Source organism: Rhipicephalus sanguineus, chromosome 11, assembly GCF_013339695.2.
Source record: "Rhipicephalus sanguineus isolate Rsan-2018 chromosome 11, BIME_Rsan_1.4, whole genome shotgun sequence".
Taxonomy (NCBI): domain Eukaryota; kingdom Metazoa; phylum Arthropoda; class Arachnida; order Ixodida; family Ixodidae; genus Rhipicephalus; species Rhipicephalus sanguineus.
In genome coordinates this window covers 124,606,834-124,716,855 of record NC_051186.1, presented here as the reverse complement: position 1 = coordinate 124,716,855, position 110,022 = coordinate 124,606,834, and the positions used below count along the sequence as shown (strand labels likewise).

Genomic DNA, 110,022 nt, shown 5'->3' with positions numbered 1-110,022 from the left:
GTGGTCAAGCGTAGCAAGCGCATTGCTTCAGTGATGTCACATAATTTTACTTTGTGAAAGTAGTAAAAAGCTCAACAAGGCGTGTTGCTCAGCTGGTTGGTTCATTATTTGAAAAAAAAAATAGGTATGGCGCAAGAAAGACCCAGCGAAGTGAAGACATGTTTTTTTCGTTTGAATGCTTCCAAACCAACTAGCCCACTGACGATCTTTACCAAACTGACAAACACGTGTTTTTCATTTTGTGTTTGCACTTCGTCGCCGTCCTTTTTATGCCATACGTATCTTTCTTAAGTAAAAGTCTCGTTCAAAGATTGCTTCCATGAGCTTTTGGAAACAGTCGCATTAAAATATTATTATTGCTCATGGAGTGCGATAAAATGTGAGGCTCCAGCGTGGTGTACGCAATGTTTTCATGTAGCGACACGTCACACCAAGCGATGCATTGAAAGTTCGACGAAAGAATTTCTCAAACAGCTGCCCATCGACAACATGCTGGGGGGATCGTACACCATTGTTGGAGGCGGAGCCATGCTTTCCAGCATGGAGAATTTGCTTTTTTTTCGTCTTCTTCATCCTCTACACCCCCCCCCCCCTCTTCTACTTGTTAAGCGTCGTTGTAGCAAAACTCGCTTGACCAGGCAGGGTAGGGTAGCCATCCGACGCAGGGATAATCGTTGTTGCGGGAGCAGGTTTTTTGCGCTCCGGCCGGCAGAACTGCCGGTGGCAAGTTATCTTTTCGTCCACTTTACTTTCTTCACATTTCTATTCTAATTACTACAGATAACACCCCCTATACTTTCCTTGGCGTTATTGTCTGTTAGTTCTCATTAATATTGTCTCTAACAAAGAAAAACGAGCCCTTAAGAGTCATCTTCTTTCCTTCAAGAAGTGTCTGTGTGTTGACATGTGTGATGGAATGTGAACATCGTGCGTGAGACGGATACGCGGCAGGATCCCGGCACTGTTTTTGGCAGAGATGACCGCAGCGAGCAACCAGTGGCCCCGTGCTTCTATATTGGACTCGCTCGCCTCATGTAAGGCCGCGTGTTGGCTGCTGTTACGTCTCGTCAGATTATCGTTCTCTTCTTATCGCGCATTTGTTATTGACCATTGTTTTTTGCGCTTCCAGTAGGGGCCGCTGCTGTGCAACCACCACCAACCAAATCAAGGAAGCATGCTGAAAAATTACAGACCCATAAGCTTAATGTCCGTTGTATACAAGCCATTTACAAAAGTAATTGCTAACAGAATTAATACGACATTAGAGTTCAATCAACCAAGGGACCAGGCAGGATTTCGTACATGATTCTCAACAATAGACCATATTCATACTATCAATCAGGTGATAGAGAAATGCGCGGAATACAACCAACCCCTATACATAGCCTTCATAGATTACAAGAAGGCATTTGATTCGGTGGAGACATCAGCAGTCATGCAGGCACTGCGGAATCAAGGCATTGACGAAGCCTATTCGCAATGCCCATAGACTGTCGCGCCACCGAGCGGAATTCAGGAGCGTCCTCTCGAGGAGGGTTAGTAGACGACAAAATGGCGGCACTATGCAGTCGCTCCCTTGTTCGGCTGTGCTAGCCTCAGTGTTAACGCGTTGGCAAGAAAGGAACACTACGACTTTGCATGTACCCTGCATCAGTGAACAAACCGGGTCCTCCGTGACACGAGAAATCTGATTCGTTCTTGCGAGACGCGAAGTTTTCGTGAAAATACGTCGCAACTCGCGCTTTAAGTGCTAGCCCAAGGTGTACACATACTATCAGCTTCGCGAGGCTTTCTGTAGCCACGTAGGTAAGTTAAATGTTATCGTCCGACATATTCAGTTGAAGCTCACCCTGTTTTACTTGCATATATAATTGGTCAGTGTTTCTTGTACTGCATGAGTCCCATAACACTGTACGCGGTAGGGAGGTCGCGCAGGCTCGCGATGTGCTCATGTATAACTGAGCGATCTCAAGTTGGCGATACATTAAAATAGGGCCTCTATCCTTTGTCAGCAAAGCGCTGTTACGAATCGTGCGAGCGACGTTTCAATCATTCGAGGACGCGTCTGCTCGACGCCTTTCGTGGAGCGAACGCTTTCCATCCACGCTGTCCTTCGCCAGTGTGTTGGGTTGGGTTATAGTAGTTGGGTTTCATAGCCACCGCTGCGCCGCTTGTTTTTGTACGTTTGTTGATAGGTGGCAGCACACTGCAAGCGATTTGCTTGTTGACCGGTCTGAGAGCAAAACGTTCTCCGCGCCCAGACCAGACGTCTCTCTAATTGTAAACGTGGTGACGCGGAGTGGTCGAAGTCGTTCGGCGGAGGAAATTCTTCAGATTGCTTTCAGCAGTGATGTTGAAAGAAACAATCTTGACGACGAAGATTTTTCACTGGACGTAGAAGACTGTGAAAGCACCGAGAGTGATAGCGACGATGAACCACCAGCTGCTAACTCACGACGAGCGAGTTGCACTTCACGTCCCCTCGTGCGTTAATGTTCTTTCAGGCTCGTAACTCGTAAGTCACTTTGATTGTATTTAATGTATAATATCCTTGAGCGAGATCGAAATAAAAGCATAGTTCCTCTTGTGCATTGCATGTATCATAATTATTGTGAATATTATGGAGCGCCGCATGCCGCCAACACGCTCGAGCTCGACCAGCGAAGCGAAATGGTTAGAGCGATGGATCGTGCAGTCACGGCCACAATCCACGCCTCTCGGCTAACTTCTTCGACGTTGCGAAAAGGACACGTGTGCATTCTTTTCAATATTCATATTTCGATTGTGCTGATCGAGCCTGCAACGTGCGAGTGAAGTGAATTGCACACGGCTACAGTATCAGCATGGCTGCGACACAAGCGCTACTGAATGCCATGTTAAATGCTTGTGTTCCGTTGAAGACGTAACTCCGCGTTTCCGACTGCGCAAGTAATGAAGGGGTATTATCACAGAACACTTTTATGTTTGCAAGCCATCATCACGCGCAGCAGCGATGGCGCTGCGCTACTCGCTGGCGGCCTACTACTGCGGCAAATCCGTCAGGCAGGCTCGGTACGTACTACCTCGGAGTGCCGTTCAGCTCATACGTCAATTCTAGTTCATACTGGTTTATGTAGCACGCACAGGATTTCGCAAAGCATCGTTATGCACGGTAACGGAGCTGAAACATAACCTTTCACTTCGCAGCAAATAATTAGGTGGCGAGTACTTAGCACTTTCCATGGTTTGGGAAAGTATTTTAGTCTCATATCCATTTCAGCGCAGCTCATGACTTCATCCGGTGAAAGTGGCACGGTCCGTACGTCCGCACGTCCTATCTGTTCCTATGCTAACAAACGGGTTGACCCTCCTCCTGGCGCCATGTTGAAAAGCACGGCGCGCCACCTATAGTTCGTGGGCATTGCGAATATAAACATAATGGAAGAAATCTACAGCGGATCCACAGCCACTATAGTCCTCCATAAAGAAAGCAACAGAATCCCAATAAAGAAGGGCGTACGGCAGGGAGACACGATCTCTTCAACGTTATTCACCGCGTGTTTACAGGAGGTTTTCAGGGCCCTAGATTGGGAAGAGTTAGGGATAAGAGTTAATGGAGAGTATCTCAATAACCTGTGATTCGCGGATGACATTGCATTGACGAGTAACGCGGGAGACGAATTGCAGCTCATGATTACTGAACTGGATACGGAAAGTAGAAGAGTAGGTCTGAAAATTAATATGCATAAAACTAAAGTAATGTGGAACAATCTTGGCAGAGAACAGCGCTTTGCGATCGGTGGCGAGACACTGGAAGTTGTAAAGGAGTACGTCTACTTAGGACAGGTAGTAACCTCAGAGCCGAACCATGAGAGTGAAATAACTAGAAGAGTAAGGATGGGCTGGGGCTCATTCGGCAAGCATTATCAAATCATGAATGGCACTCTACCACTATCCCCAAGAGAAAGGTATATAACAGCTGCATCTTACCGGTACTTACCTACGGAGCAGAAACCTGGAGACTTACAAAGAGGGTTCAACTTAAATTGAGGACGACGCAGCGAGCGATGGAAAGAAAAATGGTAGGTGTAACCTTAAGAGACAGGAAGAGAGCAGAGTGGGTCAGGGAACAAACGCGGGTTAAGGACATCATAGTTGAAATCAAGAAGAAGAAATGGATATGGGCCGGTCACGTAGCACGTCGGCAGGATAACCGGTGGTCATTAAGGGTAACTGACTGGATTCCAAGAGATGGCAAACGCGAGAGGGGGAGACAGAAAATTAGGTGGGTAGATGAGATTAAGAAGTTTGTAGGTATAACGTGGCAGCAGAAAGCACAGGACTTGGTTCATTGACGGAACATGGGAGAGGCCTTTGCCCTGCAGTGGGCGTAAACAGGCTGATGATGATGATGATTGTTTTTTGTGTATTCTGTTAGCATGATGCATTTCCATTTTTGTTCGCACGTGTTTAGCGATCGAACGGGCACACGTGAGTGGTTTTCATGCACGCTTCCTTTCCGTTACAATCATACATTGAGATTAGGAGTACGTGCGTGCGTGTCTACCTTATTTAGATGAAGAGTTCATAGGATCTTGTGGTACCGCTCGCAAAGTTTGTCGCGTTGCGTGCAGCACTTTATTCATGTTTTTCGCCCGTAAGTTATCACTGAAAAATTCCGATGTCCGCTTAAGGGATAACGCTAATTTATTTGCCAGTCATGGGTTGTGAATGCCTAACGTTCGCGAACCAACCCAAACTTATTCTTTGGTGAAAGTGATGAACATCAGGGGGGCGGGGTGCTTATGTGCTAGTAATTAGCTCACGCGTACACTCACTCTTCTAGTGTGGTTGCCACTCTTGTTCTTGCTTTTTAACCGGGCCGCATAACATTATCTTTGGTTTCTTCTGGTTCGTCTTTAATCCTACTTTAACGCTCTTTTCCTTTACATCTCCAGAATTTTTTATCGCGAAAGTGTTTTATGCCGGGGTCCACCATGACTTTCATGACGTATTTCCGTCACGGAAATAGGTCAGCAAAATGAATGCCATCAGATGGCAAAGAAAAAAAAACTATAAAAAAAGATCTGATAACGGGAATCGAGCCCATGACCTCTCGGTCCGCGATGCTGGCTGCCGGGCGTTTAGCCACCTGAGCTACCGCCAAACACATATCGGAGGCGGCATGAATGCACCTTTTATCTTTTACACTTGCGTCTGGCAGTGATCATGGATGGATGGATGCTATGAGCGTCCCCTTTATAACGGGGCGGTGACATCTGTGCCACCAGGCTCGAAAAAAAAGCGCGCTGTTGCAACGACCGTCCCATTCGGCGCGTTTCCAATACAAGTTTAATTTCGTCAAGGCTTTAACACACCGAGTGGTGGCGGTTTTAGCGAAAGCCTTGCTCATATCGTCCATCCATATCGATAAATAGCTCTCCGACGCTCGCCTGGCTGTCGCTCCGCGTTGCCTGCGCGCCCTGTGAGAAGTAATGTGCAGGCTAGAGGGAAGACACGACGCGCGTAGCGTTTCTCTTCGCATTTCGCGGCGCTTTGGGGTGGCGGTCCCACTCCGGCGAACCCCCCTCCGCATTTTACGCATTGTTTGCGGACACACTGTGCTCGCTGCACTTGACAAATAAATATTAATTGTAATAATTCCGAAAGCTTATGATCTCCGCTTTCTAATGACACCTGGTGTTAATGCCTGTTCAGAAGCGCTACCTAATAGCAATGAAAATAGTGTGAGCAACAAAAGGCGTTTTCGTTGTACAAGCCTCCGTTGTACGGCCAGTACGGCGAAACTGTTCAACATAACAAGACCAAATTTACCGTGCCTTTAGAAGAAGTGCTATTTAAGGTTTCTATGAAGAGATATTAGCCATAAAATAATTAGTAATTTATTTACGCTCCAATGAAAATGGGCAAAATATTAAAAGTTTTTGTGAAAATATCTTTTTTACTTTTCAAAGCAGAACAATAATATTTAGTGGCTACGTAGACTACATTACACTTATTTTCCATGCGAAGTTGCTTTGTGTTCTGACGAAAACTTGATGTATTATTATTGTGTCAATGCGGCAGTTTATGGCTGTACTTGGTCACGCATTACCGATGAAGCGACAAAACTATACAAGCTACTACTGTGAACTTCTACATAATGAAGAAGCAAGGCCCTTTCTATGATTCTATGAAGAGAAAATTCCTTTATCTTTATTAGGGAACCTGCAAGACAGCAGTGAATTTACGTAATTTTCCTGCTGACCAGTCCCGTAGAAACTCACTTTTTTTTTTCTTTTAGACGCTAATTGCCAACGAGTATTGCACATTAGTAGATGCATATTGTGTCTTTTATCTACTTGTGCTCACTAACTTGACCACTCAGTGCTTCAAACAAAATATTTTCAATGAATCATAAGTCTCACAGGCGTTTTTTGGTGGTAGCTCCATCTATGAAATGAAACATCAAGTTGCTTTATGCGAGTTCAAGCGTTCGCCAAAAGTGGCGCAATTAAACATAATAAAACGGTAGAACAGGCATGAATTATATCTCCAGGCCTCATAGTTTGCTTCACTAGCTAAGTCTAGTCGCCGCGCGTAACAAACATCAACCGTAAAAGGAGGAGGGCTTAGTGATAAACCCTTTCCACTCGCCCCACGTCAGCGGGTGGGGCGGTCTCATCAAGCGGCAAATGGTTTCGGTATGCAGGAAGATTGCGCGTTCGTCACGCGTTCTTAGAACCAGTGTTCCCCGGCACGTCTTTAGTAATGTGCATCTCTTTGTGGTTCAGCTGCTTGTGTTTTGCGCGTTCCTTTGAGTGTTTTCGTGCCTGTGAGGTTCGAAATTGTGAAAGGAAGGACGCTGACATGTCGTGTGAATGATACGTATGTAGCGCCGCTTCAAAGGGGACACGATGGTGAACGTATGAAAGCTTGTCATTGCCGGAATTTTCAAAGTATGCCTGTCGAGCACCGTGCCGACAACTTCCGCTGACCAGTAGTGGTAAGTTGTGCCCAATCAGGTAATTACGTCCTAGTTGCAACGATGCGACAGAAGCGAGACTTTGTTGAAGATGCAGAACGTTCTAGTCAACGTGGCAGAATATTCAATGTACGGGACCCTGGAAAAGTTATATTGTGCTTTGTGAAAAGACGCACTCACTTCGGATAAGACGATCACTGTTTTTGCCACTAATGAGGGCTACGGTGTCAGGAAACAGTTCGACTGAGGAGGACTACTCTACCTAGTGGGGATAACGCTGTTGCGCACTGCTACTTTGTCGTAAAGCGGCTTGCTGCGTAGCCAGAACTACTACTAATGATCAGATAACAACTAGTTCGTAGCAAAGTACAAGGCGGACAGTGCAATGTCTGCTCAACGAAGAATAACCTGACTTAGACGCACGTGAGAGTGGCCACATGAACAAAATAGTGCCGATACATATGCTACTGACGAACATTTTGTTGAAAATCTTTTGCGGCAACCTAAATGGAAAACTTGTCGATGGTGCCTGTAAGTCAAAATAAAGGAAAACCACAGCTTTCCACAACAAATAAGTGTATTCATAGTGTATTCATGCTTTTATAGAACAAGCATAAATAAAAACTGGATTCTGTAAAAGCCTACATGACCGGTCATGTAAGCCCCCAAGGCGACCCTGTCCAGCTCTGACCCAGTGCAGCAACAAGCCCTGGTCGACCGTCGTGCCCGGGCGGCGGCAAGAGCCAATGGTCTTCCGGACTAGGAGGTCCACCCCCCATAGCGACTTATTTCTACCAATAAATGTTGCATTCTCTCCCTCCCAAGGGGGGGGGGGGGGGCGCCCAGCCCCCTCGTGTGCACGCCTACGCTGGCCGATGTACCTATACTCAGTTTCATACAATATATGCAACGCTGTGGAAGCTATACAAGAAGTTCAGTCAGCAGTATGTGTGACTACGCGCGTCTTGCGCCTGGCTTTCATCGTTGTAAACGCTCGTGCGAGACGACTACGAACGCGCCTGCACAGCGTCGCGAAAGGTTACAAATGAGAACAAAGAGACGAAAATAACGGGGTGTCTTGCCCTCCAACGCACAAACCATCTTGGTTTATTACTGTTCCCAAGAGAAAAAAAATCATGCCTCACATGGAAAAATCATTGTCTTCTTCCTCACGCAAACGCATTCAATTTCAGACGTCTCGCTGGCAGAAGCTTGTGTTCTAGGAGGTTCTAACTCCGGTAATTAGTGGTAGTCATGTGTTCAACTGATCATCAAGATGTACTTTATTTTGGTAACCGTTTATTTCAGTTTGAGAGGATGAAATTTCGCAGATAACTCTCGAATTATAATTTGCTGAAATCTGTCGGTCCATTTTTTCCTCCTCCAATTGTAATAAGCAAAAGCACGCCCCCCCCCCCCCCCCCCCCCCACACACACACACACAAGAGACATGCGCTCGCGCGATGCTATAAAAGTCACTGGCACGGTCGCTAGAATGAACCAAAATGATTGTTTTAGTAGCGGCCGTGCAATTCCACTGAAACGCTGCGAAGCGTTTGATTGATGTTTTGTTCAATACTATTTCACTGAGGCACATTATATTATGTGAGTGAGTGCGTTAGTGAGAGCGTAGCGCGTGCGTGTGTGCGTGTGTGAGTGCACGCTGTTGTACGCACCAGTGTGCGTGTGTGTGCGTGTTTTTTTTCTTTTGTTCTCAAGCGATTGTATTTAGACGCTGCGCTGTCCTTTCTCAAGGGCTGCAATAGGAAGCGAGCGTTTGTCCTTACAAACTGGGGCACTTATCGTCATGTCGTTGAAACGACGCGAACAGTTGGCCCCGATTGTAGGTGAAAGACGCCGTTCGCGTTTGTGCTCCTTGCTTTTTGTCGGCCGATTTCTGTCACCTAGCGCGACATATAACATATAAAACACGCGCGAGGCGACGCTGACCATACTTGCGCGCGCAATTTTCTCGCTTTCTGCAAACGTGGATGAGTGGCGTCGTCTGTTGTCGTTTTTCGAACTATTGGCAAGATGGTGGTAGTGGAACCGCCACCTTAAGCATATCGAGCATTAGTGTGTATTGTGTGCTTGTTGATGCCATCCTTGCGCGGGATTCACCATATGCGGAGTCCACGTATACGTTAAGAACTTCAGCTACCACAAGGGTTAAATCAGGATCATGGGCATTTGTCGTCGTTACGGAGATGTGCCACTAGGCGTAAACGTGAGTGAGATGCGTCCACATCAACCGGTGCTATATCTGCCAAACAACAGTAGATATTGTACAAGCTCTCATATACCAATGCACTATAAATAATAAACTACTTCGGTGACGACACGTTTCAATTTCGTGTTATACCGATTCCTATGACGGAGGGATCAACCAACCATTTTTTCGTGATTAGTCACCGTCATTGCTGAAAAGCGCGATAGCGTCCGCAAAACGCAAGTAGCTAAGGTATTCTCCATTAATCCTTATTCATATTATTTCCCGTTATTGTACTTTAAATATTTATAACGAATGTGTCGTGAACAACATTGAAGAGACTGTAGCTCTTCGCCTGACCCCATTCTCGGTCAGGATTTTCCTGATTTTCTTGAAGGAAAGAAGTGTTAATTTTGAGGGCTCGTTTTCTTTGTTATACACAATATTAATGAGTACTAACAGACAATAATGCCAAGGAAAGTATAGGGCATTTTTTTAGTAGTAAATGTAAGGTAAAATGTGAAGAAAGAAAAGTGGACGAAAAGATAACTTGCCGCGGGCAGGGACCGAACCTGCGGCCTTCGTATAACGCGTCCGATGCTCTACCAACTGAGCTACCGCGGCGGCCATCCCCCCGTCCACTTTATAGGGTATATGTGTGCATTTAAACGTGGGAGCGTCAGTCAGCGCCGACAGTAGCCATGACGGCGAGTGTGGAACACTCTTTTTCCGCCTGTTGGCGTCACGTAGCACGTGAACTTATGACGTGCTGGCAGCTCACCAATAATTCCTCGCATACTACCTGAAAGCGTCAAGTCTGCCAGAACGAGATCCTCGCTATGAATGAAAGAAAGAAGTGTTAATTTTGAGGGCTCGTTTTTCTTTGTTATACACAATATTATTGAGCACTAACAGACAATAATGCCAAGCAAAGTATAGGGGATGTTATTAGTAGTAAATGTACGGTAAACGTGAAGAATGAAAAGTGGACGAAAAGATAACTTGCCGCGGGCAGCGACCGAACCTGCGAATAACATTGATTGATAGAATTGATTCTGGCTTTCCTGCCTCACTGCAGGAAAGCCAACTTACACAATGGAGGAGGAGGAGGAGGAGGAGGAGAGGTTGAGGAAAGGAAAAGGCGCAACTTCTGCAACCCTAATTGGGAGCACGGCTCAGCACCAGTAGGGGAAAGGAAGATAAAGTTGAGAAAAGGGAGGAGAAGGAGAGGAGGAATGCTGTACATGACAAAGGACGCGGCGGGCGGGTACTATAGCCGGTTGGCCAGTCGAGTGTCCTGAAGGAAGCGAAGAACCGCCTTGAAAACCTGGGTGTGGTGCTGTGCAGGGAATAGGAGGTCCCTATGTGTAGCCGCGGGAATACCCTGGCGACGGAGTGCGGCGAGCAAGGTATCTCGTTGTGCTTGACTTACACAATGGAACTATCTGCGATCTGCGTACTTGGAAAATAAATTGTAAATTCCCTCAAGCGCTCCGTGCAATAATATTTGTATCAGATGCTTACAGTAGCATCCAATACAGAATGGTAGCGCTTAATAGCTATGTACAAAAGTGTTGCAAGGATCTTTTAGACGGCCTCTTTCTCGCGATGTTTACGTCGGTGACAGTTTTTTCTTTCTGTTGCGTCGCGAAGGCTGTGTACGTACACAAGTTTCTTCCTGGCCTCCTATTGTGCAGCGATTGCTCTCGCACACAAAGAGTGTCAGCACCACGGACGTCTGGGCGAACACCGGCGGCTGGAATGATCATTCGCTCATCGCACGTGTCGTAGGAGTAAAGGAAGGAAGGAAGGAAGGAAGGAAGGAAGGAAGGAAGACACAAGCGGAAAGACAGGGAGGTTAGCCAGTTCTTAGACCGGCTGGCTAAAGTTTCTGGAAAGCGAGCATGCCATCTTGGACTCTTTTCACCATGAACTGTATTTCCTGGTCTAGAGAGTTAAGACTGGTGAGGAAGCCACTCAATGCTTACTTCTTCAGTAATGTAAAAAGAGCCAGCAGCCTATCTCACAAAGGCTCTCGGCTCGTCTGCAAAAAGACCACTAGGATTTATTCATGAGACACGCTCCATCGTTAAGTTCACTGCTCTAACCCACATAACTGCAAGCGTAGCAGTCCCTCTCTGATGTTCGTAGAACTCTCCGCTGACATTAAAGTATGGTGTTTTTAAGCAGAACTTTAATGAGAGACATGCTTCTTTGGCATTTAGACTGTTTCTCTCGCTCAGGATTTCGTAGTTCCTTAAGGCGAATCGTCCAATGATATTTGAAGGGCGAAAAGTGCGTATGGAAATGGCGAAATGACGTCAAAAGAGACGGTGAAATCAGCAACGCCGAATGTCACCTCGTTCAAGCGCTCCATCAAATGACTGGCGCTGCTTACGTCGGTGGTTGTTATTTCACGGTGCGGGATCGTGAAAGGAGCGATAAAAGCTCCGTTTCGTTGACCTCTTCAATAAATCGCTAAGCAGGGACCAAGTAAAAAGTAATTGCGCCGGACAATCTTAAGCTTTGGTTTTTTGGCTAGTTCACACATTCCGAAATTTTCCTAATGATAATAATTTCTGTCAAGATATATTGCCAAGCTCGACCATAACTGCTGCGCTGTAAAACAATGCTGTACTGCCTGTGTGCCACAGAAATTGAGCAAATCCCACCACGTTTCAGCTTCTCTTGTTAGCCATCTGTAGAGAACGCTGGGCGCTCATTGAGCACGTGCCGCTTCATGTTGATGATAATTTTTTGTCTGAAACACACGGCAAACCTCTACCATAACAGCTCTCATGTAAAAGAACAGCCTCTGATTGTTACTTAGTACTCTGGCAGACAATAACCTTGAAAAACATTAACGTTCATCGGAACACAACAACAGATATTCATTGTCGCCCAACAAAGAACAAGCTGCACAGTTTTCCACAAGGTCGTTCTAAAAACATAAAAATCAGAAATTTAACGCTCTCGACTTACTTCAATACATGTGTACCTTGTATGAAATAAACGTAAATTATGCGGCCGGAGATAGAGAGGATAATGAGGTTTACATAACGAAACAGCGTACATTCCTCACCTCAATTTCATAACTTTCTGCATGTATCAATACGCTGTGGAATATGTAAATATAAGGGTTTGTAACTTTATTTCCTTGCTACATAAAGGCCTAGAAAGCATACGTACCCGCTATACAAAGAAGACTCATCGGCACATCGTCTAAAACCTCATCATATTGGTCTTTATTCCCTCATCATTGTCCGTTCCGCAACGACATAGCAAACACAAGATAGCGTAAATGACGAAGACGAAAGTACTATTATTCAAGGAAATATGCGACTTTCGACATCCATACCCGTGATCGCACTACAGAAATGAAAGGAATATGCATTCACCAAGAAAAAATGGTAATGCAGTTCGATGTGAACTATGCGTGATGTATGTAGTCACACTTACGTACATTTACATCAGGGACGGATGCTTCAAATTCTGCATTCTGAATATACACAAGAAGGTTTGGGGCATCCGTCACCTAGGTGCCTGCGGAATTGAATATTTCAGGTTCGGTGGAGGCAGGGCTGGGCAGAGATACTCGGAAAAGTATTCCGGAATACAGATATCGCAATACATGGACTGGCAGCCTAAATTACAGATACTGAGATACATTTTCTTTTACCGTAACGGGATATTTCAGAGATACTTTCGCAATAAGAAGAAAAAAGTATTCCGGAATACAGATACAGCAATACAGATACTGGAATACTTTTTTTATGTCAAGGATGCTCATACTCAGCAACCACATTTATATGTGCAGAATAATGTTGTAAATAAAGTTCCAGCGCATTGAAACATTCAGTTCATTTATTTATTTATAATAGTACCTTCAGCGCCATTAATATATTACCGGGGGGAAGGTACAATGTACATAATTAGTAATAATGACATAATCACGCGTATCAATTGCAATAAAAATTACACTCCTAGGCCTGCTCATAGACGCGAGGGGCTGTAATGCCAAAACAATTACCCACGTTACAGCCAAGACAGAGAATATGCTAAGGTTAATCACTAGTGTGTCCAACCGCAAGAAGGGGTTAAGTGAGGACAACCTCCTTAGGATGTACCACGCGTTTCTCATGAGTCATATTATGTGGCGTCAGCTCTAATATGGACTAAAACAGAGAAAAGGAAGTTAAATACGCTCATGCGCAAGAGCATCAAGAAAGTCCTAGGCTTGCCTATTTTCACGAGCTCCGACAGGCTAGATCAACTCGGGATGCACAATAACATAGACGAGATAATAGAGGCGCAGGTCACTGCCCAGGTGGTTAGGCTATCGTCAACAAAGGCTGGCAGGAGAATCCTTGACGAGGTTGGCATGGCTTCTAGGATCATGGAGGAACGGCGGACAACACTGAGTCGGGAAACGAGGGCGACCTGCATGGTGGGGCTCTTCCCGCGAAACGTACATCCGCAGTATAACGAGGGTAGACTTAAAGCCCGTGCACGAGCCATCTTGAGGAGAGTTGAAGATGACATGGACTCCGCCGTCTTTGTCGATGCAGCGCAGTACGGGAACATGAGAATGTTCGCGTTGTCGGTTATAGACGGGCGAGGGGAGCTTCGCTCCTCCGCCTCAGTAAGGGCGGCCACCCCGGGTATAGCGGAGCAAATTGCGGTAGCGTTGGCCTTGTCTGACCCAGAGCGTTCCTACATTTACACCGACTCAAGGGAGGCAATCAGAGCTTTCGAATCGGGCAACCTCGCTCGAGAGGCGGCCTCCATTCTAGAGAAGAGGGCTTGTCCCGGCTCTCATTTTATCACTTGGTTTCCTGCACACAGGGGGGAGAACGTTCTCGAGGGCTTCCCAAACCTCAACGAGCTGGCCCACGATCGTGCGCGAGAACTCACGCGCCGCGGCGGTCTGGAGGCTCCGGAGGGGCAGGAAGGGACTCAGCAGAATGATCCACTTCTGACATTTAATGAGGTAACAAAGCATTACCAACTTGGCAGGTGAGTCTATCCTCTTCCTCACCCGAAGCTCAGCAGAGCTCAGTCAAGCATTGGATGCAGAAATCGACATACTTGGTGACAACGAAATGAACTATATACGCTAGAAATAGCACAGTGTAAGCAAATCATTCGAATCACTAATGAACAACAGCGAAATGAGAAAAAGTATACATTAATTTTGCACATAAGATCTGCTTTGCTGAGAAGGTTTCTGTGTGAGCATCTCGAATAGACTGTCTTCTATACAGCGTCGGTTCGGGCTCAGCGCAAGACTCGCGAAAGAGAAAAAGTCTCTCTACCGCTGCAGACGAGCACAAATCTGTGTTATAGTAAATAAATACCGCCTTCATAACCGGATAGCCCCACAGCATGGCGATATCTCTTGTCAGGTCATCTAGATACCGAAACAATTCCGCCCTGACGTGGGGTTCTGACCATTCAGAGGCCGCAGTTGGCCCCCATCTTCGTAATCCTCTGTCATCTGGCCCGGTCGGCGCCAGGTCAGACGGCTGAGGATTCCGCTGCCCATGTAGGCCGGCCATAATTACCTAGGCGTAATGGAGCCCAATATGTAAAAACAGCACAATTCAGACATTGCCTTCCTAAAATTGCGTTCTTTGGGGGTGAGAGTGTTTGGGCCCTCCCGATTCGCTCCTATTAGTCCTCTAAGCAGACGTGGAAACAGCGACAGCTGCTCGGGGCGCCCCATCAAAAACTACAGCAAGCACTCGTCGCCTCGGCCGAAAGGGTCACTCGTCAAGAATGCTGTCACCGCCACCGACGCTGCCAGCACCCATTTCTGCAAGCCGCAAGGGGCGAAGTCGGCTCCGGCGGTGGGCGAGCCTGGTACCACAAGAGACCATTTCACGCTTGTAATCAATTAGGAACGCATCCTGACACGCTAGCGAGGTGGCTGAAAGCGCGACAAAGATAGCCTTCTTCTAGTCACTTCTTCCGCAACTACGGGAAGTGCTTTTGGAAGTGCCGCCGCTTTGAGAACTGAACACACGCGAAGCATTGCAAAGCCTCTGTTCCAAGACGGTCTGTTCCACGTGGCTTGCCGCCCGAAAAAAATTAGGCGTGCTGCACTGGCCTTGAGAGACAGCGACTTTCCTTTGCAGAGGCGGACAAAACTTCCTCCGCGATTCTGCCGTCGGTGGCGTCGCGCGCTTTACCACATGGGCTATTCCGTGCTTGAAGGGAAATCCTCGCCACCCTTTCTGTCGGCGACCGGCGGTGCGCCTTTGTGCAACCGGGGGTGGCACAAAAACAAATAAAAAGAAACGTCATTCCCCTCTTGCAAACACGCCTCATTTGCGACAAAAAAAAATGTAACGAGATACCCGTGTCCTACATAGTATCGCGATAAAAACAATACTTCGTAAAAGTATTTCACTACTGAGATAAAATACATTTTTCAAATGTATCTCGATACAGAAATACAGATACTCAAAAGTATCTCTGAAATACTATCGCGATACACTTGTATCGAGATACTGCCCATCCCTGGTTGGAGGCAATGCGCCTATGCATGACCTTCAACGAACCTGAAAAATCCAATTCCTGTTGCCACTCTGATGTTGCCACTCAACGCTAAGAGCGTTGGTTACTGCCGTAGACTAGCTCTACTCCTCCAACACATGAGCGCAGAAGCTTGGGGACGCCGAGCAGATGACGCGGTGCGGATGAATACATCGTGAGGCGTGTTCGCTCTTCCTATTGGCTAAGCAGCCCCGTTGTTTCACAGTGCTGCAAGCAGCTTGTGAGATGGAATATAATCTGCGTCCGCTTCGCATGCTGTGTAGCTGTGTAATCTGTGTTGTTTTCTACCGCGTCCCAGTGCTCATTACGCTCATATATCCTTTCGCTTCTACCTAAATGTTCATGCGGCACTGGCTCATCATTCCGCTAGTCTCGTTCCCGTACAAATATCGCAGGTTTCATGCTCAGTAATAGGTTTCAAGCTTAGTGATCGGCGAGGGCGCACTCGGTAAGCATTCAGCATAGCGGCGCGACGCGGTCTGTCACGGTAAGGATCCCTGATTCGTGCCAGCATCTCCAAACGTGCGCTCACTGAGCAATCAATTCCGTAAAACAGGCAGCACTGCATAGACAACGCCTAAACAGCACAATACCACTCGCGTACTCAGGCTAGTTCATGCACGTCATCCGTGCTTGATCTTGCGTACGCGTGATGTATTGATGGCTAGGCGTCATGCGATCATCCAGCTTCGATGCGAAGAGGGCAGAGAAAGGATTTGGCTTGCGAATGCTACGCGCGGCTAATGGCAAGGGTTGCAAGCTCGCCTCCTCACGTCATGGTTTCGGGCCGCTTCAAAATATTGGTTCTGCCGGCTCGCAATGGTCCAATATGAAAAAAATTGTGGTGATTTAACGCTCTTTACTGGGCACGCACGAACGTCCAGTTCCTAACTACAATTTCTTATGTGACCTGGTGAAGGATCCTATAAACTTTCAGCATGGTCAGAAAACGCTGCCGATTGGTAGTCGAGGCTCCTGAGAACACGTATGCCAAAGGATATAGCTCAGCACGCGGCCTGGAATTCGCAATTAATTCTCGAAGTCAGCTAGAAATTGTTCCCTCTTCTCACGACAAATGATGCCATAAGCCCAACTGACCGCGCCAGAAATACAAACCTCATGGTCGTTGGCTAATTTTGGCATTGTGCGCTGCATAGTTCGTGCGGTCGCCGCGGGATCGTGCGACGTGCCCACGCGCTCACTCGTTCCGTTCGTAAGGTGGTGTGCGAGGGTTTATCGGTCACCTGTTAGGTTGTAAAATGATCACGAGCCGCGTGACGCCACCAGGCAAGAAAAGAATCTTTACACGTGCCTACTTGCCTTCATGGCGACGAGAAGCGATGATTAACGTTCGAGATTTAAATGCACAGATATACCCAATAAAGTGGTTGGGAGGAAGACCGCCGCCGTAGCTATATATATATATATATATATATATATATATATATATATATGGCATCGGACGTGCTATTCGAAGCTTGCAGGTTTGGGTCTTGCCGGCGACAATTTCACTTTTCGTCCACTTTAATTTGTGTACATTTATATCACAAGCGCTACAGGCAACGTCACCTATACTTTCTTTGGTTGGATTGTCTGTTCGTTCCAGTGGCGTAGCCAGGGGGCGGCACGCCGGGCCCGTGACCACCCCCCCCCCGAACCCCGAATTTCTTTTTGCTATGGCATACAGCCCAACATGACACTCGATCACATCTGCCTGCGCGGCCACCACTTCAGATCAAAAAGGGGCTCCCCTCCCTAAAAAAATATTCTGCGTACCCGCTTGTCGGTTCTCGCTAATGTATTGTCGAAAAAAGCAAAATGAGCCCGTAAATGCCCCTTCTTTCTTTTCACACACACACACATTTAATATATATATATATATATATATATATATATATATATATATATATATATATATATTTACACCACGCCACAAAAATTATAGAACGGCTGGAAATTAACTCGCGGCCTTCAAAAGACACATCCGTTACAGTAACCACAACGTCGCAGGAACATGTATAATGAGGGAAAAATTGAAAACTTCTGAGATCGTTTACATGCAATCATGCGCGTTTAGGTATTGGAAAATTTCCTGCTGTGCTAATGGTCCCTCATTTATCGGCGGTTTGCTCGATGACAGCGTCATAATACTTATCTATTTGAAAGTGTTTTGACCTTAGATGCCAGCGGGATAACTAGCTGACATCTCCACATAGGCTTGGTCCGGCAGCTAGAGCCCATGCCTAGGCTGGGTGGTACGGAGAGCAGCTTCCCACGCGTAATGAGTTGACTACCATGAGGGGCTTGGGGCTTTTAAAGCAGAAGGGACTGTAAATGACACTTTAATGCTGGCGAAGTGTGGATAGTGCAGACCAGGGGGCAATTGGTGTGCCAGTTGGGCATGGAAATGTAGAATCATAATGGGCCCTGTTGCTTCATAATGATATATCCCGAGAACGCTCTGAGGGAATATTTCGAAGCAAAGGAAAACCAGAGTTCTCCATTTGTTATTAGACAGCATCTTCGGAGCAGCGAGAAGGGATAAATTCGTCATTGGTGTGATCAAGCTATCGACACCATGGTTATTCCAACAACACACTACAAGTTACAAAAAAATTAAGTTGGTGATTAGAGTCATTAAAGTAAGCAGGTCCGCAGAATGGAAGCCCTGTCCTGTCTTCTCTCATGTGTTATTATTTCTAAGCGCCCAAATCAAGATATTATGTACTCACCAACTCGCCCAGCAACAAGTTCTTATGAAGTGTTTACTACCGCCTCATTCTACCCGGCGAGACATGACTGCGAAGGGCACTGTCAGCTCACATACGCTCCATGAAAGTGACGCTTCTGGTAACAACGGTGAGCGTATTATTTGGTGTGAAATATAGTTCTACCGCCCCAGCACGTGCGTTCCTCACCTATTTCGTACAACCCACACGGTGCGGTTTCTTGATGTTCTCGTAAAGTCCCCAGCATCCGCGACGCGCTCAGAACGCTATCCGTGATGCTGAATTCCTTAGGAATTCAAAACACTGGTATAGTAAAGTGATGTGCTGCACAAGCACCTTATACCGTGTGTGAATCGATCGCAGTGACCATACAAGAAATACGGGATGCGAAAAGTAAACAACAACACCGGCTAACGCAATGTGTCATATTTGGTGCATGAATTGCTAAAATGTTTCGTGGAACTGTTAAACATACCTTATTTTACGTAAAATATCGTAAAAGCATGGTAAAGAATTACCTTTTCCTAACATCATTTGCTTCATCTGTTTTCTTTTTCTTGAAATCCCATGCATTTATTCTTCACCGTACTTGCGAAAGAAATGAGATAGCAGGTGCGGTTTTCACTCAACTTTTATGGCTGCCAATTTGCTAAAGAAGGTATGTGTCACCGTGCAGAGCAGAATGAGAGGGTGAAAGACAAACGGAGGACACACGTTCGTGTTCTAAAACACACCGATAAATTTACAGACGGCCGTATTAGTGTTGTAAGCAGTATTTTTTTCAGTCGTCGTTATTTTGGGCGGACAGCAGACAGGCCGTTGCATAAATCAGACTAGGTGAGTATAGAAGGGTATTAAGCAAGGAATCACCGTGTAATATTTCGTTAAGAGAGTGACGGTTCCGGCAAGGTAGAGAAGCGAGTACAAAGAAAGAGAAAGGCACGGGAGAATGCTTGGACTTATAATTGGAGTTTATTGCAAACGTATCTTCTATATTCTCACTATCACACTGCCACCATGTACAGCAGCTCCAAGAAGCCAAAACTCCTGAATGTTTCGTTGCGTTGACGTGATTTTGAATGGATGCATTTTTACAATCCTAAGCGCGAAAATACGGGTCTAGGGAACGTCGCTGGGCGTATGAATAGTAACGACAGTGCATACATGAACAAGCCTTCAATTATTTTGAAATGCCTAGACCGCTATCTCTCATCAGAGCGTGCGTGTTCATGATTGACGGGTACCGCCGCCATTTGCGAACAAGTGAACATAAGCTTTGCGTCTTCCTTGTTCTCCGCCACAGCGCGCCCCTTCTGTTGATAGTGAGTGGGTACTGTCATGCTCTTGTGTCTCTTTCTGCAAATTTAGTTTCTTTCAATGATGATTCGCTATGTACTAGGTCAAGGTCTGCGGCTATTTGTTTTAGTTGTGTTCCTGTAAAATCGTATCTTCGACAGATTTTTCCGCTTAATAATAAATACCTTCCTATCAGTCTAATCACCAGGAGCAGTGTTGCACATCTGTACTAATGTACTTTTTGTTCTCATTGTAGCCTGTGGCCTGTTGTCAAAGTAGACATCTCTCCATGTGCGTTAGTCAAGATTGAAGCACGTATTCCAAGAACACAATGGTGGTTCTGTCGTTCCATAAAGCCGTGCGCACTTTTGTTAGAGATATGAAATATTGTGTCAATTATTCGTTAAATGCAACATCGCAGTGCGTTTGCATGTGGAATATCCTTTTTACAAGTATTAAGCTACATGGAAGACCGCATCTATTTCTTCCCATACAAATTTTATTATGAGATGAAATGAAGAAATAATACGACACGTACAAATTTCTGTGTTTATACAATTTGTATTAGTGGTATTATTTCTTGTTGTGACTGGGCATGTACGATGTGAGGGTCACCGACTTATTGTATTGTAATTCCCCTATGCAATGCCTGCTCGAAATTTTGCGTACTTGAATAAAAACCTAATACATGCAGGTAGCAAAAATTTCGCAATTAGAAGAAAAACTATCATGCAAGGTGATTACAACTTGACTGAAACGTTTATCACCAACCATTTGCGTTCTGCTGGACGCATGTACTATAATTGTCGATTTAAAAATAAAGGCTAGGCACATAAACATAGACATCAAGGGACAGGACAAGAGGAACTCGTGCAGTCGTTCATGTCCGTGTTTTTTTGTTTGTGCCTTCCTTTTCTAAGAACTGTTGACGAAGTAGCCCAGGAGCGTGTTTTACAGAGATATCGGGTCATCTAAGGTCTAAGCAGATTAAATTTTTCAATGAATACGTGACACTTTCATGCTAGACCCCCCAAATACAAAGACCTTTCATCAAACTGAAGTACTCGGACGAAGGGTCGCGAAGGTCGTGTTTCAGATGGGGCCAAGTGGACGAGCTTCGTTAGCATTATATGGTATTCAAGATAGTTCTAGACCCTAATATAGGTCTAGTGCCGCAGTTGATGCAGGTTAAGAATAGCAGCCTTCTTGAAGGCCTGTAGAACGCAGAGCACTATCATATGCGTAAAGTCACCACCTCTTTTCTGCCAGTCAAATTGGCACTTCCGTGTAACGCTGTGAAACGCGCACCTTCAACAATCCTTTAGAATCCCTGACGCACTCCCAGTTTACAAACACATTTTAGCTATTTTAGTCATCAGTGATTATCCGTGATTACAGGACAGCTGAAGCGTTCCATATTAGGAATGTTTGCGTTTTTCAGTGCTGATGTTAACGTGAAATACAAACGGCTATTACCAAAACAAAATACTACTGCAGTGCTCTCTTGAGCCTTTGAACACAATAATGAATGTTTTGATATATAAATCTAGATAAGGTAGTCTGTCGATCATTCTTTCCTTTATAATTAGGTTTTCTCAATGAAAGACCACCTGACATGGTTTCAATGAATACGTCGCGAAAGAATCCTTGGCGAACCAAACATACTCTGACTCTTTCTATCTATCTATCTATCTATCTATCTATCTATCTATCTATCTATCTATCTATCTATCTATCTATCTATCTATCTATCTATCTATCTATCTATCTATCTATCTATCTATCTATCTATCTATCTATCTCTGTCTGTCTGTCTGTCTGTCTGCCTGCCTGCCTGCCTGTCTGTCTGTCTGTCTGTCTGTCTGTCTGTCTGTCTGTCTGTCTGTCTGTCTGTCTGTCTGTCTGTCTGTCTGTCTGTCTGTCTGTCTATCTATCTACATATCAGTGCTCGCATGCCCACGTGCTTATCTATGTATACAATAACATGGACATGGTATCATATTAATGAATTTTGGTAGGACAGACTGTTGGGCTAGTATAGCCTGCATTTTAACAAAGGCAAACTAACGTAAACAATGACGGACACAAAGACGAAGCAGACAAGCACAGGCGCTACACAATCTCTTAGCCTGGTTCCAAGAAGGCTTCACTGCTCCAATAAAGCCGCCTACTTCCTGAGGCAAGATACCCTCGCGAGATACACATAGCGCAGCAACTCGCTCGGCAAGTACCGTCGATTATGCGGGCAATCGACAGGTCGATGAGTGATGATGACCGTTGCACATAGAAGAAAGGGCCCCCGCGGACATATCGGAAAGCGCTGATCTCTTTCGAGACGGTTGAACTTTGGTTTTCCGGATAATACTTTCAGAACTAGCGTTCCGCTTTCCTTGTCCAATTCAGTATTTGTGATTTGCAATTCGTCCTCAGAGTTACACATCAAGGCCTCAGGTTACTAAGTACTGTCTCCTAACTCGTATCCCCAAATGTTCCCAATCTAGGACCGTGTAAGCACGTGGTGAGATCACTGGGGAGATCTCGCCTCCCTGTTTTACACCCGTCTTAATTTGAATTTTGTCGATTTCTTTAGCAAGGACTATAGTGGTTGTGCAGCCGCTGTAGATTTCTTCGAGTATATTTACCAGCTGCGCTGTTTAATGTTTTTTGTTGGTCCGCATTTCTTAGGGAAGACACGGCGCCTGGCTATTACTTCATCGTACGTTGCCTAGCCCTTACAATTTTTTTAGATATTCTATATGATGTTAGTAGAGACCTGTCGATAAAATCGTTTGACGTTCAATAGCTGTGTTCATTAGACTGGTCCATTGACAGTCTATGGAAAAGTGGTCAGACTCGTTTTTATAGACTGGTCTACAAGAAAGTCTAAGTCTGTAGATTGGCTATGGAAGGTCGGCGCAATAATAAAAATTCATGGCTTTAAAGCGATGTCTGCAGAATGTCTACATACAAATGTGTATAGCCTTATATAAATCTTCGGTTAACTCCTTATGAAATATCCAAAGACAAATGTCTATAAACCATCCATAGACTAGTCCTATGTCCAAGTATATAAAGCGTCTACCGACTTATCGCCTCACAAATAGACTGTTGTCTAGAGATTGCCTAGAGGCAAATTATGTAGACTAGCAATGTTTAAATTTATCCCAATAACTTTTGAAAAAATAAACAAGGCAAAACACAAAGAAAGAGTGACAGGTACAAGCCCTGACTTACAACTGAGCTTTAATCAGAAAAGGATACAAAAATACACCAAGTTACGACAGATCATGCGTGAAAAGGAAATGCAGGCCCATTCGGCACACAATGCAACGATTCTACTTCTCTGTTAAAAGAATTTTTACTAGACAGACGATGTATGGGTTCGTCAAAAAAAGAAAATATGGAGTTGCAGGACCAATATTTACCCCAATTGTTCTCACACAAACAAAGCAAAAAGGAGAGCATGCACTCCCTTAACAAGTTTATGTTAACCGAAACCACCAACAGTAATTACATATATGTGGTGTGCTACTTCAAATGACTAAAGTTGGGAGTTGTATATGTGTATTTTCTGTTAGTACTACCAATTCAAAACGTGTTTCACACAAATGAATTACCTCCTGTACAAACCTAATCAGCGAGAGAAGGGGAATTTTTTCGAGGGCCTAATTGCTTTGTTGGAGACAACCAATTTAATCGAACAGACAGTTAGGCCAGGGAGAGCATGAGTGACATTATTCTCGCTTTTAACTGTAGTGTAATAATAATGGCGTAAGTTTAAATTGATTAAAGTGAATGAAAAATCACTCTTTCCTTCGGTGAGATCAGAATCCACAACCTTCTAATTCGCGCCTGATGCTTCCCCTTTGTCTTCGTGGGGTACTTATGCGGGCTATGCGTAATCCCTAGGAGTCTCAGCCAGCACCGCACATAGCCCAGTGCGACAAGTTGTAACATTCATTTTTGCGAGAGGGCTTCACTTGGCACCTGATCTTTGCAACAGGCAGCAGCTGACCAATAAAATCTCGCATGCTATCTCGAGGCATTAAGTGTAGCGGGGCGAGGCCCTCGCTGAATCTACATAAGAGGGTGATCTTTTGGATTATTTTGGTTGTGTATATAAAAAAAGGATACACTCGAAAAATCCCCTTTTTTCGTTCATTCACAGGGAGGGCCTCGCCCCGGCTGACTTAATGTCTCAAGTTTCCATGTGACGGTTTATCGGTTAGCTGCCGCCATGTGTTAACCGAAACCGTCACGTGCCACGCGGCGCTCGCTGGCAAAAAAGAGTGTTTGACACACACCTCCTTGACTATGAGTGGCGCTTGCTAACACTCCGATGGATAACACATACATAAATACCCAACTAAGTGCACGGTGAAGCGCTATTCGCCGTAGCTCAATCGGTAGAGCATCGGGCGTTCATATACTATCAACGGAAAGGGTGATTGTTCGTTCACTTTATTGCATTTCAGTTTAGGTTACTACTATTACACTATAGTAAAAACAAAAATAAAGTCCGCTATGATTTCCCTTGGCTAATCGATTGATTTGGTCGTGTCTGTACACATTTAAGTGCTACGAGCCGCGACCTTTACGCAGCCAGACTGAAATCCTCACTATATAACAATTACGTTCATTCTTTGCAAAATCGAGCGCAGCACCGTAGGTGCGTATGCATTACAGCGTCGTGTGCGTACATGTGTCTCTCTCTCTCTGATACCCGTCTACGTCTATAAAGTTGATTTGAACGTTAGTTCACTATGACTATGCTTATGATATTAAGTGATGGGATTTAATGTCCCAAAACCACGTTATAATTATGAGAGGCACCGTAGTGGAGGGCTCAGGAAATTTTGTCTACCAGGGGTTCTTTAACGTGCACCTAAATCTAAGTACACAGGCCTCAAGTATTTTCGCCTCCATCCAAAGTGTAGCCGCCGCGGCCGCGATTCCATCCCGTGACCTGCGGTTCAGCAGTGGAGCACCCTAACAACTAGACAACCGTGGCGGATAACTATGCTTATTGAACGATTACTCCTGATGCATTTCCATTATATAAAGGGTACGAGGCGACCAGTATGTTTAAAAGCAGACTCATTTTTATTGTAGCAAGGCATGTGCAAGTCACTTCATGCAACAATCTCGCATTGTATACACCAGAGCACGCCTGTCTCGCACCCAGGCTGCTGGCGAGCCGAGCGGATACTCTCGCACCCAGACACCGGGCTGACCGGGGCTGCCAAGGCGCGCGCGGGCTGCACCAAGTAAACAGGGCAAGCTGCAGTTCTGAGGCTTTAAAGTGCGAAAAAGTACCCGTTCACGCCGCTTCAGCGTATAAGAGCGCGTCTGGGCACTACTGCGTCGTCTTTGGATGCCAAAACAAGCTGTGCAACAAGGGGATATTAGCGTTGTCTGCGACGATTACGACGCGCCACGGAAATAGTGCCGGTGCGGTGTTTTCATCTTCGCCGCGAGTGGATAACTGTGATTCAAGCAAAAAAAAAAAAAAAACTAGGAGCCGAGTGAAAATGTGCGAGTAAGTACACTAACAACGTGTATTCTGCAGTGTGATGCCCACCTATTTCATTTTGCGAACCTTATTTGCGTGACACGCAGCTGGGTTGAAGGCAGGCGTGAGCTTTGTGTGGGGGTGCACTTCATACCTTTGAGCGTTTCCTTTGACGAAAATCTAGTGCAAGGTAGTGCTTTCAAGCACAAGCAATCAGCATGCTTTGCCACATTCAACGTAGTATTAAGCTTTAGTGCTTTTGATGGCATCCACGCCTTTGTTCGTCTTCAAAAGGTAATAAATGGCACGGTGCTCCTCAACAGCTGGCCAGAATTTCGTGCTTTCATTTCAGCGTTTGATGTCCCCAAATTCATTTGGACACGATGCATCCAGCGGCCGATAATACATATATTGGCACGTAAGTAAACAGTACTCGCGCCAGTGTCCTTCACGTCGCAGGCGTAGCTAACCGGCTTAACTAAGAGTAGCACAGTTTCGCTTTTAAAGCACCATCGTTACAAGAATAAAATAGCGCAGGTATTTTCCAAAAAGGATCGCTGAACGATACTTCAGGTTATACTCTCTGATAGCACGCTTTTGTGAGCAAGACGCATTATTGTAAGAGCGCCCGTGAAACAAAAATTACGTTCCGCGAAACTTCCCGTAAAGCGTACTCTAATTATTACGCGATGCATGCTGAAATGATGAGCTTCCACAAAACTTTGTGCACAACTTGTAATATGGGGCAACAAAACATCGTTTCACTCTTTCGCGAGCTGCACTGCAATTACGATTCACGCGTACTACAGCGAGAACGTTTTTTTACAAATGTAACAGCGTACGTATCTGACGAGGTTGCTTCCGCAGCCCACTCAGCACATACTGTATACATTGTGGACTTGCATGAGGAAGATGTTCTTGATGTTCCAATAAAATGAGCGAAAATGTCCAGCCTAGAAAAGACGCTCTACGACGGGCTGTGTTTCGGAAGTTTCACGTTTGCTCTGTGTCGTCTGCTGGCGTGGCAACCCGCGCGTGTTGTTTCGTCGCGTGTGCGATATGGCGATGCGCATGGAATTCGCTGTGTTCTGGTCTATAGAGCCAAGTCAGAACAACACAACACGAGGCCGGCACAACACAAGCACAGCTTCGCGTAATGTACCGCCTGTTCTTGAGGCTGCTTTTAGCTCTAATCGACGCACATGATCACCGCTCAATTGTATTGTACAACGAGCACTATGCCTACTTTCGTATCAAGCACTTCTTCTTGCACGCCACCTCTGATGTGGCAACTCGCCTCCGGGACAATCTTACCTACACAAAGTCGTCATGCACAGTCACGCGGTTTTGCAACGTTGTTGAACTCACCGAAGTGCGACATTCACTCTGGCGACAGTCTCGTTGAAAGCCGCGCGCTTGTAATCTTGTTCAAGGCTTCGCCAGCTTCGCGCTCGTCGGGGCTACGACAACACATGGCCGCCAACGATTCCATGTCAAACAACGATGCGACCGCCCCTACAAGCGATGTAAGAACGTGTCCATACCAAGACTTTCTGCGACGATAACCGCACGTAATATTATTAGGCGCGGTAAAAATACATGAGCGAGACAAATTATTACGGCATTACAAACGCTGTCTTCGCTGCGAGAACGTTTTTTAAACGGCCCTGAACGGCCTAAACGTCAATGCGCCTGCACCCCCCTGGTTTGCACTGAGTGGCTCTCGCTCGGCGGGTGATTTGAACTAAGTTGCAGCTGCGCAACCTCTACCATTCGTTTGCCACACCGGTTCTTGCTCTACTCCCCTTCTCTGTCGTGTTCGCTCGCGTCCCTTCACAATCCAGAGCAGTGCTTGAACGAAAAAAATCACGCCATATCCACGAAGTGAATGATTGAGGAGCTGGCTGGCAGATAATCGAGCAAACCGTGAATGTGCCGTGCAATTCCTCTACTGTCACATAAAGACGTGACACGTTGTTGTAGTAGCGATTGTGGTCAGGTTGTGGTCGAACCACAAGCGGTTGCAGACCTTGTAGCTCTGGCCCAACGTGCGGTCCAGAAAATCGCGCTTGAAGCGCAGGCCGGCGCCACCAACTTCAGGTAGCGACCGCTTTTGGCGCTTGGCTGCTGCGTCCTGGGCCCGTACCTCTTCGAGGCTCTCTTGCCGCCGCTTCCATGCTGCTTGGGCTTCGCGGACTTGTATCTCGGGTTGCGCACAACGTTGACGTCTCTCTGCGGCCTCGCGAGCTCCCACCGCAGGATCTTAGCGGCGAGCTTGCGCTGCTGCTGCCTCGCGAGCCCTCCGCTCCGCTGCCTTGTTTTCTTCGTTCTTATTATTATCGAAGCGCACTGACTGACCACTCTCGAAAGGGAGAGGAAGCGTGCAGTTGTGACCCTCTAGCGGTCTCCTATCTAACTGAAGCACGCGCCGGAGTGGAGCGAGCGCCGCATGCTACAAGTGGCTTTTTGGCCTTCTCAAAAATGAAGTTTTTCACCTTCACCAAGGCGCTCGAAGAACAAGTGGAAGAAGACTTTTCTTTCGCGCGAGCGTGCGCCTGCTGCCGTTGGCTATGATATATTTGGTTTTGCCTGCGTTATTATCATCATCAAGGCGCTCGAAGAACAAGAGGAAGAAGACTTCTCTTACGCGCGAGCTGCGCGCGAGCGTGCGCATGCTACAGTCGGCTTAGTATACGTGGTTTTTCCTGCGTTATTCTCATCACCAAGGCTTCCAAGTCATATAAAAGCTGGTTTGGTGCGATACCCAGTTCGACCTTTCGTACCAAGGCCTCTACAGTGCCGTAAATGTCTCAAGCTTGGAAATGTACAGGGTTTCTGCACAAGTGTTGTGATCTGTGCTAAATGTGGCGGAAATGACAACGTAAATTCTTGTGACAGTTCGACATCTCGGCGCCATAACTGTAACGGCGAGCACTTGGCAACAGACAAAGATTCTCCCACCCTGAAGAAAAAACTAAAGGTTCTGAAAGAAAAAGCCAAAGAGAAGGCATCGGGAGAGAGGGTGTATAACCGCAGTGCTCGTCCAACTGCTGCACATGGCAAAACTGATGTACCTGCACGTTCCAAGAGCAGTTCAGACAGCGTGCGTCAGAGAGAAGGGCAGAGGCGGAACTTCCTCTCGGCGACATCGTGGCCAGCGCTTTCATCGAAAACGTCGGAACCCGCTCTGAAAAGATTGCTTCTCACAAAGCGTCGGAACCAGCTTCTTCTAAGGCCCGGCTACAATAGAAAACACTGTAAATAATACGGTCCCTGTCGAAGACGATGCCCAACTTATCAACTTACTTAAGATGCTTGTCAACGTTATTAGAGCACTCATTGCCGGTCGTCAGACACCAGCAGCATTAGCCGCAGAGCAACTTTTGGAGGCACTTGTTCCAGTTCTCGACGGCCTTCGCTAAAAACAGCATGAACAGTCGAAAGCCCCGCCCTTCCGTGCTACAATGGAATGTCCGATCCTTACGGCCGCGGCATGCCGATCTGGTCCTAAGGCTCCTCGCAATGAACACCTCGTCAGATGTTATAGCGCTTCAAGAGAGCAATGTCAGAAAAGACGAACTGAGACTTCTTGGTTTTGTGGGCGTTCATAGTAACGCACAATGCACAGTGCCAGCATGTGGGTCTTTCCAATGCACGGACGCCACGCATCCACGAAATTTTTCAAAAGCTGCATTATACGTACGAGCTGACCTAGATTTCTCAGTTACTGACACAGGCGACATCTGGGACAAAGATTTTGAATGTATTGCTGCTGCTATAAGTCTCAGAGACACAACTACGACTGTATCAAGGATATATTTTCGACCCACCCGATCGTCAGACACCACATTACTAGAGTCTTTAGTCTCTCGGTGCGGCTTATCCTTTGTTCTGTGTGGAGACTTTAATGCTCACCATCCTCGCTGGTGTTCTCCTCCACAAGACAGTCGTGGGGTGGAGATCAATGAACTGATTATTAAACATGACCTGCAAACGCTCAATGACGGTTCACCCACATTTGTCGGCAGAGGAAAGGAGCATTCTACCATCGACCTTGCGATATCAACCAGAGATGTGTGCCTTGTCTGGTCATGTGAACTGATCCATGGGGCTCGGATCACCTACCAATTTGGTTGACTCCAGAACACACACCCAGCCGCCAGACTGCCGCCTACAGGGTGACAAAGTGGGACAAGTTCCGTCAGCTGCTTTCCGAGGTGCCATCGCACGACAAGATGTTCAAACTGGTGAGCGAGTGTTTACAACAAGCTACGGCGCGACGAATGAGGAGCATAAATAAGCCAAACCCTGATCTTAAGCGATTGAGGCTACGCGCCTGTCGACGCCGCGCCTACAGAAGGGCGCCGCGCTATAAAATGAGATCAGATTTGACGGCATAGAACCGCCTAGATGCAGCCATACGGCGACACACAAAACAACTCCGTCGAATGAGCTGGGCTGCACTGTGTAGTTTGCTGAATGCGGCAAACGGTTTTGGAAGTGTATGGCGCATACTGAAAGCTCTCCGAACCCCTGATATCTGCAGGAATCCAATAGCATCTTTGTGCATACCGACCGGACGACCTCCGCAAATTCTCGCGGAAGAATTTGCCGTTTTTTTTTGTTTCTCCTGTGTCAAGAGACAACTCTAATATGTGACCTTGACTCCCTGATAAGTCCAGATACCATAACGTTGTATAGTCGGGGATTCTATAGTCGGGGATTAGACAAAAATAAATTATACCAAATTGTCTTTTGTCGATAGATTGCATAAAGAGTGAAAATAGAAAATAAAGGGACATGCGCTTTCTTATTTTCGTTTATAGAGAATCTATAGAATACAACTAGACTAAAGGTAACGACCGCTTTCTTACTTTTGTTTCTGGGCAATATATAGAATACAGTTAAACAGAAAATAACACACGCCTTTTTTACTTTTGTTTATGGACAATCTATGCGATCTAATTAGAGAAAAAGTAACATGAAATTTTTCGACATTTATCTATACATTGTCTTTAAATTCTGTTTAGACAAAATAATAAATTTTCATAAAGTCAAACTTGTCTAGAAGAAGTCTACAGAAGCTTTATGGACTGTATAAATCCATTTTTCTTAGGGAGCGACCACTTGGCACAGCTTTGGATAATATGGTATATCAAGGGGGTGGGAAAGGGAAAAAAGGGGAAAGGGTGAAGCATACCCTAGCCTGATTGTTAGTGCAAATCAACGGAACCGCCAAGAGGGGAGAGAGGGGAGGACATAGAGCGCTGATATGCTACCGAGGACTTCTGATTTGGAGCAATTTTTGGAGCAGCAAAATTTCCGTTTTGGAGCACTTTGGAGCAGCAAAATTTTCATCTTGGAGCACTTTGGAGCAGATAATTGTGTATCTGGGAGCACTCTGGAGCAGCGAATTTTACATCCTGGAGTGCACCACAGAAGCATATTGCAATAACATTCAAGCACCGGAATATTACTATGGGGCTCTTATGAAGGCTAGAAATATTTCAATTCATTGCAAATCTCGTGGAAAAAATCATCTCAGGAGAACTCCATACTTCACTCGCTAATGAAAAAATAAGGGCTCATGCAGTTGAGTGTTCTGAATTAACCTCTTCGGCGATTATTTTCGACCCTAGCAAATAAACAGAATACCACATCAATATAATTGCACTTTATGAAATAACACTCTAAATACATCTATGTGGTTATCAGCAGACATTGTAGACAAACGCTGTGATGTACAGCAGTGCCTCAATGCCAAAGAGCCACACTGTCCCTAATGCATTCCCCTAAAAAAACTCCAAGGCGAAAGCCAGGTTCTTTTTCTTCTCGATCGACGGGTTGATCCTCCCCCTCCTTCTCTGCAAGCTATCTGCACTTCACCTGGTTTTGCGCTAGCTCCGTGATCGGCGCACCGATCACGGAAGCAGTGTAAAGCGACGATGTCGTGATGGCGTCATCACGTGACATCACGATATATGACACCATGATGACATCACAAGTTTTGACGATCTATGACGTGATGATGACGCCATCACATGATTATTTTTTGCATCAATCGATTGACGCCGCCGACGGTCAATTTTCGTGTTTGATAAAGCATCTGATGCTTTCGCATTAATATTGCGTATTGAACGTTAACAACCTGGCCTTACATACCAAACTATCCTCCACCATGTCACCTCCTTGCCATGCGCGAAACAGCTTCGCTTATCATCCACTTCCCAGAGTCAAATGGCTCCTCAACTTTTTTTAATGTTTATTGTGATAACAATTATATGGACGCTCTCCGTGGATTTTTGCCGTCGCTATTGCCGTAATTTTCTGTATAAAGACCAAATTAATAACATCACCACGCGCATTCTAGCCGCGGGTAAAAGCTCGCGAGCGCTGGCGACGAACGCGGCTGAAGCGGAGATTAAGCTAGCCGGCCGTCTGTCTCCGTCGCACGGACAGCGCATGAGATAACATCTTCCCGCGTGCGGGCCTGCCGTCGATTGCTCATCAGAGAGGAAACGCCCCGCCTGTCTTTCGTAAGGAGCATGAAAGGACGCCAGGGGAGCGGGGGGCGGGGGAGGGGACCGCATCGTTTGAAGGGCGCAGTCGCTTGCGCGCGCGCCATCTCGAGGCATCAGGAGACGACTCGTAAACGTGCTGTGCTCTCAACGCTTACTTCGTGTTTAGAGAACTCAGAGCAAAGAAAACGCTTCGTTTTTCGTTTCCTGGAGCGGCCATATTCCGTTAAACCAGTGTTTTGTTGAGTTACGCGAGATCAAATCCAAAAGAGTTAGCTCCTAGCCTTACTTCGTTTAACAATACAATTTGTTGGTATGTAACTGAGTTTTTTTACCAGTCAGCTACTGACCACCGAAAGCGAGGGGCGGACGTGTAACTTAGGGTAGCCGCTTTATTGTGGGCCGTCAGCGACGGGCCCGCTACTGACAGCTGCGTATTTGCGGCTGCTCCGACCAGGATATATGATTTTATTAATGAGATGACATTTTTAAAAAGCAAGCAAAAAATTCGAATTGGAACCCTAGCACATGAGCTCGAAAGGGCAGGGCCTTTTAGGGGGTATTTACCGCAGAGTGATTAAACTCGGACGTGCTGGTATAAGCAATTACGAAAAAGCTCTTCCGAATGAAGATCCATGTATAAAGTATATCTGAGGAAAAGTGTGAACGCGTTTCCACCGTTCGCGTGCTCTTCCATAAACGCGAAGCAAGGAAAATTCGATATTGTTCCATATATATACTGCTAGCGATGAATCCGCCGATGAATCGCCGTCGCACTTTCTCGCTACCGAGAGGCACGTCACGAGCCTCTGCGGAGAGCGCGTTTTGCTGTCGAGCCGACTTGCAGAACAGAAGCTGCGTCGGCACCGTGCATGACATCGTGGCTTATTCGGGACGCACGCGCGAGCGCTATTTATTCAGCGGAATAATTCTTGGTCCTTTGGCAGCCCCAAGATCAAGCTGCACATGTTCTGACGCGCCGGCCGTGCGATTGCCGGTGATAGACGCCCTCAAACCCGAGACTTTGGCGCAGTTTGGCGCAATTTTCGTCGATATTATCAGGATGGCGCAGTAAATACAATTTGGCGCACTTTGGCGCAGTTGGCGCAGGAGTGGAATTACTGGTGTCATCTGTGATCTGTGTCCTAAGACGTGTGTGAGGCAAGAAGGCGAGATCTCCCCAATGTTCTCACCACGTGCTTACAGGTGGTTTTCAGGGCCCTTGATGGGAACATTTAGGAATACCAGTTAACGGAGCGTACCTGCGTAACCTAAGGCGTTGATATTTAACTCCGCGGATTCAATTCAATTTCGTTATTTCAGACATATATACATTATTCACAATGTGGAGTATCTCTACGAGGTAAGGCAAAAGGAAACTCGTATGTCTCCTGTCAACACCTTCAGCCCGGGCTTACATGTCTTCACCCGAGACTTGCATGTCTGAAGAATTGCAAATGATGATTACTGAATTGGACAAGGAAAGGGGAACGCTAGTTCTGAAAATGTCATGAAGTAAACTAAAGCAGTCTCGAAAGAGATCAGCGCTTTCCGATATGTCCGCTAGGGCCCTTTCTTCTATGTGCAATGCTCATCACCACTCATTGACTTGTCGATCGCCCGCATCATCGACGGTACTGGCCGAGCGAGGTGCTACGCCTTGTGTATCGCGCAAGGGTATCTTGCCTCAGGAAGTTGGCGGCTTCGTCGGAGCAGCGAAGCCTTCTTAGTACCAGGCTAAGAGACTGTGTAGCATCTGTGCTTGTCTGTTTCGACTTTGTGTCCATCACTATTTGCGTTAATTCAACTTTCTTAAAATGGAGGAACAACTAGCCCAACACTCTGTCCTACCGGAATTCATTCATGTGATACCATGCCAAGGTTGGTGTATACAAAGTTAAGCACGTGGCCACGCGAGCACTCATATGTATGCAGATAGATAGATAGATAGATAGATAGATAGATAGATAGATAGATAGATAGATAGATAGATAGATAGATAGATAGATAGATAGATAGATAGATAGATAGATAGATAGATAGATAGATAGATAGATAGATAGACAGACAGACAGACAGACAGACATGACCCAAGTGCCCTTCGTTGGCCAAGAAATGCTTTGCGTTTTTAAAATATGGCCTTTTATGCTAAGCATTTCGGCTGGACTAATTAGTTCTGGTGAATACAATGCAACATTAAAGATCATTTTTGCAGTTTTACAGCCCAAAGCCATGATGTCATTATGAGGGACACCGCATTGGAATGCTCTGGAAATTTTAATATTCGCTATTGAAAATGCTGGGTTGGTGGATGCTGCAATTGCTCGTGGTTATGGTGCAAAGAATAGTGGATGTGGTGGAAGCTGTGGTTGTCATGACGGCTGATGATGACGAAAGTGGAAAAAATTGTGGTAGATGGTGGTGGTTGTGGCGATGAAAAACGTGTTTCGGTGGATGGTTTTGTGAACAAGCTGGATGATGGTGCCACGATGAAGTGCACGTGACATAATGTGAAATCACTGTCATTTCTAATGTTTACCTGTTGAAATTGCAGAATAATATGTTCACAGTTCAAGGAAGCCAACGGCAATCATTACGCCTTCTAGGACATTTTTTTATTCATGCGGCGTCAATAACCGCCTCAGATTTTGTAGAGCACAGCAGCCGTGAGTATTTACATTTTGCGCACGTACTTATCAGGTTTACATCCGCGATGTGCTGCTGTATTGTGATGTTTACAAGTTTAGAGGGGAGTGTCGGTGTGGACAGCGACAAAAACTGTGTTACATCACCGTGCAGTTTTCGAGAAGTAAATGAGCTCTGGCTGAGCAATTGCCCCTTCCAGCGGGTAGACCAGAAAACAGCCGCCGCTTGATCCCGCTACGCTAGAAACACAACTTTGGCAATTCATGAACACTCACTTACCTCAGCGGCATTTTAAGAGTGAAAATACATGCGAAGGTAAAATGCACAAACTTTTATCTTCGGTCTGCGTCGAGATAAGCCCCACCAAGTGCGACTTCCACCATCATGTCCTGCCACCATGATTTCCACATAAGGTTAGGCATAGCGAACCGACCGAGTCCGTCTGCCGAGTGTGTCTCATAGTGTAAATGGCTCTACAGTGTCATGCACGATGGTCCTGATGATGCAGAGCCGTTAAGATGGTAGCATACACCGTATGCTACCATCTTCCAGCACCATAATCCACCATAATGATGGATGGTGGAATCCAACATTCCACATGGTGGATAACTTTTCATTAGGGATCTGATGGTCTTTAACGGGCACCTCAATCTAAGTACGCGGGCCTCTACCGATTCCCCTCCATCGAAATGCGGCCGCTGCGACGGGGGTTCAATTCAGCGATCTTCGGGTCAGACGTCGATCACCATAACCACTAGACGACCATGGCGCGATTACCTAACACAATGTACAGGGGAGAAAAGACATGGAAAGATCTGTGTTGCATTTGAATGCGGACTTTCGAGAATGCAGAAAGGTGGACAATGGTGATGGTGGCACCGAAACTGAAAATTTTAAAAGAACCCTGGAAAGACCTGTCTTCGGTTCCTTTTTTTTATAGCAAACAAACAGGAAGCACAAGACAGAGGTACACAATAGTTAACTGGGGAGGAATTTTCAACTGCCCGCTTACTGCGTCACTTTTACCGACGTGTTCCCATGTTTAGATGCGCACAAAAACCGAAAAATGATACCGGTCATTACGCTTTAGGAATGTACATTTTCTCATTAGAGGATCAGAAGAAACTACGTAGAATTGCCCCAACTTACTAACTTCACTGCATAGGGTGACCACAACGTGATCAAGGTTCACAGAAATACGCATTTTAATAAATACCGATAAATTCCTTGAATGAGGAATTTGCTGGTAAAATAATGCGTCTGGAGCGCTCGCTCTTTGAGCATTACATTTAAAAGATAGGGAAGTGAGTGCTTCCTTTAGTGACATTTCTCATCTTAGTATTTTACGTCAATAAATGTCAAACTAAAGTTAATCTTTGCTTCATAGGGCCCAGACAAATGCACGTGACCTAAACGCAGAATCAATAATCGGAAATGCCCCGATAAAAGCAAGCATTTATTGTAATGTGGCTTATGAACTACTCCACCATTTTAGTGTGCGAGAAAGCATGCGCTTAGAGCTGATGTTTTCAGTGCTTTACGGTTCAGTATTGGTGCCTATGCTGCTCGGCGAGGATGATTATGACGACTATACAGCTGAAGATGATGCAACCTCACCTGTGCCTGCGAATAAACACACGAAGAAGCCGAAAGAAAAAGGCATAGATGGTAAGGTGTATTCAATCGAAGAGGTAAGCAAAGAATACCTATATGGTTTTTTCAATGTTGTGCTTTTTCGCTTGTGAGAACTGTATAAGCTAATATAGCTGATATTGTGTTCAAAAGCCGCAGAACACCGTAGATCTGACATTGTTATATTCGACGTGTTTGTGCTGTAGTGCCAGATATTTGGGAGCCAAACTGACTTGAAAGCCTGGACAAAGAATCTAAAAATGGGCCATAATCATCTCCCTCCTTTTTAATAAAGATGTGACATCATCGGTTGGTAGGCTGCGTTAGATCTGGCTAATCCAACATTACGAAATATATATCGAATCAATAAAGCAAGTTAGTGCGGATAGTTGGGCTTGTTGGTTGGATATACTTCAAATAACAGCGGGAATAACAACAGGACTACAGAAGAAGAGGCACAGAGCGCTGAATCTAAACAATTGCCTCAAATTGTTGAGAGTCAGCGCAGTGTGCGTCTTCTTCTGTTGTCCTGTTGTCTTTCGCAGCATTCCTTGAAGTAAAGCAACGACAGTTAAAGAAAGAAAAAAAAAGAAACGAAGACACTGTGCTCACATGCGATCCCTAGCATAAAAATAATACATTTCTTGGCAGCGGCGGCTGCATTTCGAATGGGTCGAAATGCAAAGAACACGCATTTACTGAGATTTCGGTGCACGTTAGAAATCCCCAGGTGGTCGAAATCGGCCCGGTGTCCAACTGCACCGTGCTTCATAACCTTATGGTGGTTTTGGCGCGCAAAATTTTAGCAGTCATGCTTAAGTTCATCGCATAGCAGCCACTTTATAATGACGTCCTCAACGCGTCAATGCGTAATGATGCGTCTGAAATTTCACTGTGTTTTCCATTTCGCGATGTCCCTCGTTTGATGCGGCCCAAAAAGTGTTGTGTGTAAGGTACGTTTTATCGTAAATTTCCTGGAACCACATGTAACGCTCCAAAAACGGGCATATTGGCTCACACATCAAAAACTAGGTTATCTCACTTTGAGAGCGCAGCTCTTAGGCGCCCGTCCCTGCGTTGAGCGGCACCGCCGCCGCCGTCGCCCTCGGTGGCGTAACCGAGTGAACGAGTACATGCCACAGGAATTGGGCAACCAAAGTGGGTATGAGCCAGATATGACAAACAAAATGTAGGCGAGCAAAGAAGAAGACGTGCGTTGGTCGAAACAAACATATCCTTTTTACAAACATATTTGAAATGTAAAACAATTGTATCTCAAAAATGAGGTGCCGCCCGTTTCATGGCCGATCCCCCACAGTGGGTTGCGCCAGGTTGCGAAGGTCCAACCAACCAACCAAAGGCTCTCTTTTGCCGTCGCCGTGCAGATGAAACACATCGAGAGCATCTAAAACAAGTACCAAGCCATCCACCAGGCCCTGAAAGGACCAACCATGATTCAATGGCGAATTCATACGAAAACCACTGCGTCATAGCCTAAGAAGAGTACATAACTTACCGCAAAATCAAAACGCATCCACAGCTGCGATCAGAATTCGCATTAGGCAGTATCGTAATCTTAGATGAACTTATGTTTATTCCATAGATATACAATGACACAAAAGGTGTTGAGAACAGCCGCAAATGGTATTTACAAGGCGGACGTAAAAAATTCCTGTTCAAATACACGTTCTTGGGAACGCAATGTGTAGCCGGTCCATCCATTACTTTGAATATGTTGGTCATGATTCGAATGGGCATAACTTATTTGCGATAAGCGAATAAAGTTACGGCGGTGTTCTTAAATGTGAAGAATTTGTCTGAGCGGTTATCTTGCGTCGATTGCGTGGCTACTCAAAATTTACCGCAGTAATCCGAAGCAAATTCGAATACTACAACCTATGATGGTGTTTAGCCTACGTTTATTTGACTAAGGAACATTTCGCGTAAATGACAATGCATGTGCGATGGCTTGCCATACACAATGCACGAGTTCCAACGCACGAGTTCTTTTATGCCATCCAATTTGTGCCTGTTTTTTTATTGACATAATGTAAGGGGATGTTGGCGCACGAATAAGGCGCCGGCTACTCCTTAGCTTTTGGAGTACATAGGGGCCATATACCTAGAATACATAGGGTCCATAAGCATAAATATGCATCTCCGACCAAGGCCCTTTTCCATGTTCGGTATAGACTATTTTGCGGATGGGTTTCGGTGCTGCCTTTAACAACTAAACCAACAGCGCTACGGTGGGCGTATACAGATGAAAACGGCTGGGTTGGCGCATTCGGTGTGCCCTGATCTTATCACTTCACGGGACGAGGTGCAAAAATAAGTAAACGCTTGTAACAGCCCGAAGTGGCGGCGCCCATATGTCTTACGTTCAATAGTCTATATGAGGTTGCACGTAAGCACTCAGTCCAGGTTAATGCAATAAAACTTTGAATCCGTACAACAGGCACTACTCTCGTTCACTGAAGGACTGAGTTGGTCGCGATACCTTCTTGTGAATGTTAATGAGAGCTAACTGGTTCTCATTGATATTGTGTCTAAAAAAGAAAAACGAGCCTTTAAATTCGCCCTTCTTTCCTTCTTGTAAATGATATTACCGCATATTTTCTGCTTAAACGTCCATAACGCGCTTTGCCAGAAAGCACACAGTGGCCTTCCTGAAAGAGGCTTTGCATCTGTGTGAAGTCGTAGCCTGAGGAACTTAAACACATACCACCTACGCTTATTGAATCTGGACCAACGGTGGCAACAGGATGAGTGGCGGGAATTTGTGCGTGACTACGTTGAATCCTCGAGGGCCCAATGCTCTTTCTGTGGGCACCTCTCTTTAACTTCGGGAGGCGTGCTGTTGCGAGCACTTGTCGTCGCGGATACTGTATGACCACTGAGCATATTTGAAATAGAACGAAGCAGTCATCATCTTATTCCCAGATTGTACAGCCTGTATAATACGTGCATATGTGTAACTGTGTCGGAGGCCCCTGTGACGTCTAGGAAAGCTGCAATTGTATGTCTTCAGGACTTCTCACCCTTTACGTAAGTGAAAAGGTATAAAACCAAGTCCAGGTCACTATGAATGAAAGAAAACCTGACAATTGCTCAGGAAAAGATTTATTGACGACTAGGCACCATTTTCTGTGTTTTTTCTAACGCAGTTGATTAGGCTCACAAGACTAAAGAATGACAATAAATTACCAGGTTTAAGATCTGGAATAACCATTGTGAACTTCCAGGAAGGCGAGGCCAACACTTTTTCACAATTTTATTATATATGCCTAGGAGTGATGTGTGTCCTCTAAGTGCAAGGTTAAATAACATACCGCATATGGCATCATGATAGCACGAGGAATTTCTCTGTCGAACATCTTATGACATACTGCAGTTCAGCTGGGCTGAATTCTACGTGCAGAGTTGAGTCTCGGTTAGTAAGCGCATCTCTTAAAAGTAGCTTCAAAGCGAGCTCTTTTCAAATGAACAAGCTCGATGACACTGTTTCAACGAGTCGTGGGAATAAAGTGCAAAATTCGATAGCCACAATTTCTTCCGTCACAATTGTTGCTAATACTATTGCCAAAAAAGGCTCAGCGTGAGTGACAAGATCTTACAGATCAAAACAGTTGCCAGATATCTGAGAGGAATATAGACTTAGATTCACGAAAAGGTCGCCATTTGTTCTGTGAGAGTTTGTCAACGTGTCTCTGCATCCCAGACCACAACTTGTATGCTTCCCTACATGCTCGTCGGTTACACCATAATGATGATAGCGGCGTTCAGCTCATCCGCGAGTCCCTCCGAGTAGCTGATATCCACAGTCCATACTTGTGAGCATTGATTATTTCTTCTATTTTTAGTTTTGTTTACCGTTTACAGGAATTAGTAGTCCAATTCTTTTTTTTCGCATCTTTGTTGGTGGTATTGCTAGCAGTGTATAACGTTCCTGTTCGTGCTATTGAAAACATGTATGACTGCAGCACATGCATATATATATATATATATATATATATACGACTTGTGAAAATCGGCTTCATTCATACAAGGCAATCGGCGAGTAATTCTATAGACGTCAGACTCTGCCCAGGCGGCGCTGCGAAAAACACCGCCACCAGCGCCCTCATCGCAGCCCTGGCACTAACTGGGTAGTGCAAAGAGAGCCGTCCGCAAGCGAATGTGCATAGGCCACAATATATCCCTCCTCTTTCGTTGGTGTCGAGGCGCCGTTTCCTGAAAATCAAGGACCTGGAAACCTTCTTCCGCCAATCCACGCTTCAGAAACAAAGTAAACTGATCAAAGCGAACTGCGAGTACAATGCAAAATAAGTTTTACGTATTCCCGCGCGCTGCAACTCGCAAGTACAAGCGAGCATCACACGACATCGAATGCGAGGCAAGCCCTCCGACATCCGTTCCCTGGCGCCTAAATGCGTTAACATCGGGTATATACGTAATGCCACAGCGATAAAGTACATACACGATCAATTTACTTAGCTATGCATCTTACGATCAGTGGTACAAAACTCCGTTCATCAGGGACGAATGGGCCCGGCGAATTTCGCCTTTGCAGTTGCATTCTCCGTTAATTCATCTCTGGCTTCCTGTGCATTGGATTGTTTTGTTACGCATCCTCAAATGGTCTCTTGATGGTCGTCTTCCGTTTGTGTGTACTGCAAATGGGGATACGTGCGTCCACTTTCGCGGGGTACAACCAAAGGCAAAACCGTGGCCTCCGAGATAGCTACGGCAACCGCAGAGGGCACGCGCGAAACAAACCTGTAGGTGGTCACTACCAACATTCTGCGATTTATTTGTATGACGCACGTGTTAGCTAGTTAGAACCAGAACTCCGAGCCTTCAAAATGTACGTCCGCGATGATGTGTTGAGACGACCAACTCGTCGCGGTGTGCGTATCACGCGTCTTCAGACTGCCTCTAGCTGCCCACTTCGTGTTACACGACAAGCACCGCGGTCAGAGCCTCTGCTGAGCTTCATAGTCAAGGTTACCATGGTTCTCCATCAGGGCTACGCAAAACAGCACAGCCACTTTATCACACTTTCTCATGCGACCGGCTGTGGAGAACGCGGATACTTCGCTTACCGAACACGCTCGGAGCATCCCATATCCAGCGCTCTCGCCTTTCTTCTTCGTTGAACAACTATGGAAATCGGTAAAACTGAACGTTGTTATTCCGTCTTTTACGTCCGTGGCAATTAACAACGCAACAGTGAGTCTTTTGCAGCGTTTCTTCGTAGCGTGCGGAGGGGTCCCGTCTGCTGCTGTTTTCGCCGTCGTTCTGGCGAGTGATCCAGCAAGCACTTCACGACGGTACGGTGGCGCGTCCGACTAGCGGAGAGCAATTCAGAGCTTTCGTTCTGTGTGTTAAATGCGCAAACACACGCGATATTAAGCTCAATCGTTGTTTCGCACTCGCTAGTTGCACCTGGTCCCATAGCAAACTGTGCGAGAGAGTCGGTCTATGCACTACTCAATACTTCTCCGACAGGTGGCGCCATACGTCTTGGAAACTCGAGAGTCTGACGTCTATGTCGCATTTTTTGGCTTTGAGCTAAGCGTTAGAAGGTGTTTCCACGTGTTTTTGTCAGTGTAGTAGCTGTGTGGACATCTTGGGCTTACCATGAAGGACAATTAGAGTGGCGTTTGAAGGGTAATTTATGGTCTGACGAAACGTAAGCACTCACGTTAGAGTACAGACATCAGTATTATCGAAAGGAAGTGCATTTTACGGTGCGATGATGTCAATATCATGCGCAACTTTTATTCTTTATTCATCAGATACCCCGCAGCGCCCAAAGGCGTTATAGCAGGGGGGTTACATCAATAAATGAATTACATTTTCGTTCGCACGCAAATACAACTTTGTTCATACATAAATAACTGAAATACATCTTCGTTCACACACATAATAGAAATTTGTTCCCACATAAATACATCATCGTTCAGGTTACAGTACGAGTTTACAGCATTGAATAAAATACGTCTTCATTCCCACTATGTACTTGCTTTTCAGTTAGCCTATTCCAATGTTTATTTGTTGTAGGCAAAAATAAATTGGCATACATGTTCGTTTTAGCTTAGTATTCCTGGAATTTACAACTATGATCAAAACGTTCTGAAATGTAATGAGGTTTGTGTAGGTAAATCTCTCTTAATTCCAGTTTAATTATAGTAAGTCATATAAAGAAATTTTAATCTCTGTTTATGGCGGCGGTCAGAAAGATACTCCCATCCTAGCTCAGCCTTCATTGCAGTGCAGCTCTCCCTCCTTCCGTACCGTCCCAAGACGAACCTGGCTGCACGATTTGCTCAAGAGCAGCAATGAAGGTTACCTCGGCGGGGTCCCACACGACACAACCGTATGCTAAGATAGGTCTGATACAAGTAGTGTACGCCACACGTTTTAAATTCACATGCGAACATCGCAGGTTTCTTTGAATGAAATTTAATGCTTTACCAGCTTTGGGCTATGAGTGTCCACCTGCGGCCTCCATGAACATTCAGATGATAGTAGCACACCTAGGTACTTATATGTACTATCTTGTTTCAACTGTACATTGTTCAGGTGGTACCGTGACTGAAATGGTTTTATCCTTTTAGTAAATGAAATATGTACACACATTGTTATGTTCAAATTCACTTTCCATTTGGTACACCAGCTATGAATGCGTGATAAATCTTTCTGAAGTTCTGAAGTTCAAAACAATTTCCGATCATTGTGATCGGAAATTGTTTTTCACACAACACAGTCATCCGCAAACAACCGTATAGAACATGAAATTCCTGCAGAGATATCATTAACATAATTTAAAAATAATAGCGGACCCAGAACGGAGCCCTGTGGTACCCCTGAAGTAACATCTGCGTATTCGGAGCATTTTCCATTCAGTACTACGGTTTGTCTTCTTTGAGAAAGGTGGCATTCAATCCATTTAAAAACAGTCTTATCAATGTTCAGGGTGGTAAGTTTAAACAGTAAGAGTGAATGTGACACCGTGTCAAAGGCTTTCCGAAAATCCAGGAACACACCGTCAACCTGTCCTACAGTATCTACGCCCGTTATTACATCGTGATAAAATTCTACTAATTGTGTTCCTCCGGGCTCCAGCAACACTTGAATATATCTTGCTAAATCACAGGCATACAGATGTAGTGTTCATTAGGCTGCTATAAAATCGGGGCCAACACTGCAACCACAATGGTTGTTGCACCGACATTACGCCTGCATGGCGTCTTTTTCCAAAGCAGTGTAAAAACGTGGCGTGGGTCTTTGATAGTATACCTGACTACCACGCAGAATGCTTGGTTTCGAATCATGCTGGGATCTCAATTCTTAAATGCGAAGCATTTCTTAGCGAACTTCTGCGACATTGAGCGTATCTATCTATCTATCTATCTATCTATCTATCTATCTATCTATCTATCTATCTATCTATCTATCTATCTATCTATCTATCTATCTATCTATCTATCTATCTATCTATCTATCTATCTATCTATCTATCTATCTAGCCACCTACGACTTTGTGCTCTCCTGGCCGTTTCGTTAATTCGATGTATACTAAAATTCGTATGGCGTAACATGACCGTATTACGAACATGAATGACAGGTCATAACATGAAAATCTTGACACGCATGTCATGAAAAGCATGATTTACTTTCCACGGCCTTGCAGCTTTTGCGGCCGTTCCGTTAATTTCACATATACCAGAATCGGTATGGCGTGACAAGAGTTCATCACGAACATAAGACAGGTCCTAACGTGCAAATCATGAGACGCATGTCATGTGCAGCATGATTTACATGACATGGTCTCGGGGCGCTAGCGGCCGTTTAAATGAGTGGATATATACGAAAACTGGTATGACGAGACATTTCTGTATCACGAACACAATTGGCACGTGGTTACATAAAAATCTCGACATGCGTGTCATGTACGACATGATTTACATGCCATGCTCATGGCTTCCTCGCGGCCGTTTCGCTAGATTGATCTACACCAAAAGTGGTATTGCGTGATGTGACTGTATGAAGAACATAAATAACAGGTGGTAACATGAAAAGCATGACATGCATGTCATATATGTTATGATTTACATGCCATGCTCATGGTGCATTCGCGGCCGTTTCGCTAGCATGATATAAATCAAAATTGACATTGCGCGACGCGACTGCACGACGAACTTAAATGATAGGTGATAACATGAAAATCAAGATATGCAAGTCATGTACGACAAGATTTGCATGCCACGCTCATGGTGCATTCGTGGCTGTTTCGCTAGCTTGATATACACCAAAATTGGTATTGCGCCATGTGACTGTATGAAGAACATGAATAACAGGTTGTAACATGAAAACCATGACATGCATGTCATGTATTTCATGATTTAAATGCCATGCTCATGGTGCATTCGTGGCCGTTTCGCTAGCTTGATATAAACCAAAATCGGTATTGCGCGACGCGACTGTATGACGAACGTAAATGAGAGGTGGTAGCGTGAAAATCATGACAGGCAAGTCAAGTACGACATGATTTACATGCCACGCTCAAGGTGCCCTCGCGCCAGTTTCCCTAGATTGATATACACCAAAAATAGTATTACGCCATGTGACACTATGAAGAGCGTGAATAACAGTTGGTGACATGAAAACCATGACATGCATGTCATGATTTACATGTCACGCCCATGGTACATTCGAGGTCGTTTCGCTTGCTTGATATACACCAAAATTGGTACTGCGCGACGCAGCTGTACGACGAACGTGAGCGGTGGTTTCTTGAAAATCATGACATGCATGACATGTACGACGTGATTTACATGTCACGCTCATGGCGCACTCGCGGCGTTTTCGCGCACTTGATGCACATCAACATTCGTATTGCGCGATGTGACTGTATGGCGAACATAAGTGACAGGTGAAAACAAAAAAAACATACTATGCATGTCATGTATGGCATGGTTTACATGCCACATTCATGGCGCACTCGCGGCCATTTGGCTCTGATATATACCAAAATTGGTATTGCGCGATGTGACGGTATGACGAACATAAATGGCAGGTCCTAACATGCGAATCATGTTATATGCATGCCATGTACGGTATGATTTTCATGACACTGTCATGGTGCGCTTCCGGCCGTTTTGTTAACTGGATATATACAAAAAAAATGTATGGCATGACACGAGTGCAGGATGAACATAAATGACAGGTCATGCTTTTTATATACCAGAATGTACGTTTCTTAAGCGTGGCATATACCAGATTGTGCATGCATGCGCGCATGGCAAAGATGGGATATATGGTGAACTAGATGCCATGGCATGAATCATTTCATTTGGATCAATGAAAAACAAGGCGATGTATGCAGCTCTTTGCAAGCTGCTTCGCATTACATCGATTCCCGCAGTGCGTGGGATCTGCCGGATTTTATTAATTGCATTCGTCGTCACATCGCTGCCGAGGGTATGGTATGATGAACTTTATTCGGGGCCTGAAGGGCAACCCTTAGATTGAAGCAAGCGGCTCCCACATCGGGACAGTAAGGTTTAACCTCACCGCCGTATCGTGGACCTTCTGCACGGCATGTACTTGATCTGAAAGAGCTTGCCTGTCGTATTCGGGTATGTACCACATGTGTCTGAAGGAAAGGGTTTGACGGCGTAGGCGACGGGATTGTTATGTCATTCATGTCATGACCAAACAGTGATATTCGTCGAACCCTCTTACCCGCATATACCCATTTTGGTCTACACCAAGTTAAGGAGGCGATCACGACAGCCAGGCGTAGGTGGCTAAATAGACAGATAGATACGCTCAAAGTGACTTTGGTTCGCTAAGAAATGCTTGGCATTTATAAATGTGTTCTCTTAGAATATGAATTCCTTTATTCTGTTTCCTAGCTTCCTTTTGCTGCTAAACATCTCGTCATCACAGGTCGGGGAGTCAGAGCGATAGCTCAACTTTTCCAACTACAAACCAAGAAAACGCCTAGTTCCGCTAATCTGAGCTTCAATCTCAGCCAAGGTCAATGCCGGTGAAAGAGCTTCAGCAACAGGCTAGCGCGGGGCGCTCGCGAAAACGAACAGTGGGTTATTGTCACTCTTTCGTGCCTCCACCACTGGATGTGCTTGCTGCACCGAAGAACAATGTACATACTGTTGGGAAGCTAAGAAAACGACGGATCGTGTTCTGATCGAACACGGAGATATCCACCCAGGTGTTTGTATGGGCACGAGCCTACATGAAGCCTTGGGTTTGAGGGACAACAATGGAAAGCTGAACACGCCCGCGATAGAAATGCGTAATAGATGGTGAGGGTATTGGTGGTAGAAAACTATGGAATAAGGACAGAAATAAATAGTGTCTTGTGTCCTCTTCCTTGTGCTCCGTCTCGTTCGCGCTGAAAAGTTTTCAAAATGCATCAGTTCCAACTCGCCCACCTCTCTACTTTACTGCAAATAGTGGGAAAAATAAGGTCATTCTGCCGTAAATGGCAGAAGGCATGGCTGTGAATTTTTTTATGGTAAGATCGAATTAATCGATTAAGACAAGGCATTAGGCCAACTTAAAAAAAACCTTTCCTGTTCTTTTTATCGTGCCTGTGGGCGCACGTCACTGCCCCGTTGTATAGGGGACGCTCACAGCCTCCATTCAACCATCCATCCATTCACTGCGCGCTCGCGCCGGGAGCGCCTACGGCGCCTACAAGCGTCTGTGTGTTCTCTTGTGGTGCACCACGTTGGCGCCCTTCTCGTGGCGAGTAGTCCAAGCGTGTGAACTTGACGTCCTTTCCTAAACCATGACATGCAATAAGGTTAAATACCTGATAACCAATGGGCTCGTCCATCTTAAAGGAAGCACAACAGAGCTATCGCTCGACAAACTTTATTTAGCAGCGTTCAACAACAGCTTTTCTTTTGTATTCAGTTGCCTGCATAAGTACCAAATTTTTATCAAAACGGTTCTATCATTTACGAGACTATATATCTTCATTAGAGCGTGCCTATAATATACAGCGATGATCACTACCATATTAATCAATGTCCACTGTTCATTGCAATTCTGCTCCGCGATCGGGTGTTTAAAGAGTAACATCTAAGCATACGTTCTAGGACGGTCCTAGGAAAGATTGTTGACATATTATTGGTGGTGCATAAATTATGGCGATTCATATTTCTTTCTACATTTTCTGGAGAATCGCAGTATGTTCCAGCCCGATAAATGTCACGGGGTCGTGACGTCGACGAAGGCAGCAGTCGGCGTGTCCAAGATGAAATTTTCTTTGCCGAACTTGTGGCCGGGAAACGGAAAGGCGAACTACAGCAATACACACTGTGCACTGATAGCGGCGAACAGAGCATCGGCCGTCGATAAAGTGCACCGCGGCAAGGCGTGTCGGCATTTATACATGCGGCACCAAACATTCGAGCCTTATCGCTGGTGGCCGCGTTAGTTCGAGATTGAACTCAGCTGTTTGCGTTTGCGCGCTCAAGCCTAACAGACGATCCTAAAATAATCTCTTGTGTTCCCAGATATTCCGGCGCGGTTTGCGCAAGGCAGCAGCTACACGTGCAATGGGCCGGTAGCATAAAACATAGAAAGAAAGGAGCGTGTGTACAAATGTTATGAGTCCTAAAATCGCTTCGCAGAGTAGTTATCGCGATACAATATTCAACAGATGTATCATAGCATGATAAAAATGGTTGGTTCGACGATCATTTTCTGAATGGAAAGAGGCATAGTTAAAAAAAAACTTGTTTAAGTGCTTCAAGACGTTCCGGCTTTCGTACAGAAGCCTCGTTCATATAAAAGTGGCTCGACTGTACAATCGCATGTCCGTTTTAGTTCGTGACAGAGGCACCTTGGGTACGTTGGTGGAAGATTGCCATCATTCCTGTTTAACGGTTCTTTTTTAACAGCGAAGCTATTCTAGCTTGGCATCAAGTGGGTTACAGTCCCCAAAAACTATCATCATCCTCAATGGGCATTTGCTACAGAATTTGGGCAGATTCTACTACTCACTGCTACGGCATGGCCCGTAGTAACACTAAGAACGAGTACAGAGAGAGAGAAAGAAATTACAGAGAGACGGAAAGAAAGATGTAAACAATAAGAAACAGAAAAATCCTTGCCGGAAAAATTTTTTTCACGAGGCGGGATTCAAACCCACGTACCCGTGATATGAAGGCGAGCGTCCTAACCACTCGGCTATCCAAGCACGCTAGCAGAGTTCAGCAGAGTCCTGTATAGTATGGTGTAGCAACGGGGTGGGAAAGGCAAGTTAGTGTCAGTACGAGAGATGTGATAGTGAGGAGGAGAGAAAAGAGGGGGGATAGTAAAGTGGAGCACAGAATTAGAAAGGGATAATTGGAGAGAAAGAAATGGAGAAAGAGAACGAGAGACACAGAGAGAAAAAAATACAAAGAAAGAGGAATCGAAGCATCGCGTCGTCTAGCGACCAGATACCGCACCGCGTGGCCAAGCCGCGCATGAGCAGTAGCTAAATAAGCCACGCCCATCGACGGAGACATCGCGCGCAAGCTCCGCTCTATAGTGCATAGCTTGGCTGAGTATTCCCGAGGAGGAAGCCGCGCATCCCGAAGCTAGACGTGTCGGTCGACGGGGAGTACGAGCGGCGACGGGCCTGTGCTTCGCTGTGCCGAGCTTTGGCCGTTTTAGTGCAAACTGCCCGCAATTTTTTTTTCGTGGTCGCCGTAAAAAACGATTCCATATACTGGCGATTATAGCAGTTTCTTTCTTTTGTAATTGTGCTTGCCTTCGCGTGCCTTCGTTGGCGACAACGTTTTCACAGCGGAGCTATTTATGCGGCGATAAACTCCGTTAGCCGTGAAAACAACTCTCATCACCATGAATGCAGATACTCGGTCGGCACGCGCTGTCTTCGTCTCCTTCCTCACGTGCGCCAACTAGTCTGGCGTGGGATGCAATGAGCGAGAGAGCGAGTACAGAGAGAGAGAGAGAGAGAGAGAGAGAAAAGGAAAGAGATAGAAAGTGAAAATAGATAGAAACAAATGGTAGAAAGAAAAATATTGAAAAAGACACAAAAAGAAATAGACCAAAAAGGGAGCAAGACAGGAACAGAAAGAAATAAAGAGAGAGAATCAAAGAATGTGAAACACAGAAATAGAGAGAGTGAGCGAAAGAAAAGGAAGGAAGAGAATGAAAGAAAAAGCGAGAAAGATAATGAATAGAAAGAGAGAGAGAGCGAAATGAAAATAAACAGAGACAAGAAGACATATAAAACCGAGAGAGAAGAGTCAAAGAGAAAGAAAGAGTGGAAGAAAGGAAGAGAAAACAAGAAGAGAAACACGAAATGCCGCCCAGCTCCGTTTTTCCTTTAGGCTTGGCACCACAAGTGCGCAGCTGCCTTATTTTTTTCTGTCTGATGTCTTTTATATGCTCTTTCAGCTGTCTTTGACGATTTCCACTCTCTCCGATAGAAACAAAGTTGCAGGCTGCACAGGGAAAAAGCCTGAAAACTTTTTGTTTTGATGTCACACTTAGCGTGCACGACTTCATGCTTCAACTGAAGAAGCGCGAACTTGCGTCACATATATATGAAATTCCGAAAAACCCATGCCAACGCTTCACTGACACCTGGCACATAGGGGGAGAGCTGCGTGGGCTTACGGCCGTATAGTGCCCTAGGAAGTGCCGTTCTGTGTGCGCCGATCCACGGAACAAGCAAAAGTAACAGGGCACCCCCAAACTAAATATTCACGGCTCACATTTTACAGCTGAGAGGCATTGTCCTCCACGCACACTAATTTCGTTCATTTTATTGCGATAGGACTCTACCCACAAAAAGCTGTTACAACCCCTCGTCGCAGGCCACGTCGCGACGTTTGGAATCGTGGTTTTGGGACGTTAAACCCCAGATATTTTTGTACGTTTGGAAGCTTCGATATTGTTTCAGATTGTTCAAGTTGATATTACGCGCCAGACGCGACAAGTCGAATGCATTCGGGAGCTTACGCGAGCACCAGTGATAACGCGGGTAAGGCCGATCACTGATATCAAAAGGCGACGTTTTCTGCCGACGTTTTGTGCCGACGAGCAGATTACCGACCGCCGACTGCTATGATCGCCGCTATCAGCGAAGAGCGTGTATTGCTTGTACGTTGACTTTTCATTTTCTGGGACTTGTTCACGCAAGAAAGAGGTTCATCTTTAACAGCCAGACTGCCAGCATCTTCGCCTTCACGACCGTGTGAGAATATGTGCTCTCTGCATCAGGGAAGTGGCAACTGAGTGTTAGTGGCATGTCGGGTGGATGGGCTCGTAGTCGAAGTAACTGTCGGTGTGCGTTCCCTCCCCGACGAGACCAAGAGACAGGCGGCCGTATTTCCTCTTTACCAGTGCGCCGGCAAAAAGAAGACGATAAACCTCTCTTTAAATTCCAAACTGAATGGGTGTCTCTATGCTGCTCTCATGCGCGGAGAAATTCTTTAAAAATTTCCTATTGACGATAGAAACCACTCAACAACACAGCGCAGGAGATCTTTGGGGTGGGCTGGAAGCATGTCAAAAGCCATACCTTCACTGACTTCATGGCAGGCTTGTCATGGCAGCACTCTTGGAAGTACTCGTAGCGACAGGCTTTCAGGAGCGTCAGTATCTAACTGTTGTTAATAAAAAATGCTTTCAGTTCCTTAACACGACAGACAAAATATGGGTTTACAACAGCACAAGAAAAAGCAATATTTCATGCACTGTGGATGTTACGTCTGACGTAAATATGTTATATGCCAATGTTGCAAGATATTATTTGTCCGATGGGCTTATGTAAGTATATCCTTGCCATAAACTAGGACTCTGCTTATGATATTGACTTTTTCTTTCACGCGCAGCAAGAACGACACAGCTAAAGCAGAGTTCGATATTCATCCGCTACTTGCAACTAACGCTGATCCATACAATGAAATGAAGATGCAAAATGAAAGCAAGTAAATGTTTAATATTCCACCTTTTTTGTATATTGTTCAATAATTTATTGCATTCAGACATAGTAACCGATGATAAATTATGATGTTCAACTATAGAAAGTGAGAATATGTTCACATCCATGGAAGTGCTTGCCTATTTGTATGTGTAAACGTATTTTAAAGGGACATTAAATACGTTAAAGGGACAAACACGTTCAGCTACGAAAAAATAAGATAATAAGTAAACGAAAAAAATTACACCATCTCCCGCTAAAGGCGACCATGAGGCGACGCGAAGCAGCGTTTTGGCATGTCGAGCCCGCGTTTCAGAGGGGAAGTGGAGAGGGGGAGTGGAAAGGAGGTTTGTGGAGGGGGTTTGCGCATGCGCAGTAATGGTGGTCACTCCGCACATCACCACTGGATTGAAATCCGCCATAAGCTGCTTCGCATCTAAAATGCGACAAAGTCATAGACAGTGGTCTAATCATGCTGCCTTATTGTGGTTGTTGGAAAGGAGGCAAGGCTGCAAAGACTTCAGCACTTGGTCCTGAGAGAAAGGTTACTAACGGCGATCACGCTGTACTACGTTATTATTTACAGCCAAGGATTTATGCATTACAAATGCTTTTATTTCAAGATATTAACAAATTGGTAATTATGTGGAACGATAGTGAAAAGAATCTGATGGCGCTTCTAGAGAGAAAAAAAAACCAAATAGTGCAAGAAGAGAAAGAGGACTTGGCTTTGATTAACGTTTTCACCTCAAGCGCTCTGAAATCAGGACTAGTAACTAAACGTATTCCTTCTTATGACCACCACCTGAAAGTGCCAGGCCATTGCGGGCTGCGGTCTCATTGCGGGCTACAAGTTCTCATTAGTATGACTTCACAAGTAGACGCGCTGCACCTAGCTTGCCCGCGTGTGTCATCGCTTCCAGCATATCGAGAAAACTTCGCAGAGTTTTATAATGATGGCAGCTTATCGAAGAAAGGAAGTGGCTCTACCTAGTTCTCACAGCAGACATCGGCTAAACGGACTTCCCCCTCCAGTGCCCTACATGTCTACAGTCGTTACAAATTACACGCTTGCTCGCAGCCGCTCAAAAAGCCACCTTTCTAAAGAATAGGGCTTTCTAAAAACGCCGGTTAATGATTCTAATAAATCGAATGAATAAAAAGAATGTTCCTGAAGGTCCTCTAAAAAGTTACTATTAACGCGAACTGTCAATCTGCGCCTCTGATTAACGGACAAACAACCTGGACACCCTTGCTCAACTAAAATGTTGTTTTGGTGGCACTACGCAGAAGCAAAAAATTACAGGGGCGTTTCACCTCGTGAACCGAGATCATGCGCCAGTGGAGTGGTGCTGTCTGCTTGTGTATTGCCTGTAAGATGCTTTAAAAACGATTTGACCTTTTATAACCGTGGAAGAGCCACGTCGATGCATAATCTCTTGCTCAGGTGTGCATCAGATTGGGTCACCTACACACCCACCAGTTTCCTGGTCAGTGAAGTATTTATACGCATAACACACGCTTCTGATTTTGCATCCAGGTTTAAAAATACAGTCAGGACTGGTTTTCTAGAAAGTCTTTATAACGTGCGATAGGCTGGCCAAATGGGCGCCACACCTCTCCTTAATCTCGCGGACAAATTCCGGGTGCTGCTGAGAGTCTGCTGAGTTTTTCCTCGGCGTAGCTATGCGGCAATGCGTTGGACGCGACATTCACTGTATCACCTATACATGCTTCCAAGACGCATGTACAGACAATAACAACGTACCATTTGATACTCGCGCGTTACACATCTCGTCCTGTTTTTTTATCATATTAGTTATGTCAACCGGAGTCGCACAGTAGCCAGGCAGGTAGAAAATGACAGCACACGTGTCCGGTCATCAACAGGGTTCGACTCAGTGTATCTAGACCCGGTCGGGTCTGCATGCACTGCAGACTTGTCGAAACGCATCTGTGGAAGCCGAGAGATCACTGTAGGATATCGAAATTAGCATAGGCCGAACAGGTTCATATTATGTGTCGCGTAATTAATACCCGAGTCCTAGACCAAGCATTCTATCTCCTTTATTCCACTGCTCGTGTCTACGTCTTCTTTCTTCTCTTTTTTCTCCTGGTTGTTGCCGCGCGGCCGCAATCGTCCGCAACATACTCCCAAGGGGCCAAGGCGACCACGAGGCAGTTGAATCTCGCTGACTTGCCTCCAGAATGTATAACTTTTGAACGGGTCGTTTTATGGTGTGTCCCGATGCTAGTCGAAGGGTGCAGATGCGCGCGATGTTATCCTTTCCCGGGTGCACTGCGAGAACCTTGCCCAGCTTCCATAGTAGCGGATGTGTGCCTTCGTCATGCACAAGCACCACGTCACCTTCGTGTAGCCGAGGTAGTTTACGATGAGGCGCGTTGTGCGCAGATCGAAGTAGAAGGAGGTAGGACCGCTTCCATCGGCTCCATAGCTCCGCTGTAAGACGCTCACGATAGCGCGCGCGACAAATCAGGTCCTCTCTCGTCTATGACATGCAATAAGAATTGCTGACTTCTTGCGGAAGGCAGATGAGGCGTCTCCCAAGCAAGAAGTGTGACGGAGTCAGCGGTTGCAGTTCATCAGGGCTGCTATCAAAATAAGCAAGAGGTCTGCTGTTTATGACTGCTTCCACTTCGCGTAACACCGTAGCGAGTGCCTCAGCGTCGAGACTGTTGCGCCCAAGCGACCGTTTCAACGCGTTTTTGTCGATCTGATGAGGCGCTCCCACCAGCCACCCCACCAAGGAGCTCTCTCAGCGATGAACTTCCATTTGATCTTGGTGTTGGCCGCATATTCTCGCAGAGCTGGCAGATTGGTCTTGAGCACTAGCGCTGAGCCGTGAAAGGACAGTGCGTTATCCAAGTAAACGGTGTCGGGGATTCCACGCCGCGAAATAAAACGGCGGAAGGCGAGAAGCGTTGTTGTCGTTGTCATGTCGGTTGTCAATTCCAAATGGATAGCTCGAGTGACAGCACAGGAGAACATGAGTATGTAGGCCTTTCTGCTAGTAGCAGCCGTGTCACGTGTGTAGAGGGGCCCGCAGAAATCCAACCCAACGACAAAAAAAAAGGACTGGCTTCCGTTATTCGGTCTCGTGGCAGTGGAGCAAAGGGTGAGGTCTCAGCGACAGGCTTGTAGCGTTTGCAAGGCAAACAACTCCTCAGTACCCTTTTGATGGTCTGTCGTCCTTTCACAACCCAAAACTTCTCTCGAAGCTCGCAAAGCGTGGCTTCTACTCCGCTGTGAAGGACGCGTTCATGCGCGGCTGAGACCACAAGATGGGTGAAGGTGTGCCTTGCTGGCAACAGGATGGGGTGCTTGACGTCAAAAGAGGCTGCTAGCTCCTGCACACGACCTCCAACGCGAAGCAGACCACCTTCGTCCAGGAAAGGATGTAAACGAAGAACTGGGCTCGTGGACGGTAGTTCTTTCTCTGCACGGAGGGCCTGCACTTCTTCGGAGAACATTTCTTCTTGGACCCTTTGCAACCAGTAGTGTTCTGCCTTGTGGAGCTCTGCTGCTGTTAACGGTCTGGCTGTGGAACACTGTTTCTTTGATGTGTTTGCAGCGAAGCGGTACACCCACCCGGTGACTCTTAGCAGTCTGTTCAGGTTGCTGTACTTGCTTACAGATAACATAGCGTTCGAACCAAAGCCTGTGGGACATACCGACGTTCCTTCTGGACTCTGTTCGAAGACTGCAAATTCTTCTGAGAATTCAGCGCGCTCAGTAGGCATTGGTTCTTCGGGATCATGAAGCCAGGTTGGACCATGCCACCACATTGTTGAAACGAGAAGATGACGTGATGAAACCCCTCGTGTGACCAAGTCCGCGGTGTTGTCTTCCGGAACAGTGATGCCACTGTGTCGGCGATGTCAGGCTATGAATCTCGGAGACTCGATGACGTACAAACAGCTCTCTTTTGGCAGGCGTTTTCCCAATCCAATGCAATGCCACGAGTGAGTCGGTCCAGAAGTGTACAGGAACGGAGCTTAGTACAGGTACTGTTTTCACGTATGCGCACAACCTTGCGCCGACGACGCATGCTAAGAGCTCTAGACGTGGCAGCGAAATATGTTTAAGTGGTGCCACACGGCTCTTGCTTATGAGAAGCTGTGAGTTGCAGGCGCCGTTTGGTGAGAGCGCCCGTGCGTAGATGCAGGTACCATATGCTCTGGGACATGCGTCGCAGGACACGTGTAGTTCGACTGAAATCGTTGCATCAGCTGATTGCAGGAATGATGTCGGTGATGTCGAATGAGGTGATGTCGAATGGCAGCTGCGAGCAAGAATGGGCTAGACGAGGCTCCGAACGGGACCCGCGTCTTTCTCCACGTCACCACAGATGGAGATGGATCATCATCCGAGGGCAACCGATCAATCCAGAGGAATCGCAGCACGTCGCGGTCTTCCGGGCGAATAAGCATCTGCAAGTATCCCTTTTTGATGTCCGCGATAAGGACTACCGGGTGACATCGGAAGGTGAGTAGCAGCTGCACAATGTCAACTCCAAGCTTCGTACCCTTGAACAGGACATCATTCAGGTAGGGATGGCCAAGCGCGTGCGAGGAAGCGTCAAACACCACCCGAAGTTTTGTCGTAACGGCCTCTCTTCGTATGACGGCATGATGAGGCATATAATACACATTTTCTCTTGGCAGTAGCTCTTCTTCAACTCGCTCTGCGTGGTCCTCGTTAAAATACGCTCTGATTGCCGTGTCATACTGCTTGAGGAGTTCGGGCTGTGGTCTGAACCTATTTAATTGTGCTTGCAGACGGCGCTCCGCCAACCATCGATTGTCGCTGCCGGCAGATATTCCTGGATCCTTTAACATCAGCGGCACCTGGTAGCGCCCGTCTAGCTTGACAATGCCCTCTTCAAATGCCTCAAGCTCTGGTGGAACCTTACTCTTTTCTTGAGCAGGTGCTTTGATCCCAATGATGTCGAGACGCCACATCGCAGAAAGATCACAGTCAGGAACTGACTTCGTGCTGCAGTGCAGGAATAGAGCGCTCGTAGATGCTGAACTTCTTTCGCGTTCCGTAGTGCCCTGAACGGTCCAGCCAAACTTGGTTTCCACGGCCGTCAGGTTGCTGGTTAAATGATCAACCTTTCCAGTCGCGACCTTCCAGTAGACGTCGGAACCAAGTAATACGCTTACTTCCTGTGGGTTCCATGTGTCGGGATGAAAGTCGTCTGCTGCATCATAGTTCTTGTCGCACAAAAGCTGCAAAATATCAGTGCTGAGCGGCGGGCTTGTAACTGCACACACTTTGGGGACCTCCAAGGCCTCCACGGTTACCACTATGTCCCTACGTTGGCCTCGTAAAGTCAAAGCTACCCGTCGACTGCGCATTACTTCGCGGGGCTTCGAGTGGCCGAACGTTACCAAGGAAAGTTCTTCGGTTCCGATAACCGGGCATCTGAGGTCATTTGAGACATCCGCTCGGATGAATGTGCGCTGGCTACCGCTGTCAAGAAGAATGCGCACGAGACGCTTTTGGGACCCGCACTCGATCCAGACTCGTCCTGTTTGGAGAAGAACGGCGTTGGTTCCGCTCAGGGCGCTTGGGGCCGATGTCACTGACGGCGTGTTCGTGCCTCGCCCGGCGATGCGAGGCTCGTCTTGGTTCACTGTCGTTGCGTTTGCACGGGTTGGGGCTGCCGGCGTGAACAATTCACAGAGGATAGTGAGATGTCGTCGGTTGCACTTACTACAGATGATGCTGCGCGCACGTCGGCAAAAACGCTCCATGTGGTTTTGCAAGCCGCAACGGTAGCAGCAACGAACAGTGCGCAACCGAGCCCGTTTTTCCTCAGCTGAGAATTGAACGTTGCAGTCCGGGATGGTGTGCTGACAACTGCTGCATAAGGGGCACACCTCTACAGATTCGGCAGCAAGTGCGGACGCTGTAGGCAAATGTCCCATCGGTGCTGACGGAGGTTCGACATCTTCTTCGGGCAGTAACCGCGAGAAAGCAGGCGGTGTTCGTCCTGGCCTGCCTTCCTCTCGAACCTCAATTTGTATGCGCAGGAAGCTTAGCATTTCTGCATCCTGACGAGCACTTTCTTCGTGGTTCGCTATACCGGACGTATCCTGCGCGGCTTCTTTGAACTTCTGCCGGTAGAGAATCGCGTGGTCGTCAGGCAGGCACCTCATTAGGACGCGGTTGAGGACCACGTTGTACTGGTCGGGTGAGACGCCCAAACCGGTCAGTGCCGAGACGCGAAATTGTACCTTGTCGTGGAGTAGGCGAAGTTTGTCGACATCTGCCGAAGACTTGACTGGTGGTAAAGCGAGCAGGTGGTCGATGTGCGCGTCGACCAAATCGCTCTGTCAAGGTCCTGATGGCGATCGCATAATTGTCCTCCGTGAGTCTAATGCCTTCGATGGCTCTCTTCGCGGCGCCACTCAAATACGGAGGAGGTACTTAAATTTCTCAATCTGCAGAAGGTATTCATTACGGTGGATCGTGGCACTGAAGTGGTCCCAGAAGGTCTGCCAGTCGCGAAGTCGCGAAACTGAAGTTTCGGCAGGACCACTGTGCGATGACGCGGCACGGTTGCTGGGCCGGGTGTCCCCTCTGTTACACGAGGTGCAGCGTCAGTGACCTCGGTATGCGCTGACCTGCCGGCCCCAGCGACGTCGGCGTTCGGTAACGTAGCCTCGGGCCTTGAAGTCCTCGTTGCCGTCGCTGTGTTGGCGTGTTCGCGCAGGAAGAAGCGCACTCGAGACACGGCATAGGACACCTTCCGGTCGTAGTCCGGCCTCGAGCTCTTCGTCATAAGCGTCATCGTCCGTGGCGTCGAGGATTTGCTTGTTGAGGTTGCCGAGCTCGACGTTCTTCAGAGTCAGGTATGTAACGTGCGAATCAACTTGAGCGGCATAGGGAGCCGTGGCCTGAAGTTTGTCGGTCAGGAGCGTAATTGTTCGTGTGACACTGGCCCTGACGACGCCACGGTTCTTCCGGAGCCGTTCCGACGATGCCATGGAAGCTGGAAGTCTTGGAAGGGCGATGACCGGGGTTTTCGGCACCAGAAAGAATGCCGCGTAATTAATACCCGAGCCCTAGACCAAGCATTCTATCTCCTTTATTCCACTGCTCGTGTCTACGTCTTCTCTTTTTTCTCCTGGTTGTTGCCGCACGGCCGCAATCGTCCGCAACATTATGCATGATGTGACATGGAAAAGATCGGGTACGTAGATTGGTGATGTTCGAACGGGAGGCTCTTCCGGCTGCCCTGGTTCTCTCGCTACCAGGCAGGCAGTGGCGAACCTCGTGTTCAAGAAGGCAACCGAACTGAGGAGCCGAAGAAGCCTACAAGAGCTTTATTTACACGTTTACAGGTTAAGTGTTTGTTCCAGAATCCTGTTCTCAAGCACTCGCTCGCGTCTTTTACCCCCTTCGCAGCCCCTAGAGGCCAGGCCTAGGAAAACAGGGGACGACGTTTCCTTCTAATTAGCTCATGAATTGACCAGGTCACTTTACTGGCACCGCACCCAACACACACACAGGCAACCCAAACACGCGTATTGTTCGTGCAACGGTGTCGCATCGGGGGAAACATGCCTCCAGCGCTCGGGATTTGGCACGTTCCTGGTCTCGCCGCTAGGCCGACCACCTATGCAGTCGATCGGTGGGCGCACGCCAGGCAAATGCAGTGGTATGTGTCAGGACATCTGGCACTGATTTGAGCGTAGGTGGCCTGTCGACCGGTCACGCACAGCGTGGTGGTCCAAGGTCCCTCTTCGGCGGAATCTCGGCCTTGCGGCCTTTCCTGGGGCACAAATGCGCCATGTGTACCATTCCCACTCCGGCACCAGCAACAATGGTATTTCAAGCAATTGCAATCATTTACCTCCTGATGTATGAGAAACAGCTGAGTGCCTTCGTGCTCTTGCTTATCGGCGCAAGGTGAGGCGGCTGTCTTTGTTCCGTCCCGGCGCCCCGCGGCACAGCCTGGCTCGCCAATCACAACATCGCATCCAGGAAACTTCCGTATGGACAGGAATACAAATGCTGGTCCTGCAGGGGGAGTCTCGGAGTCGACGATGACTGTGGACATGCAGCTCGAAGAACTTCACACAAAGGGAAACAGCAGAAAGAACGATCCAAGCGCAACAACACTACACCGCGCACAAGCGTTCAGAATCTGCCACTAAACCGCCAGGCTTATCGAGACAAACATTCATCGTAAAAATCAGTATTATGAAGCTCACTGAATTTCGACATTTTTAAGGTACTGACAGCAAAACAAATGACCATCTTCTCTCTTAAAGTTTCACGCAAGACAGAAATCGTTAGGACAGGTAATTGGTTTACCCCAATATTTCGTCAGCAGATACAAGATATCTATCAAGCAAAAGGTTCCATTTTACAATTCAGACTAAACTGTTGCGTTCGACGACATTTCCATTCATTTTTCTTTTCTTATGCCAGACTGAAATGTTGTACTCTTGGAGGATAAGGCTCTATCGGGGCAAGCGCTTAGTTTTTTTAGAAGATCATTACACTTCCGCTGATTCAAACTCTCTTGGAGTAGGGCGCCATTGACAGACCCATGAAGAAATTGACATCCTCTCCTGGTAACGTGATCCGTACGTAACTCTGCCTTTCTGAACTTACACTTGTCGCAGTACCCAGCTTATGTGATCACACCATCGTCAAACACCGATACAAAACAGAGACGATTAACCTGCCTACTGATGCCAGAACCTTTATTATCAAACGCAAAAAGCTCCTGTGAGCGCTTAAACTCTACACTTCTCTCATTCCTAGAGCGTCGCAAAACATTAAGATACACTACTGACCGCATGCGCAATCTCTCTAAGCAAAGTTATTTTAATGTAACCGACAACTGCACAGAACATGAAATGAAATTACTCCACTGATGCGAAGTTTGTCCGTCGCATTGAGTCAAACCAACCAAGCTTTTTTTTTCGTGAGAGGTGGATTCATATTTTTATATCTGAATTAAAAGTCGCGAAAAATTACCTCTGGCGGCAAAAGCATGAACGATCCGATATACCCGGCCACGTGACCGTTCATTTCTGTACGCAGTCGACGAGTTTTTTTTAGTATTAAAATATTTTTCGTTTCTTTATACTGAATGGCATTACTTTGTAAAATGCATATATAGGCGTGCGTTAGTAGTCTGCATTAAAGTGGCGCTGCCTTCACGTGACGTAATGATCCCATGCTCGTCAGCGCGTCTTGAGCAACGTTTCAGCGTGCTCGTGCAACCGTGCACGAGGTTTCCAGGGGTGCTATTCTGGACATTGTCAAATTCCGCCATGTTGTCGAATTCCGCCATGTCGCTCATTTGATTGGTCACGCGAGGTCGTTCGTATTGTGGCGCTGCAATGGCGTTACGACACAGGAATCCGCGATGACGTAACGTGCCAAAAAATAGTTAATTTTTTTCCGTACTCTGCATGACAGAGTACGGGAAAACCTTTATTTCTACATGACAAGAGTACGGAAAAACCTTTATTTCTACATGACAGAGTACAGCGAAGCTGTACTCTGTCATGTAGAAATAAAGGTTTGTGTGGAACAACGAAACCGAAATATGGTACTGAGCTGTGCCTACGGTCAACTTGCGATTTATCGAAACTACTGCTCGCTTGACGAAGAGCCGCCATGTCTGCAACACGATTGGACATTGTACTGATGGCGCCCATGGCGTCACAGGACCTCACTTTTTGTAGCGTCAATTTGACGTTGCGTGATGTTGCATCCTGCCAAATTTGCAACTTAAAATGTGAGAACGATGAAGAGCCCAAAATTGGCAGCCATATTGTTGTAAATTGAGTTGCTTGTTCGATGTGCAGCCTCACATACGTATGTGTAGATGTCATTCCGTGACTTACTTTACAAGCATGTTTTCGGTTAGTAATATTATAAAGTCTTGTACATGAAGCTTGCTTGTTAAAATAAAAGGTTATTGTTTAATTTGGCTTGTTCGAAGTTGAGGTTCTCGCCGCAAGAGAACGCTAGATAAGCGAAGAAAAATGGCGCTGCCCTTTGTTGTGTAGTGGCTGGAGCTGCAGGAAGAAAGAATTCCGCGAGTACCGCGATGCTTTTGTGATGACCGATCAAGTGTTTCAACTGCGGTGCCGGCTAACGAAGGACACTGTGCGATGGCTGTGCGGGGAGCTTCGCCAGGACCTGGAGAGGCGGCGTACGGACACGACAACAGCCCCGACCGTTGTTGTTGTTTTTGTTGAACTACAAGTGCTGTGCGCCCTTCGCCTGTTCGCCACCAGCAGTTACCACGACGCGATCGCGAACAACGAGGACGTGGCGACGAGCTAGTCCAGTGTGGGTCTCACGATTCATGCTGTCATGGAAGCGATCGTCGAGCGCCTCGGTAATGAGTGGATCGCCCTCCCTGCCAAAAGGAAGGCTTTGTCCACATAGATGCAAGATTTGAAGGCTGCGTTGAGGTGGTCGACGACACGTTCGTGTGCATAAGTGCGCCGTATGAAAACTACGATGGCAACAAGGCTGCTTACTTTTGCCGCAAGAACTTCTACGCCCTCAGCGTCATGGTGGTGAGAACAAATTTCATCTTATTCAATCTCGCGCATGATGTTAGTAGAATGCAAAGGTGGAACGTGAAAGACAGCTTTTCGCCACTCTCCAGTATTTTAACGACATTTGCTGTGGCTCCAACTGTAGTGATAGAAAAGAACGCAGTAGTTGCGGTAAAGGGAGTTTCCGTCACTATTTAGTTTTGGCAGGGGTGACTTGACACCATAAAAGGTTCATCGAGCTTCATATTTGATCGTGGCAGCTTTTAAGAAAAATAATGCATGAGAGGAAATCAAACGTGCTGATTGCGCTCTAATTTCGTAAACAGTGATATGCAGACATGCAGTAACTGCCACATATGAAATGAAAGATACAGCTGTCGAAGCTGCGCCCCGAAAGCAACTCGAGAGAAATAAACGCGTTGGACCACACAGTTACACTTGTTCTGCATGTAGCTGGTTGTATTGCTGTTGCCGACGACCTTCCAACGCAAACAACACTCTGCAGGTATGTGACTAACCCTGCCGATGACTGCCCTCGCACTCGGGGCCCGTGCACGACGCCTTTATGTGGAAGGCATCCACCGTGAGCCAGGACTGGGCAGTGGACGCCGTGGCCAGTTTGGTGAATAGCTGCTTGGTATTCAAGCGTGAGAATGCTTGTGTGGTGTCTTAGTTTAGCAAAAACATTATTCATGGTAATTTTATTAACACTGCATGGTTATTAACTACTCAAGTCACTTTGTCCAAATTTCTGCCCCGTATGTTATTACTGGCAGCTACCTTGGTCGAACACTATCTACTTTAATGGCACTCGTGTTCCCTTGAATGAAAATTCTCTCATGCACACATTTGAGAAAACAAGTCATACTCATATCCGAGGCGGCGCACAATAATCCGACTTGCTCTCTGTGTATAATTGCAACTTGTTTTTCTATGGTCATGGGAAAGACTACTAGTGCAATAGAAAGGTCAAGCATGAAATAAACTTTCATGAAGACATTGTATGATCCTTTATTATAAAGTGGTGAAATAATAAATAGTAAGCATGCGATGATACAGAAAATGCTACACTCTGAGGCTATGTTAAAAAAAAAGAATACATCAAATACAACTGCCATAGATTACATGTTGTACATTCATAAATACAATTATGTGTAGAAAGGGCAACTTGTATAAAAATACAAATAAGAAAGCACAGCCATGTGCTATATAGCAATAAAATATGTCAACTGACAACTCAAAAGTATTTTAGTCATGGTTCGTAAAAAGCACTAAACAACAACTCAAACGGTTGCAAAAGAAACCTGCTGTCACTTTTCATTGACGGCCCATGCGCAAAAAAAAAACTAAGGGAAACCAAGCCTTGAGTGTGCTGACCGTCTGCAGCCGCACATCAGTCCCATGCAATCAAAGAAAGCACAACACCCTTACCACCAAAGAAGATGCGCCTTCTGTCACTCGCCCCTTCTTTTCTATGAAAGAAGTTAAAGGTTGCAGTTCAGTAGCTTCGTTGTCATTCCTCCTCACGAAGGAATTGAGTTGATTCCAAACCAGGTGGAAATAAAGCCATTTTTTCGTTGGAGCATTTCAAAAGCCGTAATTATGTAACCTAGCTAGACAAGCAATTCTGTCAATATGTCTAGCTGTAAAAAAAAAGAAAAGCAGTGCATATCAGTGACACGATGTCTTCGAATAAGTTAAAAGAAGTGAGAAAGGAATAAACATATTCATGTATACATTCATATTATGCTAATTGGAACACTGTCTTCCACAGGTGATAGTGCATACTCGCTTCAACCTTGGCTGCTTAACCCCATCCCTGGAGCACATCTTGCAGGATCCTCTGCTGCCCGATTCCACCGCACCCACTCTTCACTGCGGTGCGTCGTAACTGTGCACTGGAGTCCTCAAGGCCCACATTCGGTGCTTGCAGAGGTACAGAACACTGTACTATGGCCCACTCTTCACGTCGAAGATCATCGCAGTTTGTGTCGTGCTTCACAACCTCGGTGTTTGTCAGCAGCTGCCTGAGCCAGACGACATCCCTTGCACTGAAGAACTCGAATGAGAAGATGCGTACCTTTACAACAACAATAGCGACGATACGGCCGCAGTAGACATGTACCAGGCGGGTAGGCAAAGGCAGGATCACGCTCTGTAGTGGTTCACAGCTGGGCACGACTCGATGTAATGGGGTTTACATTCCTGCGAAATGTGCACAGAAACGTGAAACACAAGAAGCTCTTGCTTTTTCTCATGACAAAGTAGCCACTTGCATTGTGTTCGATTCTATACCTATGCCCTGTGCTTGTGTTCTTGCAGGAATTGTATTCTGACAAAAGCTTCATTGTGTTTGTTCATTGAGAGCATGCTAATTGTACCAAGCAGTTAGGCACAAGCATGCTCAGCTTCTGCCGCAAATCATACCAGGACTAGTTTGTTGAGACCATAGTGACTCTGTAAACAGCGTGTGTTATTTTGCAGCAGTGCATGCAACATTGAATGTCATTCCAGAGCATTGTTTTCAGCACTTCATTCACAATGCGAACCCGTGTGATGAGTGTACGAGTCTGGCAGGTGTGTACAAAAGCTCTATTCATGTAGAATCCACTCGTACATGCAAGAGCACAAGCTTGCTGTGGTTGGTAATCTATGTAAACGCTTATAGGCACAAAACGAACCAGTACCGAAAGGGGCAACGTGGGCACAGCACTGTGTAGCTACTTTCTGTCCTGGTTTCTCTGGTGGACTATAAAAGTTTACATGCAAGAGTAATACGTGATATTGCAGAATGTATTGTGAGTCATTTGATCTTCTGTCAATTCATCATTGTGAGTCAATTCATCATCTTTGCAATAATAAAAAGCAGTCAAGTTGTCTCATTGCTTACATCATTGTTTTATCATTCACTGCTGCCAAAAACAACAAAGGATGCCTCTAATATTGTACCAGCCAGTTTTGAAACAAGCACATGTGCATAAAAGACATGTCTTTGAATGCAGTTTGTGCACTTCTTAGTGCTGCCAGTCCAATGTAACACCAACTGCGTGAAATACTGCCATTCCTCTTCTTTACCTGTGGCCATTATGCACTTCTTATCCACATGTTGTAAGCAACGTGCAAGTACCTTCCACAGGTAACACCTTCGGAGATGTGTCACTTCTGTGGATTGAGATTCGCCTAGACATTATCTTTCAGATTCAAGTGATCGCGCGTAACGTGAGGTCCTGAAACTTAACTCTTATTGCTTCTGCTTATGTATATTTACATGATTGTAACTTTTACCTACTGTAGTCCTTACACATCCTCAGCAAAACATATAGCACCATCTTAATGATTACGACAGTTCAGGAAGACACTTCGCGCATCGGAGACGTTATAAATAACTCAGCTGGCTGTTGGGCTAGTTGGCACATTACTTAAGGTAAACTAGACGCGGAACAGCCACCGCAACAAAAAAGACAGAAGGAACAGAAGGGGCGTTATTAATACTTCCAATGCTGTGCAGCTCCTTATCTCTATACTATCGGCAGCGCTTCTGGACGCCGCGGGCCCTGGGAAGGAAGGGCCACCGCAGCCCAAGACGGGGTCGACGCGCATACTTGTAACGATGCGGGCGTCGTCCACCGCAACGTGCGTCGCCAAATCGAACGGCCCTCCGCCTGTACTCCTGCAATAAGCATGTGCATAGCTGAAACGTCAACACCACCCGAGTGAAACGCAAGCTTACCTGACTGCACTGTCATTCCGTGCCTCGAGCTCGAGCTGCCGCCACTTTAGTTCGCCATAGCCACCGCCACTCCGGCGGCGGCCTGCTGCTGGGGCCCAGGCGGTAAAGGCGCTCTGTCATCGTCTGTCAGGGCTCCCGTCGTGCCTCCGGTAGTAAGTCGCAAACCACCCTTCCCATACGGGGACGATAGGTAAAAAAATGCAACATCGCGGCCCACTGTTCGGCGATCTGCCGACATAACCACAGAACACCTACACAAAACAACCAGCGAAATAACGATGTCGGCAATGTCGACGCTGGCTTGGCTCGCTCGCTTATTGGCTAAAAAAGTTACTACGGCATTGTCGCTCATCTCCAAATATAGCGCTAAATTGGAGACGATATCGTCTGCTTCACAACTTTAAAATTAAACGCTTCACGTTTCTTTTATTTTTGTTGTTGCATTAACAATTTCAGATGTCAAGTACTATTTAATTACACGTTTCTTTGCATCTTATGTCCCCTTCACGTCACGTTTCGCAAGCATTTCATGCGTTTGCGTCATCATTGTGTACACGTCACGCCTACGTCAAATTTGACAGAAAATGGCGGAAGTCCAAAATAGCACCCCAGGTCGCTAAAATTTTGGAGCGACATAGTTTTGGTACCTATACTTCGTCTCATAAATGACGCGTGCTGCTACTCGGCGCGGCAGCGCATATGCGTAGTGACGTTTATGATGACTTGGCTTGGTTCGTGCTTTGAGAGCGTAACGACGCCGGGACAAGGTACCCATGACACAGGCGCAGGCCACTTTGGACGCATGCGCGCACACTGCGGTACAAATACAGGGAAGGTGTATAACGCCACATCATTTCATTGTATAACAGCTTGTTATATAAAATAGTTGACAAGCTCTAAATAAAGGTGGTTAAGTATACCTACAGGAACTACTGCGAAAGCAGAACAACGATAGCTTTCACAAATCGCGAGAGGGGCTGGAGGCATTGCTATCAATACTCAGCGTTGCTGGAGGAAAGGTACATCCGTGTTGAGAGTCGTTAAGATCGAAAAATACTGCTTCTACAATAATACGTGCATTTGGGATTAACTACTGCAACTACAAACATTGCGAAGGGTGAGGTTTCTGTCGCGTCGAAAGAAATAGTTCGAGAAAAATCAGTTGTCGGTCTGTTTTTAGGCGCGCCCATAAAACAACTTTGCTACGCACGACACACACTGAGACTGTGTCTCACTTTTCGACACATCGCAAACACACGGCATAACTTACGTTTTGGTACTGTGAACCTATATCCTGGCATGCTGGTCTTTCCCAAGCGCACACATCGAAAACTGCGCTACTCCGCATCAACCTTAAGCATTTCGCTAAACAATTCGGTTTTACGCTAAAACCTTCCTTATACGGGGGAAGCCCTCTACCGCACATCGACGCTTCAGTTACAGCCAAGCATGTTTCGATGAACCATTGGTAAACACTTAAGGTACCAGAAAAATGCACATGGTTCGCGGAATCAAACCTGTGTGTGTGCGTTTTTTTTTCTTCTCTTTTTGTCCCTCTCCTTTTACACCTCCTGCCTTGCTCCTATCCTAACTCCCCCCTAGGGCTGTGTGGTGCCAACATCTGGTTTACCTCCGGCCTTCCTTTTTTCACCTCTCTGTTTAATCAAAAACTAATACTAATGATTCGCGCGACTACAATACCTTCATCAAACTTCAGTGTCATGCGGCTCTTATTAATACCTCGCACTGCATCCTAAAAACTATTAAATAAAGCTTAGTGAAGTCGATCTGAAACAAATTAATCATTCAAAGCTTCCTTTACACACACATGTATAAGCCTGCTGTACCATGACCAGTTTCCCAATTTGCGAATTCTTTTGAATCGCACCCGATGGGGTCTTGGACATGGCGACTTTCGAGTACGCCCGCGGCTACAGAAGGCACGACCCATTACTCGCGCTCTGCGGCCACGCTTCATGCGGCTGTTCGGCCGCTTTCCTTCAGTTCGGCAAAGGGAAAGCCAGAAACGTGGGGAAAGAATGAGTCTTCCCCCTCCATTTGCACTTGCTCCTGCGCAGCATCCGGATACTGTTTTTCGACACTGCACCACTGCTGCCGCTTGCGCCTGACCATAAGCGTCAATGGACGTTCTCTAGAGCTACACGCTGTCCTATTGTGTTGTCTTATTGGCTGCGGGGAGAAATCTTTCACAAGTCTTTCCTGTGCGGACTGCATTAGCCTCTTTATTTTGCTGCGGTATCTCCCAGTTTATTATGCTGCGGCACTTCCAAATTACGGGTTTCGCGATGGTACCCTCAAATCTACCGATCATCTGGGACCTACTGTGCTCAGACTCATTCACATTTGCTTCTTCAGGGAATACCAGTGAGCCGCTCAATTTTTGAGGCGCCACCGACTTACCGCAGACCCCTTTATGGCTGCCGCAAACAGCCTCGTCTTCGCAAGCAGCGCTCTCTGGGTTTGTCTCTGAACCTTTTTCATGCATAGTGACGTTACGTCCAGCCATTACTTCTTTGGTTGCGGTTTGCAAGCTCGCCAGGCTGGGCTCTTTTTCCTGATCGCCACTTAGCGAATATCCCTCCGCTCGCAAAAGCCTCTCAACACCAAGCGAACCCCCAGACATCAGTAATTCCTTCTCGTCTTTCTCCGCTTCGTTGTACGGTCGGGCCCCTTTATCTGCACTGCCACTGGTGACATCTAAAACTGGGCGCTCCTCGACGGTACTGATCAACTTTGGAAGCTTCGCGTCCTTGTTATGCTCTAGGCTAGCTTTGCCTTCCTACTGAATTGTCGGACGGTCATTCACGAGCTTAGGCCCGACGATTGCTTCCAGCTCGGCATTATCACTATTTCGGCTGCTGATGAAACAAACCTCGTTCCCGCAAAGAACACCTTTCTGGTACGCCCCTGGCTTCAGAGCAGTGATGGCCTCGTCGTGTATGGGCTCTACATTAACCCATTCGTAAAGGCAGCCATCTTTCTCTAACAGGGTCTCACAACTCGCGACCTGTCGCTCTTTTGTTCCAATAGGAGATTCTATGCGTATGTCACTGTCATTTTCCTCTTTCTCAACTGAAATTCCGAAGCGTCGGAATAACGCTGCCTTATGGACTTCGTATTTCTCGAATTCCGCCTCAGAAAGGTGATTCAATACACAGGCCACAAAGCAACAGACCAAAGGACACGGTCTAACCCTACCTCCGCGCAAATACACTCGAAAGACGCAATAAAACTTTCGATGTTCTTGCCGGCAGTGTATGCGCGTAGCTTAGACCGTACACGCTGGACACTCAGATGTTGGATTTCTGTTGCATGACTTTCGATCTGAACTCTGCATTCTTCCCCTTATCTCTCATTCTCGTCATTCTCCTCTTCTCGCTCGCTTGCTTCTTCAGGAGTGCCACTTACTCTTGTTGAACTGCTAAAAGCTGCATCTTGATTTTGAGCTCCAAACTGCTTACCTCTCTTTCCTATTCCTTCTTTTCGTTCACTCTCTTCATTTTCTCCTCCTTCATAATCTTGTGAACAAGTTCCCACGAAATTTCATGCTCTCAACACTATTACCACTTTCGTCTATTTTTTTCAGTAGATCACACTTTTTTATCTCTTCATCGCATTCCAGCTCCAATTCCTCACACAACAGCAACAGTTCTGCCCTTCGCAACATCATAACATCCATGGTAACTGCTTTTAAACGCTGGTTTTGCCCTCTAAATGATGCCCAATCAAACGCACTTTCCATACCAACAATTGTCGATTCCCAAGAATTCAAATTATTAACCCAGAAGTTGAAGCCTGGCAAATCTCAGTGCAGATGCCAAAGGCTCACTCGCAATTGCAGTGCTATGTTCCCAGGTAGATCCCATACGCTGATCACCAATGCTCGAAGATGAGGCTCTCCTGGCTGCCCTTGTTCTCTCGCGTCCAGGCAGGCGGTGGCGAGCCTCGTCTTGAAGAAGAGCTGCTGTTGGAGGCAACCGGGCGGAGGAGCCGAAGAAGCCTACAAAAACTTTATTTCGACGTTTACCGGTTAAGAGTTCGTTCCAGGATCCCTTTCTCTCGAATTCGCTTGTGTCTTTTACTCCCTTCGCAGTTCCTAGATGCCAGGCCTAGGGGCACAAGGGACGACATTTCCTTCGTAACCACTCACGAATCCAGCGAGTCACTTTAGTGGCACTTCCGCCCCACACACATACAACCAAACACGCGTATTGTTCGTGTGACGCTGCCGCATCGAGGAAACATGCCTCCAGCATGCAGGGTGCAGCGAGTCCCTCGTCTCGCCGGTCGGGCCGACCACCCCCACATCCAATGTTATGTGTCTGGGCAGCTGGCGCTGATTTGAGCTTAGGCGGCCTGTCAGCTGGATACGCACAGAGCGGTAGTCTGAGGTCCGCCTTCGGCGGAAACTGGGCGTCGCGGCATTTCCTGGGGCACAAAGGCACCATGTGTCGCCTTTCCACTCCGGCACCAGCGAGAATGGTGTTTCGAGCAATTGCAACTATACACCTCCTGGTGTGTGAGAAAGAGCCGAGCGTTTTTGCGCTCCTTCTAATCGCCGCAGAGAGGCGACTGCTTTTATTCCGTCCCGGTGCCCTGCGGCAACGGGTGGCTTGCCGGTCACAACAGCGAAGTACCCACGTTCTGCATTGCCACATAACAAAAGATCTCTCCCTTCCACCAAGGCACTTCAAATGTTCCATCCCAGTTCGAGGTGCATGCTTTTCACGGTGGAGCTGTTAAAGCCGGGAATCGGCCCCTGACAGGTGAACAGAAATGACCATCATCATGAACCAGCACGCCCTCTCTTGTTCTCGTTCACCTTCAATTGTGGCTCACAACCACTCTGGGGTATCGGCTAAGGATTGAGTGGTTTTATAAAATTGTATATTACTTTACTTACTGTAAGGGAGGTTACCGAATATAAACATTACAATTTGATAAGAAATTGTGCCACTCAATGGGATATGTAAAAAAGTGTAATAATAAAATAAAATATATCAATACCCTAATTTTTATATATATATACATGTGTCGACACTGAAAAGTAATAATATATATCAGATAGTTAAACCGATTGGTCTCATTGAGGTAATCACTCACAGCCACGCAAACCTTCGCATAGAAGAACCCAGAAATAGAGGCTCCAAAATACAAAATCACAGGCGCAGATTGGTTGGTTGGTTGGTTCCTCAGTATCTTGGCGCAACCCACTCTAGGGGATAGGCTATGAATCGGACGGCGCTTTGCTTAGGAAACTAATGCACTTACTGAAGTAAAAAGTTGAAAATGAAATGTTTAGCCATTACAGATTAGTAATATATACTTGCAGGATAAAAAACAAAAGAAATCCTATATGGAAACAACAACAACAATAATAAAAAGAAATATATACACTTGTAACTAAGACAACTGAATTCAGCTACATTTAACAATCAATGCTTTTAGATTCTCGTAAAAAATTAGAAACAGAGTTGAAAACGCTCGTGTGACTAAAACCAAATATGGTTTCCCCAAATGAAAGAATCACCGGAAGTGACAAATTCAAGCCCAACCTCCGTAGCGGTTGTTCAATTCACTCTAATAGCACCTTTATCCTCTTCATCATCTTTGTCATCTTTTGCTTCACGCACAGAACACGTGCGCCGATTTCTCCGGCGTGGCCTGCAATAAAACTGATGGGCGAGAGAACGAGTACAGAGAGAGAGAGAAAGCAAGAGAAAGAGAGAAATTCTTGGCGAAAAATCTTTTTTGATGAGGCGGGATCAGAATTTCCGTATGCGCGATCCAAAGGCGAGCATCGTAACCACTCGGCTATCCAGGCATTCTAGCAGAACATAACATAGCCTTGTATGGTATACCGATAGGGTGAGAAAGGGACGTAATGGTGAGCAGGTGAGAAAGGAGGAGGGGAGATATTAAAGCATAATATAGAAAGAACGAGACAGAAAGAAGTAAAGAGAACACAGGGGAAGAAAAAACAGAAAGAGAAAGAAATACACAAATAGAGAGAATCAAAGAAAGAGAAAAAGAAAGAAACGAAGAGGGAGCGAGATGTATAGAGAAATGTATAAAGTGAGAAGGAAACAAACGGAAATAAACAGAGACAAAACCGACACAGAATAAAGGGAAAGAAGAAAGAAACAGAAAGAAAGTTAATAAAAGGAACAGTAAAATATAGAAAACAAAGAAGGACGATCGCACACAGGCACGTGCTTTAACGGGTTATCGAAGAAATTTGTCAAAGCTTTTCGCGGTTCCTCATGAAACGGAGCGTTCTGCTCGTCCTTGTGCTTGCTGCGCGCTTCACGAATGACGCTGTGCTGAGTTTCCAAACGGGCTGCATGCTGTTGAGGAGTTGTTAAGGTACTGTATACCACATGTCGTAATACATCCGACTTCTGGAGAGGTGCCACGCGCGTTCCTTGGGAATCGCCTGGGTACACTATGTCAGTGCATCTTGTCGGCACTGATCTGCTGGTGCCTAGCGCTTGGCGATGACATCGAGGCCGATCGAATCGTGCTGAGCCTGCCCCCGCTTGCGTCGCTGCTCCGTCCTTCTTCCTCGGAATCTGGTAGAGAGAGAGAGAAGGGATTCTTGAGCACTAGCGATAACACTAGCGCAAGAAGGGATTCTTGAGCACTAGCGTTTTCAATGCATAGAACAGTGAAGAGAAGCTACGGCATGTCTACTTTGGAGGATGCAGCTAGGACATGGTTCGATAACCAAGAGCAAACCCTGACAACAAGGGACGTTTTTCGCGCCAGGTTCCTGGCAACATTCACCAGCGTCGTCCGCAAGGAGGGGGCCGAGGCTCTGCTCAAAACCGGCGTGGAGCTGCCAAACAAAAACGTAACGCTCTTCAGAGAAGAAATGACCAGACTGTTCCGCCACGCAGCTCCTGACATGCCCGAAGAGAAGAAAGTTCGCTTCCTTATGCGAGGAGTCAAGCGAAAGCTCTTCGCTGGACTGATGCAGAACCCACCGAGCAGCATCCAAGAATTTCTCTGAAGCGACGACGATTGAGAAGACGCTAGACATGCGCACCCGACAGCAAAACCGTCACCTGATTCCTCACAGCGTAGCTTTGCACGCCCTTGGTTCCGACGGCCTGGCGAAACTATCCGACCCATCGTACGAGACGAGCTGCGGAAGCTCTTTTCTGAGCCTGAGGTGACGTCGATTGCTCAAGTAGTGTGGGAGCAATCCAGCCGCAAGCTATCATCTACGCTGCTGCAGTACGCAGTCCCGTTCTCCCTCCCTGACAACATCAAGAGACCGCATCGCTGCAGTTCCGTCGCCAGACACCGCCGCCACCACCGCCACCACCACCGAAGCCCCACCGTTCTTCTGTCGGCCAGCGCTACGCGCCAAGGAAAACCGACGTTTGGCGTGCCCCTGACAAACGACTGCTCTGCTAACACTGCGGAGAAGCCCGCCACACCTACCGCCGCTGCTGGTACCGACCGATAGGGCTACGTGGTTTTGCCGTAAACGCGCCGTGTCCACAGTGGGGTGAACGACCACACAACATCGCCGACTACCTTCCAGGAGCTCTGTCGACACCCCGAGGACCTTCCCGATCGCCGTCGCCAGGATGCCACGTCTCTTTCCAATGCCGACCATGCACTGGCCGAACACGGTGCCGGTCACCTACCCCGCATCCAGAAAACTAAGGGCAGCAACCGATGGAGGTGCGGTTGCTGTACGTCGAAAAAGCGAAGATTCTCCAACGCCGCAAGCCGAACAGAGCCCTGACGTCACAACTTCGCGGCCCGAAGAAGACCTGACGACGCAACGTCGAAGCAGCGGGACAAACCGACGTAGCCATGATCTGACGCCGCGACCTAACCTCAACACAAGGCGACGAACTACCGACGTCGACCTTTTCATCGACGGCCACAATGTCACCGCTCTCGTAGATAGTGGAGCCTACTGTACCTTCATCAGTGGGCCGTTCACCGCGAAGATGAAGAAAGTTGAGATTGCTTGGGAATGCCCCGAAATTCGGACCGCTGGAGCACACCTAGTGACGCCACGAAAATCTGCACAACGAGAGTCACCATCAACAACTGCATTAAACTCGCGAGCTTCGTAGTGCTACAGCTTTCCTTGAGAGATGACATCCTTGGTATGGACTTCTTAAGCTTACATGGTGGGCATCGACCTGAGATCCGACTCGCTAACACTATCCGCAGAAAAGCATTACCACCGCACACGCCGCCAGGAAAGCACGCCTTGAATATGTTGGAATCTCATGTCACGCGCCTCCCTCACACCGGCGTCCTCATTCCCGTCGGCACTCAAAAATGAGCAAACCTTGAAGGTGTCGTTGAAGTAGACCAGCACTTGTTGATCAACCGCGAGAATTGCGTCGCAAGAGGAATAGCCGAGCTGCGCGGAGGAAAAGCGACAGTGGTGATCCCACATTTCAGCAACGAGTGCAAGCACGTCAAAAAAGGCACGACGGTTGCCTACATCGAAGAAATGGTGTAAGCAACCAGTGCTTTCGCCTTCACCGATTCTACCGAATCTACTCCGACGACCCGAGCTCCTCAACCAGCTTTCGACGTCCATCCGAGCCTTCCGAAGCCTCAGCAAGAACAGCTCAAAACCCTGCTCCTGCAATACTAAGACCGCTTTTCGTCCTCCTCAATAATTCGGCAGACCCCAGTCACCAACCACACGTCATACCAGAGGAAAGTTCGAGGCCACTACGACAGAGCCCGTACAGAGTTTCGACGCGAGAACGCGAGGCCATAAAGAAACAAACTGACGAAATGCTACGCGAGATCATCCAGCCTTTCAAAAATTCGTGGGCGCCACCTGCGGTTTTAGGGAAGAAGAAGGACGGAACCCTACGCTTCTGCGTCGGTTATCACCGCCTGAACAAAATCACGAAGAATGACGTCTACCCTCTCCCACGGATAGACGACACGCTGGATCAACTCTACAACGCCAGGCACTTTTCGTCGATGGAGCTCAATACCAGCTACTGGCAAATAGAAGTCGGCGAGACAAACCGATAAAAGACTGTCTTTATAACACCTGACGGCCTATTCGAGTTCAAAGTCAAGCCCTTTGGTCTTTGCTCGGCACCTGCGACGTTGCAGCGCGTTATGGACACTGTAATGGCTGGATTGAAGTGGCAGTCGTGTCTTGTGTATTCGGATGACGTCGTTGTGTTTGCCTGAAACTTCGACGAACGCCTTCGGCGCCTCGAAGCTGTACTTCAAGCAATCAAGGTCTACGGACTCACCCTAAAGCATCAAAATTCCCGTTCGCGCACGACGAACTCTTGTTCTGGGGCCATGTCATTAGCAAGTCAGGAGTTCGCGAAGACCAGCGGAAAATCGCTGCCATTGCTGCCTTCCCGCTGCCCACCGAAAAGAAGTCAGTACAGTGATTTCTGGGCTTGTGCGCCTATTACAGACGTTTTGTCAAGCAATTTTCACGGATCGCCGAGTCACTGATGCGACTCCGGAAGATAGAGGTCAAATTCAGGTGGGAAACGGTGCACCTTCAAGCATTTCAGGAATTCAAACAGCGCCTGCAGATACCTCCGATACTTGGGTACTTCGAAGAATACACCGATACGGAAATACACACGGACGCAAGCAGTATAGGACTCGGCACCGTCCTTGGGCCAAATACTAACGGACTGGAAAGCGTTATCAGTTATGCTAGCCCATTGTTATCAAAGGCCAACTATTCCACAATAGAAAAGGAATGCCTTTCCATCATCTTGGCTGCGTCAAAGTTTCGCCCGTACTTTTATGGCAGGCCCTTCAAAGTTTTGAGGGACCAGCACGCCTTGTGTTGGCTAGCTAACTTGAAAGCACCTTCAGGTCGTCTCGCACATGAAACTTGAGACTTCAAGGATTTGACGTTACCGTCGTTTAGAAGTCCGGAAAAACACTCTGACGCCGACTGCCCGTCTCGTGCCCCCGTGGACCCGCCGCCGCAAGACGACCAGGACGGACACTGCCTCTTAGGAACAATAAATGCCGGGGACTTCGCTGAACGACAGCGATCCGATCCGAAATAAGAGGCCTTATGAAATACCTCGAGGGCAAGACCGCCGTCGTTCCGAAAGTATTCAAGCGAACACTGGCGTAGTTTTCTTGCGCAACGGCGTTCCCCAAAAGAACTTCTCACCACTTCGAGCCAAGTATCCTCTCCTGGTGCCTTCACCATTGCGACCAGTCATCCTCTAGGCCCTGCACGACGGCACGATAGTAGGACACCTTGGTGTTTCCCGAACGCTGACAAGAAAAGAAGAAAACTACTACTGGCAGCGCCTTGCCGCCGACGTCACCAGCTACTTAAGGACATGCAGAGACTGTCAGCGGCGCAAGACACCGGCATTAAGACCAGCACGCTTTCTTCAGCCGATCGAGCCACCTCGGCGACCGTTCCAGCAAATGGAGATGGACCTCATGGGGCCATTCTCAACATCGACTTGCGTTAATCAGTGAATCGTCGTAGCTATCGACTATCTGACCCGCTATGCCGAAAGTCGGGCCCTGCCCAAAGGCAGTGCCTAAGAGGTAGCCAAGTTCTTCGTTGAGAACATCACCCTACGCATGGCGCCCCAGGTGTCCTCATCACGGACGGAGGTACCGCCTTTACTGCGGACCTAACTCTGATGACTTTGAGATACGGCCAGATAAACCACCGCCGCACATCCGCCTACCACCCACAGACCAATGGCACATCGAGCGCCTAAATAAGACCATCGCCGACATGCTGGCCATGTACAGTCGACGTCGAACACAAGACCTGGGATGCCATCCTTCCGTACGTGACCTTCGCATACAACACGGCCGGGCAAGAACGACGCAGATGATGCCCTACAAGTTGGTTTATGGAAGAAACCCGGCAACGATTCTCGACGCCATGTTACCCAATGCCCCCGAAAAAAGAAAACCCGGACGTCACTGCTTACCTTCAGCGCGACCAAGAAGCCCGACAGCTCGCCCGCCAACGCATCAAGAATCAGCAGATGACCAACAGCCGCCGTTAGAATCTTCGATGACGCTTCGTGGAATAAAGGAGCCCTGTGCCTGTAGCAGGGGCTACAGGTACATGGGCTCCGCGGAGAGGGAGATTATAGAAGCCGTCTTTATCCAGAGGGAGGGGCCGGATTGCAACAGTCACCCCTCTATCAGTCTGCAGGGAGGAGAGATAGCCTATCTACAACGTTACTTCACGTAGGCATGCTGAGCATATGGTTTTATTTTTTGGTCAACTCGTTCGGTTAGATTTGATTTCACTGCGGTATAAGTATGGCTATCCTAAATAAAAAATATTTCAATTGCTAGTAGCACGCCGTCCCGTGTCCTTCTTTTTGTTGTGTGCCGTTTTCTCGTGCCCCTCAGTCATCATAAACAAATACCAACTCGCCCAACTTTTTACTTTATTGTTGTACGGGTTACATTAAGAAAAGCAGTTTTTTGTGCTTTAGAACCGTGCTATTTTATTCACACCGGTTTAATATGTTAATAAGGCTTATGTTCAGGTTCTGTTTACCATTAGTAAAAGCAACTTGATGAAAAAACACATCCATCCACGAACAGTCCGACTTGAGTACTATGCTACAAACGTCAGTTACACAAAGTAAAATCAACAATGGCCCAGAACACTTCCCTCGGGCGCGCCTAATGTTGCAGGAAGAGAGCTCGAAATGTTCCCATCTACAGAAACAAACTAACAATAATAATAATATCTGGTTTTAACGTCCCCAAACCACGATATGATTATGAGGGACGCCGTAGTGGAGGGCTCCGGAAATTTCCACCACCTGGGGTTCTTTAACGTGCACCTAAATATAAGTACACGGGCCTCAAACATTTTCGCCTCCATCAAAAATGCAGCCGCCGCGGCCTGGATTAGATTACGCGACCTTCGGGTCAGTAGTCGAGCGCCATAAGCATAGACCACCTTGGCGGGGCACTGAAACAAGCTGTGTCTTCAATCCATGTATTAAATATGTCTGGCAGATTATTCCAAGTTTTGTAATTGGTTCCTGGTGCATAACTTGCTGAAGTGCCTTAGTGCGCGTAAAACATTACAATTAACGCTCCCTGTACGTTCCTTGGCTTCATTGTCTGCTGGTATTCATTAAGGTTTTGTCAAACAAAAAACGGGCCCTCAAAATTTTCCTTACTCAGTTTAATAAAATCCAGGAATATTAAACTCCATTTTAGTGTACTTATCCAGAGTTTCTGCAAATGTATGAACCACTGTGGCTAACGCAGTTACGGATGAACAACGCTTTCTAACGGCTTGCTGAAAGTTGGTATAGGGTTTTGTGCGAGGAATTCCACAATGTGTTCAATATTTCTTGTTGAAGCATATTACGAATCCCTGATGTTAATGAAATATGATCGTAGTTTTCTAAGAGTGCCCCTGTTACGAATGGAAACCCGAGCCATCTTTCAGTGACTAGATAGTTTTGCACTTACCAGTTAATATCAAACCAGCACAATGATAAAATGAGCAATAATGTCTGCCTAATGGCGAATAAATATATCATGTACATTGTCCAGACCACCGATCATTCTGTATTCAAGTTCGAAATCATTGCCGCAACACCACACTATGACATGAGGGTCATTGGACTGAAACACTTTCTGGAGAGGTGCAGTAAGGTTCGGCTTAGAAAGCACGATACGAAAAAAGTTCTTTGAAAGTTTATCGTCTTTGATTTGCGCAAAGCGCGTGCAAAGTTCGTTTTAAGCTCATGAATAAGGCGGACCGTAAGTTCCTTTTTCATTTGTGTTAATTTGCGTTGTTGCTGGAACATTTAAAGCGCAGTCCAAGGTGTGCATCACGTGTGTGATGACTCAAGCGATTAAACGCGCCAGCTACGCTGCTTACGGCGGTGTCTTCTCAACGTTTAAAGCCACCAGCGCAAGTTTTTTTGTCTGCCACACTGTTAAAGGGACCCTGCAACTCTTTTTGAGCCGGGTCAAAAAGTGCTGCCAAACGGTAGTCGAGGCTCCCGAGAACACGCGAGCCAAATATTATAGCGAAGAGCGCGGCCTGGAATTTACAATAAATTCTCAAAATCAGCTGAAAATCCCTCCCTCTTCTCTCGATAAATGATGTATTAGTCCGCAATATATGACGCGATTGTCGGCCGTTCCACCATTGGCTGATGTTATAATCATGATGACACCCTCATTATTACCTTCGTTGTTAATTTTGAGTTCAGCCAGTAGATAATATGAATGTTTCTATTGTGCTATGCCGTTAAAACACGGAACAAACATTCATATTAGCACTTCCGGTCTCACCGACAGCTCGTCTGCTCATAGTTGCGTGGTTGCGTTTTCTTCATCATGCGCAGTGCCAAAATCGTGAATATTTCTGTGCTTTTGACCATCGCCGTATGCCGTTGAGAGTGGCAGCCGTTCGAGTGTTGCCTCGTCAGCTCGAAACTGCATCGTCGGCACGTTCTCATGACCGACCGAGGCAGGGGTGCAACATTTCTCTGATAACAATGCTGGCGCCGGCTAATTCAGGATACCTGTGTTCGCTGTATGGCGAGAGTCCCATTCGCTGTCTGTTCAGTATGTCATCGAGCCGTACCTCGGCGTATCCTCCCTATAGTATCACGTTCCCGAGAAACCGCGACACAGCAACCAAGCAGACTCATTTTCACGGTAGCTGCAGACAGCCAGGGGATGGGTCCGCGCTCCTTTCGATTCTTTCTTGTAGCCTTTAGTTCTTTGTTGTCAGCCCGCACTCGCTGTGCGCCCGCGTTCGAAGAGCAAACAGCATCGAAGTGCCCACCCACCGGTTTAAATGCTGTCAATGCAGTACCCCCACTGGGAGAAGGGTGCACGCAGCTCTGCCGTGTTGAATACGATTCAAGCGCGAGCAGTGCGACGAGGCGGTGTATCGGAGCATGGGTCGAAACCCATCTCAGCTGTCATTCATTCCAAACGCCGAGGCATACATGCATATCCCTGTCGAGTTATTCACCTCATGTATCGCTAAGTCATAACAGCTAAATTTTCCCGCTGAAACGGCACGTTACAGATTACCGTTATCTCTGGGAATTTTCAAAGAAAAAGAATTTTCGAATTTTAACGTTAACTTTTTTTTAGCGGTATGTATGGACCATTGCGTATATGTTAGCAAATATATGTTCCTAAATAACTAGTTGAAAAAGCTACAGTTCATTCATTTTTGCACAAATATTTCCTCCATTCTGCACAATGCACTACTAGCAAGATTGCGTTCCAGCCATTACAAATCTCCATACTCGCAGCAGTAAACCTTTAGTGCTCTTAAATGGCTAGTAAACACTTCGTAACTCGATGAGACGTGTGGGCGCCTGCCGTCACAAACGTCTTTGTAAGCGATTACAGGCATTCACCAACTTTGTAGAGGCTATGGCTACACTTTATTTATATAAACGGTACTTCCATCCTTAATACATTTCCTTTGCTGGTTTAGAGACTTTCTGGTATATAAGAAAAGTCAACTTTCGTGTCTACTATGATAATTACTTTTTCTTTTTTCTATTTATTGATAATCTCAACCTAACAGAGGGTCATTACAGGAGTGGGACGAACGCAGTTATAAAAAAGAAGTTTCGTTCACAATTTCTTTGCAGATAGTACCACCAATCAAAACGCATTTAAAACAATTAGGCAAGAGAAATAAGTGCAGAGCATTGTAGCCTTAATCGCATAAATATTTGCACAATGCACCTTCAAGGTATTGAAAGTATTTCTGCGCCTATTTTCTTCGTCTGTTTAGGAAACAACGGGCCTTTTGAAACTTTACTGTATATGAGTGAGAAGAGAGACTGTGGACTGTTTTACATGAATTTCCATGCTGAGTTAGATTTACGTAAGTATGTGTCTGTACGTCAGTTTGTTTTAGTCCACATTTAAGCAATGTCTTGATTTGTTGCAGTAGCAATTGCATAGGTAATTACCATTGAATACTCGCAGTAGTTCTCGTAACTTGAAATGTTACGAACTTGCACATGACTGATCGGGCGAACTTGAAAGTTCAGTTTAGGAGCGGAGCTCCTAAAGCTTTTCGTTGCGCTGGGTAGTACGTGTGAAGAGAAACTATCATCATCAGGCATCGGCACGCGCTCTTTTCGTCTTAATATACCGCTGAGTCGTCTTCATCTACCGCTTCTCTCCTAAATACGTGCGCTGATTTCTCTCGCGTGCCGTTCTCCCTCTCACCCATCAGGGTGAGTGGAGAGAACGAAAACAGGGAGAGAGAGAGAAAGAAAAAGAGAGAAAAAGTACAAGGACAGACAGAAATAAATAAAGTTACATCTTAGCGAAAAAAAATTCCTCATGAGGTGGCTGGATTCGAATTCACGTAACCACACTCCGAAGGCGAGCGTCTTAACCACTCAGCTAACCAGGCACGCAGACAGAGCACAGCATAGTATTGTATAGCATCATGTAGCAAGGGGGTAGAAAAGGCAAGTGCGGCTAAAGAGGAGATATGTGAGGGTGCTGTGGAGGAGAGAAGGACGGGAAACAGTAAAGCATAGCATATAAATAATGAGAAAGAAAAAGAGAGAAATAAAGAGAAAGAAATTGAGAGAGAAAAATGATTGAAAGGAAGAGAAAGCAAGCGAGAAATGAAGAGAGAGAGAGAGAGAGTGAAACAATGAGAAAGACAGATAGAAAGAGAAAGAAATAGAAAGAAAAAAAGGTCACAGTTTCACCGCAACGGCGAAGCAACGAATGCGATAGCAATACATTTGAATGTAACGCGAAAAACGGAAAGCAGCTCGAATTTGCCAGCGCGTTGCTCGAGCCCAAAGGACCCACGAAAAGAACGCACAGAGGACGAGCGCGAACTAATCCGTTACAGCTCGACACTTGAAGCGCACTGCTCAAACATAAAGCGGGACGCAAGAAACGAACGAACAGGTTCACACAAGACGAGCACGAACCAATTGTCACAGTTGTTACTTATTTCTGTTTCAACAGCGCGCTCATTTCGCAGACGCGGCCGCTGCAGCGAGCGAAGCGAAGCACCGCACTGGCCGCCCCTTCTTTCCTCGAGATAAGCGCACGAAAGCTACCACGCCCTGTAGGGCGAAGAGCCACGGCGTTCGCAGGAGCGGGGCAACGATCTTTAAAGCGCGCCACACGCGCGCACATCGTGCCATCTATGTGGCCACTAAGAAAGCATGCTGAAGTACATGATGTATATCAATAGCTCGCCGTTAGCAGGCTGAAAGACGTGGCCTAATGTCTAACGCGGCGGGGCGCGGGAAAAAGTGAAAAAGAAGAAAAGACAGAAACAGAAATACAAAGACATTAAAAAGGCGTACAAAAAAACGGAGATGAGAGAAAAACAAAGAAACAGGAAGAAAGAACGAGAAAAAAGTTCGGCAGATCCCACAAATTGTGGGAATCGGCTTCATGCGAAGAAGTCAGCAAATAGTCCTCTATGCTTTGCCTTTGAGCAAAGCGTTACGAGGTGGATCGGTGCGTTTTTGTAAATGGAGAAGTTGTGTGATCAAAGTGGGCTTACCAGGGACGTCCACTACACTGGTGTTTAAAGGATAACGTATGGTCTTACGTAACGTCAGCACTCACATTAGAGTGCATACGTCAATATTGTCAAAAAGGAAGTGGACTTTACGGTGTCATGATGTGAATATCCTACGCAACTTTGTTAGCATATTCCTCCGGGTTCGAGCAACGCTTAAATATAGCTTCGTTAATCATCGGAATACAAATGTGATGTTCATTAGAGTGCTATAAAATCGGAGTCAACACTGGAACCACAGCTGACGTTAAATTGACATGACGCCTGTACCATCAAAGTACATATGTAATGTATATTGCTTTGTTATAAAATTAGATATCGAGCACTGCAACCACAATTGACGCTGCACGGACATTACGTCTACATAGGGTCTTTTTCCAAAGCAGTTTTTAGACCTAGTGTGGCTCTGTGGTAGCATACGTGACTGCCACGCACAATTCTTGGGTTGGATTCCTGCTAGGTTCCTAATTTTTATGCTCTGCATTCGTCGGGTCAACGTTGTCGACGTCGGTTTTTCTTAATTCTCACGAATTCAGATTACCAATGTCTGTTCTCGTCGTTCCTGGGTTCCTGGGGTGAAATGAACTTTATTTGGTCCTGGACAACCCCGATCAGACAACACCTGAAGGGGGTTCCGCCGCAGTTGCTGGCCGCGCCCACGCCGGTACTTGAAGACCATGGCCCTCCGCCCATTCGCAGGCCTCCTGGAATGACGACAGCTGGGTTGATATAAACTATCAATTACCCGTGTATCGCGTCCCGTGGTAAACGGGTACGTGCCACACGTTTCTGCAGGAATGGGTTTCATGACGACGTACGTGACAGGATTTGACATTATTCATGTTATGACCAGACAGTCATATTTGTCAAACCCTCTTATCATCCGATGGGTGTGACCAGATAAGATCGAACACGAGGTCCCGGTCACCATTCCCGATTTTGATGAAATTTCCTGTAGGTCTAGGCATTACACCCAGAACAATGGTTTTGAAGTTAGTCTTGTAAAAAAAAATTCTTCGCCTGACAAAAATTATACAAATTTTGGCTGTAAAAAACACTTTTACGCCAATTTCGCGATTTCTGAATACTGAGTGCACCTAGAGAAAAAACGGCGCACTTCATTGTCACAATACTTATTCCCCTCAAAGAACAAGTGAAGTACAATCTTATGAGGATATTATTGCCATTGCTTGGCGAAGTACTTTTGAAGAAAGAAATCACAAACTTGGAAAATCGCACGAAATATCTGTATTTGAGGAATTTATTGCTGTAAGCAAGTTAAAGTGAGGATAATAAAAATTGGTACATATTAACTTTGATAAATTTCCTTTATTTTAAAATAATTTGCGTGGTGGTATCGCGCTTTGTTTCACTCGATAATTGGGTCGTAACGTAAGTTATTTACCAAAAACGCCGAACACCTGGCACACTTGAGTGTTTTCACGCTAAATTTAAAAAAATGTTAACTGGAATCAAGTGTACGCCGCCACAACATCTGACCAAGGATACAATTCATTAATTGATTTATTCTCGAAAATATATCATGAATGTTTTCCCGTCATCACAATAAAAAACTGAAGCGATCTCGTAAACCTTGGAAAGAAAAATAGGTTATTTAAAAAATTCTTAAGTACATGTAACCCTGAAGACTGGGAGACGTTCAAGCACAGAAATCAAACTACCTCATTTCTTCGTAATGCTAACGAAAGATATTTGCATAATTTTTTTAATAATCACCATAATTCTAAACCAGAGATTGTGTGGAAGAAAATAAATGAGCTCCTAAATCGCTCTACTCCTGATGAAGATGTCGTCACGTTAACATTAAACAATCGGACTTTGCACGGTGATGATTTGGCTGAAGCGTTTAATGACAATTTCGTGAATCTAAATACCAGTTGTCACCACTGAGAAGCTGCGAACACCGTTAACAGAAATGACAGTAGCCTTTACCTAAAACCTACTACTTCATCTGAGGTGCTAACTGTGTTCAGCTCGTTCAAAAATTGCTCGGCTCAGGACATTGACAACTTACAAAGAAGGCCGGTAAAGTACACGGCAGACTTAACCGCACAGCCTCTTGCCCATATTTATAACTAAGCTTTTTCTGCGGGCACATTTTCACGAAAAATGCAATTTTCAAAGTCAACCTCATTTTCAAAGGCGGGGACAAAAACAACCTCACCAATTATCGGCCGGTTTCGATACTCCCAGTATTCCCTAAAGGACTGGAAAAGTTATTGCACGCTAGAATTTCAAGTTTCGTAACTAAATTTGATTTGATGAATAACTGTCAGTATGGATTCCGCAAAAGAAGATCCACTGAACTCGCTCTTTTAACCCTGAAAGAAATAATTCTACATGCGATTGATAGGAAGCAATTGGTCATTGGTGTATACAGAGATTTTTCGAAAGCGTTCGATCGGTTAAATCATGCCACACTTCTAGAGAAACTTGATCGTTAGGGTATCAGAGGTATGCCACTCTCGCTATTGACTTCCTACCTGCAGCACCGCAGACAGTGTGTGCGGATAGGTGATGGCATATCATCTCTAAAAACTACGAGCACAGGAGTACCTCAGGGGCGTATTCTAGGGCCGCTCCTGTTTAATCTATTTGTAAACGATATTATTAAAGTTAGCACCCAACCAAAATACGTTATATATGCAGATGATGTAACTCTTCTGTTTACTAATACAGAGCTCGAAACTCTCCAATCAGATGGTAATAACTGCCTGAAAAGTTTAAGCACATGGAGTTATCTTAATTCTTTACGTATTAATGTCACTAAAACAAAAGCAGTGCTTTTTTCACGAAAACAATCTCGACGTGAAATGACACATGAAATCATTCTTGGCTAGTCAGCTATTGAGGATGTCGAGTGCATAAAAATATTGGTTGCATACTTCCATAAGCATATGCTCTGGGACACACATGTCAATGATGTAACCGAGCAGCTTTCGAAATGAGTTGGTGTCATGGCAAAACTACGTACACTACTACCGTCAATATAAAAATTAGAATTTATAACGCAATATTTATGTCCAACTTAAACTACTGCTTTCTAGTCTGGGCCACAACCACATCATCTAATTTAAATCACCTGCATTCAGTTCAGAAAAAGGCTGTTCGACAAATAGCTGGCGTACCATACGACGCGCATACAAAGTAATTGTTCATTCGGTTCAATTTTATCATCATGCCGAACCTTTACTCGTACACCCTTTGTACAAGATACAAACAGTGTTTAAGAAATAATGAACAAATATTACTTGCCCTAGCGGAAATAAAAACCAGAACACCTCTGTATGCTACGCGTAACAATGAATTCTGGTAAGTACCGGTTACTACAGTTACTACAGTTACTACAGTTTCTGTTTGTTTGGTTTTTGCAATAAGTTTTTACCTTTTCGCCCCCTCATGTTCACGTGATACGCAGCGATGTTATTTAAGCATGGGTTATGCGCAAATAAATGTTGTTGTTGACAGTCAGCGCTTGTCCTGTGTAGTATTTCTTCTTTTGTCTCTCGTTTTTCGCGCTGTAAATTTCACTATGAACGCTTACCAACTAGCCCGTCTTAGCACTCTTCTGGTAAGTACCCTTTTCAAGAAACAGATACGGTGAGCAACGCGTTCGATATACGCTTCCTGTATTGTTAAATATGTTCTTTCAACAAGAGATTGATATTACTAAGATCACAAAAAAGGATCTACGCAAATGGTTTGTAATAAAATAATGACATCAAATGCTTCATTGCCCTCTGATGTAACACAAACAGAAGTGATATGAGGCACAATTTCAGGAATTCTTTTGTCATGTTTAAAAGCTATATTTGTATTTTTCTTTCTCGATGTATGTAGCGATTATAGCAGTATTGTTTAACTTCTACATGCAAATTCTCTGTACTTCCTGTGATATTGAATACACTATATGTACATGTGTGTATTATATGTCCCTTTGCTGTATGCCTTGTACAGGGGGCCCGAATCTTCGTCAACTGGGAATTGCCACTTTTTGTTCGGGCCTTCCTCCATTCTTATGGAAAATAAATTGAAAATTGAAACTTTTATTATAGTTTTCTCAAAAAACAGATTTTTAATTTTTTTCAATTTCTCTGATTGAATTCACGGACGTCATCTACCATTCTACAAAAAAAAAAAACGTTGCATTATTTTGTTTGCTAACAAGTTACAGTGCGTCAAATGTAACGATGCCAGCCTAGCGGCCGCGTCGTTTGTTATGTGATGAAACTCCGATATAAGTTGTTAACTTGTACGTGACATAATCACAAATCAGCAGTTCCACACCAACAAATACGCAGCCAAGTATCATGGTTCAGCAAGCCTTTGTCTTGCGATCAGCCGCTTGACAAACCCGCAGCAGTGGCCGCTCGATGCTATGCGCACTCACATTACATGAGTGCCGCTTCCACTGCGGATGAGCTCCGCTTGCGCGCGAAACTACGCTCAGAGGACGAACGAGAGAAGGCATGCATCACTGTGAATGTTAAAGGCTGTTAAGTGCCAACATATCTCATAATATACAACGAAAATTCTGCCGGCAATTTCACAGTGAGCGCCTCCAGTAGTACGCTCATGTGTTGCTTTCTGTCTTCTGATGGCCCAAAGATGATTAGGTTCATTCTATGAGCAACATATGACACAGAAGAAGGCCATTGACATCTAAAGAAAGTTGTCATGCGTGCTTCCGGTGGTCGAACAACACAAACTGCAGTTGTTCTCCATCTCGTGCCAGAACACTTGTGTCAGCCGGCTGTGAAAAGAAGTGTGTCCAAGTCATTTGCTTCATTAAAGAAGCGCTTTTACAATACTGTATTGTTGTGCGTCCGCAAATAGAATATTCAACACAAGTCGAGCGTTTATCACGACATGTTGCAGCTGCGGGCATAACAGCAGGGGCAAAAAATACATGCGTGCTGCATTGCAGGCGCTCACTGCGAAATTGCCGGCAGAGTTTTCGTTGCATATTATGACATTTGTTGGCACTTAACACCCTTTACCTTCACAGTGATGCATTGCTTCTCTCATTCGTCCTTTGACCGTAGTTTGGCGCTCAAGCGGAGCACAGTCGCAGTCGAAGCGGCACTCGTGTATTGTGAGTGCCCGTAGCATCGAGCAGCCGCTGCTGCGGGTTTGTGAAGCGGCTGATCGCAAGACAAAAGCTTCCTGAACCATGACACCTGGCTGCGCATTTGTTGGTGTGGAGCTGCTGATTTGCGATTATGTCACGTATCAGTTTTTTTAACAACTTATATCGGAGTTCAGAACATAAGGGAAGACGCGGCCGCTAGGCTGGCATGGTCACATTTGACGCACTATAACTTGTTAGCAACCAAAATGATGCAAAGTTTTTTTGTGCGGAATGGTAGACGACGTCCATGACTTCAATCAGACGGATTTAAAAAAATTAAAAGTGGCCTTTTTGAGAAAACTAGTTAGGCGTTTTTGGTATATCGCTTACGTTTCAGCCCAATCATCGAGTGAAACTGAGCGCGATAAAACCACGCAAGCTTTTTTTTAAAAGAGAGCGAAAGTGTCAAAGTTAATATTTACCGATTTCTATTATCCTCACTTTAACTCGCTTGCAGCAATAAATTCCTGAAGTACAGGTAATTTGTGCGATTTGCCAAGTTTGGTATCTTTTTCTTCAAAAGTGCTTCGACAAGCTAGGGCACTAATAAACTTGTGGGATGCCATGTCGATGGAAGGACGCGTCCCAACATAAAATGTAACGACTCTTTATTTGCGTAGTAGCAGCGGCGGGGCGAGCGTACCGACGCTGCGCTCAGTGGAGTAACGAAGGAATGACTACATCCAAGCTTGGCAGCTTGGTTTTAAAGCCATCGTCGGTGACGTAAGCCTCCGGTGACGCTGCGGTGGCGCTGTCGCTTATCGGAGGCGTGGTGTAGCATGAAGCCATGTCACGCTGGCCTAGATAGTGACGAGGCGGAGGATGCGCCGGTTTGTGCGCAGTGTGTTGCCACATCACCCCCCCCCCCCCCCGCGAAGTGCAGAGCCCTCAGGGTCTGTAGAAATCTGGGAGGCGTACCGGACGTCCACAGCGTGTCGTGACTGGAGCGGGCTGAGATGTCGGCGGATGCGGAAAGATGCCTGTGGATGGAGTGGCGCTGCCCAGTTCGTTTGAAGCGATGTACGCGGGCTTGAGCCGGCCAATCGAGACGCGGACGTCGTTTCCGTTCAGGCGCAGAGTGAAGTGTTTGTTGTCGAGATGGAAGACCAGGTAGGGTCCGCTGTAAGGTGGCTGGAAAGGCCTGCGGACGGTGTCGTCGCGGAGGAAAGCGTGCGTGCATGATGTTTGGTCCTTGAATACGAAAGGTGTAGGCTGCAGTGGTGGGCTGCAGGTGACGGGCGTAAGGCGGCGATGGTGCGTCGGAGCCGGGCGACGAAGTCGGCTGGATCTGACGTTGTAGTGCTGGATGGCAGTGCAGCGAGAAATTCACCTGGGAGACGGAGTGGTTCCCCGTAGACGAGCTCCGCTGGTGCAGCGTGGATGTCGGGCTTGAAGGTGGCGCGAAGACCGAGGATGACGGCTGGGATGGCCTCGAGCCAGGTTGAGTCCGGGTGGCACATAATGGCTGCTTTGAATTGCCGGTGGAAACGCTCGATCATTCCGTTAGCGCAGGGGTGGTAACTTGTGGTCCTCAAGCGTTCGAAAGCGATTGTCAGCCCGAGGAGCCTGAAAAGGTGCGACTCGAACTCTCGTCCTTGGTCGGTGGTTACGCGGCGGGGGCCGCCGAAACGAGCAATCCAGCCGGTGACGATGGCCGAGGCGACGTCTTCCGCGGTGATTCCCTCGAGGGGCCATGCCTCGGGCCATCGAGTGTACCGCTCGATGGCGGTGAGGCAGTAGCGATAGGGTTCAGCCGGGGGAAAGGGTCCTATGATGTCGAGGTGGACGTGCTCAAACCGACCAGAGGGCTGAGGGAATGTTCCGAGTGGTGACGTGACGTGCCCTATAGCGCGTTGGCATTGAATGCAGGAGCGCGCCCAGGTGCGACGATCCGGCTGCATGGAGGGCCAGACGTAGCGGTCAACCACGAGGCGTGTCGAGGCGCGTATGCCGGGATAGCTGAGGTTGTGGAGCTGGTTGAAAAGACCACGGCGATGGGACAGGGGCACATAGGGCCTGCTTCGTCCTGTCGACATGTCGCAACAGATTGTAGTTGTCGACCCTGGGATGGGGACTTGTTGCAGCTGAAGTGAGGACGTGCCCTTGAGAAGTTCCGCCAGTTCGGTGTCCGTAGTCTGAGCCTCGGCGAGGGCGTCTGCTGTTATCTGCACAGAGCTCATGGCTGCTGCACGTGAAAGCGCGTCAGCGACCACGTTGTCTTTCCCGCTGACATGTTGGATGTCGGTGGTGAACTGTGCAATGAACGAGAGTTGGTTCTGCTGTACAGGCGGGAGTGTGTCGCGACGTTGAGAGAAGGCGTAGGTAAGAGGCTTGTGGTCTGTATAGATGGTGCAGTTCTGTGCTTCGAGAATGTGGCGAAAGTGTTGCACTGCTTCGTATATCGCCAGAAGTTCTCTGTAGTAGGCTGGCAACATTGTCGGGGCGGTGGTCGTGGTTTCCTCAGTGGAACTGGCGGTTGAAGGGGTCGTTTTCCGAGCTTCGAGCTTCTTGGAGAAGAACGCCAAGGGATGCCAGGTGTTTTCCACGCGTTGCATGAGGGCGGCGCCGATGGCGAAGCTAGATGCGTTCGTGAACACTCCCAAGGGAGCGTCTGGCACGGGATGGGTGAGGAGCGTGGCGGTGCAGAGGGCGGCTTTGCAATCTTCGAAAGTTCTCGCTAACGTCGGTGTCCACGTGACGGGTTGGTTTCCTCGTAGGCCGGCCAAAGCATCATGGAGGGGAGCCTGGTAGTCGGCAGCGTGTGGCAAGAAACGCCTGTAGAAGTTCAGCTTGCCAAGGAAACGGCGAAGGTCTTTAGTGGTGGTGGGTTGAGGGTAACTTTGCAGGTCTGAGATGCGTTGGGGCAAGCGCCGAGTTCCCTGAGATGAAACTTCGTGGCCGAGGAAGCGGACGACGGAAGCGCCTAGCGTGCTTTTTTGGATATTGACGAGTAGACCGTGGTCGTCGAGGCGTTGGAACAGCAGACGAAGGTGCCTGTGGTGCTCTCGGCGTCGCGGGAAAATACCAGTATGTCGTCAAGGTAAACGAAGCAGAAGTCAAGGCCGCGGACGACTTCGTCGATGAAGCGCTGAAAGGTTTGTCCAGCGTTCCTCAGGTCGAAGCTCATGAAGGGAAACTCCAACAAGCCAAAGGGAGTGATGATTGCCGTTTTCGGGACGTCATCCGGATGGACGGGTATCTGTGTGTACGCCTTCACCAAGTCTAGCACGGAGAACACGTGGCAGCCATAGATGCGATGGGCGAAGTCCTGTATGTGCTGGATGGGGTACCTGTCCGGGATGGTGCGCGCGTTGAGGACATGGTAGTCTCCGCAGGGCCGCCAGCCTTCGGTCTTCTTCGGAACAAGGTGGAGTGGCGAGGCCCATGGACTGTCAGAGCGGCGGGCGATTCCTTCGCGGATCGTGGCCTCGAACTCTGCTTTGGCTATGCGCATGCGATCCGGGGCAAGGCGACGGGCGCGGCAGAAAACCGGGGGGCCTGAAGTGGTCCGGATGTAGTGCACGGTGGTATGCTGCACTCTGCGTGGCAGTCCGCTGGGGCGCGTCAATCCGGGAAATTCGGCGAGGATGGCGTGGTACAGCGAATGATTGTTAACACTGAGTACCTTGTTGGGCGGTCGTTCGCTGGCATGGTGTGGAATGTCCCGTTGTCGCGTCGATGAAGAGGTCGTTACAGCAGTCCGTAAGGAGGTTGTAGTGGGCCAGAAAGTCTGAGCCGATGATTGGCTCGGCGACGTCGGCGATGACAAAATTCCAGCGAAGGTAACGGCGTATGTTTCTCAGCTGGATGTGCAGGCAGAGCGAGCCGTACGTCTTGATTGTAGAGCGGTTTGCCGCGCTGAGCTCGAAAGACGTAGGCGGACGAGGACCTTGAAGATGGGATCGCGGGTAGCAGGAAATGTCGGAACCGCTGTCGACAAGGAAGCGCTGCTTCGTGATTTGGTCGGTGACGAAGATGCGACGGCCTCCGGCTTGCCAGCTTGCGGCCGTCTGTACGAGCTGCCGTTGGCGTTTTCCGCAAGCCCAGCGGAACAGGGTGGCCGACATTGCCGGGCTCTGTCCCCGAAGCGTCGGTGGCATGGGCCGTTGTTGTCGGGTTGCCGCGACGAATTGGTGTTAAGGTCGCGGCTTTGCGAGTGGCGGCGCTGGTGCATCGGAAGACGTTCACCAAGCGTTGTTGAATGGAGTTGAGCAGTCGATCGATGTCGTCGATGCGGCGTGCATGCTCCGCGGTGTTCAGCGGTGCGGCGACAGCCTGTATGGTGGGCGACAACTGCGGCAAGGAGACCTCGATGACGCGATCAGCCATCTCCGGAAGTACGTCGAGGGGTAGCCTAACCTGGGTCTGCAGAATTGCCTGCCCGTGCGGCGGGAGTCGTTGGAGCCAAAGCACTCACAGGAAGGAATCCTGGACATGCAAGCTTCCCGCGAGCGCACGCATGTGGCGCAGGAGCTGCGAAGGTTTGCGCTGAGCAAGCTCTGTGGACTGAAGTTGCCGCACCTTCTGTTCATCCGAGAGCGACAGGCGGCGGATGAGTTCAGTCGTCAGGTGTTCGTAGTGGTTGGCCGTTGGTGGGTTGGCGAGAATATCCCGGACCTCGTTGGCATAACGTGCGTCGAGGTGGGCGACGACGTAATCGTAGCGGGTGCGGTCTTGCGTGATGCGCGCCAGGGAGAACTGGGCCTCGACCTGGGCGAACCAGACTTCGGGCGAGTCCGCCCAAAACGGTGGAAGCTTGACGGCGACACGCCAGGCGTCGTATGAGGCAGTGTGCGGGATACCTTCTGCGGGAGCTCTGACGTCCTCAGCGGAGCCGGCAGGCACGGCCTCTGTTGTGGTGGCGCTGCGGGAAGGCTGCTGTTGCTGGGTCTGCAGTGCCTGTTGGAGTTGTTGCACTTGCTGGCGCAGAGCGGTGAGAGCTTCCGGGTCGGCCATGGCGGTGCGGTTTGTTCGGTTTCCGGGTCACCAGATGTGGGATGCCATGTCGATGGAAGGACGCATCCCAACATAAAACGTAACGACTCTTTATTTGCGTAGTAGCAGCGGCGGGGCGAGCATACCGACGCTGCGCTCAGTGGAGTAACGAAGGAATGACTACTTCCAAGCTTGGCAGCTTGGTTTTAAAGCCACCGTCGGTGACGTAAGCCTCCTGTGACGCTGCGGTGGCGCTGTCCCTTATCGGAGGCGTGGTGTAGCATGAAGCCGTGTCACGCTGGCCTAGATAGTGACGAGGCGGAGGATGGGCCGGTTTGTGCGCAGTGTGTTGCTAGAAACTCATAAGATTGTACTTCACTTGTTCTTTGAGGGGAATAAGTATTGTGACCATGAAGTGCACCGTCTTTTTCCTAGGTGCGATTAAAATTCAGAAATCGCGAAATTGGTGGAAAAGTTTTTGCAGCCGAAATTTGTATATTTTTTCCAAGCGAACAAAGTCTTTTTCTCGCAAAACTAACTTCGAAACCATTGTTCTTGGTGTAATGCCTAGACCTACAGTATATTTCATCAAAATCGGGAATGGTGACCGGGACTTCACTGCACTTATACCCCTCGTAACCGCGATCACGAACGGATCCGATTAACAAGGCCGGTCCAGCTGCTGGTTCTCACTGATCGTGGTGATGATGACCTTGTTCAAGAACTGTCAAGAACCCCTTTCACACATGCACACGGGTTCGCGAAACGCGCTTGCGTTCTCCGTCATAAAGGACAAGTATAACAACTGTAACAACTGCAACTGTGACTGTAACGTACGTGCAGCGCAGCTGCGCGCGACACTCGGCTGTGTATATATCTAGGGAAACTTTTCTGCATGTAGCTTAGTTGCGAGTAACGCCTGTCCTATGCCTCTGTGTTCCTTCTTTGTCTTGTTAGCATTCGCGCTATCCAGTATCGAAGCATATAAGCACTACATATCAGCTTACCGCGTCTGGTGTTGGTAACACCGAGTCTGCTGTTGGCATCGTTACGCAACTGCATGTAAACAATGGGTATATAATACAGATGCGACTCTTCAACACATGAGTCTACGTATGCCACTTCCACATTTCTCTAGCATCATTCCGCAACGTTTCGCTCAATGTGAAAAATTACGCCACACTCACCATCTCGCGCATGCTTCGCATGACATCGATGCCCACGGTACGTGGGATCTGTCTATTTTTTTTAATTTAGAGATTGCTTACTGAGCAATAAAATGTAATTTAGTACCGTAATTCAGTTCCTTAACACAACAAATGTGTGCAGCTTCCAATAGTAGCGCAAGGTTGGAACTACTTGTGCAGCTAGTGTTTTACATAGCTAAATCTTGCTAGTAATGCCAAGCCATTCGCAGAAATGCTTAGTTTTTGCTGGTAGCACTAACCTAAGGATGCTAAACTTTTGCGAGTAGTATTAAGTATGGCTAGACTAGGCCATTCTTCGGATTCGATCGGTTCCCCATGCGACGCACGTGTGACGTGGTTTTGTCGGGAACATGTCACATGATGTGTTATGTCGAAAACTGCTCTAAAAACATAGACAAAGGGAGAAACTGATGACACAAGCGCATGCGCTTGTGTCATCTGTTTTCTCTTTTGTCTATGTTTTTCGCGCAGTTTTGCACATGACGCATTACCAACTAGCCCAACAGTCTGGTCTTCCATGTTACATGACTGGCTCTTGTGTGGTTCTGGCAGGAACATGTCACGTGGTTATTTACGTGATTTTAGTCACGTGACTAGCTCTTACGTGGGTTTTGGCCGGAACATGTGACGTGACAACCTGTTACGTAGTTTTTGATGGTGACTAGCTGTTACGTGGCTTATGGCGGGAGCGTATCACTTGAGTAGCTGTTACGTGATATTACGTAATTTTAGTCACCCACAAGCTGTTACGCCGCGTTGCGAGATTTCAGTCACGTGACTTGTTACGTGACGTTGTGTAATTTTCTTCACGTGAGTAGTTGCTACTCGTGTGTGGTTCCCCGCAGGGGCGTCTGCGCGAGCAGGCGTTTGGTGTGTAGCGACACCACGGACCCGAGCTAACGGGGGGTTTGCACCCCTCCCACGCCTAGCCGTGCGTGGCTTTGCCGTGTCCGGGGAAAAGGGGATCCTGGGGGTTGAGCCGACGCCGGGTGTTTGGACCCCCGGAAGAGGCAACACACCCCTTTGGCCCCGGCTTCACGTAGACGGCACCCCTGGGCTGACCCACCCAGGGGAAATCGGCGGTCGCCTTTTCCTATCCCCCTCTCTGATCTTTCCTATCTACTTTCCTCGCTGTCCTGTCTCCTACTATTTTCAGTTACTTCCCAGTTTTCGTAGGCGGCCTGGGTTAACCCTGTGCAACTAGCCAACCTTGGTCTATGCGCATTCGGTTATAGTAGCGGTGTACGGCTGGCGTCTGGATGTTTTCAGCAGCAAGAATCTTGTAGCGTCCCCGTGTTGGGCTCCGTGGTGGGTGGCCGCCATCGCTGCCGAATCCAATTCAATTAGTATGCATAGAGCATTTCCCCTCATTAGTGATCGTGCCGCTTCAAAGCGCGTACGCACCGAAGACCTGACTTTCCTTAGCCGACCCATAGAAGTATTCCCACACTATCATGTGGTACACAGCGAGAAGACCGACAAAACTGCAAGAACCGTGTCCCCTTTCATAGTATCAAGATCACTGACAGCCACCATAGGTGCTGGCTATAAAGTTACAAAAATGGCAAGTGGAGACCTCCTTCTAGAACTGCGTGACAAGGCACAATTTGAGAAACTACACAACCTCGTAACCTTTGGCGACATTCCAATCACTGTAACACCTCATAGCTCCATGAATTCAGCACGTGGAGTCGTATCCGACACTGGTCTGCTTGACCTCACCGAGGCTGAACTACTGGAAGGATGGAAGGAACAAAATGTCACAAATGTAAAGCGAATCATCATCCGACGAAATAACCAGGAAATCCCCACCAAACACTTGATCCTTACCTTTTCCACAAGCGAACTACCGCAGACTATAGAAACTGGCTACACAAAGACACCTGTAAGACCTTACATCCCCAACCCTCGCCGATGCTTTCAGTGTCAAAGATTTGGTCATGGCTCTCAGAGCTGCCGTGGTCGACCTACCTGCGCAAAATGTGATGTCTAAGGCCATGCCTCGGACACCTGCAATGAAACACCACACTGCGTGAACTGCGACGGCGACCACGCTGCGTATTCACGCTCTTGCCCAAATTGGAAAAAAGAAAAAGATATTATAGCACTGAAGGTCCGAGAGAATATATCTTTCAAAGAAGCGCGTCGAAGGTGTTCGGTCTTTCACGGCCCAACCTATGCTGATGCGGCGCGTCAGGGGGCAGCGTCGCGTCGGCCACCGCCACTGTCCCAGCTCACGCAAAGTGAGCCACCGACCGTGGCGGCTGCCCCCGCGGTGGCAGCAGTTAAGTCTGCTCCACCAACTAAGCCAGAGATCCCGGCTACTCCAGGGTCGTCGGGTGTCACGACCATGCCTCGCCAGGCGAGGTCGGAAAAACAAACCAGCAGCTCGCGTACGCGGGCGTCCAGTGCCTCACACGAGGCAATGGACAGAACTCCGGTACCTCTGGTACCGAAAGAGAGGTGTAGCTCCTTGGAGCGCGCCAAGAAAACTAAAAAGCCGATAACAGGGCCCAACGACGGCCCTACTACTTGAGTTCTAACTTTCCGATTAAACAACAGCCACTTCCTTTTCGTACACACAGCACTACACTACCTCCATAATGGAAACACAAATTATACAATGGAACATCAGAGGATTGCTCAGAAACCTCGACGATATCCAAGAACTTATACACAAACATTCACCAAAAGTGCTGTGTGTACAAGAAACACATTTAAAATCCAAACACAAGAACTTTCTACGCAGTTACATCATTTTCCGTAAGGACCGGGATGAAGCCATGGCGTCCTCCGGTGGTGTAGCCGTTGTAGTTAGTCAAGGAATGGCATGTACACACTTACCTATCCAAACGTCCCTTGAGGCAGTGGCTGTTCGAGCAGTTCTTCTGAACAAACTCGTCACCATTTGTTCTCTTTACATACCTCCACACTACCACCTGCAAAAACATGAATTCCAGTCCTTAATAGATGACCTACCAGAAGCTTATCTGGTCCTTGGGGACCTGAATGCACATATCAGTCTATGGGGTGATTCTCGCTGTGACGCGCGAGGTCGTCTAATTGAACAGTTCCTTTTCTCTTCCGGTGCGTGTCTATTGAATCAGAAAGAGCCAACATATTATAACCTCGCTAACAATACCTACTCCTCCATAGATCTCAGCATTATATCCCCATCGCTTCTACCCTTACTCAATTGGAAAGTAATTATTAATCCTTACGGAAGTGACCACTTTCCAATAGTTCTGAGTGCACCAACAATTAATGAATCTCCTCCACAAGTTCCCAAATGGAACATTGACAAAGCCGATTGGGAAGAGTTTCGTAAAATTGCTTGCTTAAGTTGGACTGATATGTGTGGTTTAAGTACAGATGCAGCAGTAGATTACTTTACAGCTTTTCTCATCGATGCTGCAACTAAGTGCATCCCACAAACAACTGGACTGCCCGGCAAAAGTCGTGTGCCGTGGTGGAACAATGATTGTCGAAATGCACGCAAAAAAAAAAACAAAGCATGGAGGTTGATTCGAGACTCTCCAACAGCCGAAAATCTTGACAATATTAAAAACATAAAGTCTCAAGGCAGGAGAACGCGCCGACAAGCAAGAAAGGAAAGTTGGCAGAGGTTTTTATCGGGCATCAATTCATGTACACAGGAGGCTAAAGTCTGGAATATGGTTGTTAGGGTAGCAGGTCGACAAGCACATTCACTTCCTTTAGTTAACACACAAGGCGACATCTTGGAAGACCAGGCAAACTTCCTAGGCGAACATTTCGAACAGGTGTCCAGCTCGTCGCACTATACTGAAGCTTTCCAGCGATGCAAAACAAGAATAGAAAAACAGAAACTAGATCGCAAGTCCACAAAACACGAAGCGTACAATGAACCTTCTGCATGGCTGAGCTACAAGCATCGCTTATTTGCTGCAATAATTCCGCCCCAGGCTCCGACCGTGTTGTGTATGAAATGTTGAAACACCTGCCATCTGAAACGCAAAAAGCCTTCCTTTCCCTGTATAATGCGGTTTGGTTTTCCGGCGAGATCCCCTCGGCGTGGAAAGAAGCCATCATTATTCCGATTCTAAAACAGGACAAGGACCCATCCTCCGTTGCGAGCTACAGGCCCATCGAACTAACAAGCTGCCTCTGTAAACTCTTTGAAAAGATCATAAACCGCCGACTTATACATTTCCTCGAAGCAAACAAATTACTTGACCCATACCAGTGCGGTTTTCGAGAAGGTAGGTCTACCTCTGACCATCTTGTACGTATCGAGGCAGAAATTCGCGACGCTTTTATCCACAAGCAATTCTTCCTTGCGGTGTTCCTCGATATGGAAAGGGCCTACGACACCACATGGCGCTTTGGAATATTAAGAGACCTGTCCCACTTAGGTGTACGTGGAAGAATGTTAGATATAATAGAAAGTTACTTATCCTATCGAACATTCCGTGTTCGAGTGGGCAATGTCTTCTCCCGAACATTTGTCCAAGAAACAGGAGTGCCGCAAGGTGGCGTGCTGAGTTGTACACTTTTTATTATCAAAATGAAATCTTTGCGTTGGTGCATCCCGCGTAACATGTTTTATTGCATATTTATTTTTATTTATTTATTTGTAAAGTACTGCTAGCCTAAAAAGGCTGTAAGCAGGAGTGGGGATACAAACATAAATGCATGCAAATACATACAAAAGAATACATACATACTACGTAAAGAACAAAAAAAGCGATAGCGGCATACTGCACACTGAGTACCTTTTACAGCAATAGTATCAACACTTACATCGTTAATCACAATACTACATAACTGCACTGTAACCATTATATACGAGATACTACTAACGCATAGTGCACATGACATGAAAGAATATGCGCATTTTGTCGCATGTAAGGTAACCGATACTAAGTTTATGTATCGTCAAAAAAAAAATAACATACAGATAGAAAGACAAGAGCGGACATTGAGAGAATAAATCAGTAGATTCAAATATTTAAACAGTCGACAAATGAGCCTTCAGTGTCAGAGTGAAATCTGCTGTGGTCGTGCGTTCCACGACATCGGCTGGGAGCTGATTCCATTCCCTTACCGCTCGTGGGAAAAATGTGTTCTGAAATACCTCTGTTCGGCAGTTATAGTCCCGTAGTTTTTTTGAATGATGAGAACGTGTGATTCGCTTATTTACAGGTGAATGAAATGGTCCTTTTCTATTCCTATGTTATTGTGAAAAATCTTGTATAGGTACACAAGTCTTTCTGTGTGACGCCGGAATTCCAGGGGTTCCAGTTCAGCCCTTTCCACTAGCATACTTGCCGATGTGCGCCAGCTGTACATGTTAAAAATGAAGCGTACCGATTTTCTTTGGACGCTTTCTAAGTGGGCAATGTTTGTTTTCTTGTGCGGGTCCCATACTACTGATGCGTATTCGATGATTGGTCGGATAAACGTCTTATAAGCTAATAGCTTAATACGAGGGGCGTTCAATAAAGATTTCCCCTGACCCACTTCCTGGGGACGGACAGCAACGAAACTTTGCAGATTTATTAGTGCTTCTCTACATAGGTGACACCCCGGGACACACACTTCTCCCACCTTTTTGTGCAACTGTAAACACCTCGCTTGTAGAAGGCGACAGGTTGTTGCAAAAGCCATGTTGTAACTTCAGAAATGAGAGTCTCATCATCTGGAAAATGCTTGCTCTTCAAATATGACTTCAATGTTGGAACGAGGTGGACGTCCGATGGTGCGAGGTCGGGTGAATAAGGGGAATGCGGTAGAATTTCAAAGCCGCAGGAGCATGCTTCCGTCTGGGTAACATGTGAGTTGTGAACTGGGGTGTTTTCTCACAGAAGGCGGACGCCTTTGGTGAGTATGCCACGTCTCATGTTTTTGGTGGTCTCTCGCAATTTCCGCAGCAGTGAAGCATAGTATGTCCCAGTAATCGTGGCACCCTTTGCTAGGAAATCCATCAAGTCTGCTCCGTGCTGGTCCCAAAAGACTGTGAGCATGACCTTGCCCGCCGAGGGCTGGGTGCGTGCCTTCTTTGGAGGTGGTGAGTCCAAGTGCTTCCATTGCATCGACCGGACATTAGTCTCCGGATCATAGTGATGGACCCAGCATTCACCCTGTGCAATCAGTCTGTTGAAAACGTCCTGCTGGTTTCCATGGCACATGGTCAAAAGAGCCTGGGAGCATTCGACTCGTTCCTGCTTTTAGAAAGGTGTGAGCAGCCGGCGAACCCAGCATTCGGATACCTTACGCATGTGAAGATGGTCCTGAATGATTTTTCCATGGACCCCACAGTAATCTTGACATGTTGGGCTAGGTCTCGAACGCTAACGCGGCGATTTTCCGAAATGACGGCTTCTACTTGCTGGACGGTGTGTTCATCGACAGCATGGTGGGGTCGCCCTGCAATCGGAGCCGCTTCCACGGAAATCAGACCGTATTTGAATTGGCGATGCCAGTTATTCACTACATCATATAATGGGGAATCCTCCCCATAAACCTCTTTTATCTCATCGAACGTCTCTCTTGGAGTGCGGCCTTTCAAGTAGGGGAACTTGACGGCTGCTCTGTATTCCACTGCATCCATTATCACACCTCACACCATTTCAGCACCTCTAAAAGAAAGACCGTTATTAGTTTAGAGTTGCAAATTGGCACGTGACCTACAGTGACTTATGTCATTACACATGTGCAGTTTCAGCATCCTGCAATAAATGGAAATCAGTCAGGGGAAATCTTTATTGAACGCCCCTCGTATCTTGAGGAGCTTGGCGCAATGTTCGACTTAAGTATCCTAGTTTACTTATTGCTTTTTTCTTTATGTAAGACACGTGGTCGTTCCACCGAAGATCAGATGTGAGTATGACACCTAGATATTTAAAAGATTTTACTTCTGACAAGACGTTTCCATTTAAGCAGTAGCTGAGTTGCAGTGGTGAATGCTTTCTAGTTATTCTCATAAGAACTGTCTTTTGGGGGTTAATTTTCATCTGCCAGGTTTCGCACCATTTTCGAACGTGTTGAAGAGCTTCTTTTAGTTGGACGTGGTCGTGAAGGTTGTCAATTCAGTGATAAATTACGCAGTCATCTGCGAATAGTTTAATTTTGATAGACACTGCATTAACTATATCATTTATAAATATTAGGAAAAATAACGGCCCCAACACCGATCCTTGTGGAACGCCCGACCCGACAGCTGCAGGAGTTGAGCAAACATTATCAATTGATACACATTGCTGTCTGTGGTACAAGTAGGCCTCTATCCATGACACTAATGCAGTATTCTTTAGTATTGACCTAACCTTCACTAACAGTTTCGAATGCGAAACGCAGTCAAACGCTTTTTGGAATTCCAAGAATATAATATTAATAATATCTGGTGTTTAACGTCCCAAAACCACGATATGATTTTGAGAGACGCCGTAGTGGAGGGCTCCGGAAATTTCGACCACCTGGGGTTCTTTAACGTGCACCTAAATCTAAGTACACGGGCCTCAAACATTTTCGCCTCCATCGAAAATGCAGCCGCCGCGGCCGGGATTCGATCCCGCGACCTTCGGGTCCGCAGTCGAGTGCCATAACCACAAGACCACCGTGGCGGGGCGGAAGTCCAAGAAAATCACGTTTATTTGGGAGTGAGCATCAATAGCAGCAGCAAAATCATGGACCGTTTCTAGAAGTGCCGTCACTGTTGATTTGCCTTTGCGAAAACCATGTTGCCTATTATCAATTAGATTGTTCTTTTCGAGAAATGACGATAAATTATCAATGTCGATGGCGTTCAAATCGGTTTTAAATCTTGCAATCTTACAATGTGCGAGCGGCAGGTTCAACTTAGTTTGAAAAAGTTAACCAAATGGGCAGACGAGAACGGGTTCAGCCTTAACCCGCAAAAAAACACTTGCGTCTTATTTTCAAGAAGGAGAGGCCTCCATCCCGATCCGGACATTCACCTACACGGCCAGCGGCTACCTCTAAAAACGGAACGCAAATTTTTAGGCATAATTTTAGACATGAAATTGACCTTTGTACCTCACATAAAAAATCTCAAATACAAGTGTCTGAAAGCTATGAATGTCCTCAAGGCTTTGTCGCGAACATCATGGGGCAGTGATACAAATGTCTGATGAATCTGTATAGAAGCCTAATACGCATGCGCCTAGATTATGGGGCGATAATCTATCAATCTGCGACTCCAAGCGCCTTGAAAATGCTCGACCCGTTCCACCACTTGGGCATTCGTCTTTCTACGGGTGCTTTTCGCACCAGCCCCGTAGAAAGCCTCTACGTTGTCTCGAACGAGTGGTCCCTCCACCTGCAGAGATCTTACATGTCCTTTCTATGTTACCTCAATGTGAACGCAGACAAAGAACACCCATCACACCCCACAATTAATGATTTGTCCAGTTCTGCCCTGTTTTACAACCGTCCTTCGGTAAGACAGCCCTACTCACTTCTCGTGAGGAGCCTAGCTGAGAAAACGTGTGTGCCGCTTCTTGAACACTGCTTGATGGCCCCTGCCGCACATCTCCCGCCGTGGCAGTGGCAGCTCATAGAATGGGATGTATCCTTCGTGGAAGTTACAAAACACGCGCCTATAGCACATATCCGTGCATACTTCCTCGAACTACAGCACAAATACAGTTGCCCAGAATTCTTTACCGATGCCTCAAAGCCCAATACTTCTGTGTCTTACGCAGCTGTTGGTCCATCTTTTTCCGATGCCGGCATTCTGCATCCGAATACGAGCATCTTCACAGCAGAATCATACGCCATACTTGCGGCCGTCATACACATAAAACAATTAAAACTCCAAAGCGCAGTAATATACACCGATTCCCTAAGCGTGGTAACAGCCCTCAAAACTCTGAAAAAACACAAAAACCCCGTCCTCGTCTCCCTGTACTCACTCCTATGCACAGTCTGCGCACTCAAACAGCGCGTCGTAGTGTGCTGGGTGCCAGGGCACCGCGAGATCCAAGGCAACGTGTTGGCTGACCAGCTAGCAGCCTCCGCCCATGAAAATGCTGCCGCCAATACACTCCTTTCCGTTCCTCCACTGGACTTAAAACCTTTCAATAAAAACAAGCTCAGGGCTTATTGGCAGAACACATGGGACACACACACACAAAACAAACTACATGTTATCAAGCCGCATCTGGGTGATTGGCCGCCAGTATCAAAATCACGCCACACAGAAGTAATACTTACAAGGCTAAGAACAGGACACACACACAATACACACTCAAACTTTCTATCCGGTGGTGAACCACCCATGTGCGAGAAATGTGGTGAACCACTCACCGTGCCTAACATTTTAATTCAATGTACAGAATTAGACACACTACGAAGAAAACATTTTACATTACCCTGCCGACAACAGTTACCATTACACCCAGCTATGTTCATCGGTAGGGAACCTGTTTTTAAACATCAGTCGCTCTTCGCGTTTTTAAAGGAAGTCCACAGCTTTCACGTTACATACCCAGGCAGTCCGTAGCACGACCTCTGAAAAGAGGTTGGTGCTACGGGAGCTACATTGGAGGAAGCACCTGCCATCCTGTCTTTGGCCTCAAAGGCCCTTAGGAGGTATTCGTGCTCACAACATACGCTCATTGTTTTATCGTCACAACCACTTGTCATTCATTCTATATGCACATGCCTCACGTCATCTCATAATTTTACTACGTATATGTTTTACCCGCCTTTAGCGCGAGGAATTTTAGGCCCCTTTACAGCCACTTAACATAACCATTGTCCACTTTAGCTATCATGTCCTGGCGCTCTTTGGCCATCACATGGCCCTTGCGCCAATAAACAACATACATCATCATCGTGTGTGGTTTTTGACAAGAACATGTAATGTGACTAGCTGCTACGGGCATTGGCAGAAGCTTGTCACGTGACTAGTTTTTACGTGGTTTATAGCAAGAACATGCCACGTGACTAGTTGAACGTGATGTTACATTGATTTTAGTCACGTTACTAGTTCTCACGTGATTTTACGAGGTTTTTCCCGGTGACTACTTTTACGTGATGTTACGTGATTTTTAGTCACATGACTGACGTGAGAACTACTCATGCGACATGAGTAATGATACGTGAATTAACGTGATCTTAGTCACGTCACTAGTTACGGGATATTACGCAATGTTTAGTCACATGAGTGTGTTGACATGATTTTTAATGACGTGACTAGTCATTAGGTGATGTTACTTGATTGTTGTCACGTGACTATATGTTACGTGATTTTTAGTCACGTGACGAGTTGCGCGATGTTACTTTATTTTGTCACGCGAATAGCTGTTAGGAGATTTTAGTCTAGTGACTAGTTACGTGACTTCTAGTGCCGTGACTAGTTCTTACGTGATGTTACGTGTTTTAGTCCCGCGACTAGTTAAGTGATGTTATGTGATTTTTAGAAACGCAACATAATTATTCAATTGCAACCGGACGAACCGCCACACGTGTTGTGAAAGCGAAGCAGAAGTTGAAGAGGACGAAGCAAGCGCGTACTGGTTTATGATGATGATATTTCTTGTTCGCACTACCCGGCGGAATGAAGAGCTTAAAGAGCTTCGCTCCTAAAGGGACTGTGTACGGATAAAAAAAAATTGTTTTGTGATGTCAATGAGAGGCTTGTTTATCACATAGGCGGTAACCAGCACTCTTTTTTCCTATAAAAAAAACAAAATATATTTTTCATTTGGCCTTGAAAGTCGTGAAAATGTAACCGCTAGCGTCACCCAACATCGATGTGGTTCAATCTAATGGTAGGAGCAAAAAAGTCGCGCAGGTAGACTTATTTTGTTGAAAACAAATATGTACAACTTAAAATTGTATTTTATGCACTTTTTGCAGCTTTCCTTTACAGCAGAGAGTAAATTTTTTTTTTTTGCTTTTCATATCACGTGATCAAAGAGGCGCCCAGTGGCGCTGCCGGCGACGCGTTCGCCTGCCTGCCTACGCTGGAGCAACGCGAACCACAGGAGCACGACGTCCGGTGCCACTCATAAGAAAAATACAACTCACAGTTTCGCCGCAAGGGCAAAGAAATGAATGTGCTAGCAAGAAATTGGAATGTCACACGAAGAACGACAAGCAGTTCGAAACTTGCAGCGTGCCGCTGAAGCAAAAAAGACACTCGAACAGAACGCACAGGCATACACAGGACAAGCGCGAACTAAGAACTGCCACAGTTGTTTCATCTTTGTGTTTGAGCAGCGCGATGCAAGTGTCGACTATGCAGAACCCGACTCTCTTAGATCTTTCGTTTTCTTTTAAACTGCGGCGCAAGGAGTGACCCCTCTGCGTTTCCTGCCACGCGGTTGCGTCTGACGCAAGGTGTGCTCGGCGTTCTTTTCTTTCGTTCCATCGCGCGTGTGTACAGAAAGGGACCACTTTTCGTGGGCGTCTCAAAAGCAGTGTTCAAGTTGGAAGAAAATGAAGAAGCTTTGCGTAATAGAGAACACGCTCAAGCTCCTCTGCGATCTGCGTACCGCCAGCCGTAAATGGTGTATATAAATAGCTCGCCGTTATTTCGTCCGCTGAAGCAGGACACGTGGTAGAGTTGTCTAACGCGGCGTGCTGCGTAGCGAGGGGTCGCTGGTTCGAATCTGCTGTTGTGGTGCTTTGGAATTTTTTTCCTGTGGTGAATTTTTATTCGTGACTTTTTATATATATATACATGTATATACATATGCGGGACATGACAGCGACGTAGACGGAAAGAATACGGCGAGAGTGTCCTTTTAATTGCTATCGCAATAAAAAAATACGTCTTGGGCGTAGCGCAGCACGACTGACTTTAGGGAATATAAGAACAATGCCCATGAGTTCTCATGCGTAAAGTGCATACTATTATTCAACGACGTTCTACATTGAAGAAGATTTTGCCTTCAGGTTCCGCTTCACGAAGGCATCCGTGTTGGCTGTCATCTCACACATGCAACACCAAACACCTAAACAAAACACAAATACAGCAGGGACCTTCTGTTCTTCAGTGAAGCACGTCTCATGTTCATTTTAGTTGCACGTTCCGCACGAGTAGAACCACTAAAGTTCGTTTCACAACGCCGCCGTACCAGTGTTGCTGGAACAGACCATGTTTTCCGCTCGTCTGCCGTGGTTTTTCAGGTTGTTTAATCAAAGCTGGAGAGGCTGTAGTAATAATACTTTATTTGACAGTTTGCGTGCTTTAAATGACCACTTAGGTATTTTTTATTAATAACCAAACCTATTGAAGCCTGCAACAACTGCAGGTGGTTTCAGTTTTCGAATTTCACCGACAATACAGTCCTCATCGCGTCCACCAACCAGCGTTGTGGGCGTCGTCACACCAATATACAACCAAACGCAGATTGCAAAATTTTGTTTTAAAGATTTCTACCCAGTTTCTAGAGAAATTGCTGCAAGGCTGGGTATTCCAGACGGTACTCTTTCTATCTCGATAAAAAACAGAAAAGCGATGAAGCACGGAAGACAAAATATGGACACCTTTCAAAATATGGATGCTGCGCCAGTGTATTAAGGACAATATGTACTATGTTTTCGCTGAGTAGTGCAGTTCTTGGAGAATTCGATAGCAAGTAAACCCTGTATGCAGAAGTTCGCCTATTTATTGTGCTTATGCACTTAAATTCAAAGAAGTGACCGCCAGATGATGCCGTTTTTCGAATGCATACAGTGATGGTCAGATGAAACGCGAAAAGTTGCTGTTGAAGCAAGCGACTTCTTTCGTTCTGTTTTGGGCGAGTACGCTTAGAGCCAGCTCAGTGTCGCCTTGCACGCTTTATATGACGTCAAAGCATTTTTTTTCCGTCACATAACTAGCGGTTTGAGATGGTGCTTCCGAGATCATTCGCGAAGCCATTTCTGCTTTGTAATTACTTGTTCGCGTTTCACCTGTCCAGAAATGTACGTGCCGCAGCGTCAGAGAACCACGTTCTTGACATCATCTCCATTTTGAGCAAAAGACACAGCATTGCACACGTTTATACTCGCGAATCGTCGATTTCATCGTTGATCACCATCGTTATGCAAATGCTGATCTATAATAATCCATCTCCTCTACGTAACGTCCTTTTGTTAAAAAAAGTGAAATGCCTCGTCACAGAATTAGTTCATTGTTTATAGTTCATTGATATATGAGAGCTGGTACAATGTCTGTTGTTTGGCAGATATAGCACCGCTTGATGCGGACGCACCCAGGTTGACGCCTGGCGGCACATCTCCATACCAACAACTAACGCCCATGATCGCGTTTTAACCATTGCGGTAGCGGAAGTTGTCAAGATATACCTTGACACCACATATGGTGAATCCCGCCCAAAGATGGCATCAACAATTACATAGTAAAAAGTGACACTCGATACGCACTCCTTCAAAGCGTCGTGAAACGCGAAGCGAAACTCGGCGAGCGTCGTGTCTTCTCTCCAGCCTGGCCTTTAATTCTCACAAGGCAAGCGGGGAACGCGGTGCGACAGCCTGGGGAGCGTCGGAAAGCTATTTCTCGATATGGATGGATGCTATGAGCGAGGCTTCCTCGCTTTTCTCGCTTGGGCTAAAGCCGCCGCCTCGCGGTGTGTTAGAGCGTTGACGAAATTAAACTTCTGTTGGAAACGCGCCCATTGGGACTGTCGTCGAAATGGCGCGTTGCCGGAGGTGGTTGCGAATGCAAAGAAGTTTTTTTTCGAGCCTGGTGACACCGATGTCAACGCCCCGTTATAAAGGGGACGCTCATAGCATCCATCCATCCATCCATCCGTCCATCCATCCATCCATCCATCCATCCATCCATCCATCCATCCATCCATCCATCCATCCATCCATCCATCCGTCCATCCATCCATCCATCCATCCATCCATCCATCCATCCATCCATCCATCCATCCAATCATCCATCCATCCAATCATCCATCCATCCATGAGCACTGTGAGAGGACAGCGTGAAAGATAAAAGGCGCGTACATGAAGCCTCCCTAATGCGTTTGGCGGTAGCTCAGTGAGCTAAACGCCCGCCAGCCATCCTCGCGTTATAGAAGTCGTGGTTTCGACTCCTGTGTTTAGAACTTTTTTATAGTTTTTTTTCTTTGCCATTTGATGGCGTTTATTTTGCTGACGTATTTCCGTGACGGAAATGCGTCGTGAAAGTCTTGATGGACCCCGGAATAAAACACTTTGGTGTTAGAAAAACACGCCGATTACATCGCTATCATTCATGGTCGCTAGGTCTGGTCTATAACGGAAGTCGAATACAGCAGCAGATGGTATTCAAGGCTAAGAGGTGCTTTTAAGCGTGTCAATCGCAATTCCGTGTCAATATGGAACTCCCACATATATTTGTCGAAACGAGCTCGTGCCGGTGTTCTTTTATGTTATGCAGCCATTGTATTAAAAACAGTATTATCTTGTTCCCGCTATGGCCACTGCTCCCTCGTTGCCGACGCAGCAGCATGCAGGAGTGTGAATGCGTCGCAAAACGAAGGCGAAAGCCCACTGGGGGCAAATAAAATTATGTGATGTGCAGCTGCTAGTTGGTGTTTCGCTCCCAAAACAAATGGCGAATGGCCGCTGCTTGGGGCGTGGCCGGGAGATAGTGAATATCGCGGATCAAGATCGCGCGTTCTATCGTGTAGCACGCGCATGTCCTCATTTGTCATCTCCATTTATTCCTTGGCGCATAACACCTTAATATTGCTAAAATTCTGCGAATATGTGTAAGTGCACATTTACCTCAGCAGCTCTTGATATAATAATACACAGGGCGAGCACTGTCTCACACGTGACTTTAACATGGCAGTATATCAAGTTTCAACTACCGTAGGGCGTACGCATAATGGTTAAAACACACTAAGCAAATAGAGCATTTACTTTTACCAAACTGATTTAATTGGTGTAGAAAAGATGTTTTTATGATACGATTTGCTAACAAAAGTGACATAATGATGCAGTTTTGTTTTCATTTCAGTTACAGGTACGTGGTTCGAATTAAGATTAAGAAATTCATCTTTAGAACAAGGACCAGACCAGCATTGCTCAGAAATGTTCAGTTTTCCAGCAGTCAAGGTATATCATATAACTACACACCCGCGTGCCAGTGCATTCTCCTGCATATACCTCAGACAACTGAAGAATAATCCAAACCTACAAGAACAAAAAATCACGAAGAATGCTGTTTGCAGAATCAATTATACTCAAGAACTTCGCCACACCCTGTGTTTACATGCGTCAAGATCATTTCTTTGCCGCTTGCAAAACGTAATCGTCATTTTATTTTTACAGCGAAAGCTGTTATGAGATCATTTCACTGGCCGTTTTTGGCGCCGTAGTTGTCCGCCGCCGCCGCCGCCGGTGTCCGTAACCAGTATCGCTCGAAATAAGAAAAAAAAACGAAATAAGAAACAAATTCCAGGATGGAACGAGGTTCGAACCTGGGTCCTCTGCGTGGGAGCCCAGTATTCAACCTCTGAGCCATGCCGGTGCTTGAAACTGCTTTGCCAAAAATGTCCTATACAGGCTTCATGTCGGCAAGGAACCACATTAGCATATGCAATATAGCGTGGTAGAAGATTAAAATAAGCACCAAGCGTCGCACAACGCGAATTCTGTAACCAGGCGTCACACAATGCGAATTGCGCAACGAGTAGGTTGTTGAATGCTTCCAACCCATTACAAAAGACTCTGCCATAATTCGTCATCGTCAACAGGCACAGCATCAACAAAGTGCGCATAATGCCTTACATGCGTTTAGCAGGTACCAACGCTCTCCGTAGAATGACGAAAAATGGCACAGTGCCTGCTGCCCTACTTCTAAAAAATTACAGTGATTTATAGCGTAGTGGGTCCCTCGCACTTGTATTGGTTACCAAGGAAGCGCATAAGCGCATGATCCATTTCCTCGGGGTCTCAGTAAAATTACAATGATTTAGAGCGTAGTGGGTTCATCGCAAGTGCACTTGTATTGGTTGCCAAGGAAGCCCATAAGCGCATGATCCATTTCCTCGGGGTCTCACTAAAGTTCTTCGCCCCCCCCCGTCTCTCTCCCACATCAGCGAATGTTATACAGCATGACGGGAGAGGGAAATAGCGACCGGGCGTCACCCAATGCAAATTACATAACTGGTGGGCCGTTTAAAGATTCCAACCCATTACAAAGGGCCGAATCATAATTCCACATCGACATCAGTCGTCGCGTCAACAAAGTGCACATAATGCCTTACAGACGTGTAGCTGGTGCCGCGCTTCTCCGCAGAATGACGAATAATGGCTTAGTAGGTGCTTCCCAACTTCACAAAAATTGTGATTTATGGCGTAGTGGGTACCTTTCTAGTGTGCTTGTATTGAAGCCCCAAGAGAGCTTAACGGGCTCTAGAAACGCCGCTCTTCCAGCTTTCGCTGTGACTGTGCTGCGGTTTCAGCGCAGGCCTGGCGTTTTTTGTCCTCCAAGGAACCTCCGACATAGCATACATATACGCTCTTTTCTGGAAGAATGTATTTCTAAGATCGATACATTCCCTCAGGAACCACAGCAGCTGGGGCTGGCATCAATGCAGGAAATAAAATCTACGAACTTAAAAATATAGTTGGCGCCGCAAGTTACTTGCCCACTTTATGTATGTATGTATGTATGTATGTATGTATGTATGTATGTATGTATGTATGTATGTATGTATGTATGTATGTATGTATGTATGTATGTATGTATGTATATGCGTGTATGTATGTGTGTATGTATGTATGTATGTATGTATGTATGTATGTATGTATGTACGTTACGTTAATGAGAACTGGCCAAAGAAAGT

General features: G+C 46.7%; 1 pseudogene; it reads left to right on the top strand.

Annotated features, from left to right (window-relative positions):
• Window positions 1-35,933: 35,933 nt before the first annotated feature.
• On the top strand, window positions 35,934-108,573 carry LOC119373950 (uncharacterized; annotated as a pseudogene).
• Window positions 108,574-110,022: the final 1,449 nt, after the last annotated feature.